At 46.8% G+C, this 144,179-nt stretch overlaps 1 protein-coding gene across 3 annotated transcripts; it reads right to left on the reverse strand.

Moving 5' to 3' along the window:
- Positions 1–214: 214 nt before the first annotated feature.
- tacc1 (transforming, acidic coiled-coil containing protein 1) lies at positions 215–106,413 on the reverse strand. 3 transcript variants are annotated; one of them, XM_080216914.1, is made up of 14 exons: positions 105,885–106,413; positions 105,547–105,656; positions 57,509–58,643; positions 52,872–52,907; positions 39,014–39,074; positions 21,899–22,112; positions 14,264–14,319; positions 11,081–11,224; positions 10,692–10,768; positions 8,355–8,398; positions 6,650–6,810; positions 6,404–6,510; positions 2,675–2,795; positions 215–1,254 (listed from the first exon to the last, which is right to left on the reverse strand). In XM_080216914.1, exons 1-14 carry the CDS (start codon positions 106,031–106,033, stop codon positions 1,186–1,188), a joined length of 2,484 nt encoding a protein of 827 aa, XP_080073040.1. In that variant the 5' UTR covers positions 106,034–106,413; the 3' UTR covers positions 215–1,185. The 3 variants fall into 3 exon arrangements, with proteins under 3 accessions (XP_080073040.1, XP_080073039.1, XP_080073041.1); XM_080216913.1 differs by having other exon boundaries at positions 57,509–58,646; XM_080216915.1 differs by lacking the exon at positions 52,872–52,907 and having other exon boundaries at positions 57,509–58,646.
- Between the last annotated feature and the right edge of the window lie 37,766 nt (positions 106,414–144,179).

Genomic DNA, 144,179 nt, shown 5'->3' on the forward strand with positions numbered 1-144,179 from the left:
TGCGATACTTTGAGGTGCTCACCTACACACCAGCTTGAGCATCTCTGTCCAACAGCTATGCAAAAGACAATGTATGATTGATGCCTGATCTGTGGATCTGACCTTGTACCAGTGGCCCAATGCCTAACGGTTTCAGGTCCTCAACTGCACAGTTCAGAGACCCCCAGATCTACTGGAACTTGTGTCCAGCGGAGGGGAGGGGGGGGGGGGGGGAGGGGCGGTGGTTAACAGTCAACAGGACCAGAGAGGGGAAACTCGCAAGGAATTCCACTCAGTTAAATCCAATCCTAGGATAAACTTACCACGCAGCCAAACAAATTGTCCACAAGCTCTGGGGTTTGGGTTGTGCTCAAGTGAATAAGCCTCCAAACCTCAAGTGGTCTTAGGAGGAAGGGATCCCCCATTGAGAATGTGCGTGAATGCTCTAGTATGTTGAGAGACAGAAGCAATGTTTACCGCCAGCACTTTTTCAACACAATTTTCACAAAAACTATTTGAAATATGTATATTATTGGCATTTTCAATGGAACGGTTTAATGTCCCCATTTTAAAATGGAAAGCCAGTGGATTGTCCAAACACCAAGGCAATGATTGGGTGGAAGACACAAGTAACTCAATGGATTTGGTGGACCCCCTTTGAACTGACCTCTACAGTCAAGGACTCAAACAGGAAGCACAGCACTGGCTGTGGAAGCATTGTCTTTGAAGGAGTGACTCTTGCCAAACACCAAATGTTTCGTATCGAAGGAGGTCACAACTCACTCCCTAGGTTTATCGTCAGTTTGGAGCAAGTTGCAGAACATGTAACTGATGATAAAAGGCTAGTGTTGCAGTTACACACCAGGTCCTGGATGGCACCTCCCGGGAGCATTACACATTTAGTTGAAGATGCAAATATGAGCGGGTGACAAGAAAGATGAGGATGTTGTGTTGGCAAAGCAAATTACATGTCAGAGAAACTGGGCGCTAACAGCCTTGGGAATGTTTTGGCAACCTCTTCTGTTTGTGAAGTAAACAGTGCATGAAGACAGACCCACATGTGCTTTGCAGACTACTGGGTGGAGCCACTTCAGAGGGCCAGATGCATTGGAGTTGAATATTATTTCTAAGTAAGGCAGCGTGCTTTAGGAATGAAGGTCTGCAAAAAGCTTTGTCGTGCAGTGTCCAATGTCAGGGTTGCAAGCTTCACTCGGGTTTCCCTAGTTTGGCAATCAATTCGTCGCAAATCTTGGTCAGCTCTTCAATCTCCTGGTTCTGAGAATGAGGAAAGAAATCGCATCAATTAAGCCATTTGAAAACACAATCATTTGAGACTTTGGGGTTTGTATTTCAGGGGGACATTTCACCATTGGCGCGCAATTGGGAAGTGAAATGGCTTGGCTAACCGAAGACTGGCACAAAGTTGTGTTCTCCAGAGAATTTCCTGTCCCAACCCTGGTCCAGGTGATCAAACAGGAGCGGAGAGACCAGGCTTCGTCACCCCGGAGAGATGATGGGAAGAATGTGGCGCTGATGCCGGTTGGAGGTTGGGTGAGAAGACAAATCAGTTCTGAGGGTCAAGAGCCCAGAGGCATTCACCAACCTGTGCCAATTTGTCAAGGGGAATGCCCGCAGCTCTCAGGAGAGGAGCGGGGATGATAAGAAACTGGTTCAAGACCTTCCTCCTTGCCTTGTGATTTCCACAAACACACACGTTCTAGCTGTGAGCACGGTCACAGAGACTGCAGCAGGACCTACATCCCTCAAAACCTCTCAATGCTGAGATGATGCATCGGCAGAGATAGGGGGACAGGGCCCATCTTCAGCCATCCGTGCAATGCCAGCAGGGGCTCAAGGTCCACAAGTCGCAGATCTCTCTGACCAGTTCGGACCTTCCCCCCACCACACCGGTGACATGGTCAGATTCCTGCTTTACAGGAAGGTCGGTGAGCCTGTGTTACCTTGAATTTGAATCTATGTAAATTTTATTAACCTGCCCACCCCCTCCCCATCCTCGCCAGATATTGATCTACTGGTTTAGATCAGGTTCATACAGACAGGAACCTATCGTGGAGGGGCAAAGGTAAGTATAGCCCCCGGGGAGGGGGGGTGCAGTGACATAGCCAGACAGTGGCCTGGCAATGTCCACTGACACAGGTTGGCACCGTGCCAACCTTTGCCAAGGAGATGGGGGGGGGGGGGGGGGCAGTGGGAGCCTCATCGGGTGGAGGGAAGGGGGAGGGATTTCACTTCATTTGTGGTGGTGGCTGACAACCCACGGCGGAGGAATTGAGGATAGCGGCAAAGGTCGTTTGGGCTGGAGGGGGCAGGAGGGGTAGAGAAGTGCCTCCTCCGATCAGTAATGGGGTGGGGAGACGAACCCCCGAAACCTCGGTGGTGTGCTGGAGGAGAGGTTTATTTCTGTTATCATCAGATGGTGCCCCCAACCTCCATGCAGTTGGGTTTTGCTGGCATGTTAAGCCATGCCCCCCTGAATCATGACACGAAGCACATCTTCTTGCCTATTTCTGGCAGTGTCACAAGATCTGGAGAGAAACACACTGGGTTTTCTCACTGCAAGCAACCCCGCTGCCATTTTTGGCTAAGATTTAGCCCAGGGATACACACACAATCCCCTCTCACACACGAATACATTGCCTCGAACACCCTGACCTCCCAGCCCCATCTGCTTTACCTTCTGCTGGATTGTCCTCTCCATGGAATCCACTTTCATTTGCTCCTTCCGTAAGCTAGCTTGCAGGGCCGCTCCTTCTGCATTTGCCTTGGCGCGTACTTGAGCAATCTCCTCGTTGGCCCTGCAATTGGTCACCAGAGTTACTGCATGGAGTGCTGGCAGCACAGGTTTGTTACACGTTAGCACTGGAATGGTGAAGGATTGGATGAAAGGAAGATCTCTACAGTCGGGCATCACTATTCAGAACTCGTGCGTGCGGCTCATTCATCAACCAGGGGTCTGTCAGAAGGTTTCAGTCGGTCCACTAAAAAATAAGGTCCCGGCTGGCACCACCCTCTGCCAGAACCACTTATCACTGACGTAGCAATGCCCTTTGCACCCTGTGGGGCTGACACTGCTGCGACTGAGTGTCGACGGTGGAGGGAGTGGATGTTTGCAGCTGTGCTGCCAATCAAGAGGGCTGCTTTGTCCTGGATGGGGTCGAGCTCCTTGAGTGTCGTTGGAGCTGCACCCAACCAGGCAAGTGGGGAGTATTCAAAAGCACTCTTGCCTTGTAGATGGTGGACAGGAGTCAGGAAGTGAGTTATCCGCAGTATTCCCAGCCTCTGACCTACTCTTGTAGCCACTGTGTTTACATGCTGAGTCCAGTTGAGTTTCTGCTCAATGGTAACCCCAAGAATGTTAATAATGTTCATTAAGGTTTTTGTAGACATGTTCTGAATAAAGCTCAGTTACAAGCCTGACTAAAACCAAGTTTGTGTCAACAAAATGGGGACCTCGGGGCCTTTCCACCAAATCACAATAATTACCAGTTTCTAATTTATCCCCTACATTTGCATGTGGAATAAGGAAATAACAGAACCACCACTCTGCAACAAGTTTCACATGATATAAAATAGAAATAATTACATTTAATAGTGAAACTAAGATTCATACAGAAAAATATACTAGTGTTACAGGGAATCTGTGGAATTTTGATAAGTTGGTTTGCGAACACCTGCCCTACATCTCTTTTTTCAGGTCAAAGTTTCCCAGACAAGGAGCAGCGTCTTGGGGGTTAGGCACAGATTTGTTCAAATAATGTTGGGAATATGTTGCCTGTTAATTCCCAACATTTACCAGTTGAGCCCTGTAATATTGGATGGGTCAGAGGCCCTGTAAGAACACCTTCCCTGCTGCCATCAGACTTTTGAATGAACCTTCCTCACATTACTTTGATCTTTCTCTACACCCTAGCTGTGACTGTAACACTACATTCTGCACCCTTTCGTTTTCTATGAACAGTTTGCATTGTCGATATGGCACCCAAGATACACAACTTTTCATGATGTATTAATACATGAGACAATAGTAAACCAAATCTTAAGCTGATCTTTCTCTACACCCTAGCTATGCCAGTAACACTACATTCTGCACCCTCTTCTTTCCTTCTCTATTAATGGTATGCTTTGTCTGTATAGCGCACAAGAAACAATACTTCTCACTGTATCCCAATACAAATGACAATAATCCAATCAAAAACGGCTGTTGCAGGTTTGCTTCCATCACCCACAAATTTACCACTTTGGAAGAATGAGCAAATCGACAAGATTTGTACTTTAATTTTCTAACTGTGGTGACTTCAACTCCAAATCCACTGGGAGCACAAGTCGCTTCGTACAGTCATGAGCAGAAGTGAAGGAGCCATGGATTTGAGTATTTGGAACACTCAATCATGTTGACCATTTAAAAACATGCTTTAAACATCGTACCTTTGCAAACAGTTTCACCTCGAGTTAACATGGGACCATTCATTTGCCTCAAACTTTATTCCGAAATGCGTAGGGCTCTGCATATATCCGGCCAGAAGTGAAATCTAATGTAGGTGGCTGAACGGAATGAAGGATTCCAGGGGGATCAGCGCGCGAGAAAGCACGCTGGAGCCAGAGGGAAAGACTCCAATCCATTGGAGAATGATGTAGTACTGGGGTGGAGTAGCGTTCTAACCGCTCTGGTCTCTTGTGTCTAACTGCAAATTTCGTGCAAATTGAAGGCGTTTTGGCTTTGTGGGCTTTGACTCACTTGTAACTGGGTTGAAACTGCTAATGAGTAATTTCTCCTTGCAATAACTCATCTCCAAACCTACATTAGATTCATTTCGGAATCAGAAATGAAAGGAATGCTTCTTCCTGACAGGTCTGCCTCGGCCTCTGGCCTAAATAACGCTTCATCTCTGGTGATTTCAAGCTGAGTCTCAGCATTTTTGACTGCCCTCTCCCTCTGAAATCACCACCCTCTGTTCTGAGTGAGACTTCCCCTCCACACAAACTTTCCCAGCCACGTGTACAACCAAACCCACAACCACGCCATCTTCTGTGGCCTCTCTCTTCTTGTGGTCTCAGTCACACTTGTCTGCACCGTTCTGTCAGGTTGAACCTGTCTAAAACTCTGCTGACTGTATCCTGGCCTCACACCAAGTCCCATTCGCCGGTTACTTGTGTTCACTGACCCACACTGGCTCTCCGTTAAAAAATGCCTCTAAATTTTAAAAACTCACAGCCTTCCTTGCCCTTCCTGGTCTCTGACCTCCTCCAGTCCTACGACACCCCAAAATATCTGCGTTCCATTAATCTACCATCCCCAATTTTAATCACTCCACCATGGCCATCTGTGACTTCAGCTGCCTTGGCCCAAAAGCTCTCAGTCCCTACCTAGTCCACTGTGTCTCTCTTCCCTTCTTTCAAGTGGTCCTCAAATTTGTCTTGACCAAACATTTTGGTCATCTGCATAAACACCTCCAGGTAGCTCAGTGTCAAATTGCATTCGTAATGTCCCAATGAAGACTCTTGGAATGTTTCACATTAAAACTGCTGTATAAATATCTTCATCCGTGACCTTGGGGGAGGAGGGGGACAGCCCCTTCAAACTCTCACCCACCCAACCTTTCTAACCCACAATATTTCTTCTCAAATGCTCCCAGAAAATGCTTTGCGGCCCTCTAATTTGGTCCCGCACATTCAGTCCCTCAAACCTGGGGCATAAGACCCAACAAATCAAGCACACAGCTTGTTCAAATATCCATCAATGGTCATGGGTGGGTGCATCATATCTAACTCCAAGAGGCCTCAGGTCTCCTGTACCAATCCTAAATGTCTTGGAACAACATCAGAGGCAACAACTTCCACTTCGATAGCACCCCGAACATAGCAGAATGTCCCAGAGCACTTGGCAAGAGTGCTATTAAACAGAATGTGACACTGAACCACACCACTCTCAGGAACCAAAAGTTTGGTCAAATGGTTTTCAGGAGTGCCTCAGAAAAAGACAGAGCAAGAGAGAGATGGAAGGGCTTCCAGAGAGAATTCCAGAGCTTGGGGTCACAGCAGCCAATAGTGGAATGATTAAAATAGGGGGATCCGGGGGTGGTGGGGGAATCCAGAACTACAGAAACACAAGAGATCTGAGATCTTCAGGAAAGGAGGAGGAGATTCCAGAGATAGGGAAGGGCAAAACCTTGGAAGGAGTTTGTAGTTGAGGGGGATTAGAGGGGTAAATATGTGGAGTTACAAGGATAGGGCCTGGTTAAGATACTCTGTTAGAGAGTCAGTGCAGACTCAATGGGCCGAATGGCCTCCTTCTGCACTGTGCGGATTCTATGAACTAACCAACAATAAAATCAGCGTTGACTATGGAGTTCGTGACCATTGTGCAATCTGCAACCACAACTTCCATATTGTATCATGTACTCACTTGTCTAATTTTTCTTCAGCATGAAGTTTGAGCGCTTGGTATCTTTGCTCCTCTTGTTTGACCCTGGCCAAATAATCTTGGGCACATTTCTTCAACACTTCTTCATTCTTCAAGCACAAGACAGAAAACAAAATCATTATTCTTTTCATGCACGGTGGCAGAAGCCAACTTGCTGTTTGTAACATTCACATGGGGAGTTTGCTCAACATTCTTAGACGCAAGACTTGAGAGAAGTGTGACAGGCACCTTTTTGAATCCTTCCAGTACGCCTTTCATGTTCTCATATCTCCTGAAGAGATCGGACAAGGATCTCTCCACTGAATTCAGATCTGCAAGAGCCTGGTCCTTCTCCGTAATCAACTGCTGGACAGACGTTTGAGAAGCCATTTTGTTCTTTTGCTCATCTTCTGCAGGGACAAGAACAGATGAGTGGTCAAACTGACTAACTCACACACTGGGCAAACACGGGGCTAGATATGTCTCTCATCTGGTGGCGCAGAACGGGTGATATCTGATCAGCTAGCAACAGCTGAATGTGATGCCATTGGTTGATACGTCAATTCATTGAGTTTGTATAGAACAGGCTCCTGTCTCACACAGCAGGTCAACACAAATTTTTGACCCTTATTAAAATTCACTGGCATTTAGTTTGACATTCCGAGCAATCCCTGTATGCCACAAACCGGCAGGAATATTGCTGGAACGAGAAACGTGTTGCCAAAGTTTTCAGTTTGCACTCAACAGGACAAACATTAAACTATCACAACAATTTATAATGCAAAACAATTTGATTTGGTCAATGGGTTACCATGGTGTAAGTAATAGGGTTCCCAAGCTCCCAGTTAATTTGCCAAGAAGGGTGAAGCTTGGGCATGTTGCTCTTGTTTGCAGTGAACAGGTCTGTGAATGTGAATGGAATGCACATTTTCCTCAAAACTGATCAGCCATTTGGATCAATCAGGGTAAGGAGGAGCCACTCAATATTTGTCTCCCACCTCAAATGGGCACCAGAATCGTACACGGCAATGGGCTACCTCTTAGACAAGTTGCCAGAGGTTGTCTGCACCTTCTCGGTTTGATTGACTGAAGGTGTACACTTTTTGGTGACACTTAAAAGCAAAAAAAAATTCAACAATATCGTCATTGTATCTTGTCTTCTGTTTGGAAGTTAGTTCAAGAACTATTTGGCAGGAATGCTTGTCGGTGACACGAAAAGCAATTTTTCTGACCACCTGCGCTCGATGTCTGATAGCTCTTTCTAACTCCTGCCCTCGAAGTACAGGGCTAGAACCACTAGAAAGGCAGAAGAATGGGGTTGAGAAACCTATCAGACATGACTGAATGGTGGAGGAAGCAGACTGGATGGACTGAATGGCTGAATTCTGCTCCGGTAGCTTATGGTCTTAAATACAAGCAATGAACCAACATGCGTTTCAGAGGCACAAACAGACTCCAGATTATAGTCCACCAGTAAAACCATTCAGCTCTGGGAGAGGAAAGGTCTTCCCCTCAATCAGCATTTTAAAGGCAGCAAAGATTTTTTTGAAATCACGTTCATTTGAATCTTGCATTGAGAAGGGGAGATATTTACTCCCCCCAACCCCGTGCCTCAGTCAGTGGTGACGCGAGCAGAGAACACTGAAGTGGCCTCCATGTAGCTTCTGAGTCCCATCCATTAAATCCTGTGGGAGATCACAACAGCACTCTTCATTCCTTCTGTGCCCGAAGCAGTGACCCAAGGGGGAATTTGGGGAGCAGTATGTTTTATCAGCCAGGTTGTCACAGAGGGATGTGGCATTATCAGAGAGGGCAGGAATGGAGTTTGCTCCTTCCTGTTAAGAGTGGATGAAGACAGCGTTGCTGCACTCCTCTCTTACTGTGTTCTTACAAAGGAGTTGGAGCAGCTCACAACTGTCCTAATCTCAGTCAGGTGAAGAAACAGGAGACATACCGATCATCTGTGCAATTGTTTTCTCATATTCCGCCACAATTTTTCTGCAAAAAAGAAGAGGAACAAATCATCAGCTAATCGATTTCACAATTTGTAACCGATCTGCTTCACTCGCATCCTTCAGGGAAGGAAATCTGCCGTCCTTCCATCTCTGGCCTACATGTGACACAGTAAGAAGTCTCTCAACACCAGGTTGAAGTCCTACAGGTTTATTTGGCAGCACAAGCTTTCGGAGCGCTCGCTACTCCTTCATCACTAAGTGGGAGTTCTGTTCACAAACAGGGCACATAAAGACACAAACTCAATTTACAAAATAATGGTTGGATTGCGAGTCTTCACAGGTAATCAAGTCTTAAAGGTACAGACAATATGGGCGGAGAGAGCGTTGAGTACAGGTTAAAGAGATGTGTATTGTCTCCAGACAGGAGACAATAAACTGAGTTTGTGTCTTTATATTCCGTTTGTGAAAAGAACTCCCACTCACCTGACGAAGGAGCAGAAAGTGCTCCGAAAGCTAGTGGCTTTTGCTACCGAATAAACCTTCTGGGCTTTAACCTGGTGTTGTGAGACTTCTCACTGCGTTTACCGCAGTCCAAAGCCAGCATCTCCACATCATGACTACATGTGACACCAGGGCTACAGCAATGTGGTTGACTCACAACTGCCCTCCAAGGGTAACTCGGGGGATGGGCAATAAATGCTGGCCAACCAGCAATGCCCACGTCCCACGAATAAAAAAAAGCACCGCTTACAATGGTGATTTCGAATGTCCTTAAATACTTTGGTCGTGTCTTATCGCCTTGTTCTGTCCTCCGAGTGAGTAGCTACCCTCATAATTGTGATGATTTGTTGAGCTATTTATTGAGGGAAATCGTGTTATTTTCATCTCCTGGTGGGTTTCATGCGTGATGGCAAAAATCAACTCAGTCGTTGGGAAAACTTTGATTTTTATGGCACCACGTTACACTAAAGTTGCTCGAAGCGTTTCATGGTATGAGGAACTCCTCAGTCCCAGTGACCATTACGTCAGCAGGAAATACAGAAAAAAAATCATTGTTGGTAAGACTCAGGAAGATCAAAAAATAGTCTTGCACAGGAGTAAGGTGCTCATTTTTATCTCACCATGTTATTAGAAAGCATTAAAAGCAGGAGGCTTCATTCGGTCGAACATTTGTCCAATTTATTTCTCAGCTGCACTTCTGAGTGGTTTGGTGGGCTCCCACCTTTTCTTTGTCCTGCTAAGTCTGCGGAAAATCGAAAGGCAAACAAAAATATCACGGCAACTTCCCTATCTTCCCAGCGCTGCCTGGGTGAGGGGAACAGAGAGCAAAGAGAAGAATCGATAGGTTGAGGCACCTTGGCGCGAGGGCACAAAGGCAAATTCGATTCAACATTTTTCTTATTCATCCACAGGATGTGAGCATCACTGGCAAAACTAACTTTTATTTCCATCTCTAATTACCCTCCAGAAGGGGGCAGTAAGAGTTGCATCCTTGTATGGCTAGCTAGGCCATTTCAAAGCGGGGTCCTCACACTGCAGTCCACCTGGTCTAACACACGACCAAAATATTTAAGGACATTCAAAATCATCATTGTAAGCGGCGCTTTTTTTTATTCATTCATGGGACATGGACGTCGCTGGTTAGCCAACATTTATTGCCATTCCTAGTTACCCTTGGAGGGCAGTTGAGAGTCAACCACATTGCTGAGGCTCTGATGTCACATGTAGGCCAGACCAGGTAGGGCCCAAACTGGATAAGAGTGGTAGATTTCCCTCCCGGAAGCGCACTGATGAGCCAGATGAGTTTTGGCAACAACCCGGTCAATTTGTGGTCACGATAGCTGACGGATAAATAAAGCTGGCAACAGAATTCAAACACCCCAGCTGTGGGTGCCTACAGATGTGGATCAATTTATCAACTAATAATTTAAAAGAAATTGACAACTTGTGTCAATGAATCATTGAAATAACCATGATATTAGTCGAAGTCTCCCCCACCCGGCTCTCTCCTTACAGGGATGGCACAGTGGCCAGCACTGCTGCCCCACAGCACCAGGGACCAGGGTTCAATTCCGGCCTCGGGTGACTGTGTGCAGAGTTAGTATATTCTCCCTGTGTCTGCGTGGGTGAAATGTGTCTCTGTAAATAAACAAAACCTTTCTTTCTTCACAACTCCTAACTTCAATAAAATGTCAAGTTGTCAGGAAATAACCAAAAACATGCGAGATTGAAGAACATTCTGCATTTCAATTGTCAAACAAAGTAAGCTGAAGACAATGACATCTCATTTTAAGATCTTACAAGTGGTACATTATCGAACAATTTTGCTGTTTTACCTCATTTCAATGACTTCCTGTCGACTGTCTTCGTATTTTTGCTTCCATTCATTAACTTCTATTTCCTTGGCCACAATCTGCGATGAAAGAGGACAATATGTCATTGGTGATACCTGGTACATTCCACACACTGTTACCCAGCATAGATCCAGCACCAACTCACAACAATTCCCAATGCCCCTCTCGGTTCCTGATTGCAGTTTGAGCATCACTGAAAAAGCATCACACACAAACCTCCTGTCTCTCTCCTCCTCTAATTCACACCCATTCCAAAGAAGAAAAAGTAGGCTTGTTGTTATTGCCCGATGGTCAACCATGGACCACAAGTAGAGAACAGTTGAGGCCAGTGATGATCTTATTGGATCTGATTGGAAATGAGGAGGCATTACCTCTTCCCTGATTAAACTCAGCACAGCTGTCTTGTCTGCCTGGATGTTGTTGAGTTCGTCGCCCACAGAACCTTCCATCTCACTCAGAAGTGCTTTGAACGAGAGGATGCTTTCGGTGGTGCACATTCCTGGCACTGGGACTGGCTGCATCAAAGGAAAAGGAAAGCCATTATTCACAGACCCTGTTCTCAACACCAATGCCCTTCACCACCAATATCTTCAGATCTAAAGAGCAAACAACTAGTCAATTGCCAGCGCTGGCTTGGATTCTTGATGGTAAATATCCAGGCTTCTGCCCTCGAGTGTGCAGGGAGAGAAATTACACCAAGATTCTGAAACAAATCGGGAGTACTTCTGCAGAGATAATATGGTGGCACGGTGAGTTAACACAGCTGTCTCACAGCTCCAGTGACCCAGGTTCAATTCCTGGCTACAGTCACTGTCTGTGTGGAGTTTGCAAGCTCTCCCCGTGTCTGCGTGGGTTTCCTCCAGCCGCTCTAGTTTCCTTCTACACTGCAAAGATGTCCACGTTAGGTGGATTGCCCCTGCTAAATTATCCCGAGACATGGAGATTAGAAAATTACAGGGATTGAGCTGGGCGAGAGGGCCAGGGTAAAACACACTGGGTCAGAGTCAGTGCAGACTTGATGGGCTGAATGGCCTCTTCTGCACTGTAAGGATGGTACGAAATGAAATACTTGAGCTTGTGATAAAGGTTTGGTTTTTGATAGCCAGGAATGAAGTGTGTTTTCACTTTTTCGGTGGTTAACTGCGAGGATGGACCTGCCGTGTGACCAATGGCAGAAGCATGGGCACTTGGAAAGCAGGTGGTGATGTGATGAAGCCACAAAAGAATATATTCAACCAAACTGAAAATCCATTAAAACAATTCTGTCATTTCATGGGATTAATATTTAGGTGGGAATGAAGTTCATTGGAACAGAACCTAAAAGGTCTAAGACTGGTGGTTACTCATTAACAGCGGTGCTGGTATTTTCTTGCCCATCTTTCTGGCTTTCTCTCTCAACTTGGGGGAAACCTTGATCTACATTATTCTTGTAACAGGTTTCACAAAAAGGGGAATAAGCTTGCAAAAATGAAATGCAAGCACCTAGTCTGAACCAGAAGCACCATGAGTCAGAGGTTTGCTCAGCAGGTGTTCTTGGCCAATGTTAAAGCCGTTTTCTAATCTCATTCTGCTCAACCACAACACGGTGCTCATTTGCTACTCTCCACACTCAAGCCAGCCAGCTATGTGAGCAAGGTTTGCAACCTGTGCACCCACGGGTGCTCAGCAAAACATCTGTATCTGTTCTCAACTTTCTTGACAATAGGAAAGACATGATATGTGAGCATGTGTTTTAAGGCTGAATCAGATCTAGCCGGGTAGGAGAGTATGGGGCATCATTTATCATCCAAATTTCACTGTTAGGAATGTTCAAACTAAAACTGGGGCCACAAACATTGCTTTTACTCAGACCTTGTGCCAGAGTCTGCGTCAAAGACTTCCTTGCGTCAACACCATTTATTAGAGAATTGTACATGACTGCACAGCATCAGAGGAGGCAACGCAACCCAACCTATTAAGTCATGAAAAAAATTTTGGAAACTCACAAAGAAACAGATTTGCCTTGTCCTGAAAATGACAAGCCCCCATTCTCTGACTGTTTACCTCTCAGTAAGAAGTCTCACAACACCAGTTTAAAGCCCAACAGGTTTATTTGGTAGCACAAGCCACAAGCTTTCGGAGCGCTGCCCCTTCATCATCAGGTGAGTGGGAATTCTATTCCCAAACAGGGCATATAAAAACACAGTCTTACTTTACAAAATAATGGTTGGAACGCAAGTCTTTATAGGTAATCAAGTCTTAAAGGTATGGACAATGTGAGTGGAGAAAAGGTTAAGCACAGGTTAAAAAGAGATGTGTTAAAGAGACAGGTTAAAGAGATACATCTTTTTAACCTGTGCTTAACCCTCTCTGATTAGGTGTAAAGACGCGCATTCTAAATCAGTATTCTGTAAACTGTGTGTGCCTTTACATGCTCTGTTTGAGACCAGATCTCCCCACTCAGCTGACGAAGGGGCAAACCCCGAAAGCTTGTGGGTTTACTGTCAAATAAACCTGTTGGACTTTAACCTGGTGTTGTGAGACTTCTTACTGTACTTCAAGGTTGACCAACAAGCAGCAAAGATTGAGAATTCCCAGCAGCAAGCATTCTCATCACTTCCTGCTGCATTGTGATGAGAAGGTTTTAAATAACGGCGTCGAGTTTGTTTCAAGTTTCTGTGCAAACTTTTAGTTTTGTTTCAAGTGGGAAGATGATGGTAACTTCTTGCGCCACGTAATAGGCACTTGCTCTGTTTTTAATCAGCTTTTCTGAGCTATGTTGGGCTTCCAACCACCGATAAGAATCTTTCACTTGTGACATGCGTCTAGAATAATGAACCAGAGCTGCGATTGTTAATAATGTGGATTATTACACAGGTGAAGTGTGTGGTTCAATGAATTACTTACAGTACATGTAAATAGGACACAACTGGGACACTGGGCATGAGAGGAGAGATACAAGAAAAAGCGAAGGAAGTCAATCAATTCTCTCAGTAAACCAAAGTGTAGTTTGGACTTCACCAACTGGCTTGCATCCTATTAACACTTCTGGAAGCCTCTCTCAACTCTGTGAAAGGAGTTCCCTGCTTGTGAAAGTTTACTGTGGGCTTGGCAACGGCTGTTACTAAACAAGACTTAAATTCTGAGAAACCCTACATTTTTTGTCAGGTCCCCATAATTTAGTGTTGATTGAGTTCAATTGAAAAAGCCTTGTTAACAACTTGTTCAGAGATACAATCATAGAATCCCTACAGTGCAAAAGGAGGCCATTCAGCCCATCAAGTCTGCACTGACTCTGATAGAATATCTTACACAGGCCTTCTCCCCCACCCTAACCGCATAACCGCACATATTTATCATGTCTAATCCATTTAACCTTGACATCTGAGGACACTAAGGAGCAATTTAGCACAGCTAATCCATCTAACCTGTACATCTTTGGACACTAAGGAACAATTTACCATGGCCAATCCAAACCTGCATATCTTTGGAAAAAGTATTACATCTCTTCCAAAGCCTTTCTGGTGAAGACTAAGATTCTCCTCATGTACAGTTTCAGATCTTCAGATACTTACAGGTGACAAGGGTACATGTTGTTCCTGGTGGTCGAATTCTTTTGATTTACCTAAACCTGCAGGGGAAACAGAGATACATGTGAGGTTGGTATGAAGGATTGTAAGACTGCAGAATGGCATTTCCTGTGACGATCTTGGGGAGCTTATTCACTTTAATTTACTGGAAAAACGGAAAGCTGGCCCACAGAATGTTCTACATCTTGAAGGGGAGCATGGTGGCACCAGAAAATAAGAGGGAGTTGGTCGCTTCCAGTAATTCCTCATCAGGTCAATATCTCGACTAAACACACAGTAGATGTTGCCCATGGAGGAGAGATGGTCAAGTGGGAAGAGACACACTAGCTCTTTCCTATTTAGTAGTCACAAGTAAGCTTACACTGCCGTGAAGTTACAATGAAAATACCCCAGTCATCATACTCTGGCAACCTGTTCAGGTACACTGAGGGAGAATGTAACATGGCCAATGCACCTAACCAGACTTGGGAAGTAGATATACTCTGAGCAGCTACCCGGATGTCCTTTCATTGGGTAATGTTGTACAGCCTGAATGAAGGGACAATGCACCAAAGATCATTAGACAGCACCTTCCAAACCCATGGCCGCTTCCACCTAGAAGGACAAGGGCAGCAGATACATGTGAATGCCTCACCACTAAGTTCCCCTCCAAGCCACTCAGCGTGCTGACTTGGAACTCTTTCACCTTTCCTTCGCAGTCACTGGATCAAAATCCTAGAATTCCCTCCCTCGCGGCATTGTGGGTCAACCCACAGCACGTGGACTGCAGCGATTCAAGAAGGCAGCTCACCTCTCAAGGGGCAACCAGGGGTGGGCAATAAATGCTGGCCCAGCGACACCCATGTCCCACAAATGAGTAAAAATAAATGGAAAGAAAAGCACCTTTTTCTAGAAACAGTTACGGAATGTATGCTGGAATCCCAATTCTAGGAGGTATAACAAAAAGCTGCTTACAATTTTGCCCAGTGTGGTTCGTAAACATCTTTCAGGATTGTGTGTTGCACATCATTCTAAATATTGGCCGTCCCACGTTTTTGCAGGTGATGTGGCTCAATAGTGGCAAACAAAGTTTACCCAGTCGACTAAAAAAAACCTCACCACAATAGCCACTTGCAACAGCAATGAAAGTTCTGCAAGCAGCTTGATGGGTTAGTGCATCAGCGTGACGGTGTGACCCAGAGAACTCAATGACTGTGGGCACTCTAAACATAGGGTGGGGCTGCGTTTGGTTCTCCTCAGCTGAAGGAATTCTCCAGCTAACCCTGCAGCGGTTTATTTGGTGTAGCCGAGAAGTTCCATGGTCCTCAGCACCCCAGAAGCCACATCACACAAGCTTGTTTACTGACTGGAAGAGGTGGGGGCTGGGGGTGGGGGGTGCATTGCAACAACACCATTTTCATAAACATACCAACTCTTTCACTGGTCGAGAAACATCCTGTTCCTCTTGTTGTTTACAAGTTCAGCCCGGGGTCATACGTGCCAATTTGAGACATCATTCTTATCTCTTAGGCATCTCCCACACCATTCTGCAACTTCTAAAGGGGGAGGGGTGGGGTTGAATCTTGCACAACTCATTTCCCAAGAAGAATGCATCTGGAGCCATAGTGCCACCTCAGACGATCTGACCACAGAATCAGTTATGGCACAGGAGGCGGCCATTTGGTCCATTGAGTCCACGCTGCCACCATCCCACTCAGCCCCACTCCCATGCTTGATCTCAGGTGGTGTTTAATCGCTTCAAGCGCCCACCCAATCTTCAAAAGTTATCATCTCCACTTCCACCACCCTCACTGGTACCCAATTCCAGGACTACAACTCGCTGGATTCCTCAAACTGCACCACCCCAACCCAGTGTCAACTCCCTCTGTAGTTTCACTTTCTGATGAACATAGCCACAGAGACCACAGGATGCGGACAGGGACACAGTCACGTGCAGGAAACCTGATCTTCCTCATTTCTGTAATGCACCACACTTCTGAACTGTTCACAATCTCCATGACACAAGCTTTATGACCTCCTTAACCCGTGGCTCAGCAAGATCCTTGAGCATCGCGAGAAAATTGTGCTCCACATCCCCACCCCAGCTGATCAAAGACATTTCAGTGGAGGTCTGGTGATTTAACTAGAATACTGCATTCGTTAAGCTGCCAATCACATCTGTTCCTTCCCCAATTGCCCACAAGAAGATGGTGGTGAGTCACTTTCTGCTGCAGTCCACGTGGTGTTAGAACACCCACATTGCTGTTAGGAAGGAAGTTCCAAGGTTTTCACCCAACCACAGTGAAGGACCAATGTTATGTGGCTGGGAGGGGAACTTGCAAGTGTGGTGTTGCTGTGCTTCTGCTGGCCTTGTCTTGCTGTGTGGTACAGGTCAAGAGTTTGGAAGGTTCCATCAAAGGACTCCAGAGCAGGATGCATCAGTGATGGAGGGAGGGAATTTTGAAGAAGGTGGTGGATGGGATGCCAATCAAGCTGGCTGCTTTTCCTGGATGGAGTTATGCTTCTTGAGTGTTGTTGGAGTTGCTTTCATCCGGGCAAGCAGAGAGTATTGCTGTGCCCTGGGAGATGGCATGCTTTGACAAGCAGGAGGTGAGTTACTTTCTGCACAGTTCCAACCCTCTGCCATAGTATTTCTATCACTGGTCTATTTAAGCTTCTGGTCAATGGCAACACCTGGGATATTGATAATGGGGTATTCAGCTATGGTAATGCCATTGAATGTCAAGGGGAGATGGTAAGGTTCGCTCTTAGAGATGGCCACCAAGCAATGTTACTTGTCATTAAAAGTCCAAACTGGGATGTAGGCCATCGGGCCACAGACCACTTCAGTATCTGAGGAGTTGCAGATGGCACTGAGCATTGTGTAATCAGGAGTGAACATCTCAATTTCTGACCTGAAGAGAGAAGGAAGCAGCTGAAGATGTTTGGGCCTAAGACACTTCCCTGAGGAACTCCTACAGTGATATATCATCCTGGGACTGACATGACTGACCTCCAAACAACCACAACCACCTTCCTTTGTGTCAGGTACGACTCCAACCAGCGGAGCTTTTCCCCCACTATTTCCCATTGACTCCAGTTTTGATGTTACACTCTGTCAAATGCTGCCTTGATGTCAATGGCAGTCAGTCAGTCAGTCCAGCTCTTCGTTCACATTTGGACCAAAACTTAAATGGAGTCAGGAGTCGGGGGAGGGGGCAGTATTTGTTGATGGGGGCTTCGCTGGCTGGGCCAGCATTTATTGCCCATTCCTGTGGACATTTCAAAGTCAGCCACCTCACTATGGATCTGCAGTCACATGTGGGCCAGACCAAGTAAGGATGACAAATTCCTTTCCCTAAAGGACATGATCCTCAGCTCCTGCATCAGCTCCAAACTTCTGATCAAATCAACTCTTCATTTTCTCAATTCCAGTGGATTCAACGCTAGTTTTGAATCTCTCCTTGATATTATTTAGCCTTTGCAGCCGAGGTATTATTCTCACTGTAATATATCTTGGCCAAGTTCCAGAACTGAACACGGTGCTCAAGTCATGGTCGAACTGTGGCTTTGGATATTTGCAAACCAACGCCATGTTATTGAGGCTCAGTGCTCGTATCAACCACTTCCATGGAACAAAGAGGGATAATGGCCAAATTTTTTTAACGCCCTGCCTGCCACGGGAATCAGAGTGGGCGAGGGGCGGACAATGGCAAGGTCCATCGACCTCGGGCAGGATTTTACTATTTTGGGAGGAGCGAGGATGGAAAATCCTGCCCAACCTTTCTGAAGGACAGTGAATCCATCGGAACCCAGCTGATCATCAGTCAGTGCCACCTGAATGGGAACTCTGCCCCCGCCTTCCCGCCAAATCAATACCTTCTGGAGGGGAACTATACCATGCCCCACCCGCGCCGCGCCCCACCCCCCCACCCCCCCCCCCCCGCCCCCGCCCCCCACACACACACACAGTCAGCACCACCTGGAGAGAAACTACACCCCCTCCCCCCTCATCAGTCAGAACACCTCCTGGAGGGGAATTATACCCCAAAATGAGTCTGCACTTCCTTGCAGTGGGGGAAACAAAAAGGTTTTCATGATGAGTTGCCAACAACAACATTAATACACTGAAACGTCTGATAAATACCAACGATGAACACAAACCCATATCAGCAAATGGCTGACTGTCTGGCAGCTGGCAAAGCCAAATCCTGATACTTCCATTGCAACAGACTGTTTCAGAAGACAAATGGCATGCCTTTGGCATCTGTTCTTGCAAGCAGATTATAACTGTGTCACTATCGAGGCAAGAAATTTTGCATATCCCCATCCTCTTGCAGGTCATTAGATTTAAAATACCTTTGGATAGAAAACGTGGAATGGAATTTATGCAAAGATGCAACCACAAGCTTCCAAAGAGCTATTTGAGGATGTTTGTACCTCGTGACAGGATCGACACCATTCATGACATAATGTTTATTTATTAGTGTCACAAGTAGGCTTACACTAACACTGCAATGAAGTTACTAGGAAAATCCCCTCGTCGCTACACTCCGGCGCCTGTTCGGGTACATTGAGGGAGAATTTAGCATGGCCAATCGACCTAACCGACACGTCTTTTGGACTATGGGAGGAAACCCACACAGACGTGGGGACACCCACACAAACAGTGACCCAAGCCAGGAATCAAACCTGGGCCCCTGGCGCTGTGAGGCAGCAGTGCTAACCCACTGTGCCACCGTGCCGGCTCTATTCTTGGTGACTAGATGTTTGCAATTCTTTTCTCAGTCCCTATTCCCAGTTGATTAGCTGTTGAATCAGTCTGCGGGCTCGATCCAAAAGAAGCAATACATTTTGGATGCGATGGATTTGACTGGATCAGAATGGGGTCCACATTGTGCCAGGCTAAAATTACATGCAGCAGTCGGAGATTCAGCCACTGGAAAAGGTACTCAGCTCCCATTGTACTCAATTACACCCATTACATCACGTAGAACTGACAGGTCTGTGCACTGAAGCAACACAAGACAATGTATCAAATTATAATGGACAAACAGCAGTGGTCAGCCAAGTCACAGTGATGGGTGAAACAAGCAGTGATGAAACACATATCTCGAGAACGTTCTGCTGTTCTCTGGTTTGGTCCTGCAACACGTGCAACACCTTCCATTAGTTCAATCAAACTCTGCCTTCAAATAGAAATGTTAATTCTTCTCACAAAAGGTTTTCAATCTACAAAACGTCATCAATGTAGCCCAATCCATCATGCAAACCAGCACCCCCATCCACTGACTGTCTATACTTCCCGCTGCCTCGGGAAAGTAGCCAGCATTATTAAAGGACCGTACGCACCCCGGACATTCTCACTTCCATCTTTTTCCATCGTGAAAAATATACAGAAGTCTGAGGTCACGTACCAACCGACTCAAGAACAGCTTCTTCCCTGCTGCCATCAGACTTTTGAATGGACCTACCTCTCACATTAAGTTGATTTTTCTCTATATCCTAGCTATGACTGTAACACTATATTCCGCACTCCATTCCTTCTCTATGAACAGTATGTTTTATCTGTTTAGCGCACAGGAAACAATACTTTTCATTGTATGCTAATACATGTGACAATAATAAATCAAATCAAATCAAAACCTCTCACCATTCACCACCCACCACCTGAGCTCTTCCCCACTCTTGTCTTTCTGAAGGCACCGAGTTATTGTCAGATGTTGACAGAACTCTGGCACTGAGATTCGAACACACCAGAGGGCATGTTTCACATGCACAACAACTCATCCGAACCCCTTTGAAAATTATTCAGGGAATAATTTTATTAATTATAATTTAGGGTGAGGCAGCCTTTATCTGCAGCCCATGGCATTTAAGCTGCAGTGTCTCATGGACTGCAGTACAAACCTAATGAGAGATAACTTCATGTTCCTTGCAATTATGCACAATAATGGTACACATTTCACCCAAACTCAGTGATACTCATCTAAAATCTTTAACACAGTAATGCATCCCAATGCTTTTCACAGGTGCAGTGCCTAAGCCCAAATTTAACACCAAGTTTCCCAAGGATGACAAAACAATTACTGGCAAAGGGACAAAGTTTTAAAGGAGCATCTTAAAATCGGAAGCTTAAGTTTATTTATTAGTGTCACAAGTAGGCTTCCATTAACACTGCAATGAAATTTCCATGAAAATCCCCTAGTCGCCAAACTCTTGCGCCTGTTCGGGTACACTGAAGGAAAATTTAGCACGGCCAACGCGTCTAACCAGCATGTCTTTCAGGCTCTGGGAAGAAACTGGAGCACTCAGAGGAAACCCACGCCAACACGAGGAGAATGTGCAGGCTCCATGCAGACAGGTGATCCTAACCAGGAATCGAACCCAGGTCCCTGGGGCCATGAAGCAGCAGTGCTAACCACTGAGCCACCCAAGGTGTAAATAAAACAGTGTACGTAAAAATCTAAGACAATGAGGCAGAGAGATTGAGGGAGGTTATTCCAGAGCTTGGGGCCCAGGTAGCTGAAAGCAGAGTGGTTCAAATCAGGAACGTGCAAGGCGGCAGAGTTGGAAGAGCGCAGCGATCTTGACGGGATGTAGAGCTGGAGGACACTGCAGCAATTGGGGAGCAAGGGACTCAGCTGAGTTCAAGGTGCAGCTCATTCTTCTCAGAACTGGCAACTGTGCTCAACTCAAACTTATCTGATAGTTTTCCCAACTGAGAGCGCAACAGGCACATTCCCAGGTCTCCAAACTCCGACTGCAGGAACACGAACTGTACACCTGCTCACTAACCAAACAGCTTCTGGTGTGACACATTGGCACAAAGGTACATGTTACACAGACAACGTGACACACGAAGAAATGGATGAAGAAACAGAATGAAGATGTTGGAAAGGAGCTGATGGAACAAAGAAGACCGAGGGTCTTGGGAGGATGAAAAACAAATGAAACGCTGAAAATGTGGACAAGATTAAAAGCTTTTATTTTACAGTAGCTCACCTTCACAGTAAGTCAGCACACACCAATGACAAAGCCAAGCACACACACACACAGCCTCGCTTTGTGAGACACACTCACTGTCTCTGGAGCCACTTCTGCACAACCCCAGTAACAAGGATTTGATGAAGCAGTTTGCTCTGACGGCTGACGGACCCTCTAACACCTGCTAGTCCCACTTGAGAATTCACTGCCGCTCCCTCGGAGGTGATGTCCCAGTGTGTTCAGTCCCTGTGACAGCTCACAGAGTTAAGGGCTGCACGTCCTTCTAATTCAGTCAAGGACTTGCACCAGGCAGGTTGTAACCAAGCACAGGGAACCTCCACAGATAGGCAGAAAATGTGCCGCTTGACATTGCCCGTTCACCGGGAGCAGTGAAATCTTTGCCCGTGTGTGTTATCGTTGGAAGATTTCTGCTCATTTGTTTATTGCCACGAGGAGTGTTTTCACACCTCGCTCGGCACAAGAGCTTGGGAATAAACGACCGCAAAGCGAGCTTGTTGGTGTGCAACCTTGGCCGAGCAAAAGAGAATTCAGGCACCACGCGCGCACCCACCAAATGTCCAAGGAGGAAGGAGATGGTCCACCAACAGCCTGCAGACATTGTGGGTCAAAGCACAAATGCACATTCCTTCTTACCTTCTGAAGGAGCTGAATATTCTGGTTTAACAGCAGTTGTGGATTGGTTGGAGCACTCAAAGTACTCAGTGTCCTCCTCCACCTCGGTTTTCACCTCTTGGCAGCCGTGTTTGTGATTGACCGATGTGGTGGAGGCCAGTTTCTCCTCGTCAGTGGCGTGTCTCTCCCTGTGGGCAATGTCAGGGACTTGGCAGCTCTCCACTGGCTCTGCATCCTGAAATATACATCACATGCACTGTTTGTTTCTTCATAAGGAAAAAAAACCCAGCTATTATCTACAACTATCTATCAGCTGCTAAGGTGATCAGGCGCTGGTCATTGCTGTCTGTTTGTGTGGCCCATGTTCATTCGTCCCCTATTAAGTCTCACAGAATCCCAAGAGGAAAAAAAGAGGCCATTTGGCCCATCCAGTCTCCACTGACTTACCCAGACCCTCTCCACAACCCTAACCCTGGAACCCACACATTTGCCACGGCTAATCCATCTAACTTACACATCTTCGGACACCATGGGGCAATTTAACATGACCAATCCATCAAACCTACACATCTTGGGACACGATGGGGCAATTTGGCATGGCCAATCCACCTAACCTGCATATCTTTGGACTGTTGAAAGAAACCCAAGGCGTAAGATATAGGAGCAGAGTTAGGCCATTTGGCCCATCAAGCTTACTCCGCCATTCAATCATGGCTGACACGATTCTCATCCCCATTCTCCTGCCTTCTCTCCGTAACCATCGATTCCCCTTATTGATCAAGAACCCATCTCTGTCTTAAAGACACTCAGTGACCTCGTCTCCACAGCCCTCTGTGGCAATGAGTTCCACAGATTTATCAAACCCAGTGACTGAAGAAATTCCTCCTTATCTCAGTTTTAAAGGAGCGTCCCTTCATGCTGAGGCTGTGCCCTCGAATTCTAGCCTCTCCTCGAGTAGAAACATCCTCGCCGTGTCCACTCTTTCTAGGCCTCTCAGTATGCTACAAGTTTCAATTCGAGCTCTCCCCCCATCCTTCTAAACTCCGTCGAGTATAGACCCAGACTCCTTCACTGCTCCTCATATGACAAACCCTTCATTCTTGAGATCATTCTTGTGAACCTCTTCTGGAACCCCCCTCTGAGGTCAGCACATCCTTCCTGAGGGCTGGGGCCCAAAACTGCTCACAACCCAAGCAGACACGGGGAGAGCATGCAGACTCCGCACAGACAGACAGTCTGACCAACACCATACCACACCACACTTCCAACCTCCCCACTTTAAGGCAGATAGCTATTTCTAAACACAGTGGTTCAGAAGCTTGGGACACCAGATATAACTTCCAATTTTTGGGCAGCCTGCAAGCTTCTTTGAGTTTTCACACCATATCAATGTACCGGCAAGGGAAGCTCCTATCTGCCAGTTTGGAGCTGAGAAAGTGAGCTCCGGCAGTCACTTTGACAAGTGAATCATCAGCAAGTGTCTTTGGTGAGGGAGCCTACAACAGAAGCTCAGCTGATTACGCCCCAGACCTGTTGCAACGTACGAATGCAAGGCAAGATAAGGGGAGAACCAGCGAGAGGTCATTCCCCTCTGCAAGTAACAAGAGCTGCTTTTCACTTCTGTCTCCCAAATGCAAAATGTTACTTAATGCTGATGAACCCAGACATGTAAAATTACACAACATTCTGAAATAACAGAGAGCAGGGTTTAAAATTCATAAAGTCACATCAATAACAGGACAGGGGTTAAAACTGTAAGGGATGGACAGGGGGAGGAAAACATACTTGGGTGTAGGACAGAAAATTCTTCCTATTGAGAATTTTAGATCAAAAGCCTGAGTTTCAGATTTCAATTTTTTCTTGACGATAATATCTGCCCTGTTTCCCCTGGGCTGATTATTATTTTGCCACTTGCTGCACCAATTCATTCTCCATCTTAAGTCTCCCTTGAAGAGGGTCCTTCTCTCCTCGGAGCACAGTCGAAGGGAGATATATTCATTGTGGGTGACTCATTGTTAGGAGAAATGCCCTGGGGAATGGAGGGGGCAGAGGGGTGGCGGCATTATAGACCCCTACAATTATGATCCTGTCAAAGGTTTCCAGTTTACAGAAACTTAGGGAATGTTGAAAAGCCTGGACAGAGGGGATGAGGGGAAGATGTTTCCAACAGCTGGCGACACTAGGATTCGAAGGGCACAGCTTCAGAATGAAGGGACGACCCTTGAGAACTGAGATGAGGAGGAATTTCTTCAGCCGGAGGCTTGGGTGAATCTGTGGGATTCATTGCCACAGAAGGCTGTGGAGGCCGGGTCATTGAATGTGTTTGAGACAGAGGTAGGTAGCTTCGTGATCAAAGGTGAGGGGAAAAGGTAGGAGAATGGGGTTGAGAAACTTATCAGCCATGATTGAATGGCGGAGCAGACTCAATGGGCCGAATGGCCTAATTCTGCTCCCCAACTTATGGTCTGAAAGGTGCAGGTTTTACCACTGCAACTGGAGGAATCTATGCTGGCAATGACACAGTTAAAAGGTTACTATGCTTGAATTGTAAAGAATGAAGAGGTGTCGCCAATAAACAATTTCAACAAGTAGTTACTGAACCTTGCACCGAACATGGTTTGAACATGAGGTCATAATGAGACATCATAAAGCCACTGTAAATATTCCTGATTTTGATGACACCGAGATGTCAAAACAGCTCCATTCGTACTCCAGCAGGCAAACTGGGAGCCAATCACACACAGGCTTGTTGCTGTTTGGAGTCGTTATGTAGTCAAGTCTCCAAAATTCAATCCCCACTTCTTGGCTTTGAACACCATTTCATCTTTTGAGCACAACAGTGTCATCAATTTCAGAGCCATTAAAACATACTTCCTTCACGGACCCCAGGTAGCATGGGGGAAGACTTGCAGAGAAACAGAGAAACTCGCAATATAGGAGGAAGCTATTCAGTCCATCGTGCCCGTGCTGACTCTTTGAAAGAGCAGTTGTGCTTACTCCCACATCCTTGACCTTTTTGTCCACAACCCTGTAAAATTCCTCATCCAAAATTATAACTGAGCGTACGTTCAGCATCTTACAACTGGACACCTTTCCTCATGATCAGAATTGATCCCTGCTGTCACACTTTGATCACTCTTGTGGGCCAATCTTTTCCAATAAAACTGACCACATGTTAAACTGCCTGTGTAAACATTGTAGTGGCACCCTCCCACCAGCAGTGACACTCTACTTCACTATCTCTTGTTGTTGTGCTCCAGCCTGATCTTGCCCAAATTGCTTTTGATTTAACGATTTAACGATTTTTTTAAAAAAAAAATATGACATAGCAAAAAGAGATGAAAAGGAGAAGATTAAAATGAGGATGGAATTTTTGCCTTGCATTCCCAATAATGTCTCCCTCTCTGCCAGTGCACTGGAAGAATATAGTTGCTCCCAACTTCCCCCAGTGACACTGCCATGGGAGACTTGACTGCTAATTTCATTGTTCTCTTTCTTATCCTTTAGCAATTCTTGTTCTTTCAGGTCTCAACCAGATAAATTGTTGTTGTTGTTACTGGGTTTCTTATTTTGACACTGTGGTGTACAACTGGCAAACCACCAGGTAACAGAGGTCAACTTTTATGCATCTGCCAATGACAATACCCAGAACAACACACCGCATTGCAGCAAAGCAAGGGTGGCTGTGTTGCACAGTTGAGGGTGGCTTGCAGTGAAACCCATTGCAAGCGGTCTCTTCACCTGCTGGGAGCTGTGCTTTAAATGGGCTATTTCACGTGATAGACTTCAAAAAGGCTGAACCCCCTCAGGTGATGGTCTCCAAAGCACCTCCTCCTCCTTTGGTTGAGGAAAAAGCAGACCAAGAGGGCTTGTTGCTTGAAATCACACCTTATCAGGAACTTGCCTTTCACAGCACAACAAAGCTGAGAGCAGTTGTGGGTTTAAGCCAGTGCCTTGACAATGCAGAGAGATAGTAATGCAACATTTCCACAGGGAGTTATTTATATCAATGATTTCAATGAGAATTTAGGAAGCATGGTTGCTAACTCTGCAGATGACACCAAGATTGGTGGCAGAGTGGACAGGGAAGAAGGTTATCTCAGATTGCAATGGGATCTTGAGAAATTGGGCCAGTGGGCTGATGAATGGCAGATGGAGTTTAATTTAGATAAATGAGAGGGGATGCATTTGGGAGATCAAATCGGGAAAGGACTTACTTAGTTAATGGTAGTGTGTTGGGGAGTTATATAGAACACAGAGATCTAGGGGTACAGGTTCATAGCTCCCTGAACGTGGAGTCACAGGTGGACAGAGTGGTGAAGGCAGCATTCGGCATGCTTGGTTTCATTCATCAGAATACTGAATACAAGAGTTGGGACGTCTTGTTGAAGTTGTACAAGACATTGGTAAGGCCACACTTGGCATAGTATGTGCAGTTCTGGGCACCCTATTATAGAAAGGATATTATTAAATGAGAGAGAGTGCAGAAACGATTTACTAGTATGCGAACAGGACTGAGTTATAAAGGAGAGGCTGGATAGACTGGGACTTTTTCCCCTGGAGTGTAGGAGGCTGAGGGGTGATCTTGTAGGAGGGCTATAAAATAAAGAGGGGCACAGATCAGCTAGATAGTCAATATCTTTTTCCAAAGGTAGAGGAGCCTAAAACTAGAGGGCATAGGTTTAAGGTGTGAGGGGAGAGATACAAAGTGGCCCCAGGGGCATGTTTTTTTCACACACAGAGGGTGGTGAGTGTCTGGAATGAGCTGCCAGAGGTTGGAGTAGAGGGGGTACAATTTTGTCTTTTAAAAAGCATTTAGACAGTTACATGGATAAGATGGGTATGGAGGGATATGGGCCAAATGTGGGCAACTGGGACTAGCTTAGTGGTAAAAACTGGGCGGCATGGACAAGTTGGGCCGAAGGGCCTGTTTCCATGCTGTAAACCTCTGACTCTATGAATTACACTCTGTTTGCTGCCACAGCAGCAGGAGACTGAGTGAACCCTCCTGCAATCCCTGGGAAAAACAGCGGTTGTTCACATGACAACACAGCTCTAAGTATGGGCAATGCTGATTTTTAATTTCACAATCTCAAACTTTGTAAACAAAAGCTGGTGCTTAACATGGTGTGTGTGTGTGTGTGTGTGTGTGTGTGTGTGTGTGTGTGTGTGTGCGCGCGCACATGCGCTTGTGACACGCGACATTCCCGTCCCACCTAATTACAGCCTGAACATCAATTTCTCCCACTGTGGTATTTAAGATGCTGGCAAGCTTCAAATTGTGCCTTGGGACTGTGTTGGAGTCACACTGTTCTTTTGTCTTAGAGGAGGAGGAAACAACATTTTTAGCAAACAAGGAATGCAAATCAGTGTTCCATCGACTGTGCTCATTTTATTTAGAGTTAGATCAGGGGTGATGCGGAGGTGAAATTTTAAAGAGTTGCGGCACCATCAATGCAGGAGACGTGGCCAATTGTTCACCCCTGAGCTTGACTCAAATTGCTAGCCCACCCATCACACTTCGCAGTGACAAATTACATGGGAGGCATTGACAGAGATGGCAGGCATTGCTACATTTAATTCGTCATCATTCAGAACACTTGCCAGAATGTTCTCTCCTTGACAACTATACAACCACCATTTTGTCCTGTTTCAATCTTTAAATCTTCACCCATTTCTACAACTCGCCTTCCCGTGTAACATCTTCAACAGCAACCACCTGCATTCGCATTGCGCCTTTAACATAATAACAAAGGTCCCCGAGGCACTTGGGGCTGGGGATCGTTTTCCACTGGGGCTGCATTCAGGGGGGATCTCAGGACAACTGAGATGGTTCTAACAAAAAAAAAACAGGCCAATCTCAAGGGAGAGGGGGAGAGGGAGGAATTCTACAGCAGAGCTGAAGCCGCAGAACTGAAGCCGCAGAACTGGGGTGTTCGACAGGCCAGAATAGGAACAGCAAAGGTATCAGGGAGGGCCGAAAGAGGGGTGAGGCCACAGAGGGACTGGAAAACAAAGATGGGAACTTGTAACATCAGGGCATTGGCAGATCGGGAGTCAATATACGTCAGCGAGCAGCGTGGGACCTGTCCCTATGAGAATACAGGGAGCAGGCAAGAGCTCAGAACAAGCACAAATTTATGTAGGGTGGGAGATGGGAGGCCAGTCAGAAAAGCATTGGGATATTCAGCGTGAGGGCTAACATGTACAACCAAAAATGTGAAACTTGTTAAAATGGAAATCGTTCTGAACTAGGCCATCATGCTTTTTGCATAGCCTTTGTCTTGACCACAGCAGACAGGCAAGCAGTGATCACACCAACTGCCGTGTTTCAACAGAAACCAGCAGAGGGCAGCACCACACCAGATTCCAGCTGATGCAGTGTTCACATCTGCGTGGCTCACAGCAAGCTCAGGGCCCAGTCCAAATTCTCCCAATCAAATGAAACAGAGACAATGGGTAAATGGTGGCTAAAACAGGTGGAACCAGATACCATTGAGAAATGTTTCTCTCCCATGGCTTTTCTAACTTTGTGCGCTGAGGATAGTACACTCCCGAGGATGTATCTGTGGGCAATTTCACTGCAGAGACAGAGATAGATTTGCCCGACATTGCATTTTTCACATATAAATTGTCAACAGCCCAATTCACTTGTGACCAATCTGACCCAGTCCTTTTCTGGATAATCCCTCATTGTTTATATATAATAAACAATTTGGAGGAAAATGCAACTGGTTTGATTAGTAATTTTGCGGATGACACAAAGATTGGTGGATTTGCAGATAGTGATGAGGATCATCTGAGGATACAGCAGGATATAGATTGATTGGAGACTTGGGCAGAGAGATGGAGTTTAATCCGGACAAATGAGAGATAATGCATTTTGGAAGGTCTAATACAGACAGGAAATATGCAGTAAATGGCAGAACTCTTTAGAGTATTGTTAGGCAAAGGGATCTGGGTGTACAAGTACACAGGTCACTGGAAGTGGCAATGCAGGTGGAGAAGGTAGTCAGGAAGGCATAAGGCATGCTCGCCTTCATCAACCAGGGCATTGAGTTTAAAAATTGGCAAGTCACGTTGCTGCTTTATAGAACCTTAGCTAGGCCGCACTTCGAATAGTGTTCAATTCTGGTCACCACACTGCCAGAAGGATCTGGAGGTTTTGGAGAGGATACAGATAAGATTTACCAGGATGTGGCCTTGTGTGGAGGGCATTAGCTGTGAGGAGAAGTTGGAGAAACTTGGTATATTCTCACTCGAATGACAGAGGTTGAGGGGCAACCTGACAGAAGTCGACATGATTATGATAAGCATGGACAGAGTGGTTAGCCAAAAGCTTTTTTGCAAAGTGGAAGAGTCAATTTCTAGGGGACAGAGGTTTAAGGTGCGAGGGACAAGGTTTAAAAGGAGATGTACAAGGCAAGCTTTTCTTGTTTTTTTCTACACAGAGGTGGTGGGTGCCTGGAACTTGCTATTGGGGGAGCTAGGAGAAGCGGATATGATAGTGACTTATAAGGGGCATCTTGACAAATACATGAATAGGATGGAGTGGAGGGATATGGTTCCCAGAAGGAGCAGGGGTTTTAGGCGAGTTGGACAGCATGGTTGATGTAGGTTTGGAGAGCCGAAGGGCCTGTTCCTGTGCTGTAATTTTCTTTGTTCTTTGTTTAGCATAACTTGCGTGTGGAATTTACTTCTAAAAAAAATTCGAATCAACATATGGGAAGGAACGAGATGGAAATGCCCCACATCAACTTCTCTGTACCCCTCCTTGGGGCAGTCTCATGGAAGCTTAGCATCAGTTATATTCATTCACCTCTCTGACTGCCCATCACGACAATGCTGCCTCAACTGACCGCTCCTTCAATAATGTACATCTGAAGACAAGCTTAAAAACTGGACAAGGTCATTCCGATAGACAAAGTGTTTACAAAGGAGAAACACGGTGCAGAGGACCAAGCCCTGAAATGGTGAATAAAATGGTACCATAAATGACTAAACAAGTTAATTCAGTGGAAAAAGGGACAAAATGCTGAGATCCTGACCAGGACTGAGCAATGGATTCTTCAGGAGCTGAGAGGCACTGCTGGCAGGATATCAGGAACTATGAGTCAAAGTCCCAGGACTCAATGAGGAGATATCTCTGCACTCAATTGTGGACCTGGGGAATTCTCTACTGTACTGAAGTCTTTTCAATAGATCTTTAGACACTCACGACACACAGGTAGTAGGAAGAGGCAATGGCCGAGTGGGATTATCACGAGACTATTCATCCAGAAACTCAAAATGTTCTGGGGATCCGGGTTCGAATCCCACCATGGCAGCTGGTGGAATTTGAATTCAACAAAAAGAAAAGCTGGAATTTAGAATCTAATGATGACCGTGAAACCAGTGTCGGAAAAACCCATCTGGTTCACTGGCGTCCTTGAGGGAAGGAAATCTGCCGCCCTTACCCAGTCTGGCCTACATGTGACTCCAGAGCCACAACCAAGAGGTTGACTCTTAACTGCCCTCCAAGGGCAACTAAGGATGGACAAGAAATGCTGCCCAGTCCATGTCCCATGAACAAATTTTAAAAAATCAGCAATGTTAAATGGTGGACCAGATTGAAAGGTCAAATAACCCCTACTTTTGCTCCAATTTATGATGGGATACGTTCTGGGATCTCTGGGGAGAGGGAGGGAAGAGGAAAAACTAACATCTGCAGCCCTAGAAATTCTCCTTTGGGTTTCTGTTGACATGTGACAGTCAGTGTATTTCACTTGAAAACCCCAAAGTGCAGAAAAAGGCCATTCAGCCCATTGAGTCTGCACTGGCAACATTGTCACCTCTGCCCTATCCCTGTAACCCCACATATTTACCTCAGTAATCCTTCAAACCTACATATCATGGAACACTAAGAAGCAATTTAGCATGGCCAATGCACCTAACCTGCACATCTTTGGAAGGAAACTGGAGCCCCCCCCCACCCCCCGGAGGAAACCCACCCAGACACAGGGAGAACATGCAGACTCTGCACAGGCAGTGACTCAGGAATCAAAACCGGCTCCCTGGCACCAAGAGGCAGCAGTGTTAACCACTGTGCCGCCCATAATAACATATTTTCAACAGCTAGGCAGAGCTAAGGTTGGTAATCATTCATTAAAACAAGAAATTAATGAATACCTAGAAAATATCCAGCGGTTGCCAATATTGTGGATTTCAGAAAGGAAGACTACAGCTCTCCAGGAGCTGATAGTTACAACAGATGCAGACGATGTATCAGATGCCTTTGACATTCCGTGTGAAGTGTGCATGTTCTCCGACTCTGCATGGGTTCCTCCAGGTGCTCTGGTTTTCTCCCAGAGATGTGCAGGTTAGGTTGATTGGCCATGTTAAATTGCCCCTTAGCGTCCCAAGATGTAGGCTAGCAGGGTAAATACGTGAGGATTACATTTTGGGTGAGAGTCAGTGCAGACTTGATGGGCCGAATGGCCTCCTTCTGCACTGCAGGGGTTTTATAACAAGGTACTACACTAGGAGACTGTCGCAGAAGATCGAGGCGAAGGGAAGACAGCAAATTGGACTCATAATTCCCATTCCCTCAGTGTGGCAGTGCTGTCCCATCGGGATCTGTTCTGCCGCTGCCTCACATGGCCTTGCACACTGCTTGCCAAGTTTGCAGATGGGAGCAGAGGTACAAGGGAACAGGGGATACTGATTAGAGGCTAGAATAGGTAAAAAAAATTGTCAGATCGAACTCCATTTCAGCTGGTACTTCTCAGCTTACAACAGTGTACTTTGTCCAGGGAAAATCAGGCTCTCGTGCAGAAGCGTGCGGTGGGCTTGGTTTTACAACAAATCAAAAAGGAGAACCCCAGGCACATCAAGTCTTGCTGCAAGAGGTGCAGAAATTAGAAGGTGAAATCTAATGGTCAGTCTACATAAACTCTTGCAGGGCCACAGCTGGAATATCAGGGAGGCAGTGGTGTAGTGTTTAAACTAGTATTCCAGAAACTCAGCATAATGTCCTGGGGATTCAAATCCCACCAAGGCAGATGGTGACATTTGAAGGTGATAAAACTCTGGGGTTAAAAGTCTACTGATGACAATGAAATCGCTGTAAAAACTCATCAACACAGAAACTAGAAGCAGGAGTCGGCCATTCGAGCCTTCTCCGTCATTCATTTTGATCATGGCTGATCATCGAATTCAATGTCCTGATCCCCCCGCCCCCTTCCCCTCATATCCCTTTAGCCCCAAGAGCTATATCTAATTCCCTCTTGAAATCAGACAACGTTTTGGCCTCAAGTTCACTAATACCCCTTAAGGGAGGGGATCTGCCATCCTTCCCTGGTCTACGTGACGCACAGCAATGTGGTTGACTCCTAAATGCCTTCTGGAACGGCCAAGCAAGTCACTCAGTTGGAGGGCAATTAGGGATGGACAACAAATACTTGCCCAGCCAGCGATGTCCACATCCCATCACAGGACTTCATAAAAAAATGGCGCGCAGTTTGGGCCTTCAGGAAATCCACAGAGGTGGGAGAGAGAATGAGAACATCAGAGATTCGCCTGGTTTGAGGCAATACAAATGAAGCAGGGAGAGTTAAAACTCTGAAGCTGTCTTTTCATTTGCATAAACAAGATTCTGAGGTCACTTGAGAGGGGCGTTTAACACTGTGAGGAATAATATGTTTGGCATTACTGGGTGTGACATTCCTGTGTGTGCGCGCAAAAATAAATTCTCCACTCCAGTTTATATTGCTGTGGAAGATGTGCGTTCCATATAATTATTTTGCAGAGAGTTTAGTCATTAGAAAATATCATAGGAGCTCCTTGCTACCTACAAAGCACAGGGGTCATTAATATAGAATTCTACAGGGCAGGAGGTGGTCATTCGGCCCATCGAGTCTGCACCGGCAACAATCCCACCCAGGCCCTATCCCCATAACCCCATGCATTTACCCTAGCTCGTCCCCCTGACCCTAAGTGGCAATTTAGCACGGCCAATCTCCTCACCTGCACATCTCTGGACTGGGGGAGGAAACTGGAGCACCCGGAAAAAAACCCACACAGATATGGGGAGAATGTACAAACTCCACACAAACAGTGACCCAAGCCAGGCACCAAACCCAGGTCCTTGGTGCTGAGAGGCAGCAGTGCTAACCACTGTGCCGCCCGATGTTATTACGTGATAAATACTTTGTGTTTTTTTTCTCTCTAAGTGTTTTCGCCCCTTTATTAATCCCTTTGCTCCCCACAAGTTAATCAGATGCCAATCCATGTTGCAAGACATCCCTTCTAATTTCATACAAACCCTACCCTATCACTGCATATATTTTATACCTTTTAAACTACAACGCTGGAGTGTTTTCCTTCTGTTTCAGCAAATTAACCAAGTGCAACAGCTTCATGCTACCTCACCCCAGCTGGGCTCTGCTGTGTTTCCAGCACCAGCAAGTGCAGCCGACACACGCTCCTAACGGCCAGAGTTAGGGAGCCGTGTGGAAAGTCTCCGACAACGAGCAGCAGCAGGAGCAGAAAATGATCACGGAGCAGTTTTGTGTTTTCTTTTTAAAAAAAAGCAACACCCTGGCAGCTCACATTCAAAGCGACTGGGAGCAAAGTCAAGACTGCAGCTGCCTCTCTGGGCACGGAATGAAGAGTAAACCTTTCCAGTCTGTGATCGCAACTCAGTACATGGACATAACTCTCTCCCAGCCATCACACCTTATTTGTATTCTTGGCATGTTAGTGAAGTTGCAGAACTTGCGCACAACTTTCTGGCTGGCTCTCTCTCTGCCAAACATTTGCACTTGGAAGGATCTTGAGTTGAGCCCCACTCCAAGACAATGCCACACAATCAAGCTCTTGTCCTTATCGCTTCCCTGCATCTGGTGTGATTGAAGTTTTAATCTCCAGATTAAAGTCAATTTTTGAAGGCTTTCACCAAGTTCAATTGTATTTGGAAAGGCTGAACTCAGCAAACCATTTCGCTGATACTAGTTGAGGGGCACAAGGGCTTGTTTTAAATGCATGACAACTGTCGATACAGAAAACTAGGATCCTCCACATCACACAAACATTAAAGCTTAATTCTGTTTCTCCAATGTGTATTCAGCCACTCCATATTCCCAGCAGGAATGCAGGTCAGAGAACTGGCATTCTCAATGTGTCTGGGCAGAGGGATCTGGGTGTCATTGTTTATGAATCGCAGAAAGTCAGTATGCAGGTGGCAGCATGTAATAAAAAAAGGCAAATGGGATGTTGGCAATCTATTACAGAAGGGACTGGAGGTTAGGAGTAGAGAAGTGTTGTTTTAATTGTACAGGGTGTTGGTGAGACCACATCTGGAGTACTGAGTCCAGTTTGGGTCTCCTGATTTGAGGAGAGAACGGCAGTGGAGGCCGTTCAGAGGAGGGTTCACCAGACTGATTCCATGGTTGAAAGGGTTGACGTACGAGAAGAGGTTAAACAGTTTGGGTTTGTATTTGCTGGAGTTTAGAAGGATGAGCAGGGATCTGATCGAGGTATATAAAATACTGAAAGGGGTTATATAGAGTAAATGTAGACTAAACGTTTCCTCTTATGGGGCAATTTCGAACAAGAGGTCACAGGTATAGGTTGTGAGGTGGTGGATTAAAACTCAGATGAGGAGGAGCTACTTCCCAGAGGGTGGTGAATTTGTAGAACTTGCTGCCCCCATAGCGCGGTGAAGCCTGAATCATCGAATGGTTTCAAGAGAGAGACAGATATTTCTGAGGGTTAAAGGGATTTGGGGAACAGGTAGGGAGGTGGATTTGACACCTGGGGAGGGTGGGATCAGCCATGGTCTGATTGAATGGTGGAACAGGCTCGAAGGGCTGAATTTGCCAACTTCTGCTTCTAATTCGTATATTCTAGTGCTAAGACACTCCAAGTGTGGGATTGGTGAATTTGAGTTTCTGAGGAGCGCGCAGTTGCTATCCATCAAGAGCACGGATGCCATTTCAGCAAAACAACTGCATAAAGGAATGCCAAGTGTTCATCTCTTTCTCACTCCATCTTGTACACTCTTGTCATTCCTCGATTCTCATCTTCATCTTCAAAAGCTTCCTGCTCACCCCGATCTCTTTTGAACCCTGCACTCCTCGAGTACCAATAACTTAGGATTTCAATCACTCTACTAGCGGGGGCCGTACCTACTGATGCGCAGACTCAAGACGCTGGAATTTCCTCCACACATCTGTCCATCTTGCTCTCTTTCTTCAAGAACTCCTGAAAAACCATCAACAAGCGTTTGGCCACCTCTCCCAATGTCTCCTTCTGTGATTCAGTGTCAAACTTAGTTCAATAACTCTCCTGCAGGGCACTTTGGGATGTTTTACCATGTCAAAGGAGCCAGATACATCAAAGTTGCTGTGCATGGAGAAGAAATAGGTTTTCCAAACCCAACCGTAGGGATGGAAACCAAATTCTGCAGCTCCAAGCCAAGCTGCCCACGTGAAGAGGGGCATGTTCCCAATCTGATTGTGACATTCCGAAATCTCATTCCTGTGTAGGCAGCTTGTGATGTGGGCATGTTATTTTCAGTAGACAATGAACCGATTGACCTCGCTGTCTACTCAGTAGTGTAGCCGTGTCTGCTTTCAGCGACCTGACTCCTCTCTGTGCTTTCCCTTGTTCTGTTCAGTGACTGGTGGCCAGACAACGTCACTGGAGCTGGGGGGGCGGGGGGGGGCCTTATTGAGGTTTATAAAATGGTGAGGGGCATAGATAGGGTGAATACCCAAGGTCTTTTCCCCAGGGTAGGGGAGTCCAAATCTAGAGGGCATATGTTTAAAAAAAGACAGAGGGAAAGATTTAAAAAAAAGGGACCTGAGGGTGTTGCATATGTGGAATGAGCTGCCAGAGATGATGGTAGAGGTGGGTACCATTACAACAGCCGAAAGACTTTTGGACATGTACGTGGATGGGAAAGGTTTTGAGGGGGAGCGACCAAACAGAGGCAAATAGGACAAGTTCAGTTTAGGAAACCTGGTCAGCAGAGCTGAGTTGGGCCGAAGGGCCTGTTTCTGTGCTGTACTTCTCTATGAGTGTATGGTCTTCATTTCAGCTGGAGAAAGGAGTTTGGAGATTCTCCACCATCTGTGTTGCCCATCAGTGACCCGTCCCAGGCCCTGCGCTGCCAAATGCCAAATCTCTCCGCAATGAGAATCAGTGTGGGTTCCAAAAATTCAGCAAGCTGTTTACAGCAAAGGCCACAGGAATAACTGGAATGCATGTGATGAAGATTGCAATCTGCGTCGCTCAGAAACCTGTACCCAAATCCCTCCCTGCCACCTTTGAGATCCACTGACCTTTCTCTGTCCTACTTCATATCAACTTGACTAAAGGCACCGTATACAATCCTCTGCTGTTGGTTTGGGTTTGTTCTCTAAACCTTCAGCCAAAGGTTTGGGGTGGGACAAGTGTTTGACTTCAAATAGATAAGGATCAAGCTGGCATTGTTCCCCATGAATATTTTTGGTCATGCCTCTCCATTGGGTCTTCAGTTGAGGCAGTCCTCAGCTCTTGCAGTCCCTTCTTAAACCTTTCCACCCGTCTCCTGCTCTGAAGACTTGCCTCGAGCTTTGACCAAACTCTCCCAGTGTTTATTTTGTGGTTTGGTCTCACGTTTTTTGGTCCGATAATGCTTTGTATGACATCTTCGCTACACCAAAACATCGTGTAAATGCAGGCTGGTCATTGCCAATGCTTGTGAGACCTTTTACAACATGAACTGGGTCACAATAGTTGGCAAACACTGGGTGAAACTGCCAAGATATTACCATCTCTTTAAACATCGTGGATATTCACACACACCCTAACCTGACACTAATGCACTGAGCACTGGAGAAGAAACACGGCAGGAAATTCAAGTGATTCAATGGTCGAGTATTAGAACCAGCCCAAACTTTCTACCAAAAGAGAAAAATGACCCCAAAATGTTGCATTCTGTTACTGACTATGTAACCCTCTGAAATGGAGGGCATAGTGCACCCCCCCCGCCACCCCAACCAGAAACTGCAGATCACTACAATACCAAACTCCAGCCATTAATTGCCAAAAGGTGACAAACAGGACAGTCTTGCCTAACTGCTTCAAGCATTCACGTGGCCCTCAGAGAGATCATTGAACAGAGCAGATTGTGTGCTCCCATTGCCAGGTGGAGACGGAGGACATATCAGTGCGGCAGGCGCGAGGGGCAGTCATTTTCAGGTTAATCAGGGATTGTTGCTGCATTTGGCAGTGCTTTTGAATAACTCAATCCTCAACTTGCCTTCAAAACTCTGCTGTCGTGTTGCCACGATGGCACAACAGGTGCAATCTCTAATCCCAGATTAGTTTACCAAGCTGTTTGTGCTGGAAGATGTGAATGCCAGCAGAACGGAATCAGATTGTGACTGGCTGTTTCAGTGCATCAGTAAACACACTGATAGGAACGGGGGCAGCTCGAGACTCAGCAGCACGCTAAATCGCTCATGGCTTCAATCCCCGTTTCCAGCATATCATTGCGCGAGGACTGACGTACGAGGAAAGATCCGGACTGTGAGAAAAATATTCGCTGGAATTCAGAACGAGGGAGAATCTCAGAAACCTATAAAACTCCAACAGGGCTAGACAGGCTGGATGGAGGAAGGACGTCCCCATGGTGAGGGTGTCCAGAACCAGGGGTCACATTGTGAGGATATGGGGTAGACCGTTTAGGACAATGATTTGGAAAACTGGCGAGCCTGTGGAATTTCCAACCACAGAAAAATAGTTGAGACCAAAACACTGCACGATTATATGAGGCGAATTAAAGGCTAGAGGCAGATCAGGCTATTCAATTGGATGTTCAACCATGTTCATAATGAATGACGGAGCAGGCTCGAATGACCGAATGGCCTCCTCCTGCTTCTATTTTTATGTTTCTGTTCAATTTGGGCTCTCACTTCAACACTGAACTGCGGGAGCACTGCATTGCCAGAGGCACTGCCTTCACAGCAGACATAAAACTCTACCTGCCCTTTCTGAAGTAAGAGATCCCAAGGCACCCCTTTGAAGATCAGTAAAGGATTCCTCACTGGTCTCGGGTGAACAGACGAATTAGGAGCCACTCGGCCCCTCAAGTCTGCTCTGCCATTCAAGAGCATAAGGGCTGATCTGATTGGAACCTCATTTCTGCCTCAACCTTTCGCCTCGTTGTCAATAAAGAATCTAAAAATATTCAGAGATTCTTGCTTCCACTGCCTTTTGAGGAAGGAAGTATCAACTCTAAATTCCTCATCTTTGTCTTAAATGAGCAACCCTTCATTTTTAAACAGATACCCAGGTCTATCCTACACCTACTTCTCTAAGCTTCGAATAAATTTCCATCATCTGTCCTTAATCAAGGAGACTAATACTGAACAAAATACTCCAGATGTGGTCCCAATATTGCACTGTATAACTGAAGAATAACCTCCCTACTTTTGTAATCAATTCTCCTTGCAATAACTAACATTCTATTAGCTTGGCGTATGACTTGCTGTACCTGCACACTCACCTTTTGTGATTCATGCATGAGGACACCCGGATCCCTCTGCATCTCAGAGCTCTACAGCCATTTAGACAATAGGCTCCTTTTTTTTATTCTTCCTGGCCAAATGAATTGTTTAACATTTTCCTAGTGTCAGAACTCTGCCAACTCACCTGACCTATTTACCTTTTGTAACCTCCTTTACGTTCTCTGTATCACTAGAACAACAAAATTACTGCCTGTGGAACAAATGTTCTGATAATTTTTCCATCATTGCAACAGAAACTATAATTTGTTTCAGCTTGATCAAGGCATGATGTCGACGCAGTTTTTATAAACACAGTAGCGTTTTCAGACAGTGCACATTTAAGGAGCGGTCAAAATAGTGTGATTGAGATACCAAGAGAAGCAGCGCCAAAGGTGTCCACCTTCAGCCTTTCCTTCTTACCCTACCCCACTCCAACTCATTGAGTTGCAAACTAGCCCAATGATGACCCATCCCAGGAATGGGAGCCTTGACGTACGAGGACTACTTGAGGGCTCTGGGTCTGTACTCGATGGAGTTGACAAGGACGGCGGGGGAGTGGGAGAGGTGGATCTCATTGAGCCAAACAACACAGTAAATTTACCTGTTGGCAAACATCCAACACCAGAGATTGGTTTTCGTATTTCTTCACTCGGCAAGCATTCCTTTACAGAGAGAAAGGGAGGGGGAAAGAAAGAGAAAAAGAGGGGAGGAAAAAAAATCCATGAAAACAGTCAAATCACATGATTTCACATCAAACAAGATATTATCTGACCTTAGTTTCATTAACTGAAGGAGCTAATGCACATGCAGCAGCAGTGGGCAATCCAAGTGCTGAGAAAAAAAATAAAGGAACAAGAAAGAGAACTTGCATGAAATGAAACAGATTGATTTAAAATACAAAGGGCACTTCAATTTCATTGCATGCCAGCACAGTTCCAGCCTCCCATTCGCTAATGTCGCGCACACAGATTGATTCTGTAAACACAATTTACACACAACCACCTTTTACCCAACAGAGAAACCATACCTTTGTGCTGACTGAGTTGAAGGCAAGACAAGGGCCGTGTGGAACTTTTTTGTGGTGCTCTCATGTTTGGGGAACCTATTCTTCTCAATTGCGGTGACAATCTCCTAGTTGCCACACTCCGGCGCCCGTTTGGGTACACCGGGGGAAAATTTAGCACAGCCAATGCACCTAACCGGCACGTCTTTCGGACTGTGGGAGGAAACCAGAGCACCTAGTGGGAACCCATGCAGACACGGGGAGAATATGCAGCCTCCACACGGACAGTGGCCTAAGCATTGAATCGAACCTGGGTCCCCGGCGGTGTGAGGCAGCAGTGCTAACCACTGTGCCGCCCCTCTGCAAAGCGAGCCACACGCATTCTGCTAGCGAGTCAAAAGTTGAACACACTCAGAGATTCCATCGAACCCATCATCACAAAGACACCATTTAAGGTCACAAAAAAAAAATCGCACACCTTCCTAATATTTCTTTCACCGACTCCAACAAACGCGGTTGAATTTTGTCAAGATCTACATGAGAATGCAGCAAAGGGGAAAATAAATGGCAGCTGAATCTGCCCAACGAGCAAATAGGTCAGGAACCAGAGGTCAAAGATTTGGAATAAACTGGCCAAAGAGAACTAGGCAGGAGCAGAAGGATGAGAAATCTCTTCACACAAAAGGGCAAGGATCGGAACCAGAAATGCCATGTTATGATCCTGGGGTGGGAGCGGGGCTGGAAAACATGGCTAGCTGTTCAAAGGTCCATCGACTTGGCAGGACTGGAAAATCCTGCTGGATGGAGGAGCTGTCAAACCACGTCCCATGGGAACTTCCAAGAGGCAATTGGAAAGACACTGACTTGCAGGGTTATGGAGAAAGAATTGGGAATGGTGTATGGGAATGAATTCGACAAATCTTTCAAAGAGCAATCAGAGGCACAATGGGCCGAACAGCCTCATTCAATACTGTGGAGTTGGTGATTCTGGATTGCGGTACAAAAGAAACAGAAAGATATATCAGATGAAGTGAAACCAGAGGACGTTCCAATGGAGAATCAACACTGGCACTGACCCTGACCCCTTGGAACCAATGACTGGCCTGTTTCTGTTCTGCAAATACTCTAAAGCTAGTTGCAGGCTGAATGTCTCATGTCCCAGGTTTTCACCACCACTATTACTTTATGATGACCTACCCTAGTTAATTCTGCTGGTCATATGGCTATCCCTTCAGTTTTTAACAGAATATCTCATTTAAAGGTAAAATTTAAGGTAAAATTCCTCTCTCCAGTAGAAATTTGCTGTTTAAATAGTGAAAAGACACAAGGATAAAAAGGTGCTTCTGTATCTTTTCACCCCCACTAAAGTTAGGCAAGACAGAAGATTAGTTTCAGCTTCGCATCTCTACGGAACCTCAAATGAGGAAGTGGTTTGGAAGAACTTAGCCAGTGAATTTTGGGCTACTTCGAATCTTCCCCCTCCAAAATGTATTCTTTTTCTGTTAAATGTTTGTCAATGAAGGAAAGAGGAGAAATGCACAAATTCAAGGTTAAGAATAACGTCTAACTGTGGGACGGCACAGTGCAGTATCAGTGCTGCCTCAACGCCAGGGACCTAGATTCGACTCCCAGCTTGGGTCACTGTTTGTGAAGAATCTGCACATTCTCCCCATGTCTGTGTGGGTTTCCTCCGAGTATTCCGGTTTCATCCAATGGTCCAAAAGACGTGCTGGTGAGGTGCACTGGTCATGCTAAATTCTCTGTGTACCTGAACAGGCGCTGGAGTGTAGCCACTCGGGGATTTTCACAGTAACTTCATTGCAGTCTTAATGTAAGCCTATTTGTGACACGAATAAGGAAACTTTACTTTTACAATTTCTTCAAAAGTTTTCTGTCTGACAGAGTGGTCTGTCATTGATGACACACAGTTCTGGGTGAGCAGTCTGTGATCTGACATGGTCATCACCTGGATCTCGAGAGTTTGGAATTGCTGTCTCTGCCCCTGAGTAAGGGAGTGTTGGACGATGCATGGAAAGGAATTGTTCATGACCAAGAGAAGAGATGTTGTATTCAGTATTGCTCAATAGAATACAAATAACAATATCAATTAGGAGTCATTTTCTCAGACCTCTAATGAAGGACACCAATTCAAAGATACTAATCGTGGATTGAGGAAATCATTAAACAAAAGTTCACATTTAAGATCTGCTGTGATTGCACTAAAGGACAAAATGGTTCACTCCTCTTCCTACGTCCCTCTGTTACTCCACCAGAGATCAGTGATGTCCCCTGAGCTCACAACACAAACAAAGACAATCGCCCTTTTTGGTGGTCCAATGCTGACAGTGAATTTCAAAAAAAAAAATGAAGTTTTAAAGTTTATTTATTAGTGTCACAAGTTGGCTCACATGAACACTGCAATGAAGTTACTGTGAAAATCCCCAAGTCACCAAACGCCCAGGTATACTGAGGGAGAATTTAACATGGCTAATGCATCTAACCAGCACATCTTTGGAGTGTGGGAGGAAACCGGAGAACACGGAGGTAACCCATGCAGACATGGGGAGAATATGCAGACTCCACACAGACAAGGCCTGGAATGGAACCTGGGTCCCTGGCACTGTGAGGCAGTGGTGCTAAACTGTTGCTTTCCTGACATTGTGATAAAAACACTGACCAACAGTGGATTTTTTTTCCACCTGTAGACTGGACTTCAATAAATTTCCGTCTGGCCTCCTACCCTCAAACTTCAGCTCATCCAAATCTCTGTAGCTTCTATCCAATCTCACACCAATTCTTTTTCACCCGTCACTCCTGTGCTCTCTGACATGCTGCAGTTCCTGATCCAGCAACACCTCATCTTGTTTGAGATTCTCATCCTGGTGTTCAGATCCCTCCATCACCTCATTCACTCCCCCTGCCCGACAACTCAATAAGAACTCAGCTTCCCTTCAAGACTGGTCTGTGCTGCAAACCCACCCTTCACCTTTCTATTGGCAGTCTTACCTTCAGCTGCCTTGGTGCTTAGCCCTGGAATTCTCTCCCCTTAACTTCTCCACCTTTCTCTCTTGCTTGAATGCATCGCTTAAAACCTCCTCCTCACTTCTTGCCACCTGTCCTCATGTCTTTTTCTTTGGCTCGCTGTCTCCTGTGAAGCATCTCTTGCGATCTTTACCTCATTAAAGGCACCATCTAAAATGCAAGTTGGTGTTATTGGGGAGGGGCGGGGTCAGTCACCAACTTGGTATCAACTGGTTGGAAAAAGGGCCATTTCGGGGATCAAAGAATCCCTGCAGTGCAGAAGGAGGCCATTCGGCCCATCAAGCCTGCACAAGACAACAATCCCAGCCAGGCCTTATTCCCGTAACACCAAGTGTTTACGCTGCCGATCTCCTTGACACAAAGCGACAATTTGGCGTGGCCAATCCACCACGTGGAAGTGTTGGAGCACCCGGAGGAAACACACGTGGACAAGGGAACAACGTGCAAATTCTGCAGACAGACAGTCACCTGAGGCTGGAATTGAACCCGGTTCCCTGGTGCTGTGAGGCAGCAGTGTGAACCACTTATCGCCCTTAGCGATGGCAAGTGAAACATTTCCCTTCTTTTGAGTTGAGTTCCAACTGAAACAGCTTCCGGACCAAATCAGACTCTGAAACAGCTCTACCTCATGATACAATCCTGGAGGTGTCAGCTTGGAGTTGAACAAAAGACACGCTGCCAGGCAAGAGTACCTCTCCAATGCCTCTTTCAAAAAAAAACGCTAACAGTGGAACAATGTTCCACCCTCTTACCCATCACAAGGGACATAAATTTAAAGGAGATGAATGAGGCAAGTTTTTTTTTTTTACACAGAGGGTGCCTGGAACTCGCTGCCAAGGGAGGTAGTGGAAGCAGATACGATATGACTTTTAAGGGGCGTCTTGACAAATACATGAATAGGATGGAAATAAAGAGATACGGTCCCCGGAAGGGTCAGGGATTTCATTTCCAACAGGCAGCATGGTCGGTGCAGGCTTTGGGGGCTGAAGAGCCTGTTCCTGTGCTGTAATTTTGTTTGTCCTTTTCATAAAACGCTCCCAGTCAGATCGTTTGCTCATTAGAATTCCTACAGTACAGAAGGAGGCCATTCGGCCCCATTGAGTCTGCACCAACTCTCCAACCAAACATCTTACCCCAGGCCGAACCCATATTGACCCCACTAAGCACCCCCTGGGGGAACCGAGGGATAATTTAGCATGGCCAATTCACCTAACCTGTGGATACTCAGGAGGGAATTTAGCATGGCCAGTCCACTGAACCCACACATTTTGGGCCTGTGGGAGGAAACTGGGGCAAAACTTATATAGACACAGGGTATACATGCAAACTCCACACAATCTCTCAGAAATACCCTGCAGGACAATGGCAAAAACAAACCAAGTAAAATTGCATTTCTAGAATCGTACAGTGCAGAAGAGGCCTTTCGGCCCATCAAGTCTGCACTGAGAAAACATCTGAACTCCCACCGAATATCTGACTGAATAATTTCTCCATGACTGGGCTTTTCAATTTCCTTTGACATTGCCCCAGAAGACCCACTGTATTTGTACAGTGACTGACATTCTGGATTAAACACAGGGCATTCCAGAACGATGAGCAAACTGGAAAAATTAGGTCAATTAATCATCTATAAATGGACGGAACCAGCAATAAGCTGCAGTGAATTAGCCACAACAGTATCGGCATGTCACGGGAGCGGGGGAGTGAACTTAAACGCGCCTGCATCGTACACAGAATGAGGCTGCACCAAGGTGGGGCAACACCTATTGTTCACTCAGTAACAACAGAGGACTGGTGTCCAATTTAACCAGAGCAACACAAGAGGGATCTGACAGGGGTCTTACAATAGTCCCGTTCAAGGGTTACCCAAACCAGCAGGTGAGCCAGCTTGGGAGAGGGGTGGTGGGGAGGGGAGAAGGAGCTCAATCCACGATCCAATTTAAATCATCCACCCAGATATCAAACATCGAACAACTGATTGGAGTCTGGTTTGAAAGAGAGTTCTTGGGCAGGATTTCCCAGCCACGCTCCTCCCCAGAAAATCTTGGTCAACAGACCTGTGCACGGTCTACATGCTCCCCCTCCCCCGACCACCCACCCACTAGGATTCCCGTGGCAAGCAGGATGGGAGAATTCCACTCTTGGCCTCCATTGCTCTCTCTGCATGGGACTGGATTCCATTTTTATTGTTTCATGGGCTGTGGGCATGGCTGGCTGGGCCAGCATTTGTTGCCCATCCCTAATTGCCCCTTGAACTGAGTGGCTGGCTAGGCCATTTCTATAGAGTCAACCACATTGCTGTGGGTCTGGAATCACATGTAGGCCAGACCAGGTAAGGACAGCAGATTTCCTTCCCTAAAGGACATAAGTGAACCAGATGGGTTTTTCCAACAGTTGACAACGGTTTCATGATCATCAGTAGATTCTTAATTCCAGATTGATTTTTATTCAATTCCACCGACTGCCTTGGTGGGATTTGAACTCAGGTTGCGAGAGCATTACCCTGGGTCCCTGGATGACAAGAAAAGTAACAATACCACTCTGTCACTGCCTCCCCCAGTTTGTTATTCTTGATGGGATGGCACAGTGGTTCGCACTGCTGCCTCAGCGCCAGGGAGCCGGGTTTGATTCCCGGCCTTGGGTCACTGCCTGCACGTTCTCCCCATATCTGCGTGGGTTTCCTCCGGGTGCTGGAGTTTCCTCCCACAGTCCAAAGATGCGCGGGTTGGGTGGATTGGGCATGCTAAATTGCCAGTGTCAAGCGGACTAGTTAGGTTAAATATATGGGGATAGGGCTTGGGTGGGATTGTGGTCGGTGCAGACTTGATGGGCCGAATGGTCTCCTTCTGCACTGTTGGAATTCTATGGGTTGAAAAGGCTTTTTGATATCTGTGCCAAAACGTGAGATTTTTCTGGGTTGTTTATAGTGCAACTTCATTGAAGTTAACTGCTGCTATCATCTTGTGTAAACTTTGATTGATTATTCACCCCACCTGACACTCTAGGCCATTTCATCTTCTCTATCTCCAGCCCAGTCTTGTATCTTGGCGACCAGAATGGGTTGCAGCATTCAAGCCAGAATCTGAGCAGAGCACTGTACAATTCGACCATCATGCCCCCTCATTGATAATCTACTGTGTTGGCCATGTAGCTCAACAACCCTAGTGACTTATAGATTGCCACTCAATAGGAGCTGGATAGATCTAGCATCCCTCTGAACTTGACATCTCTGAATGTCATTGGCTATTGTTCTGCAGTTACACGCTCTAATCTCTAAACGTTGCCTCCACTACCCCTTTTCACTGGATATTTTCCGCAAAACTAATCACTTCCACAGCCTGTTTCTAAATTGAGGTCAACTGTTTAATTAGAACAGCAGCGGTCCCAGCACCGAGCCCTGAGGCACCAGACCATTTAGCCTCAACTCTGAAACGATGACACTAATGCCATGGCTCGGTTGGTTAAAGCACTCGCCTCAAACAGCAGGTCTGGAGATCAAATCTCACTGGTTTCCAGTGCTCCAATGCATGGGCTTTGAAGTGAATACCTTCTGGGAATACTGATGGCGTGGGATAGGTTGATTGGCCATGCTAAATTGACCCTAGTGTCAGGGGATTAACAGGGTAAGCATGTGGGGATAGGGCCTGAGTGGGATTGTGGTCAGTGCAGACTCGATGGGCTGAATGGCCTCCTTCTGCATGGTTGGGATTCTATGATTCTAAACACACTGGTGAAAATCTGATTGTATGCATGAGTGATCAACTCCTGGCCTTTTGGCTACGCTCAAGCGTCAGGTCAAGCCCAAGATGGGGTGCGATGCCTCATCTTGTGAACTTGGGTTATGTTTGTCTCTCTCGGGGGGACCTGGAATTGGATTCTGAATTTGGCTTGTGGAATCAACAGGGATTGGATTTGGGTTTGCCTGGTCCATTCTTCAGCACTATCTTTGTCAGTTTAAGGATGGAATAAAAATTTAAATGAACAGGTACTTGGAAATGCCTATCCATCAGGTAACTTCCGTTCCCAAGTTATGTCGCATATCCTCAAAGACTTGCGTTCAATTCAGGACAATGCAGGCAGGCTGCTCCTGTGGATAGAAACATTGCCAAATGGGATTAACCCATTAACAAATTACATTTTGGGAGGATTAAAAAGGCAAAGGAACATATAGGATGAATGGTAGGACACTGGGAAGTGCAGAGGACTGAAAGAACCTCAGGGTGCATGTCCAAAGATTGCTTTAGGCAGCAGGATAGGAAGATAAGGTGGTTAACAAGGCATATGGGATTGTTGCCTGTGACTTGAGGCATAAGGTTATGGTAGAAAATGCTGGGTAAGGCCACAGCTAGAGTATTGTGGCAGTCTCCTCACCACACCATGAGGACGATGTGATTGCACTGGAAAGGATGCAGAGGAGATTCACCAGGATGTTGCCTGGGCTGGAATGTTCCAGCTGAGAAGAGAGGCTGATTAGGGCTCGGGTTGTTTTCCTTCGAGCAGAGAAGGCTGAAGGGGTGACCTGATTGAGGTGTACGAAATTGTGATAGATATCGATAGAGTAGAGAGAAAGAACCCTTTCCCTTGAGTAGAGGGGGCAATAACCAGGGGGCAGAGATTTAAGGTCAGGACATTTTTCACCCAGAGTCTGTTGGGAATCTGGAACTCATTGCCTCAAAAGGTGGTGGTGGGGAGAATCTTCAGAACACTGAAGAGGCTTTTAGACAAGCACTTGAAACAACATAGAACACAAGGCCTCAAACTAAGTGCTGGGAAATGGAATTAAAATATATTAGTGTTTGATGACCAGCACAGACATGACAGACCGAAGGGCCTCCTTTGGTGCTGTAAATCTCCATGACAGATTTAAAACAAATCTTGGTATTAACATCAAAAAGACACCACCTGTTAAGCTTTACCGGACCACTAGCCTTGTCACGACAACAGTGTACATTTATATAGTGCCTTAGCACCACCAAACATACTACAAGGAGGGGAGTGGGATCAAACATAATTAGACACCAAGCCATAGAAAGAGATATTAGTATAGCTGAACTAAAGCTCGTTAGGTTTTCAAAAGCATCGTGGAGAAGGGAGAGGCAAAGAGACAAAATTTTGGGAGATAGTTGTAGAAGTTGGAACGTCAGCAGTGAAAGGCACAGCCAGCAATGGTGAAGTGATGAAAAACAGTGTCGAAGAGGGCAGGCTGAAGGAGTACAGAGATCAAGGGTGGCGTTCAGACTCTGGTTTCCTCCCAATAACCAGTCCAATGGGCAGCACTGCTGCCTCACAGTGCCATGGAGCTGGGTTTGATTTGCTGTTTGGCTCACTGTCTTTGCGGAGTCAGCACGATCCCCGTGTCTGAGAGTTTCCTCCCACACTCCAAAAGACATGCTGGTTAGGTGCTAAATTCTCCCTCAGTGTACCCAAACAGACGGCAGGGTTGTGGCGAGTAGGGGACTTTCATAGTAACTTCTTTGAAGTGTGAACGTAAGCCTACTTGTGACACTAATGAATAAACTACAAACTTAAGAAATTTTTCTCCGGGATTATGGGCAAAACTAACGGACCTGCATTTCCAAGTGCCTGTCTGTCACTCTGGTTAAACATAAACCTATTCATAGTTCACTCATCTCTCCAATAACTTGCTCATAATGATAGTAAATATTTCACAAAACCCTTTCAGTGCAATGGGATAAATTAATCTGTCCTTTGGGAGCTACTGCACTTGGCTCAACTTCAATTACAAGAGGCATTTAAGATGATCAGAGGATTAGATAGGGTGGACAGTGAGAGCCTTTTTCCTCGGATGGTGATGGCTAACACAAGGGGACACAGCTTTAAATTGAGGGGTGATAGACATAGGACAGATGTCAGAGGTAGGTTCTTTACTCAGAGGGTAGTAAGGGCGTGGAATGCCCTGCTGCAACAGGAGTGGACTTGCCAACATTAAGGGCATTGAAATGGTCATTGGATAAACATATGGATGACATTGGAATACTGTAGGTTAGATGGGCTTTAGATTGGTTTTCATTGGTCAGCGCAACATCGAAGGCCTGTACTGTGCTGTAATGTTCTAAGTTCTATTAGTATGTCTCCCACTTCCATCTCATTTAGAATAAAGTCAATCATTTTACTTGGGGTTAGGGTTATCTTTGTTTGAAGGGTATAGATCACTTTGATCTTCTCTATGAATTCATACAGGATAGAGTCACTCATAGTATTTATTACTTTGCACTCATTCTTGCTTCAAGCCTATTTACACCTGACTGCCTTGTTGCTGTAATGGAAATCAGAGAATGTTTAATTCCACATACATCATCTTTTTGCAGCTCTTACATCACTCTGCAATTCACCTCTCAACATACTTATTTTCCATTCTTTCTCAGTTTACTCTATAGGATTTGCACTGACTATTTTCTCAGTTTTGTTTTGTTCTCAGACACCATTTTGAATCATATTTGCTGATCTTGGTTCATGTCCAAAGATGAGGTGGTTAGGGAGATCGGCCATGTTAAATTAGCATCTGAAGATATGCAGGTTTGGGGGATTGGCTATGCTAAATTGTCCCTTAGCATCCGAAGATATGCAGGTTTGGGGGATTGGCTATGCTAAATTGTCCCTTAGCATTCAAAGATATGCAGGTTTGGGGGATTAGCCATGCTAAATTGCCCCTCAGCATCCAAAGATATGCAGGTTAGGTGGATTAGTCATGCTAAATTGCCTCTTAGTATCCAAAGATATGCAGGTTAGGTGGATTGGTCCTGCTAAATTGCCCCTTAGTGTCCGGTGTGAGAGTTTGATTGATTAGCCATGGTAAATGTGCGATTACAGGGACAGGGTGGAGGGGAAGGCCTGGGTGGGATGCACTCTTTCGGAGAGTTGGTGCTGACTCAATGCACCTCTTTCTGCGCTGCAGGGAATCCATAGTTCTAGAAATACTTCTATCCTGTAGATACTCAGCATTATCCCATTTGAAAGGTTTTCTGAATAAAGGCGAACCAATGGATGTACTGTTATTGCATAAACTAAAAGGTAATGGCGTCGAGCGTGTAGAGTGACATATTGGCTTGGATTGAAGACTGGAAATAGAGTTGGCATCAATGGGTCTTTTTTCTGTTTGGCAGGTTGTGAAGAGTGGTGTGCCACAGGGATGTCAACCTTTCACTCTTCAAATCAATGACTTGGACGAAGGGACTGAAGGACTTGTTGCTAAATTTGCCAAAAAAGGTAGGTCGGAATGTAACTTGTGATGAGAATGTAAAGAGCTGCAAAAGGAACATAGATTGATTAAATGAATGGGCAAAAATATGGTGAATGAAACAATGTGGGCAAATGTGAAATTGTTCATTTTGGCAGGAAGAATATGAAAGTTTATTATCTAAATGATGGTGCAGAGGAACCTGGGTGTCCCTGTGCATGAGTTATAAAGGACTAGTGCACACGTGCAGTACGTAATTAGGAAATGTTATCATTTGTGAGGGAAACTCATTACAAAAGCAGGAAGGTTACGCTTAATTGTATAGGGCACTGGTGAGATCACATCTGGAGTATTGGGTCACTTTATTTCAGGAAGAATATAACTGAATTAAAGGCTGTTCAGTGGTGGTTTATTTGACCAAGAATGGTTGGCTTTCTTATGAGGTAAGGTTGGAGGGGTGAGGTTTGTATTTGCTCGCATTTGGGAAAATAAGAGGCAACTTGGTCAAATCTATACAAAATCCTGAGGGATATTGACTGGGTAGAGGTGAACAGGATGTTTCCCCTCGGACACAGAATCGAGAACTAGGGGGGCACGGTTTAAACAGAAGGAGTCACTCATTAAAGACAGAGGTGAGGAGAATTGTTTTCTCTCAGAGGGTTGGATGTCTTTGAAATGCTCTTCCTCAGAAGGCAGTGGAAGCTGAGTCTGGGAATATTTTTAAGGAAGCTCTCAAGAGATTCCTGATTAGCGAGGAGGTGAAAGATTACAATCGGCTCCGATTTTAGTGAATGGTGAAGCAGGTTCAAATGTCCGAGTGGCCGACTCATGTTCCTAATTCCTATACGTTTGGATAACCATGTACCTTCTCTTCAAACTTCACCCTGATTTATTTACTTCCAGTTCTTCCATTTTATTGGACTTTTGAAGTTATGCACCAAGTCCAAGACAATTGGGAATCCTAGATCATGCTAAACTTGTCGCTTGGTGGTCACTGTCATCCGGTGCTCTCATTCATTCTCTGTACATTTGCGTCGTCATTTATGACTAAGGACTCACAATGAAAATGACTAGTCAAAGCTCAGGCAGCGAGCGGGTTCAGGACATATATCCCATTAGGACAATCAGCCATGATCATGATGAATGGCAGAGCGTGCTCGAAGGACTGAACAGCCCCCTCCTATCTTTCTATGTTACTTAGTTGCATCAATACAGATTCAAAGGAGCAGGACAAAGCAGGAAATCATAATCTAACAGCTCTCCACGGGGTTGTCATCCTGCAAAACTCTCAGCAGAGCCAAGGAAGGCATTTTTATGTTGTTCCCACAATAAGCCACTAACCTTGACAAGTACTCTTGGCCCAGCTCCTGGAATTATCCAGAATAAAGTTGAAGATGTGGGGTGGGAGGAGAGGCATGGCCAAGTTGTCAACGGACAAAATAGTTGCACTCTTGAAACTGGCCATCTTGTGAATTCGGAGCAAGGAAGTAGCAAAACCTTGCTTTTTGAAAAGAACCCATTTCCCATCTGTTCCTACACAGAGTAACAATCAGTGGACAAGCAATATGTGTCCAATCATATCTATGTCCTGCATTTCGCTGTCCCACATTCAGTCTGCCATATATTCATATTCAGAATAATTGTGTCATATGTTGGTTGTCATTAACTCTGGCAGTACAAGATTGTGAAAGGCAAGTTTTGTGAACGGGATTGTCTTTTGTACTTCAGTACAGATTAAATCAGTCAGCAAAAAGGGTGATCATCTCTTTGGCAAGGTTTACTCTCTTAGCTCACATCACGGCAGCACCTTGGGTGTAGCTTTTAAGAAAATCTCTACTTACTGGAAAAAAAAAGAGACAACATTCAGCGGCAGAAAAATGTTTGTAAGGCATAAAATAACGAACAAAGCGCCTCCTGGAAGGGAACTCTTCATTCCTTCCAACATGAGAAATGTGAGCAGTTTACTGCCAGTGTCAACTGCATATTTCCTCAGGATTGTGCTTTGGATTCTATTTTATACCTTAGGATATTTGAAAAATCAGCGATGTGCTACATAGAATATAGAATTCAATAGAAGATAAAGCTGCATTGCCCCAGACATAGTAGTAGAAACATTTCTTTTTTAAATAAAGGGCTTAACTCATTAAGTCTCTCCTTGAAGCTCTGTACTGTGGTTGTGAATGAGCTTCTGCAATGGATTTGTTCACCAATTCTTGTTTTTAATGCCACCTGGGTTCCCCAGCTGCTCTTCTATGCCTAGCCCACAGTCAATGATATGAGATGATAGCCCTGAGTTCCCGGGCATCACTGCCATGTCCCAGGGTAACCCATGCATGCAGTGCTGGCGACTGACTTGCTCCCAAAAAACCTCCCCAAACTGCACTTCACACTGTCACTGAAATTCCACCTTCCTGGTCTAGAAAAGCAATTGCTTTGTGATTCCCCTCTACCTTGTTTGCACCGCAAGGAAGGATTTGACAATCCAAGACAGGCAGCACATTGTGGCCTGTTTGTGAACCTTGCCAGTCTGGTGTTTGGGGGGGGTCGCTGCTGTTCGCAGATGGCCTGCAGATTCTAGCCACATGGAGAAAGCAGGCTGCCAGCCTTATGGAGTGGCCCATCTCCTCAGTCTCACCACTCGCTTTCCCCACTTGCTCAGAGTGTTGACCAGCAGGCAAGTGACCAAGCAAGAACTCCTATCAGAAGGAAATCTTGATGGAGCCAACAAAAGATGAGATCTATTTGTTCATAGAAGCAATCAGTAAAGAATGTTGGACATGACCTCCCCTCTCTTGCTGTGCCTTGGATTCCCAACTGATTTAGACAGTGACCGCCCCTCCCTCCCCCGCTGACACCAATTCTGCACCTGCCTGAAAGAAGTGGAGATGCTGATGTTGGATTGGGGTGGGCACCTGAGGAAGTCTCGCAACACCAGGTCAAAGTCCAACATAAACCTGTTGGACCATAACCTGATGTTGAGAGATTTGTTACGAATAATTATAAAGGCAAAGGAGACAACTGAAGAAGGTAGCCAACAGCCACACTGTCGCCAGTCTCATTAATCCAAGTAGTATTGGTAAACAGGATGGGGCATTGCAGTTTTATGGTCATAGCTATTGAACAAATGGTAACTAAGGAACTGTACAAAGCATACAATGAATTAGCACAGATAAAAGGAGCAGGCTGTGGTCATGCAAAGCGTTTCCGAGTACTTACATCAGAAAACAGAGAAACTTGACTTGTTCAATAGTCCTGGTGCACAAGTAAACAGAGAACACAAGACAGAGAGAGAGAGAGACAGGAAGACACACATACAGATGGAGAATCAGAGGGTTCACAAAGACAAAGGGGAAAAATAAAGGTTCGGACAAAGAACTGGTTAAGTGCAACACAGTCATTAGTCAAAAGGAAGCTTCAGCATTGCATCGTGACGAATTGTTGTGTTGGTTTAGGATAAAGATGATGGGAGTGACACTTTCAGCTTAATCTGACACTTTTGACGGGTTTGCCCATGTGGACTTGCAAAAAGAGTCAGCAAACCTGACCCTCAATAATGTTTCTGCACACCGTTTAAAATCAAATGAAACATAAGCTTTGGCACTGGGATGGAGTGTATGGGGGAGTGGGAGAGGGATTGAAAATTGGTGCATCCCTCAGATCTGCACAAGGTGACCGGACTGGGTTGACAGGCTGGATGATGGCCATTGCTGATCGCCCCCTCACTTACCTGCAGTTCTCGGTGGCAGCTTTCACCTGCCAACTCATCCACTGCAAATTCAACAAGCAGGGCTCAAAAGGAAAATAACAGTCGGAACTTGGACAAGGTTGTCACGTCAGGATGAAAGGAGGTGATGCTTTGAGACCTGGGTGGTCATTTTGAACTTGGCGTAGCCATGGGAAGCTGGGGTTTTAAGACACTCTGAACATTTGCGTCATGATCATGAATGCAACAGTTCCACTGCCATCTTGTTCCAATGTAAGTTGTCCTCTCTGACCTGACCACTAAGCTCATGATGCCTTCTTATGGACCATTCACCCATCACCAAAGAAAGAATTCCCCTCACCCTGCCCACAATTTCCACAGCATTCAGCAGCAAGAGTTCTGGCTGTCCACTTTACTTGGTCAACTAGAGGGTTTTCTGGACAGAGGATCAAACAGTCAGACCCTTGACCTCAATTGCCTCCTTTCATTAACATGCTTCAGGAAGGGAGCTGTCACTTCTACCCAGTTTGGTCTGCATGTGACACTAATTCCACACTGCCTGGGGGATCATTCTTAATGCCCTCAAAAGAGATGACCAATCAACACCATCTCAGTAAGCTCTCCCCACAAACCCAAACAAAAATAAATGGTCAATTCAACTTCAAAAAAGGTGCAATAGTGAATAAATTCTAGAACCAAAGTGGGTCTTTGTTGTACTGGATTGAGGACTACTATTATTAAGGGAAATAACTTGCTGGTTAGGATGACTTGCAAAAGGGCCGTCATTCAAATGGGGAATAGCTAACAGCTATGACAAACCTTGAGAGATCAGGAGACGTCAAGTTGTTCAGGTGAAGTTACAAATATCTCTTGGATGGTTTCCAAGTTTTCCCGAGAGGTGTCTGGAATGTCTCTGCACTATTCTGTTCTGTTACAGCACATACCTTGCACACAAAGGGACAATCAAGTTGAGCAGTGCGAGCAGGATCAGGCCATACACCCAGGTGCAATGACTTCACTGAATGGATCAAGGCAAGAATACACTTGCTATATTATAAGCCAGCTTTGGACACAAGTTCTTCAGGTCCAACTGGAGGGGATGGTGTAATTTGTATAGATTAGTGGCCGCCACATTTTCCTCAACCATTTATTTAAAGGAGGCATCATGGAGCCGTGAACAAAGATGATCATTGTCTGCAAGCCTTCCTTCCTTACATTCTTGAGATGTGAGGTGTGTGGGGGTGCTGAGAGATTCAGAGAACCATGTTCTCCCTTGCATGGCGTGAGAGATTGGCAGTTAGTTTGGGTTTCATGATATCCGGTCACAAGGCACACACAAAGTAGCTGCATTGAGGATATGAATGGCTTGAAGCGGATTTCTTTGGAACGTTTGAGAGGTGGTGACTGGCACACCCAGGGACAATTCACTGGGATGGAGGTCAGACAGGGAGGAACCTTGCCGCTTTACTCAGCATCGATTTCTCCCCCATGATTTGAATCAAATACAAAGTCAAAACCAATCACTTAATCCCGGTGATGATTGCTGCAACCAGTTTTCTCAAGTATGGTGCACAACACAAGATGGTTTTGCAGTCCACCGCCTTGGGAAAATGGGAATCTCTCTCATCTTAAGCCTGGCTGAACTCCTCCGTCCAAGCCCGGAGACTTCCTTGGCTCATCCCCCATCCTTCCCAACGCTTACATAATGTCTGCAAGCATGCAACATCTGGGGAACAGCTGGGGTTGCCGACTGCTCAGTATGACAGTGCAGAATGCCGAGGGCTCTATTCACCCTTAGACTAGTGTTCTAATCATTCAAAGCTTAGACCAGTGAGCATCACTGGACCCTGGTTTACAAGGATTTGGAGAAGTGAAGCACTCCTATTTGATTATACATGTAAAAAGGAAAGTGGTAGATTTTTGCACTCAAAGGGTGTCACAGGGTATGGGGAAAAACGAGAGCGAGGGACTGTGTTGAGAGAGGATCAGCCATGATTGTATTGAATGGCAGAGTAGGCACGAGGAACTGAATGGCCTACTCCTGCTCCTATTTTCTATGTTTCTATCTCAGAGATAAAGCAAACAAGAGTGAGACCTATAAATCTTGTGGCTGACACTAAGGTGTTGATGCCAAAACTGGGATGTCAATGGTCCAAACTCTGTCTGTCTTGCCCTACCCCTCCGTACTGCAGGGAATGGTGAAAGGGACTTGCACAGTGATGCAATGCACAATGACACCACTGTCAGAGAGACGTGAGGACTGTATTGTATGACACCTCAAATACACAGGGTGTGGACCATCAGAAATAATACTGCAACTTCTGGACATGGAAAGTATTCCTTTAAGTATTCACACTAGTCAGAAGACAAGGATGTACTGAGTCTTCAGAAAAGAGAAGTGATGAAGAGTGCCACAATAAATTGTGACAAGTGCTCCCAGTGGGAAATCACAGTCTAAGAGGATTGTGGGTCAGAGATGGCACCAATTCACCCAAAGCACTTGTCTGACTGAGGGATTGCTGAATGAATGGGGAGGCGATGGCCTAGTGGTATTATCACAAGACCATTCATCCAGAAACGCAGCTCATGTTCTGGTGACCTGGGTTCAAATCCTGCCACGGCAGATGGCGGAATTTGAATTCATTAAAAAAAAATTGGAATTAAGAATCTACTGATGACCATGAAACCATTGTCTATTGTCAGAAAACCCATCTAATTCACTAATGCTCTTTAGTGAAGGAAACCTGCCGTCCTTACCTGGCCTACGTGTGACTCCAGGGCCACAGCAATGTGTGCTGACCCCGTACTGCCCTCAGGCAACTAGGGATGGATAATAAATGCTGGCCAGTCAACATCGCCCATGACCCACAAATGAATATTAAAAAAAACATGTGGTGCATTGGGTAGAATCTTTGCAAATGTTGTGATGATGCTGTGCCTTTCAGACATGTTTCTGTGCTGTGTTTACTAGTCCCTTCCATTTTATTGGATGCATTCTGTCTGGTTCCAACAGCACTGTATTGTTCCTGCAGCAACATAATTGATTGTTTGTTTTGATCTAAGTTAATGCAGTGTTCTGTTATTATGTGTTTTCCCTTGGGATATTGCAGAGTGGCGTTTGATGAGGTTGATCAACAGGTAAGGTCATATGACTGGATATGGCTAGACTTACAGAACTCAAGCTCAGTCTGAGTTTTGGGAGAACAAGTGCCTCTCTTTTTCCCCTCAATCTGGAGACTGGAATCTAACATTTTTACGAAGACTCTACTGTTTGCGGGGTGGAGCTTTCTCTGGAATTTACTGCATGCGAGTTAGGAAACAGGGTTCTGTCTGCGTCATTCTCCAAAAGTGTCAAAAGGCTGGAAATCTAGTACCTACGCAAGCATCTTTGGTTTCTGTGCCAATTGGTCCCAAAGAAGGGATTTATTTCTATGTGGGGGTCATGCTTTGAGAGATGGTTAGCTGTTAAGAATTATATTTTGTCACATTCGAGTACATTAATTGGTAAAAGTTATGCTAATTTTTGTGTTACATTCTGTGTTCTCAAACAAAGTTTGTTTTGATAAAGGCTTCCTCGTGGGCCTCTTGAAGTGGAGTGAAACATCTGATTGCCAAAATCAAATGTAACAATTAGGCTAACTTCATAATATAACTGGAGTTTCTGAGCTGGTCTTTGATGTATCCAAGCAGATTGTTAAATACTTCCTGAAGCAATGAATAGCTTTCGCATTCATATCATTTTGCAAGTGATGCTCAAATAAATTTAAACTCTAAAGAATAATTCCCCAAGACTGAAATGCTCAAACATTAATTTGAAGCACAAGGTGCGGGACATGTGTGGAGAAATGCCTTTTACGGGCACTGTTGACCGCACAGACTCCTACTGTGGTGAATCACTGTGTCACAAATGTACAAAATAATCGGGAAAGTGAGCCTGTGGTCTCTGATGTAAGTAAACGGTCTAAGTCAGTAAAGAGCAAAGCATTACAAATAAAAATGTCTTTCCTACTTAAAAATTCTACCTCTCTGAAAGAAACCAATGGCTTGAATTACAATGAACTTTTTTTTTTAAGGTTTGTAACTATTATTTCTCACTGTCCCGAGGATTTACAAAAGACAAAATACAAGATATTAAGCTGGTAACACTCACGTTATGACTCGAGGCTTCGTCTTCTTGGGCGATGCTTTCACTGTCTTCTCCTCGTCAGGAGCTATCTCCAGACAGGGGTGTTCAGTCCTGTCGCTCGCTGGCTCAATAGCAGCAGCGAGGGGCTCTGACGTGTTGGCCAAAGTCTTTGAGGGTTTGAAAGGGTCAAGGGAGTCGTCAATGTTATCCGGGTTGAAATTGTACGAGGCCTTGGGTCGAGTGGGGGAGTTCTGCAGGGCAGAGGAGCTGCCGAAGGGGTTAAAATTGGGATCATCCCACTGAGTGGAATCCAAATTGTAGGATCTTTTGGGAATGGGAAGGTCATCGAAGTTGACGGCGGGGCACCCTGGGTCCTTCTCCACCGCAGTAGCAGTGGCCTTTGCCGCTGCTGCTCTTTGTTTCCTCCCACTCGACTTGCCGCCGGGTTTCTTGCCCCCTTTCTTGGGCACCGGCACCTGATTCTCCGAGTTTTCCTTGTCGTCCGAGAATTCAAATTCCAACTTGAGCGGCGGTGGGCCCTCGCAGTGCGTCTGCGGCCCCACCTCATCCACTCGGGCTGCCTCCGAAGCGACTGGGGGCTGCCCCTCAGCCCGGGGCAGGTGTTGAATTCGGGGCGCTCCTATTTCCAGAGGGTCCTTATCCTCGCTGGGGTCACAATGACGGGCTGCTGTCTGCACCATCACAGCATCACTTTCCGCCGCTGGGCCAGCTTCCAGAGTCTCACCCACCACCTTCTCCAAGGTTGGAGCTTTTGGCTTGCTGAGGCCAGGTGGTAGCTGTACATCTAATGCCTTTTGGTCCATTGCTGGCACCTCTTCCTCAGAAACGGTCATTTCTCCTTCTTGGGCAACGCTTCCTTGTTTTTTTGGTGTGACATCAGCTGGCAGCAAGTGACCTGCTGAAGCAGTGGGTGGAGAATGTCTACCTGTTCTCACTTCACCTGCAATTTCCTCAGCTTGGGGAGGGGCAGGGGAGTGACTGGCATCCGCCACGGTCCTTCCAGCTTCTACTTGATCACGTAGCTTGAAGCCGTGCAAGACATCACACTGAGACGACTCTGGCAATGGGTCTCCTTTATCCGGACTCTTCAAGGGTGCCGGAAATTCTACCAACAACTGACCGTCGTCTGGGGGTAAGTCTGCTGTAGGCAAAGGCAGTGTGGTCAATGGAAACAGAGAACAGAAAGACAGTGAGTGACTGTGATAGAGCAACAGAAATCTCAGCACCAACAACTCATCCAGTCTGCCTGGGTTAGTCATGCTGTAAGGCCAAGGAAGAGGAACCCTTGAAGTTTCCATCTGTACTCACTGCACATTGACACACCCAACCATTCCAGAGCAAGGCTCTGTTGGATACTGACTGCTTCATCAAAAGCATCAGGCACAACAACATGAATTAAGTATAAAAGAACACTCAGTCAGACTGTGCTCCCGTCAGTTTTACAATATTAAGTGATACACTACTTTAGCAGCTCAATGTTGTCATGCAGCAAGGTAATCATCTACAACTCTGATTACAAAGAACATCGCAAAGTACAACACGGGAAGAGGCCCTTTGGCTCTCCAAGTCTGCGCCAATCATGATGCCTGTCTAAACTAAAACCAGATGCACTTAGAGTCTGTATCCTTCCATTCCCATCCTAATCATGTATTTGTCTAGTTGCCCCTTAAATGTCACTATCGTGCCTACTTCCACCACCTCCCCGGGCAGCGCGTTCCAGGCATTCATCACCCTCTGTCTTAAAAAAAACTTGCCTCGCACATCTCCTCTAAACTTTTCCAAATCGATGAGATTAGCTCCTCCAATCTCATTCCTTCCACCAAGGGATTTGCCAAAGGGAATCTGAGCATTTCCCTGTAGTGGTTGAAACACTGCATACCAGATCTGCAGCCACAAACAACACGTCTCCCTCTTCCCCAGAGAGCCACTGTTCCAAAGCGGTCAGCTCCAGCACCATGGCCTGCCGGCAGTTTGCCGACATCTCTGCTTGGCCACTGGGCCTGGAGGTTTGCAAATTATGTCTAAGAGGAGGTAATATTCCATGTAAAAAAACTTGTGCAATTGTGAGGCAAAGTAATAGTGATCAGAAGTTATTTGGACAGAGTATGGAGTGGACAAATCCCCAGGCCCAGATGAGTTGTACCTCAGGCTGCTGAGGGAGGCAAAAGGTGGAAATTACAGGAGCTCTGACACACATTTTTCATTCCTGTGGCCAAAGGGGAGGTGCCAGAGGACTGGAGGACAACCAATGTGGTTGGGCTTTTCGAGAAGAGTGGTGGAGATAAACCAAGGAATTACAGACCAGTGAGTGGGAAACATCTCCACATGGGGAGGCAAGGTTTGAGGCAAGAGATAGTCAGCATGGCTTTGTCAGAGGAAGGTCATGCCTAATAAAATTGATTGAATTTTTTTCAAGGTGTATAAATGAGGATGGTGTATTTGATGTAGTCATGGATATGGATTTCAGCAAAGCCTTTGACAAGGTCCCAGAGGGGAAACTGCTAAAGCGCATGGGATCCCAGATGACGGTGGCAGGTTGGGTCCAAATTTGGCTTTGTGGTAGGAGACAGAATGGTGATAGAAGGCAGTTTGTGTGACTGGAGACCAGTGTCCATTGGAGTATCACAGGGATCAGTACGAGCTCCTTACTGTTCGTGATATATAAACAATATAGGTGAGAATGGGGAGGGGGGCGGTGAGGATGGTAAGCAAGTTTGCAGGTGGCACAAAGATTGGCAGGGTAATTAATAGTGAGGAAGGTGGTCTTAGGTTGCAGGAAAATATAGATGCATTGTGCAGATGGGCAGATCAGTGACAGATGGAATTTAACCCTCAATAATGTGACACAATGCATTTTGGAAGGAGTCACAAGTCAAAGGAGCACTCCACAAATGGCAAGATACTGGGAAATTCAAAAGGCACAAAGGGATCTGGGGTGCTTGTCCACAAATCCCTGAAGGTGGCAGCACAGGTCACTATAGGGTCGTCAAGAAGGGATACGAGACACTTGTCACTCATGGTATAGATTATAAAAGCAGGGAGGGTGTGTTGGAGCTCTATAAAATGCTGGTGAGGCCATAGCTAGAGTGCTGGGCGCTGTTCTGGTTATTTCAATATCAGAAGGATGTGGCTACACTGGAGGAGAGGGTAGGGAGGAGATGCCCCAGGATGTTGCCAGGGATGGAGCATGTGGACTGTGAAAAGTGGTTGTCTAGGCTGGGGTTGTTTTCCTTACAGGCTGAAGGGGACTGAATGAGGTGTGTAAGACTACGAGGGATATGGACAGGGTGGATAGGAAGCAGCTGTTCCCCTTGAGTTGGGGGGTCAACAATGAGGGGGTGTAATTTTAAGATGAGGGGTAGGGGATTCAGAGGGCATCTAAATAAACAGGTTTCCACAGTAAGAAGTCCCATGACACCAGGTTAAAGTCCAACCGGTTCATTTGATAGTAAACCTGGCGTTGAGAGACAGTGTTTACCCGAGTCCAATGCCGGCATCACCACATCATAAACAGGTTTCCACCCAGAGCGGGGTGGGAGTCTGGAATGCACTGCCTGCAAGGATCGGAGAGCTGGTCAGTTAGCTGGACACCTGGTTTGTGATGTGAAGCCATGCCAACAGTGGGGGTTCAAATCCTGTACTTGCTTAGGTTACTCAAAGGCCCTACCTTCTCAACCTGGCTCCTGACCTGAGGTGTGGTGACCCCCTCAGATTAAATCACGACCAGTCAGCCCTCCCTTTCCAAGGGGAGAGCAGCCTATGGTCATCTATGGAGACTTGATCTTTTAGGTGGGAAACTTTGCAAAAAAGTAGGTGGATGAGCAACAGAAATGTCCCAATTTTCAAAGAAACAGGCCAGGTGCTGGAAAGCGGCATTTGTGCAGATGTAGTTTTGTCAGCGCAGAACTGATGGGCTGAAGGGCCTTTTCTGCACTGTATGATCTTGGGGCAATAATGTGGTTCTACAAAAAAAAAAATCACCAGAAAACTCAATGATTCTGGGGGTTCATGATCTTCTGAACTGTTGTGAACTCAATGCTTCACTCACCTGATGAAGGGGCAGTGCTCTGAAAGCTCATGCTACCAAATAAACCTAGTGGACTTTAAGCTGGTGTTGGGAGACTGCTTACTGTGCCTACCCCAGCAACTCCACATCAGAACTAACAATTGGAAGGGACACTAGCTAACACAACAGGGTGTACTCTTCTGTAAGCGAACAGCAATTTCTGCCATCATGTCATGGGTTTGAAAGAAGTCTCCCAGTCTCCACTTTAAATGAAAGGCATGGAGCATCCAAAGGTGCTGGTGTTGGAACAGGTAAGGGGATGCCATCACCTTCCCGTCAAAACCAAATACAAACAAAGATGTGAGCAAGGATCATTTCCTTCACGGTGGATAAAAGGTTAGATTTCTGGGCGGGCAGCAAGTTAAAGGAGAGTGCTCAAAAGGACAAGTGACAGCAAGAGTTTTATCAGCCAGCACCAAAGCAGAGGCAATCAGATGCTTTATTTTCTGACACTGATTTCAGAGTCGGCACACAGCCTGCAGATCCACAACGCAGTCACGTTACTCTCGTCACTGATGATCAAAGATGGTGCAGAGTAACACAGCCAAGAATCGATTTGCCACTTGATTTTAACAGATATTTGAGGTGGTGTGGGATGAGGGTCTATTTGGAGACATGATTACAGTACTGTGTTCTCCAGGGCAGAGAATATTATAACATCTAAACCTGCAACAAATCAGCAATCATAACCAGGGACGTGGACTGCAACTCCCCGGCATTTCATCTGTGTTTGAAATGCCTTGCTGTATTTTTAATTTCCTTGAAAAATAATTGACAGACACTTGTAATGAGCGAGGTCGGTCTCCCTCAGCATTAGCTGCAGTGCCAGATCCAGACACCGAGAGATGAGAACTAAAATGACTCCATTACCAAGTAAGGTAGTAAAAGCTCCTTCAAAACAGAAGGAAAGTGGCTACCACCCCTATTCCTCCTCCTACCCCTCCTTCAGCCTGCCTCCCTGCAATCTCATGCACTCCTGGAACAGGCTTCCATACAAATGAACAGACAGAGAGAGAAAAGAAACACCCACTCACTGCAGAGGAAGAAGTGGTTAGTCAGGATCACAACATGCCTTTTTGCATCCTGCTGCATATGTATTTTTACTGTTGAAAGCTATTAATTGGGAAATGAATGCTCCTTAATCTGAGAGAGTGTCGTTTAATGTGGCTCCACGGAAAAGGTCAGTGCCTCTCAGTCGCAGAATAAAGGTGATTTGCACCAACTGTTACTGCTTATTCACAGGTCCAAGTTCGAATGTCAGAGCCACCCAGCACATCAAACGTAACATCTCTACACACTTGATTTAATTGCACAGGTTGTAAGTGCTCAAAAGGAAAATAATTCTTAATTCTTTTCTCATCTTTTATAAAAGGGAGAAAGATGAACAGCAATGGGCTATTTAACCCCTTGGGACTGTTCCACCAGGCACACAGCAACAGGCTATTTAAGCCCTTGGGACTGCTCTGTCAGGCATACAGCAACACAGGAACAGGCGATTTAACCCCTTAGACCGTATGTCTTCGAAGACTAAGAGGCAATTTAGCATGTCCAACCAACCTAACATGCACATCTTTGGACTGTGGGAGGAAACCGGAGCACCTGGAGGAAACCCATGCAGACATGGGGAGAATGTGCATACTCCACACAGACAGTGACCCAAGGCTGGGATTCCTGACGCTGAGAGACAGCAGTACTGACCATTTTTGTTTTATTCCAAGTTTATTTATTAAAAAGGGTTGCAAGTCGCCTTACATCAACACTGAAAAGCCCCAGCTGCCACACTCCAGTGCCTGCTTGGGTACACAGAGGGAGAATTTAGCATGGCAAATGTACCTAACCGGCACATCTTTGGACTATGGGAGGAAACCCATGCAGACATGGGGAGAACATGCAAACTCCGCACAGTGACCCAAGCCCAGTCCCTGCACTGTGAGGCAGCAGTGCCAACCAGTGTGGCACCATGGTTTGTCCTCTTTGGGATGTTAGAAGGTGTAAGGGGTAATTCGAGGGAAGTTATTCAGGGCAACAGATTCAATTAGATGGGGTGGGGAGGTGGTGGAGAGAGAGATGGGTTGGGGAAATCTAGGGCTCGGAGGGGCGTTCTGTAAACATCAAATCAAGACCTTTCAGGATAAAATTAAGAAACCGTGAATTGGTCCTAGGTTTCTGCTGTTGGGAATCAAGATACCAAGTCACCATCCTGCAATGCACGGCAGATATTTTTGCCTTCTTAAAAGTCTGGAGACAAAAGGCCTCTCTCCTTCTAATGGAAGGGCTTGTATTGTGGAACCTAGAGTCTTGCAATGAAGCCATGCAAACCTTGGACAGACAGTAAATCACACGTAAGCAAGTCCAATAACTTTCTTTTCGCTGCTTTCAAGTGAAGTTCCAAGCTCGGAGAAACTTGTATTTGCTCCAAAATGGAAAAAAAAGAAAAGTGCTCTGAACTGAACAGTTCCCAGCACGGAACTCCACTTTTCATTATTTTTTTTTTTACAGACAGGAGTCTTTGAGCGAATGTTTTCCACAAGGAGCTCGGAATGTTCCCGAGAGCTGACTTACATTTTTGCCAACAGCTGATAATCCCCATTAGCTACCAATTACACTTCCACTGGCACTGAGGACATGCTTTAAGCACTCGTCTTATCTTTTGCCAGAAGGCAGGCTGTCTTTTGACAGGGTGGAGGGGTGCAATTATTTTTTTTGGGGGTGGGAATGACTGGAAGGGAGAAGGAACAGGCTTTGAAAGGTGAAAAAAAGGGAAACAGCAGCAGCAGCAACATGGATAGCCTTGTTGAGTGGTGGGCAAGGCTTGTAGGAATTTTAATCCAGGACACGAAGATGCAGACATACTAAGTGCCGCAGACTTACTCCTACATTTCGACTTGGATCAGGGTCTGCAATGGGCTCCTGGAAATGTGAGTCATGTTTTTCAGTTGAATCTGTGGCCAGTTGTTTGGCAGGGGACAGGGAAAGAAAGGCGAGCTGGATATGGAGAGAGAGAGAGAGAGAGAGAGAGAGAGGGTGTGATTTGCTCCCAAGATGTTCACACACAGCTGTGTCACGGTGTTGGGGCGAGGGGAGCAGAAAGTTCACAATCACATTAATGATTATTTTTCTTAATTTCCCACTGTTTAGGCTTGGGGACCAATTTTATTTCAACAGGGAGTGGGTGTGAAGGGTGGTTGTGGGTTGGGGTGGGGTGGTGGTGGTAAGAAGAAACAGGTTCCGGTGGCCGGAGTGAAAGGCTGACTTGGGATCTTCCTCTGCAACGAGATGGAGATTAAAGGAGCCAGCTGGAATTCAGCAAAAAAAAAAGAGCCCGATTGCATCCAGATTTTGCTTGGTGTAGCTCACCCAGTAAATCCTGGTATGGAGGTAGTTTCCAGTCTGCCAGCCCACCCTGACCGAGGGGGAACACAGGTGGTGGTGGATCCCATTCATCCCACAGCTCTCCTTCCTTCTCAGACACCAAGTGAAGCTCTCACCAGTTGGTAACAGATACCAATAATCCTTTCAGATGAAGCAAGTGTCCTTTGCATGAGAAGAAACACACTTTCAAAATCAGTCAGTCCAAACATGTGCTGGTTAGATTGATTGGCCGTGCTAAATTGCCTCTTAATGTCAGGGGACTAGCAGGATAAATATTTGAGGTTACAGGGATTAGGGCTTGGGTGGGATTGCTGTCAGTGTGGCTCCAAAGGGCTGAATGGCCTCCTTCTGCACTGTAGGGATTCTACGATTTATAAGGGAATTAAACCACCATTAAATTCTGCAGCTTTAATACAGGTTGGTATAAACCTCAAGTACCATAGGTTAAATGATCAGGGTGCATCTGCTATTTTAGCTTGAAGATTTTCTTGGAACTGTACTGAACTAGTCAAAAACCAGTACAGAATGGATGAGATGCCTGGATGGGCAAGAATTATCTTTGATCAGAACTAAGATCAGCAGGCAGGGGATAACTAAAGATTGATGGCCTGCTCTTGTAATTGGTCAATTGTCTCAAATGGTTTGTCAAGAAGGGGACAAAGTGACTCTTTAAGGCATTGTACTCTAATAAAGAGGAGGAAAGGCCACTCTGTGTAATGGAGAGAAGAGCGATCCAAGGGGAAAAGGTAAGTGCTACCCACAATCCAAGTACTACACTAGTCCAAGTAGAGAACAGTCTAACGAAACTTCACAAGTCTACAAGATGAATGCAGCCCTAAGCTTGTTGCACACTAAGTTATCCAGAGTAAAAGCCTGATGCAGAACCTGTTGAGCAGAATTAATTACAGCCTGATATGTTAAGTCACATTTTATGCCTGATAAATCTAGTCACTTAGTCACAGTATGACAGTCTTGCTGTCAACCAATTTATCACAGCCCCCGTTCCCTTTGGTACACTGGCCCACACCTCTGCCAGTGGAACTTCAGGACCAGTGGGTTAAGCAGTGAACCTGGTTTGGGGGGTATTTGTGAGAAGAGGAGATTGGACAAGCTTGTTTCGTTTACACTTCAGTGTTGGCAACCTGATAGAAGCTTACAAAATTGTGATAGGCATGGATAGTGAGAGTCTCTTCCTCCCGCTACTGAGGTAGAAATATCAATTACGAGGGAACATAGGTTTAAGGCAAAAAGAGGAAAGTTTAAAGCAGATGCGAGGGGTTGTTTTTTTTTCGAAACAGAGGGTGGTGAGTGCCTGGAATGCACTGTCAGAGGAGGTGGTAGAAGCAGATAGCATGGTCACATTAAAGAGGCATCTTCACAGATACATAAACAGGCAGGGAATAGAGGGATAGGGACTGTGGAGAGGCAAAAGGTCTCCAGTTTAGAGAGGCGTTGAGTCAGCGCAGGCTTGATGGGCTGAAGGACCAGTTCCTGTGCTGTACTATGTTCAAAAAGAGTTTTGTTGTCATTGTGGAAAGGAAGAAATGTATAGATGTGGTAACGTGGTCCCTTTAAGGGGCAATCCATTCAGGGCCATGTGATTGGGGCTGGACCCTAACAAGAGGCCACAGGGTTGGGTGGTAGCTGGTCCAAAGAAAGCTTGGGTGCGTGTCCTGGGAGGAGGACCACCTTCAGTTGGAGCCAGGGAGGAGAAGAAAGCAGACCCTTGCAAGAGTTTTTGATCAAATCCTTACCTTGCATGTAAGATTAGTTATTGGGGCCACCTCTAGTTATTAGAACAGGTTACAGGGAGAAGGCGGGAAATGGCACCCAGTGAATGGCTTGTTTGGAGAACCAGAGACATCATGTGCCAAAAGCTCTCCTCCTGTGCTGTTCCCATTTGGCAATTGGTTATTCTAGAATTCAGTGATGGAGGAGAACAGTCACCAAATCAGGTGAGATGGAGAACACAAGGCTATAAATAGACCTTCATCCAGGTTTCCACCTCAAACACAACATGCCATCTTAATTTCAAAGCGAATCGCTCTCGGTATATGCCCCTCTTAAAGCAAGCAAAGCTCCATTCCTTCTTTTCATTGCCAAGCCCATGCTGTGCTTCAAGTCCCACATTTCCCCATCGACTAATTAGGCAGGGTTGCGCCTCGCTGGCCTGGCTGACTCACGAGAATCTGAGAGCCAAGGATTGGTTTGTCTGCTGTCTGAGAGATCAGAGAAAGCCCTTTGGGATTTGACGAGATCAGAAAGCAATTGGAAAACGTTCAGGTCATATGCAGAGAATCACGATCCACAGCAGAGTAAAAAAACTGTGTGTGTGTGTGTGTGTGTGTGTGTTTGGAATGATGCATCAGCCAGACTGTGCATTAACATCAAGATAAGCAAGTTGGAACATGGAAGCCAGCATCATCACATAAGCAGAGTGAAACTAGGCCAATATATGAATGCTATTAAAATGGATTAGCCGATAATACTTGGCCCATGAAATCTTCTGGAACAGATTCAATTGCCTGAGGGGGCAGGGGAGAAATTTTCAGAGGATCCCAACAGTGCAGGAGGCCATTCAACCCATTGAACCTGCACCAACAACAAGCCCTGCTAGGCCCAATCCCTGTAACCCCACATATTTACCCTGTTAATCCATCCCCCCCCCCCTGACATTTAAGGGGCAATTTAGTGTGTCTAATCAACCTAACCCGCACATCTTTGGACTGTGGGAGGAAACCAGAGTACCCAGAGGAAACCCACACAGACACAGGGAGAACATGCAGACTCCACACAGACAGTGACACAAGGCCAGGAATTGAACCCATGTCCCTGGCACTAAAATCAGCAATGCTAACTACTGCGCTGCCAGAGTTTTCTAGAACAAGCTTCCAATGGCTTTGGGGTTCTCAGCTCTTCCTGAGAAACCCAGAGGACCCATGCTTGTGGAAGAGTCGGGAACATCTGGTTTGGGATGCATCATTCATCCAGTGTGCAGGGCAGGTATGATGGACCTGCTACATTCTTCCAGTCTATCACTTGGATATGAAACACTCCAACTGGTGTCACACACAACTTCACACAAACTCCTCTGTCATCCAGTCACAGCTACAGGACAATGCTCACATCAACATTCTGGATCTCACACACACACACACACACACACACACACACACACACACACACACACACACACACACACACACACACACACACACACACACAAATGTAGCATCAGCTATGGCACTAACTTAGCCTCCTCGCTGCAAGCTTGCGAGTTCAAGATCCAATCCAGAAAATTGAGCAGAAAAATCTGGATGGACATCCTGTGGCACTATTCCAAAGAAGAACTGGAGTTATCCCTGGTGTCATGACCAAGAAAAGCAATGTGATTTAAACAGATACACAATGCTGGAATTTGAAACAGAAAATGCTGGAGAAACTCAGCAGGTCTGACAGCATCTGTGGAGAGAGAAAGAGCCAATGTTTTGAGTCTGGATGACCCTTCATCACAGCTGTATAGCAGGTTTGTCAGAGTGTTGAGATTTTGCAGCGTTTTGTTTTGTGTTGTGATTGAAACAGATGATCTGTTCACAGTACATTTCCCGTTTTTTCTTCATCTGTTGCTGGCTGGCCAGCATTTATTCCCTGTCCCGAGTTGCACAAAGGAGGTTGAGAGTCACCCACATTGCTGTGGCTCTGGAGACACTCGCAGGCCAGACCAGGTGACGATGGCAGATTTCCTTCCCTGAAGCACATTAATAAACTAGGTGGGTTTGTCCAACAATTGACAATGGTTTCATGGTCATCAGTGGATTTGGATTTTTTTTTATTGAATTCAAATTCCACCATCTGCCGTGGTGGGATTCGAACCCAGATCCCCAAAGCATTAGCTGAATTCCTGGATTACTAGCTCAGTGATAATACCACCAGGCCATCACTTCTGTGCTGGAGCTGTGTGCAAATTGACCGTGACTACACTTCAAAAGTACTTCATTGGCTGGAAAGCACTTTGAAAGGGCCCCAAGGTTCTAAAAGATGCTGGACAAAAGCAACTCTTTTTATCTATGTTCAATGTTGTTTCGTTGCCATTTTCCTAAGAATGACTCTTGCCTACATAGTTAGGTGAAAGTTTATTTTCCCTCTGAGATCCTCAAATGCTGTCCCTGAACTTTTTCAGTTATCATTTTCGATAAGCTTGCCTGCAGACGGCCTGCTTATCCTCCAAGGGCTGGAGCACACGAGTATGGTCTTGTTATGAACTAGATTGTATTGGCTGAACATCAAGGATATGAGAGCTATAAATAGCCAAGCGTATTAAGACTGGTGACTGCAGAACTGGATCACTTGAGAGAGGAAGACATTGACATTTGGATAATTACGCTGCAGGAATCATTTGAAGTGGAAAAGGTAAAGCGGTACAACGAAAGTTGAACGTTGAGTGGATAGAAATCATTCGGAATTGGCACTTCTTTGGAACCTGCCTCTTCAGTTTGAAGACTTATTTTGGATAAATTCTTCCCACCAGCCCCCCCACCACAAAGTGTGGCTGTTACAGACAAAACAATCATCATCGGACAACTTGGCACATTCTTCATCTGTTCAATTGTGCTGATTTGTCAAAACCAGTGTTAAAGCTCACCCCCTCTCTGACACACCAAACAGCCAGTGCTGGCGCTCACTCACTCGGACACGAGGAAAAAAGGTTGTCCTGGGGTCAGTAAGCTGTCCCTGCAGTTTGTGGCACAGAGGGGTGGAGGGAGTAACTGTTCCCCTTCCAGCGCAAACCACTTTTTACACAAGTTGCCACGTGGGGCAAAAAAAAATAAGCATTTTCATTCATAACCCTCGAAATGTCTCTTTGGGAAAGCTCCATTCTCCCCTTTTGGGGAAAAAGAGCCCATTCTGGCAGAAGTGTCTGTACAAGTGACTGTGTGTAACTACATAGTAACTGCTGTCTCTTTCTGCCTAAGAAATAATCCCCACAGAGAATTATATAATCCCTGCAGTGCCCATTAAGGCTGCAGCGATAAAAATCCCACCTAGGCCCAATCCTCTTAACCCTCCCCTGCTCGTCCCCCAAACACTAAAGCAGCAATTTAGCATGGCCAGTCCACCCAACCTGCACATCTTTGGACTGTGGGAGGAAACCCACATGGATACAGGCAGAAGATACAAACTTCACACAGACAGACACAGTCATCCAAGGCCAGGAATTGAACCGGGCCCCTGGCGCTGTGAGGCAGCAGTGCTAACCGCTGTGCCGACAGAACTGACAAAAAACGCAGGGAGCAAAGTAGTTTGGCAGCATCCATAGTCTCCACTGTCAATGAGACATGTATCACAAGAAAATACAGCAGACAAAACCAATAATAAAAATCAAAACAAAAACAGAAGGAACACAGCGAAAAGGTCAGCCCAAAACAGCTGATAACAATCTCATCCTGACAACCGTGTCGCTCATTTTTCTTCGATTAACTCAAGGGGCTGGATAATTCAGTGTCAGAACCACAAAGATCTAGTGCCAGGAAAATGGAATGCTCAGACAGAATCTGCAGTAAGCAACATCAATTTCTTTTATATTGAATTCAGCTGGTAGAACCTGAATTCAATAAAATAAAAACATTTCTGGAATTAGGAATCTACTGATGGCCATGAAACCAGTGTCGATTGTTGGAAAAACCCATCCGGTTCACTAATGTCCTTTAGGGAAGGAAATCTGCCGCCCTTACCTGGTCTGGCCTACATGTGACTCCAAAGCCACAACAATGTGGTTAACTCTCAACTGCCCTCAGGATGGGCAATCAATGTTAGCCAGCCAGCGACGCCCATGACCCACAAATAAATTAATTAAAAGAAGAGGAAGACAGGTTATTCAAAGATTCTAACTGTTCGCCACCCATTGGTGAGGAACAGGGTGATAGCACACAACTGGAGTTGAGACAGAGTCAAGGAGCCGTAGAGGTTTACAGCATGCAAACAGGCCCTTGGGTCCAACTTGGCCATGCCACCCTTTTTCTTTTAAAACCCCGAAGCCAGTCCCAATTGCCCGCATTTGTCCCATATCCCTGTATGTAACTGTCTAAATGCTTTTTAAAAAGACAAAATTGTACCTGCTTCTACTACTACCACCATTGGCAGCACATTCCAGACACTGGTGTGGGGTACAAGATTTACAGGGTGAAGTTAACATGACCCAGTGACAAGTCTGTATGGAATTTGTTGGTGTCTTTATGCAAGTCAATGTTTTACCCAACTCTGCTGGAGTTTGAGATCCCAGTTTTACTTTGGGTCACAGGTCAAAGAAGGTTTATGTCAGTGATGATACTTGATCCAAAAGTTAGGGCACAGTGTAGTGCGGGCAAGTTTGAAGAACTGCTTTCTTTTGGGTTGCTGTTTGGTGCCCCCAGTGTTTCTTCTGGGAGCCTGCCATTAAGAGAATTGTCTCTACCTCATGGAATGTTTTGCATTTAAACTGAGCTCCAGACCTCCAACCCCTCCAAAGAGGCCAATTGACAGCTGACAATTCCCACTGAAAATTATAGCAATGACTGCCATGTTTGGGTAGGAGAGGATTAACCCCTTTCCACTCACAAACAGCCAAGGAAATGTCTGTGTCAACTTCCACAGGGAAACTTGAGATGTTCTCTCTCAATAGAACATAGGTATAGGATCAGCAATTGTGCTGCACATACAAAGGTATATTAAGACTGGGGTCAAATGAGCAGAATCTCATGCACCAAATTAACTTGGAGAGCTGGCTAGAATTTGCAATGAGGCAGGGGGAGCAGAAGTGGCTCAGGGCCAGGGTAACTTGGTGGGCAAGTGGAAGGATGGAAACAGCAGAGACAGAGGAGCTCTTGCCACTTGTTGAACCACTTGTTTTTCTGGCACTAGATCTTTGTGGTCCTGACACTGAATTATCCAGCCCCTTGAGTTAAATCAATGAAAAATGAGGGGAGAACAATCCAAGAGGAGAAAAGAAACAGGGTCCTCTTGGCTGCCAAAGGAGGGAGGTCTTCAGTAAGCACAGGCACAGAGTATAACATGATCAACCCTCCCTCTTCCCTCACAATCAGCCAGCTCAAGGAATGGAAGATGGGATCTTCCCAATATGTACGTTGAACTGAATAGCTTCATGGAATATTGTGTATGTGTGATCATGACTATCTGGACTTCTGAAGGAAACCATGAATTGGTCGAGTTGACATCAAGATTATTTTCAAGTGCTGATCCTGAGGTACTTTCTTGAACGTGCAAGAGGTTGATGATACATGGAATGGAGTTAGAAAGGCTGAGTTTAGATGATAATCAGATTTTTTCCTCATTGCATATCCAGTGTCATTGGTTGATAACGACAGATAGGAAGGTCGACTTGCCAGGAAACCAGCTGGGCTGAGAGAACTGGCTGATTCATGATGGAAGTGTACTCACGTTTTGAGCTAGTTTTCACCTTCTCCCACTCTGAGCTAAAATATATGGACACATGCAAAACCAGCTGGGGCAGAACACACTTAACTTGTCTTCAGTGTGATTACAACACCAAGAGAGGGCATTCAGCCCACTGTGTCCATACTACCTCTCTGGAGCAGCAACATTACACTTTTAAGATTTGTCGGGATGCACAGGAGGATGGGTTCCACATTTCAAGCCTCAGAATGGATTATGGGGCCTCTGTTATTGAGCTGACAGATGTGCTGGTGTGTAATTCATACTTCTGGACTGTATGTGACCTTATTAATCTCCAAAGCCAGGAGGTTGCGTACACACATTGCTGAGGATCTGGTCTTGAGCTAATATTTGGCTGCATCCTTACAAGTTGCTTCCACAATTCTCAGTGCCAACTCTGAAAAGCTGTGCTTATTTGACCTTTTGACCATTGCATCCAACATCTTAAGAATAACATGCAGAGAGTGTTTGATAAACTGGATTATTAACAGCTGTCCCTGCCGCAGTTGGATTGAACACCACAAGTGGAACCTGGAGAAAGCCTACACCTGTCAATAGATAATCCAGCCATCCACATTCTTTTCGTTCCCAAGTAGTCATTTGTCCTTGCTAATAGCTTGTACTTAATAACGTGCTCTGCAAGACTCATTTTAACAAATGAGATGTATTGGACATCCCTTGCTATATTAAACACATCTTCTCACATCAGGCCGATGTATAATCATAAAATCCCTACAGTGCAGAAGGTGGCAATTTGGCCCGTTGCGTCTGCACTGACTTAGCACCTTACCCAGCCCTAATCCACTTTAGCCACACAACTTGGGATGTGTCAAAGGCCAACTTGTTATATGGCCAATCCACCTAACCAACACATCTTTGGAGTGTGGGAGGAAACCCATGCAGACACGGGAAGAATGTGCAGGCTCCGCACAGAGAATTACCCAAGGTCAGAATCCAACACAAGTCCCTGGCGCTATGAGGCAGCCGCGCTAACCACTGTGCCACCATGCTGCCTGTACATAATTCCTGAAGTGGTTGGATTAGTATTTGGGAGTAACTCAATTCTTCCACAGGTATTCTCACATCTTGGATTGTGATGGCCATTCTCAATCTCCTAATTTCTAACTACATTACTTCCTATGCACCCCCCCCCCCCAATTTTATGAAAAGGGTTACCAACTCAGGAAGAGAGAGAGTTGTGTTGGGAGTTCCTCAATAAAAACGTGGCAATGAATAGATCACCTTCCGGATCTGGTGGAACGCAACATGCTGTAAAAGCGATTGCGACCATCTCTCACCTGGACAGTCACGTCAACTGCTGTGGGGTGTAAAGTGAATGTGGTCAGTGGCTCAGAGAAATGAATGCGTATTAAATTGAATTGAGAAGATTTTCATCAAGCATAAATAATGCATTGGTTACATCGAATCCCTGCATGTGGGTTAGGAAATAGGCCTGAAAGCATTGAACATACTTGGGAACACTGACTCCGAGTTTGGGAGTATGATAACGCGCAGATATTTAGTCATTTGGTACACTGGTGAGGTTCCCAAACTCCCTTCTTGATCCCGTGCGTTCCACCAGTGAACACAGTGCAGGCTGAGGGGTGATGTGAGGCTCCGGGATATAACATGTCCAGCAACACGAGATTATATTTTCAAGCTATTTTTAAACTCACTGCCACATCACATTTTTGACCACTTGCGATTTACTCTGGAAGGCTTTGAGAGAAAAGGTGTGTGCCTATACTTATCATATCAGAGTTACAGAAAGCAAGATATTTATTCCCCGCCAGATTCTGTGATATGATGGCACTCCCAGAACCAGTTTGACTCTTTCCTCACAACTTGAACAGATTTAATGATGGTTCTTTTATAAAGAAAACCTTTTAAACCCGTTAAAGTGTCACCAAACAGGTCATTGAACCAACCAGTAGTCAGGTAGAGACACAGCCATCTACCTCTTTCCATAATCTGAACATGAAATGCTTCTCAACATACTTGGAGTGGAATGTGGATCTCGCAGGGTGGATGTTTTAAAAGGGCTGGCCTTGGCTTCAATCCATTCAGGTGCATATGCAGAACAAACCTGTGTAAATACTACAATCACTTCAGCAAGCTGAGAATTCAGCTGGCACATCAACACACACTGCTGATCACCTTCGTGGGGTGGCACAGTGGGTTAGCACTGCTGCCTCACAGCGCCAGGGACCTGGGTTCAATTCCCAGCTTGGGTCGGCGCAGGATCTGCACGTTCTCCCTGTGTCTGCGTGGGTTTCCTCCGGGTGCTCCTGTTTCCACCCACAGTCCAAAAGACACGCTGGTTAGGTGCACTGGCCATGCTAAATTCTCCCTCAGTGAACCTGAACAGGCGCTGGAGTGTGGCAGCTGGGGGATTTTCACTAACTTCATTGCAGTGTTAATGTCAGCCCAATTGTGACACTATTAAAAAAACCTCAACCTTGCCAGCAAGAGAACCATAAAGAACACGAGAGGCGTGACAGTTGATCATTCAGCGACTTGAGCCCTGCGCAGCCATCAGTAAGACCGTAGGTAATCTTCAACCCCTCTACGCTTTTCCACACTCTGCATTCCTTTGCATCAAAAAAAATCAAGATCTCACGACCTGAAAACAAACTCAGCAACTGATCATCTACAGCTGTCTGTAAGAGAGGATTTCAAAGAATCAGAACCATTGCATTGCATCCCAGGCCATTATTGTCTCATCTCAGCTGTGGGTCAGCGGTGAGCCTTCTTGCCTGAAAGTTATGGATTCAGGGGCTTTGAGCACAACTCTAGGCTGACACTTCACTGCAATACTGTGGGACCGCTGTTGCAACTGTCACTTTCTGGACAGGACACTGAAGCAAGGTTGCACCTGCCCTCCCTGGTTCATGTCAAATATCTCTTCCTCCCCAGTCACCTGGCCAAAGGTCCAACGATGACCATGAAACCATTATCAATTGTCAGGAAAAAAAACCTGTCATTCACTAATGTCCTTCAGGGAAGGAAATTTGCCATCCTTACCTGGACTGGCCTGCATGTGACTCCAGAGTCACAGCAATGTGGTTGGGTATTATTAAACTAGACAGAGTGCAGAAAGGTTTTACTAGGATGTGACTGGGACTTGATGGTTTGAGTTATAAGGAAAGGCTGGATAGACTGGGACTTTTTTTCCCTTGGAGCGTAGGAGGCTGAGGGATGATCTTATAGAGGTCTATAAAATAATGAGGGGCATAGATCAGCTAGATAATCAATATCTTTTCCCAAAGGTAAGGGAGTCTAAAACTAGGTTTAAGGTGAGCGGGGAAAGACACAGAAGTGTCCAGAGGGGCAACTTTTTCATACAGAGGGTGGTGAGTGTCTGAAATGAGCTGCCAGAGGTAGTACCGGCAGGTAAAATTCTGTCTTTTAAAAAGCATTTAGATAGTTACATGGGTAAGATGAATATAGAGGGAATGTAGATCAAACATGGGAATTTTGATGAGCTTTATGGGAACAAAAGGGCCTGTTTCCATGCTATAAACCACTGACTCTTAACTACCCTCAGGGAAGGGCAATAAATACTGGCCCAGCCAGCGACGCCCACATCTGAATGAACAAATGAATCATTTCTATTTATTCCCCCAACCAAGGTCCCAGAGAAAACAGATGATCCCGGTTTATCCTTGTTGCTGTCCGTGGGAAGTTGCTGTGTACAAATTAGCTGTCTCATTTCCGACGTCATGACACAGTGACCACACTTGAAAAAGTGCCCCATTCACGATTCAAGTGCGTTGACACATCAAGGTGAAAGACAGTCCATTATAATCAAGGGGGAAGCACGATGTTTTCTGATATTGACCCAAATAGAAAAGAACCTCAGTCACCAGGACACGCTTCGTCTTCACCGTTTCAAAACAATCCATGAACATGATCATGGGTTTCATGTTATAGCACCACGTGTTAAACAGGTCAGATACTGCAACGTTAGAAAGAGAAATAGCACAGCCTTTGTCTTACACCAGGAAGTGGAGAAATACAATAATTAATAGGATTGAATTCACTCAGCATTGAGGCCCGTGGATCCTGGTCTGACCTCTCCAGGTGGGAGGTGGAAAACACTTACAGATTTGATCGAGGGCAATAGATGAAACCTCAAGTTGTGGAACAGGGATATCTAACCGAGATAAAGGCAAAATACTGTGGAGGAGCTGGAATCTGAAACAAAGAGAACATGTTGGAAAAACTCAGCAGATCGAAATGTTGGCTCCATTCTCTCTCCACAGGTGCCGTCAGACCTGCTGAGCTTCTCCAACATTTTCTGTTTGTTTTTGAATCGAACAGCGACGTGAACTCTGTTCCTCTCTGCTCACTCCGAAGTTGCCAGACCTGTTATTTCCAGCACTTTCTGTTCTGCAGACTGAAAATCTGCAACTACTGCAAGGATTTGTGGACATCAGGGCAGGAGTCATAAAACAGAGAACAGTTTGTAAAGCCAGGAGATTTCCAACCATTGGACGTTAGCCTGGCGCAGAGCCTTGTATTGTGTTCAAGTGCCTCACCCCAGATGATGTTTCTCTGCTTCTGCTGTTGCTGTGTCATGATGTGGATGGAGGTCACTACTTGTTTTACACAGCCCTTCAACATGGCCATCCGTCAGCTCACATTCAGTGGGAACGACTGCACTGTCTTTTCCAGGGGCCCTCAGTGTTCTTCTGCCCTCCCTTTCTTGGGGGCACCATCACCTTGATTCTTTCAGAGCTCCCTGTTCTTGCTGTGGCAATAATTTGCCAGCTGCCAGTTTAATCCTGGGAGGTGGGGAGTCATCCTGTCCGAATGCATCCACTTTCTAGCCTTCCCTCAGCATTGAGAATGTCACGTAGATTGCTCGAGTTTTGATCCAGCCAAAGTGACTCGACTACCACTGTCAATTTGTTCCTCTGGGGGACCACTATTCTACGATGTATTAACATTAAAAGCAGAGCCAAGCCCTTTCATACTTTATTCATCACAAGTCAGCTTACATTAACACTGCAGTGAAGTGACTGTGAAAATCCCCTTGTTGCCACCGCCCCCCCGGCGCCTGTTTAGATACACCAAGGGAGAATTTAGCACTGAGCCAGCACGCCCTTCAGACTGCGGAAGGAAACCTGAGCCCCCAGAGGAAACCCACGCAGACACGGGGATGAACGGACACACTCTGCACAGACAGTGACCCAAGTCGGGACTCAAATCCGGGACCCTGGTGCTCTGAAGGCAACAATGCTAACTACTGTGCCACTATACTGCATTGATAGGAAATGTCCAGCACACTGTGTGGACAAAGAAAGCAGAGTTCACGTTTTAGATCCATCACCTTCTGCCAGATGTTGAACGCTGGCCTTCATGGCAGGAAACAATAGAATGCAACATCTGGCACAAGGTCACAGCCCTGTTTCTCTCTTGACAAACACTCGCTGCTGACCTGCTGCCTCTTGGCAGCAATTTCTGTTTTTAAATTTCAAATTTCCACTTTCCTCATTACTTTTTTTTTCCTGCTTCTATTTATGTACAGCTCTCCACCCAGTGTAGCTTCCACCACATGACTGTGACACAGTGGTTAGCGCTGCTGCCAGGGACCTGGGTTCAATTACTAGCTTGGGTCATAAGACATAGGAGCAGAATTAGGCCACTTGGCCCATTGAGTCTGCTCCACCATTCTATCATGGCTGATATTTCTGTCATCCCCATTCTCCTGCCTTTTCCCCATAACCCTTGATCCCCTTATTAATCAAGAGCCTATCTATCTCTGTCTGAAAGACACTCAATCATCTGGCCTCCACAGCCTATGGCCAAGAGTTGTACAGATTCACCACTCTGGCTGAAGAAATTCGTCCTCATCTCTATTTTAAAAGGATCATCCCTTTAGCCGGAGGTTGTGCATTCTGGTTCTAGTTTTTCCTACTGGTGAAAACATCTTCTACACAACCACTCTATTCAGGCCTCGCAGTATCCTGCAAGTTTCAATAAGAACCCACCACCGCTTCCCTCCCCCCCACAACATCCTTCTGAACTCCAGATATCTCGACCATTCCTCATACGATAAGCTCTTCATTCCAGAAATCATTCTTGTGAACCTCCTCTGGACCCTTTCCAAGGCCAGCACATCCTTCCTTAAATAAAGGGCCCAAAACTGCTGACAATACTCCAAATGGGGTCTGACCAGAGTCTTACACAGCTTCAGAAGTACATCCCTGCTCTTGTACTCTAGCCCTCTCAACACGAATGCCAACTTTGCATCGGCTTCCCAACTGCTTTCCAAATTGTACATTAACCTTAAGAGAATCTTGACCAATGACCAAGTCCCTTTGTGTTTCTGATCTCCGAATCATTTCCCCATTTAGAAAATAGTCTATGCCTCCATTCCTCCTTCCAAAGTGCATAACCTCACATTTTTCCACATTGTATTCCACCTGCCACTTCTTTGCCTACTCTCCTAACCTGTCCAAGTCCTTCTGCAGTCCCCCCCCGCTTCCTCAATACTCCCTGTCCCTCTACATAGTTTTGTATTATCTGCAAACTGAGCAACAGTGCCTTCAGTTCCTTCTTCCAAATCATTAATGTATATTGTGGAAGGTTGTGGTTCCAGCACTAACCCGAGCACACCACTAGTCACCGGCTGCCATCCTGAGAAAAACCTCTTTATCCCCACTCTCTGCCTTCTGCCAGTCAGCCAATCCTCTTTCCACGTCAGGATCTTACCCTTAACACCATGGGCTCTTAATTTAACAGTCTCCTCTGCAGCACCTTGTCAAAGGTCTTCTGGAAATTTAACTAAGTCATATCTACTCGTTCTCTTTATCCAAGTTCTTTGCCACCTCCTCAAAGAACTCTGACAGATTTGTCAGACGTGACCTCCCCTTGAAAACGCTGTGCTGACTCAGTCCTATTTTACTGTGCACTTCCAAGTACTTTGCAATCTCATCTTTAATAATGGACCCTAAAATCTTGCCAATGACTGAAGTCAGGCTTACTGGCCTGTAATTTCCCACCTGCTGCCTCCCTCCCTTCTTAAACATCCAGTTCTCTGGGACCCTCTCTGCCTCCTATGATTCTGAAAGATTGCCATCAATGCCTCCACAATTTCCTTAGCTATCTCTTGTAGAACCTGGAGCGTCGTCTTTGTGACTAATCCACCTTCAGACCTTTCAGTTTCCCCAGAACCTTTCTCTTAGTGATGGCCATCACACCCACCTGTATCCCTGACTCTCCTGGAGCTCTGACATCTCACTGGTGTCTTCCACCAGGAAGCCTGATGCAAAGTAACTCTTCCGTTGCTCTGTCATTTCTTTGTTTCCTATTCTCCAGCCTCATTTTCCAGTGGTCCAATGGCTATTTTAGTCTCTCTCTTACTTTTAAGATATGGGGAAAAAAAACTCTTCCAATCTTCTTTTATATATTACCAGTTGGCTTATACTCATTTCATCTTCTCCCCTCTTATTGGTTTTTTTAGTTATCCTCTGGTTGCTTTTAAAGGCTTCCTAATCCTCTGGCTTCCCACTAATCCTCACCACTTTTTATGTTTTTCTTTTACTTCTAAGCTGTCCTTAACTTCCCTTGTCCACTCCCTAGCATGTTTCCTCCTCCTTGGGATGAATTTCTGTCATGCCTCCCGAATAACGCCCAAAAATTCCTGCCATTGCGATTCCACTGTCTTCTTTGCTCGACTCCCTTTCCAATCAACTCTTGCCAGCTCCTCCCTCACGTCTTTGTAGTTACCTTTTTTTTTTAAATTGTAATACCTTTCCATCTGATTCAAGTTTCTCCCTTTCAAACTGCGGGGTAAATTCTATCACATTGTGGTCACTGCTCCGAGAGTTCCTTCACTTTAAGTTCCTTAATCAACATCATTCCACATCACATCCAGAATTGCCTGTTCCCTAGTTGGCTCTGTCACAAGCTGCTCCAATAAACCATCTTAGTTTTCCGACAAATTTCTTTTCTTGGGATCCACTGCCTACATGATTTTCCCAGTTCACCTACACATTGAAGCTCCCCACTATTATTGTAATGTTGTCTTTTTTTTTATATGCCTCTTCTATCTCCTGATTTATTTTCTGCCCCACGTCCTGACTACTGCTAGGGGGCCTGTACATAGCTCCAGCAGGGTATTTTGCTTTTGATTCCTCAACTTTATCCACTGAGATCCTACGCCTTCTGGTCCTATATCGCTTCTTGCTCTCGATTCAGCTTCCTTCCTTAATGCCACACCGCCTCTGGGTGACTGTGTGGAGTTTGCACTTTCTCCCCATTTCTGTGCAGTTTTCCTCCAAGAGCTCCAGTTTCCTCGCACACTCCAAAGATGTGCGGATGAGGTGGATTGGCTGTGCTAAATTCTCCCTTGTGTCCCAAGCTATTAAGATTAGCAGGATAAATACGTGGGGTTACGGTATAAGCCTGGGTATGAGTCAGTGCAAACTTGATGGGCTGAATGGCCTCCCTTTGCACTGTAGGGATTCTATGATGACTGACCTTCCTCTGGACAGACAAGCATTGCTCTCAACTTCGAAGACTGATATTCCAACTTAGCATTCTGGGGTCCACACCAATTGGCCATCATTCCCACAGCAGACCACATGGTCTTAAGCTCTGGCCACACTTGTTTTTACCAAAAGATTGGCAGTTTGTTAAGCAGCTAATCCATTCCAGCAGGGAAAGCAAGATTTTGTCAGTGCAGTTGCCAGGGAAAAAGAGTCATCTGTCGCATGCAGAGCCTGACCAAATGACAGGCCGAGGGACCAGACAGCGAGAGCACAGCCTGAGCTGCTAAGTGTCCAAATTATTTTTGCGGTTATTGGAGGTGCATCGCTGCTCCTTCGAAGCCACTGAAATAATTCCACACGTACCAACAGTTGGGCCTCTTGTCTTCCACTACCCTGAGGGCTGGTCCAAAGCTGCGTCGTGGAGGCCCAGACCAGCTGCTACCTGAATTAACAGTGTGGTGTTAGATTTGCTCCAAGCCCTTTTGCAACAGAAATCAGGATCCTATCGCCTAACACAGCAAGTGCTCTGGCACCCCGAGTGAGGTCCTTCTGAAAGGGGCAGCAATTGGATTGCCAGTTTCAGTGGCGTGTGATAATTACCACCCCATTCTGAAGCTGTCAATGCTCGGTGAAGGTAGTCAAAAAAGTCTGCTGCCGTCAGACTTTTGAATGGACCAACCTCGCATCGAGTTGATCTTTCTCTATACCCGAGCTATGAGCCTGACACTATATTTGATTTTTATTGTCACATGTATTAACATAGTGAAAAATATTGCTTCTTGCACACTCTACAGACAAAGCATACCGTTCATAGAGAAGGAAAGGAGACCGTGTAGAATTTAGTGTAACAGTTGGAGTGTGGAGAAAGATCAACTTAGTTCAAAGTAGGTCCATTCAAAAGTCTGACATTAGCAGCCAAGAAGCTGTTCTTGGTTGCGTGACCTCGGACTTTTGTATCTTTTTCTCGACAGAAGATGGTGGAAGAGAATGTCTGGGGTGCGTGGGGTCCTTAATGATGCTGGCTGCTTTGCCGAGGCAGCGGGAAGTATAGGCAGAGTCAATGGCTGGGAGGCTGGTATATTCTGCACTCTCAATGAACAGTATGCTTTGTCTGTATAGTGCGCAAGAAACAATACTTCTCACTGTATTTTAATACATGTGACAATAATAAATCAAATCAAATCGAGCCTTCTGTTCCATTGATGATGCCATTTCAGACACCTAGGGACAGGAGCATCTTTTTTAAAAGGACACCACAATCCAATTGCTAACCTTGGAAGGGCAGAATGGACACTGATCCCATTTTGAAACATCTGACTGCTGCACCTGCCCACCCTCAGCCAAGGTTACATCTATGTCATCTGCAGCTGAAAGGTTGGAAGCATTTGCTGAAACACCAGCTAAGTAAATTCCCAAGTACCAGGTGTTTGCCATAACAATTCTCTGACTGTACGGAGAAGGCATTTGGGACACTTGCCTCTGTTGGCCAAGGTTTTGAATGCAAGAGCAGAGAGGTTTTGCTGGAGGTGTATAAAGCCCTGGTGAGGCCAGAGCTAGAGTAGCACGTGTGCAGTTCTGGTCACCACACTACAGGATGTGATTGCACTGGAAAGAGTGGAGAGGAGATTGACCAAGATGTTGCCTGGACTGGAGCAGTTCAGCTATAAGGAGTGGCTGGATAGGCTGGAGTTATTTTCCTCAGAGCAGAAAAATCTGAGGGGGAACATAATTGAGGTGTACAAAATTATGAGGGATATAGATAGGAGGTGGGGGGGGGGGGGGCAGTCATTAACCAAACGACATAGAATGAAAATAAGGGACAGAAGATTGAGAGGGTTTTTGCGGAAAGGTTCTCCAGAGGGTGGTGGGAATCTGGAACTCACTGCCTAACCACAAACCCTCAACACATTGAAGAAACCCCCATACACATCAGTTTAAGGGCCGAGGGTGAAAAAATGAGATTAGAGTAGATAAGTGCTTGATGGCCAGCACAGACATGACGGGCCAAAGAGCCTCTTGTTCTGACAGCCTCAAGTTGCTTTCCTTCTGCGATCAGTTCTTTAAAAAGACCTTCCTGCCGGATAAAGGGTGAAAAAACAAAAGGAAAAGAGTTGTCTTTGAACCTGACCGCAAGACACTCTGGGCAGGATTTTTCAGCCACTTTGCCCTAAAACTGGAAAATCAACGGACCTTTGCACGGCCCACCCCTTGCCTGCTACGATTCCCATGGTGGACGGAATGGGAAAATTTGCCATTTTCAATGACTTGAAGATGCAAAGGGAGGTGGCACTAAAGGAAGTGGCAGCTTGGTGAAAGGTTTTACTACTTTCCCCATTAATGCACGTTTCGCATTGACTCTGCTCAGTGTTCTGAATGTGAAACTGCTTCTGATCGATGTGCTTATTGTTCACCCTTTGCTGTTTCACCTACATCTTCCTTTACCACCACATAACAATGATAAGATCTGGATACACGAGGGGGATACTTCCAACATGACGACACCAATCTTCTTTGGAGTGTTTTGCTGATTCCCACATTGCCCCACCACGCCTGCTAGCTTCCTGCACCCTCATTTGCGACAGCTTTGTCCCACTTACCCGTTTTAACAGAGGGCATGGAGCCAGCAGCCACAGGGCTGAGAGGAGGAGCTTGCCACGGTCAATAGCCAGGTGCAAAGCTGAAGGGAGAACCTCAGACTGTCAGCTAAACACCTGGGAAGTCAAACCGTCACTGCTGCGGTGGAGTCAAATGAAGATAAATGCCTGATCCTCCCTGTATGCAGGTGTTGAAATTTTCTAGTGAGTAGGCACCAGTTGAATTTTTCTTTCCACCAGATACTACTGAAGCTTACTGAGCACTGAAAGAACAGTACAGTATGAGAACAGGCTCTTCAGCCCACCAAGTCTGTGCCAACACATGACGCCTCTCTAAACTAAAGACCTTGTGCCTCTATTCCCTGCCGATTCACGTATCTGTCAAGGTGCCTCAAACATTACTAGTATCTGCTTCTACCGCCTCCTCTGGCAGTGCATTTCAAGCACCTACCACTCTCTAAAAAAAATTTGCCCTTCACATCTCCTTTAAACTTTCCCTTAAATCTACGTTCCCTAGTAACTGACATTGCTACCCTGGAAAAAAAGATTCTGACTATCCAGCTTCTCAATTTTGTAGACTTGTATCAGGTCACCCCTCTGACGCTCAGTAAAAACAAACTAAAGTGTGTCCAATCTCTCCTCATAGCTAATGCCCTCGAAACCAGGCAACATCCTGGTCAGCCTTTCCTGTATCCTCTCCACATCCTTCTGGTAGCGTGGCAACCAGAACTGTACCCAACATTCCAAACGTAGACCTAACTAAAGTTCTATACAGCTGCAACATGATTTGCCAATTTTTACATTCTGCGGCCTGATTAATGAAGGCAAGCATGCCATGTGCCTTCGACACCACCTTATCCTCTTGTGTTGCCACTTGGAGGGAATACTGGACTCTATGCCTAGATCCCTCTATGTCGATGCTTTGAAAGGTTTTGGCATTTACTCTTTTTCCCCTGAAGAAACAATGACTAGTCTTAGTATGGAGAGCACTTCATTCAAAACCCTCTGTTGAATATTTCTTGTTGACATATTCTTCCACCCATCACAGGGAAAATCCAAATATGACATTCCTGACTGCGGAAAACTGTAAGCTTTCTGAACAAGGTTCTTCTTGGAGGTTGTCCTGATGCACACATTCCGTTTGAATTTCACTCTGTCCTACCTCTAGTGATTTACACTTGGTCTATTGTGGCACACAGAGCCTGGATTAGTACATCACCAGTGCAATAGCACTGGCCACATACAGTGTGGTCAGCAGACAGAACATTGACAAAGCAGGCTGCAGGAGACATTCTGTTCCAACTTATCTGCTCGTTCTTTTTCCCAGGCAGGGTAAGTAATGGTGGGGATATGCACTTGTTTCTTCCCATCACAGAGTAGACAGTGCTGTGCCCAGACCCTCATGCCTGATCCTTGTACTCTAACATTCACATCTGGATGCTTGCTGTGCACAAACTGGCTGCAGCGTTTCCCACAACGCAAGAGTGAGTGACGGCTTATCAAACATTGATTGCCTAGCACTTGGAGATGCCCCGAGGTTGTGAAAAGGCTTGGTGTATAATAATGAGTGAAGGGGCAGGGTACAAGAGTCAGGAGCAATTTTAGTTTGGACTAACTCAGGCTTCACTTTTCTCAACAAAAATTACCAAATTTGCTCTGTGTTGGTCTGTAACATGCACCCACATCAGAGGTCTGCTCCTGACAGGGCAGGAGATGGCCTTGTGGTATTATCACGAGATTATTAATCTAGAAACTCAGCTAATGTTCTGGGAACCTGGGTTCAAAGCCCACCATGGCAGATGAATTTGAATTCAATAAAAAACATTTGGAATTAAGAATTAATTGATGATCATGAAACCATTGTCGATTGTGAAAAAAACTCAACTGGTTCACCAATGTCCTTTAGGGAAGGAAATCTGCCATCCTTACCTGGCCTACACGTGACTCCAGAGACACAGCAATGTCGTTGACAATTATTCTCTGAACAAGGGCAACTACAGATGGGCAATAAATGCTGGCCCAGCCAGCAATGCCCATGTCCCACAAATGATTAAGAAAAAAATCTTTAACCCTGAACAGTGTTTCATATGCTTAATTTGCTATGCCATTGTCGATTGTTGGAAAAAACACATATGGTTCACTGATGACCTTTCTGGAAGGAAGGAAGGAAATCTGCCATCCTTACCTAGTCTGGCCTGCAGAGCCACAGCAAAGTGGTTGACTCTCAACTGCCCTTTGAACGAGGGCAGCTTGGGATGGGCAATAAATACTGGCCAGCCAGCGATGCACCAGTGTCCCATGAATGGAAAAAAACAAGTAAAATGGGGAGCAAAAGAAATGGTGATCCTGAGTGAGGTTATGGCAGGGGGCTGGACACTGGTTCCAGTCTTTTGGATTTGTGCACCTAGTCATTCAGGGCAGACAGCGGGGTTACCACACTCACAGCCACTCTCACGCACTGCTACACTCTTCAGCTTCACCAAGGTACATCAAACAAGGCAGCTCAGCATCTCAGAGTGAACCACTGAGTGATGAGACTTGAAATTGTTTAATAAGTAAACACACTTTGGAACCCGCACAAGTGATGTCTGAAAGCTCCTGAAGGGAATTTTGGACACGCGCATGGTAGAACACAGCACTAAAAGCTTCATGCTTGCTTTTTTCTTCCCTTCCCCAAGTGGTTTGGTTGTTTAAAAATAGCTACATCTGCACTCGTTCTACTTAGTGTGCGAATGCACTGTCAGAGGTGCTGATTTCAGATGAGATCTGAAATCAAAGCCCTAAATAAATAGATGTGAAGGATCCCAAGGCACTCTTCTGGGGTTTCCCCATAACCTGAGCAATATTTATCCTTCAATTAATATCACTAAAACAGATCATCCTATCCCCATTGCTGCAAGATGTTGTGTGTCGTTTGAGGGGCCCATAGTTTTGTATCGTCTAACAAGTGTTTGTTAACTGTTCACATATTCAGTATAAATTCTGAGCTAAGAGCCTTCTTCATGCTTGCCTCTACACACGTCTCTACACAGTAGAAGACTGTTCTCAAGCCTCAGGCCATGTGTTCCTTTAGATCGGTGTGGGTGCTGCTATGCCCAGGCCCACATTAACCCTTTTTATGCCAAATTCTTATAACATTCACATGTGGGATCTTGCTGCGCATACATTGGCTGCCAGGTTTCCAACAACACAAGTGATTGAAATATTGGTTGCAAAGCACTTGGAGACATCAAGGTTGTCAACAGGCTTGATACACACGAGAATCTTTCCTTTCTGCAGAAAGGTTATTAAACATGTAGGGTGGGATGCATGCTGTCTCTATTAAGGGTGTGGGTCAGGTAATCCTGGGGGGAGGCTGGCTAGCTCCACCCAGGGTGAAGTGTGGGGGAAATCAGTCCAGGACTGACAGTGAAGCTGCAGAAACCTGAAATAAAAACTGTTCCTTGTTTAAGTTCTCTTGACCTACCTCATGGCCCCTTGGTCCCTCATAACAAGACCCAAACATACAGGTACACTGGCAGGAGATCGTACCTGAGATGGCACCATGTGTGACTGCAAAACCGAGCAGGCTGTTTCAAAAAAAGATAAACTGCTTTGACCAAAACTGCAGGAAACTACAAAATGTAGCCCAGTCCAACGTGCTCACCAATCCCCCATCCATTGACTGTCTATACTTGCCGCTGCCTCAGGAAAAGCAGCCAGCATAGTCAAGGATCCCATGCACCCCAAACATTCTCTCTTCCACCTTCTTCTGTCAGGAAAAAGACACTAAAGTCTGAAGACATGTACCATCTGACTCAAGAACAACTTCTTTCCTGCTACCAGCAGACCTTTGAATGGTTCTATCACACATCTTTCTCCCACCCGAGCTATGACTGTATCACTATATTCTGCACACTCTCCTTTCCTTCTCCCCCATATACTACATGAACGGTATGTTTTGTCTGCACAGTGTGCAAAAAAAAAATACTTTTCACTTCATCCCAATCCATGTGATTTCTGCTCCTGTGCTGCAGGGAAGTCAAACCCTTCTCCCACTGGGACTCAAAATCCACATCCACTGCCCACTGAAAAAGGAGCACTACCTCTGGGCAGTAAACACAGCCCTGCCTCAGCTGGGAACAGGTTCGGCATGCAGAATGCTGCAACCTTTCTCACTGAAGCTCAAACACTCGGCTCCTGTCTCCAGGGGGCAAGGTAGGCAGACAGGCACGTCAATGAACCCCCAGGTGTCAAGAAGTCAAGAGTATTTCATTTGGATAGATCTTCAAACAGCTCTGGTCTCCTCTGCTTATCTTCCTAATCACTGACTGAGATAAGCAAGGGCATTAATGCACAAGCCAATTAGAACGAGAAGGGATAATCTCTTTGCCTGGTGCAGACTGGCTCTCGGTGCTGTCCTCCTGCTCCCTAACAATCGGTTCACATCATTCCTAATCAGCCTCAGCACATTCTCTCTCAATGTGCTGCACTCGGTGCATCCCTCCATTATGCTGTGGCTGCGAACATATTCAATAACAAAAAAGGGTTAAAAAATGAAGAAAAACCAGCTCAGGGACTCTCAGTTTCCTCTGACGTTTGACGGGGCTAAATTGATTTGTGCCACCGGACTCTGGCCTTTTACAGACATCCACAAACGATCGCGGCAGGTCCCGAGTCCCCAGCCTATTTCACAGCAGGGGCTTTCTCCCATATCCAACTGTGCGGCAGCAAAGGGGTCTGAAACACAGTGAACCCACAGCAGACATAACTCAACCCTGCCACTCTACTCCGCATCATCCTGCTCATCACTGATCAATCTGCCTCTGAGGGTCACCTCAGTGTTAGTTATTGAGAATTTGATCCATAGACAATACATCTTCCCCCTGGCTGAAGCTATTAAAGTAAACACACACACACACACAGGCAGAAAAATCATAATGCAGTCCAGGAGAATTTATTTCGCAAAGTACAACTGGAAAATCTTTTTAATCATTCTGCTCCTGATGTTCCCCGACCTCTCAAACTGTGATGGAGCTCAGTACAAAGCAATGTCACGACTGAGGGGGTCAAATGTTAATTGAGATCATACAGCAGCGAGAAACAGCCACAATCGATTTGATAATTGTTTTCTTTCTGTAGAAACGGAACTCTCTTCTGAATTTCTCCTCAACTCACCATCATCCCATCACCCACACAGACAGTGCCACCCCCGACTCCCCCATCCCCATCACCCACACACACACACACACACACAGTGTCACTCCCCTCATCTCTCCACCCCATCACCCACACAGCCTGTGGTGCCCTCCCCACATCTCTCCACGCCCATCACCCACACAGCCTGTGGCCCCCCCCCCCCACATCTCTCCACGCCCATCACCCACACAGCCTGTGGCCCCTCCCCCACCACCCACACAGCCTCTAACACCCAGCTCTCAACCTCATCACCCACACTGCCTGTGGGGGGCCCCCCCCCCCCGAATCTCTCCACCCCACCACTCTCGCAGCCCGTGGTCTCTACATTCCATCACCCACCCAGCCTGTAATTCCCCCCTCCCCACCCTCTGCGTACCGTGTCCCTCTCTCTCATCGCCCACACACTGTACCTTAACTTAAATCCTACCCAGACGAGACGAGAACCACCCCCCTCCCCAAGAAAGGAAACTGGTTTTCTGACCTCCTTTAGCGCCACTCTGGACCAGTACTCCTGGCTGGCAAGGAGGACCAGCTTGTCCAGGGTGCTTAAATAGGCAAAGTTGATAGAGTAGGAGCACAGTCTGCCTCCAGCTCCTGTGTTTGCAATGTTCTACCCACACTAGCCAACCCTGCCCTCTGATACTCATGGTTGGACTGATGGATTGTTATGGGATCTCAAATAGGAATTGACTATTAAAGTCAAAGAATGAATTAATTCAGTGCAGAGCTACAGGAGTGTTTTATACAGGAGTATATTCATTGATGCAAGCTGATAGATGGTGTGATGGTAATGTCCCATTGAGAGATTTTTTTTTAAATCATGATCTCTGCAGTTCTCAGCCTGAGGTGATGTCATTGTGGGAGGAGAAAGCCTGTGGGCAGCTCAGGTGACAGGGATTTCACTTTCAGTTTGAGACACAGAGTGTTACAAGCATCAAGTCCCTTTCTCTCCCTGTTGTTTTTCTTCTGGAAACTCTCTTGGGTTAGCAGAAAACAAGATCTTGCTTTTCTGAAAGATGCAAGTCTGCTCTTTTAGGGGCTGGACCAGATTCTAGCTGGTGTCTTGGAAACGTGTCCTGTTTTCAAACTGCTCTGAGTCATAGGAGCATTTGGCTGCAGACTCATAAGGAAAAGAATTGATTCCAGTATCAAGTGAGCATTAGTCTGGGCTGTGTTAAACCTGTGAGAAGGGTTTTCTGTTTTAGTTTTAATTGGAGCACATTGGAAATATTGATTAAGAGTCATGCATTCTGGTGGTTTGTCTGTTCCTTATTTTGTAATTGATCAAAGTTCTTGTGCATTTTCTTACTATACATGTTAACTATATTCTTAAATAGACTTTGTTTGATAAAAGCCCCCTAGTGGGTGGTGTGAATCATAACCTAAGTGGAAATCTCATGCTGATCTGACCCAAATTCAAGATGCAAAACATATGATTCAGGCAAGCTTGATAAAGGACTTGGGAGTTTCGAACCTGAACCACAACAATGGTTATAGTTACAGCTTTGCATTTTGCAGCCACTGTAACTGAAGGATGCTGATCGTATGATAAATAACCCTTGGTTTCGGGAATATTAGTGAACAGATATTAAAATTCTGCAACCGCTTTTCCAGATAGGGACAGCTGATCATCTGATCAGGCAGGTCTTTATTCTTATTTTTAAACCGTTAAATCAGAAAACAGGAAGCCCAGAATCATTCACAGTATTTTAATAATCAAAACTCAAAGGAAATAAGAGGGGGGGAGGCGTTGATTAAAGAACTTATAACTTAAATTGTGAGGTTTATTGCAAACTGGCAAGTTATACAATGGAACTCTGCTGAATCATGGCATTCTGTGTGTTTGTTTTTTCCTCTCTATTTTCTTGAGCCACTTGTTCCTGTTGCAAGTGTTTTCTGGCTGTGGTTTGACATATTATTGTGTTACTGACTGCTGTAAACCAGTGTGGCATTTGACAGTCTGTGACGCTGTTTACTGTGTTGTCATTAAAGGGGGACATCAGCCTGCTCCAGCTGGACACAGGGCTGTTTGGATAGGAAAGAGTTAACAGTCAACAAATTTTGAAGGTTAATTTTATTCGTGTCACAAGTAGGCTTACACCAACGCTGCAATGAAATTACTGTGAAAATCCCCCAGTTGCCACACTCCTGCACCTGTATGAGTACACTGAAGGAGAATTTAGCATGGCCAATGCCCCCAACCAGCACGACTCATGGACTAATGGAAGGAAACCAGAGCATCTGGAGGAAACCCAGGCAGACACGGGGAGAATGTGCAGACTCCGCAAAGGCAGTGACCCAAGCTGGGAATTGAACCTGAGTCCCTGGAGCTGAGGCAGCAGTGTTAACCACTGTGCCACCGTGATTCACTGAATAATTAGGAGCTAATAGCTTCAGCACATCACAGGGTGCGTCTGAAAGGGGAGACACTGCCCCTCTTAAAGGGGGCTTTACCTTTAAACTGTTCATTTAATTTACATGAAGGGAATGAAGGGAAATCAGGTGAAAATCAGGAGAGATAACGATTGAGTGAGTGAGATAGAGAGAGAGGTATGCAAACTAGCTCTAACTGGAAGTAATAAAGACTTCGAGTGGATTTTTACTCCAATGAGATTTTACAGTCCTGTCATAACCAATGGATTGCTAGACAGCTCGCCACATTTTAGATTTAGGATGATTGGTGGAAGGATTCAAGGGGACAGGAGGAAAAGCCTTTTCACCCAGAGGGTAGTGGGTGTCTGGAATTCACTGCCTCAGTTGGTGGTTAAGGCCCACTCCGCTCATTTCAGAGATATCTGGATCAGTGTCCGAAGCACTGAAACCTGCAAGACTAGGGACCACGTGCTGGATGGTGGGATTAAAATGAGCGGCCAGTATCTTCCTTCTGGCTGGCCCAGACACAATGGGCTGAATGGCCTCTTTCTACACCGTAACCTTCCAGTGGTTTACTGTCCTGCTTGGCCGGGATGGGGCGGGAACATTCCGCTCTGAATTTCTTTCTTTCTTGCCAAATAGCCCGTGGAGGTTTACAAGGTGGGGACAGGGCAGTCGAGGACACTGGGCTGAAGGCGCGTTGGCCTTGGCTGCAACAAGACTTGGCTGGAGCAGCAAGGATATCTGACTGCAGCTGTGCAGGGCCTCGATGACACCACACCCAGAGGATCGTGTTCAGTTTTGCTCTCCTTTCCCAAGTCTGGCCATCGAGGGAATGCAAACATTCAGAGAGTGACTCTTGGGGTTGCACTGTTGATTTGCAGTGTGGTCCATTGTTCTTAACAAATCTCACTTCGATACAAACAAGAAGGGTGTTTTTCTGCTTTAGAATTTAAACCATGAGGGTAGTCCACACATTCTCCCCATGTCTGCGTGGTTTCTTTCCACAATCCCAAAGACATGCCTGTTAGGTCCATTAGCCATGCCAAATTCTCCCTCAGCGTACCCAAACAGGCACCAGAGTGTGGCAACGAGGGGATTTTCACAGTAGCCTCATTGCAGTGTTAATGTAAGCCTACTTGTGGTACTAATAAATAAACTTCAAAAAAATTCTTCACACCAGGCCCTGGAGATTTTGCTGCCTCGGATTTATTTGGTCAACTTCTGGAGGTTATATCCTCAAATTTATGAGATTGTGTTTCTACCCTAGTGAGTGGAATTTGAGGAAATGATACATTATCCACCAGCTCATATGTCCTTTGAGCACCAAACTCTTGTAATACGAACTCTCATTATGATGAAAAAAGTCACTGTGCTGTTGTTTGAAACAAAGCCCAGTAAAAATCTTGATAAACATCCTCTCAATCACATGGTGAACTACATTGTGTCAGGTAATGGAGTGAACAATTAACATTTTTATTATGGTGATTACAGAATGATAGCATTGTGCTCTCATTTGAGGGCACGCATCTCAAAAGATTCCCATCTGCTTCAGAAACAGATGCAAGTTTGTATTCTCTATTCGATCACACGCATCAGCAGAAAGCCTGTTATGAATCTGCTGAACTCTCTTCACATCCTCTGCGTTAGGGCAATGCCCAGAAACATACCAACTAGGAAGGGGCCATTTGGCCCCTCCACCCCACCCTGCCATTCAACAAGATCATGGCTGATCCTCTGTCCGAATGTCACACAGTAAAAAGTCTGACAACACCAGGTTGTCACACTGCAGCACTCTGGCCAGACCCTTCGACAACTGTAACGAGAAGGCAATGGCCTAGTGGTCTTATCAGAAGATTATACTTAGTGGTATAATCCAGAAACTCAGCTCACGTTCTGGGGACCCGGGTTCCAATCCCACCACGGCTGATGATGGAATTTGAATAAAATGGTTTAAAAATCTGGAATTAAGGATCTACTGATGACCATGAAGCCATTGTCGATTGTCGGAAAAACCCATCTGGTTCACCAATGTCTTTTAGATAAAGAAATCTGCTGTCCTGACCCAGTCTGGCCTACATATGACTCCAGAGCCACAGCAATGTGGTTGACTCTCAACTGTCCTTTGAGCAAGGACAACTGGGGATGGGTAATAAATGCTGTACAGCCAGTCACGCCCATGTCTCACAAATGGATAAAAACATCGAAAAATCTACTTCCTTCTTAAACATATTCACACATCGAATCTGTCCAGCCCTGTCAGAATGTTATGTATTTCCATTAGATCCTAGTCATTCCTCTACATTCCAGAGAATATAAGCCCTATCGACCTGACCGCTCCTCGGATGACAGACCTACCATCCCAGCAATCAGTCTGGTGAATCTTTGCTGCACTCCCACGATGGGCATTATAGGGGCAGCACGGTGGCACAGTGGTTAGCACTGCTGCCCTTCAGCGTCAAGGACCCGGGTTTGATTCCCGGCTTCGGTCACTGTCTATGCGGAGTCTGCACGTTCTCCCAGTGTCTGCATGGGTTTCCTCCCACAGTCCAAAAGTCATGCTGGATAGGTGCATTGGCCACATTGAATTCTCCCTCAGTGTCCAAAGATGTGCAGGTTAGATGGATTTGCCGTGGTAAATAGCCTCGTGGTGTCCCAAAATGTGTAGGACATGGGGGACGAGTGGGCCAATAAGTGGAATTAGGTAGTAAGCCTGGGTAAAAAGCAGTGCAAACTCGAAGGGCTGAATGGCCTTCTGTACTGTAGGAATTCCATGTTTCTATGATCATAAGACCATAAGACATAGGCTCAGAATTAGACCACTCGGCCCATCGAGTCTGCTCTGCCATTCAATCATGGCTGATATTTTTCCCCATCCCCATTCTCCTGCCTTTTCCTCAAAACCCCTGATTCCCCCTATTAATCAAGAACCTATCTCTGGCTTTAAGACATCTAATGATCTGGCCTCCACAACCATCCACATATTCAACACTCTCTGGCTGAAGAAATTCCTCCTTGTCTGTTTTAAAGGATCATCCCTTTAGCCTGAGGTTGTGTCCTCTGGTTCTATTTTTTCCTACTTGTCGAAACATCCTCTCATTTACCAATGAATTTGAATCCATGGTTTCCGATTATCACCCCACTGGCCAGAGTGTTTAAAACCTCCATGAGGTTGTCTTCCCCAGTTTAATGGAAAACAAGCCTGAATTTTCCCCAATCTCTCTTCATTTGTGAAGACCCTCATCCCAGGTGACATCCCCTGGGAAATATGCCACTGTATCCTTGACATCATTTCTAAAATATTACGTCCAGAATTGTCCACAATTCTCCAGCTGAGCCAAAGGAGGGATTTATAAATTTCCAGCATAATTGCTTCATACAGAATCCCAACAGGGGGCGATTCAGCCCATCCGACCTGCACCAATGAATATCTTGGCCAGTCTCTTTTCCCATGACCCCACATATTCCCCTGCAAATGCCCCCTACTCTCACATTTTTGCAGTGAGGCAATTTAGCATGGCCAATCCACCAAACCCGTGACTCTCCGGGCTGTGGGAGGAAACCAGAGCACCCAAAGGAAATCCACGCTGACACGGGGAGAACTCCACACAATCAGTCACCCGAGGCTGGAACTGAACCCAGGTCCCGAGCGCTGAGAGGCAGCAGTGTGAACCACCGTGCCAGCACGCTGCCCCACTAATCTTTGGGCCACAAATCATGGACAATAAGGGGCCAAGTGCCACGACCAATCCACTTCACCTGCAAGTCTTTGGAATCATAGACCCCCACAGTACATAAAGGAGGTCATTCTCTCGTTACCAACCCACAAAACCAATAATATCATTGATCGCCATGTTGGCTTGCCGGATGTACAAGAACAAGGATGTCTCAGCTCATTCACACATCGAGCCAACAAATGGAAGAGAGAAGCATTCGTTTCCCCAGCGTGATGTTGATGTGTAAACAAGACCCAAATGCATTACTTTGGAATAAACACTCCGTGCCAAAGGAGAGAGGAGGACACAAGACACATGACATTCCTGCCACCCCCTTAAGAACCGATAGCCACACAAAAGGTTTCTATGAAGATCATGTCCCTTCAAGTGGAATGCACTGCACCACAATAAACACTCTGTTCCACCCGGAGTTCAGAGTGTTGCTGGACTGGCTATTTATATCCAGTTGCTTTTGAACATAATGTATGGCAAGAAAATTATAGCATTGTGTTGTGGTTTACAGTTTCCCACCCAGCCGACCTTGGGTCCTGGGGGAGGTTGCTGCTGATTAACCACCTCAGCACCGTCACAAAACGCTCTCATTCCACCCAGAAATGTGGCTGCTTCATTTCCCGATGACCACTCCCACCCACCGCCGCCCCCCCCACCCCGTCTGTCCTGAAGCAGTCGACTCCTTGGAAGCCGCTCATCGTACAATTACCGCACTGCGCAAGGAGGTCATTTGGCCCATTGAGCCTGAACCAATTCTCTGACAGGGCTTCTCACCCAGGCCCACCCCCCTACCCCCACCCCCACCCCAGGCCCCATCCCCGCAACATCACGCATTTACCCCACTCATCTCCCCAAGCCACACGTTGTGGACAACAAGGAGCAATTTACCACGGCCAATCCACTAACCTGCACATCGTTAGAACCCCGACAGTACAGGAGGAGGCCACTCAGCCCATTAAGCCTGCACCAATTCCACCGAGCCCTCTCCCTATAATCCTGGGTACTTACTCTGCTAGTCCCCCCAACACAAAGGGGCAATTCATCATGGCCAATCAACGTAACCTGCACATCTTTGGAATCATAGAATCCCGACAGTACAGAAGGAGGCTATTCAACCCATCAAGCCTGCACCAACGCCAATTCCACCCAGGCCCTATCCCTGTAATGTCATGTATTTATCTGCTAATCCCCCTCACACTAAGGGGCAATTTAGCATGACCAACCAACCTGGTCTTTGAACTGTGGGAGGAAACCAGAGCATCTGGGGAGGGGAAACCCAGGCAGATATGGGAAGAACATACATACTCCACATAGACAGAGACCCGCAGCCGGAATGGAACCTGGATCCCTGGTGTTGAGGAAACAGCGAAAACCACTGCGCCACCGTGCCGCACCCTTCACTGTCAAAATGAATTCACAACCAATCAGGAGACTTCAAAGGCCATCTCAGATGAGATCCTGGTCTTGACATTTCCAACTATTTTCGGAACCAGAATTGACATTTTCTTTTTGTTACTGCCCGCTCCAGCTCAAATGGATATTCAAGCATCAGGTCAACTATCCCACTATTTCTGACGGCACCCAGCAATCAGTTCCTTTATCACTCAACTCCAACAATCTTAAACCATCTGCAAAACCCCAACATATTTCAAATTACAAGCAAAATGTTCACATCAAGGGGAAAACAGATCAAAAATGCCCTCCAAAGCTCTGTCATTGATCGTAGAATAGAGTCTGGATCATAGAAATCCTGCAGTGCAGAAGGCGGCTATTCTGCCCATCAGGGCTGCACAGATTACAATCCTACGCAGGCCCTATCCCTTTAACTCCACGTATTTACCCTGCTAATCCCTCTGACACTAGGGTCAAATGTTTTCCCCTGGCCAATTAACCTTACCTGCACACCTTTGGATAGTTAAAGAATATCCACTTTAGAGAATAATTTATATTTTTTAAAAACACCAATGGTTTTGGAATCAGTATCTTCTATTTGTGGTTTGAAAAGATGCCATTCTGGACTGGAACTGGCCTCATTTTTCCCTTGTTGATCTGCACTTATCCTCAAACCAGCAGCATTGGCCGGGCAGCAAGTTCCCAGGGGCTCGAATAGGACCAAAAAAATCCCCACCTCTTCTTACATTAACTCCACTAGCCCTTGCCATTCCCTCCCTCTCTCCAATAAACAAGACCAACCCTCCATCCCTCACCATTCCCTCCCTCTCTCCAGTCAACAAGATGGAGATGCTAGTGTTGGACTGGGGTGGGCTCAGTAAGAAGTCTCACAACACCAGGTTAAAGTCCAACGGCTTATTTGGTCACACACACTTTCACAGTGCTGCTCCTTCACCAGGGGAGTGGAGTGATGAACTTCTAGCTCAAGATGGAAGACAAGATAAGATCGGAATCTCAAGCAGAGCAGGTAGTTAGAAAAGGCTCTAAGACTAGACCAGTGGTGAGCAACCTCCAGCCCGGGAACCACATGCTGGGTTCTGAGTACAATCAGTGAGACATTGTGTTACTCGCTGCCCATGTGCAGGGTTGCCATGTTCCACTGATTTCCATTCACGTAGTTTTTGTTTCCTGCTAGCGTGACTCAAGTGATTGACACGTAAAGCAAGGTCTGTGCCGATTGCTCCCAATATTGACAGAGAGCCGGGCACTGCCTCTGGTGTCCAAAATGTGAATATTTCTTTTACTTTCACCCTCTGAAGTTCCATTTACATAGCAATGATTCAGCATTTTTTGGAACTCATTATGAAATACTTGGTGTGTATGAAATGTATTCCTGAGGTCATGGTCAGTGAATCATTGAAACCTTACAGCGCAGAAGGAGGCCATTCGGCCCATCAAGCCTGCACCAACCGCAATCCCAGCCAGGCCCTATCTCCATAATCCCTCATATTTACCCCACTAATCCTCTAACCTATGCATCCTGGGACACTAAGGGGCAATTTAGCATGGCCAACGCACCTAACTTGGACATCTTTGGACCCATTTCTATTCTGTGACCCACTGAGAAGGAGGAAGGTCACTCGTATAGCCCACTTACTGGCCTCGGCTGCCCATCACTGTGCTGGAGGTTCAGTCTCTGTTCCGTCGACCCCCAACCCAGAGATGTAGTTTCATAAATTACCAAACTACCATCTGAATAATTTAAATATTCCATTCACAGTACTGTACTGTCACTATATATTCCAGTAGCTTGGAAAGCAGCTGTAATCACTTCATTACCAAAGGGTGAGGCAGTTACAAATCCAGTAATAGCCAGGAGCACATGATTTGAAAGCTCACTTCCCCCATCCACCACAGCATCCTACAGTTTTTTTTCCCCACTCCCATTTCACTTTGTGGCCTCAATTGACATTAAATTCAGATCATGAACAATGGTGTTCTTCTCCTCAGAGTAGTTCTTCTCCAAGAGGTGACACTGCCCCTTTAATTATACTCATCAACTTAACGATGAATCTAAAATAGGCAGTGGAGACGTGGGGAGGAACAATGCGCTGAAAACAGCTGGCTGTGTGTTCATCAAAACAGGAACAAGAAACAGAGGGGAAATGAGTATCCTCAAATACAGATGTCACAGGAGCAGAGCCTATTTCGGAATACCTCGTATTTGCAGTCACAAGCCTTTTGAATGGACCTCCCACATATGAAATTGATCTTTCTCAACACCTTAGCTATGAAACTACATTCTGCACCCTCTCCTTTCCTTCTCCTCTATATACATTATGTTTTATCTCTACTGTGCACAAGAAACAATACTTTAATGTATCCTGATATCATCAACATATTCCAAGACTGCAAAAAACAAAGGGTCGTGTATGTAGCCCAATCCATCAGGCAAACCAGCCTCCCATCCATTGACTCTGTCTACACTTTCCACTGTCTTGGAAAAGCAGCCAGTGTAATCAAGGACCCCACCCACCCCAGACATTCTCTTCCACCTTCTTCCGTCGGGAAAAGCAAAAGTCTGAGATCACGTAACAACCCGACTCGAGAACAGCTTCTTCCCTGCTGCTGTCAGACTTTTGAATGGACCGACCTCACATTAAGCTCATCTTTCTCAACACCCTAACTATGGCTGTAATTCTACATTCTCCACTCCGTCCTTTCCTGCTCTATGCTTTGTCTGTACACACATGACAATAATAAATCACATCAATGGTTAGGGACAACTTGAAATTCTAAGCTCTCCTTTTTTTTCCACTTGCATCAAAGTGGAGAAAAACTGCACAAGGAAAGCAAATGTAACGTTAACCTTTATTACAAAGGGATTGCCACAATAAGTCTAATCACAATTGTACAAAGTTTTATTGAGACCATAAGGAGTGTGCTGCCTGTAGAATTGGTCTCCTTGCCAAAGGAAGAAAACACTTGCCTTAGGAGGGCAGGGTAAAGTTGCCAGCATCCCAGATGGCCAGAGGCTGTGACTGGTGGGATTTAACCCGAGGGTCTCCACACCACAGGTGAAGGGGCAAGGTTGAGAAGGCGGAGTGTTCATCAACAACCTCAGCAGACACAGGAGTTGAACCCACGTTGTTGGTGTCACTCTGCATCACGAACCAGCTGTCCAGCCAACTGACTTAAACCAACTCCCAATACTTGCCTTGGGAAGGACTGCATTCAAGGTTCACTAGATTCATTTCCCAGATGGCCAATGATCAGGAGCTGAGTAAACTAGGATCTGTGTTCCCTGGAGGAGCCTATAACGTAATCTCATTGAAATAAGAAATTCCTCCAGGGCGGCAGGACCTCCCTGGACAAAAAGTCCAGAGTTTGGGATCTCAGAATTAGGGGTCAACCATCTGGAACCAAAAAAACTTGCTCACTGAAAGTGATTGGGAATCTTTGAAATTCTTTACTGCAAAGAAGTGTGCATGCTCTGTCACTGGACTGTATTCGAGTCAGGGATCAAAAAAGAGAATTGAAGGATTTGGGGATAGTTGGGTGGGTGTACGTGAAGTAATAATTCAGTTATGATCTCAGTGAATGACAGCACGGCTTGAGGAGCTGAATGGCTGATTCCATTCCTGTGATATTCTGGTCCTAAAGGAGAGGTAGGGTTGAGTGGGCGTCCACAGTAAGAAGTCTCTCAACACCAGGTTAAAGTCCAACAAGCTTATTTTGTAGCACAAGCTTTCGGAGCGCTGCCCCTTCATCAGGTGAGTCACCTGAAGGAACGAGACTCCATAAGCTCGTGCTAACAAATAAACTTTGACCTGATGTGAAACTTCTTATTGTGCTTATCCCAGTCCAACGCCAGCAACTCCACATTATGAGTGGGTATTGACAGCACTCTGCTACTTGGTCACTCTGTGTAGTTTGTGTTAGGGAGTGTCCATCAGCTCATTTGGAAGATGGGACATAGACATAATCGTGTCCGATCCCATGAGACCTTAACCAGCAGGGGTGACTGCACTCCCTTTGTCAGGTTGCCCGACCCCCAGATGAGATCTGCTAACTCGGGCATAACTGAGATCACAGAATCCCTACAGTGCAGAAGGAGGCCATTCGCCCATCGAGACTGCATCGACCACAATCACGCCCAGGCCCTATCCCCATCACCGCATGGATTTACCCTAGCTAGTCCCCTTGACACGAAGGAGCAATTTAGCATGGCCAATCCAGCTAATTCAAACATCTTTGGAACGTGGGAGGAACCTGAAACACTCGGAGGAAACCCACGCAGACACAGGGAGAATGTGCAAACTCCACACAGACAGTAACCCAAGCCAGGAATCAAACCCTCATCCCTGGCGCTGTGAGGCAGCAGTGCTAACCACTGTGCCACCCCTGATATTACTGCAATGTTTTTCCTAGTGACACTTCCTGTTCTAGCAACGCCATGAGCTGAGTGATTTGATTGGAGGACACAAATCGAATCGTTAAATCATTGAATCCCTACAGTGCAGAAGGAGGCCATTTGCCCATAGAGTCTGCACCGATCACAATCCCACCCAGGCCCTATCCCCACAACCCCATGTATTTACCCTGCTAATAGCCCTGACCCTAAGGGGCAATTACCTCGGCCAATCCAGCTAACTCACACATAGTTGGACATTATAGCTAGAGTTATGAGACCAACCCAACTCGAGATATTTCCTTACACCTGCAGCCTGTGCCACACCGCTATTTTCACTCTGGATGTCTCTGAGAAATAACGATTGTATCTCATTGCTTGGCGACTTTCAACTGCTTGCAAACAAGTATTTATAAATGCTGCGTTTGCTTGTTCCAAAACGGGAAAATTTAGCCAGTAATTTAGCAACATTCTGCACCTATGAAAGCATGAATACACAGCAGTCTGTGCAGAGAATGGCACAACAGCTATTAACACAGGCCCGGTCTGTGAGCTGACGATCATTTCATTGTCTGAAGCTGCTCCCTGCACTGGTCATCCTGGCAGTCCAAGCCACAACAGTGTGGATTCAAACCCCACTCCAGAGATCTGGGCACACCATTAAATCTGACACTTCACTGTGACAGTGCTGCACGGCTGAGGGGCATGGCTATGCAACCATAGAAACATGGAACCTAGGAGAAGGAGGAGACCATTCAGCCCATTGCACCTGCTCCCCCATTCATTTTGATCATGGCTGATCGTCAAATTCAATATCCTGATACCCCCCGTCCTTCCATATCCCTTGATCCCCTTAGCCCCGAGAGCTATATGTAATTTCTTCTTGAAATCACACAATGTTTTGGCCTCAACTACTTGCTGTGGTAGTGAATTCCACACATTCATCACTCACTGGGTGAAGACATTTCTCCTCATCTCAATTCTAAAAGGTTTACCCCTTATCCTCAAACTATGATCCCAAGTTCTGAACTCCCACATCATTGGGATCATTCTTTCTGAAAATTCTGTGAGATCTCCTCTCACTCTAAACTCCAGTGAATATAATTCTAAGCAACTTAGTCTCTCCTCATAACAGAGCTACCATCCCAGGAATCAGCCTGGCAAACCTTCGCTGTATACCCTCTATAGCAAGGGCTTCCTTCCTCAGATAAGGAAACCAGTTCCGATCAGTTAACTGTAAAAGATCTCAAACAGGATTCAAATAACAGGGGGCTTTTCCCCGATGCCTTTGTCAGTAATTATACGGGAGTCAGATAATCGCTACTTTGCGAGTTCCCGACAGACTCCCGATGCCCTCTGGGATTGTACTCAGGATACATGGATGTGGTGCGTCATCCTGATGTTGAGGGAGAGAGTAAGTAATTAATGGCATTGCTGGCTCTGAAAAAGTTGGCTCTCACTTGGCCCTTCCTGCCTGCTGAGATCATTCCCTGACCTTCCATTCGATCTCCTCCTCAGGGGCCAGGCTGAAACAAGACAAGAATGGACAAAACAGAGTCCAGCCTGATTTCAAACACGTGGAATGATAGGATGACGCAGAAGACCAAGGTTCCCATTGTGTTCAGTACTGGATTACTGATAGATTGGGACTGTCCGTCAGATCCAAAAAAATGGGATCAGGAGCAAAAAGTGTTCAGCACTTAGCGTTGGTCAGGAATGGGAAAGGGGTTTGGGATCTTGTGTGATTATATGAACATACATCTGCAGTTCACCTCTTCCCCACTGCACCTATTAAAAACCCAGGGCTTTCCTATTCTCAGGTGTAATTCTGAATAGGGTGGCACGGTAGCACAGTGGTTAGCACTGCTACCTCAAAGCACCAGAGGCGTGGGTTCAATTCCAGCCTCAGGTCACTGTCTGTGTGGAGCTTCCACGTTCTCCCCGTATCTGCATGGGTTTCCACTCGATGCTCCAGTTTCCTCCCACCTCCAAAGTCATGTGGGTTAGCTTGATTGGCCATGCTAAATTGACCCGAGTGTGAGGGGAATTAGCAGGGTAATTAATGGGGTTATGGGAAGAGGGCCTGGGTGGGATTGTGTCGGTGTCAATGGGCTGAATAGTCTCCTTCTACACTGTTGGGATTAAATGATTCTATAATTCTGAATCTTGAACAAAGGTAGCCAGTTTGGGGACTGCATCTTGCCTAAGGATCCTTGTGATGTGATGGAGCTGAAGGTAGGACCAAGATTTAGCACAACAGCAGTAAAGAGTCAGAATCATGCAGTGCAGAAGAGGCCATTTGGCCCATTGAACTCCCACCTAATCCTATTGACCAACACTTGGACTTGAATATTATGACTTGGCAAGTGATCATCCAGGTACTTTTGAAAGGATGTGAGGCAAACTGCCTCTTACCATCCTCCCAGGCAGCACATTCCAGACCATCACCATCCTCTGGGTGAGAAGGGTTTTCCTCATAGCCCCCCTAAACCTTCTGCTCCTCATCTTGAGCTTGTGTCCACTCACGACTGACCCTTCAACTCACGGGAATAGCATTTTAATGTGAATGCTTGTATTCAAATCCTGACCCATCGATCTTTTAGTAAATAACATCTCTGAAATTGTAACATCAAGTTCAAAGGCTTGGACTCATCTAAGAAGTAAAATCACCAGCAGCTGATGTACCCGCCATCACCTCAAACCCCCCCGAGATTAGCTCAGAAAGAAGTTCCTCATTTCAAAATATCAACAAATAGGATATTCAGCCCTTCAATAACCCCCACAATCTCCATATCGCTGATATCCAGCAGATGAAAAATCTATCCATCTCCATCTTGAAGACACCCAATGACTGAGCATCCACAACGCATTGCAGGGAAAGAATTCCGAGACCTTTCAGTGAAGGCATGTCTCATCTCAGTCCTCAACAGCACTGAGACCGCGTCCCATGTCCTCAGCTTCCAAGTCAGGCAAAACCTCCTTCCAGCATTTAGCCGGTCAGTCTATCCCCTCAACAATTTTCTACATTTAAGTGAAATCAACTCTCATTCTTGTAAACTGGAGGGAATATAGCTATCGGTTCTCATAAGGCAAACCCCTTCCACGAGGAGTCAGTCGAGTCGACCTTGGCTACATTTGCTCTGAGTCAAGCGTGTCCTTCCTTAGATAAGGAGGCCAAAACTGTAGCCAGTATTCATGGTGTGGTCTCACCAAGGTATAACTGCAGTCACACTTCTTCACACTCACCAACAAATCATTGTCTTCCAAATTATTGCTGATGTAACCAATGATAATACTGAATTTGTTATAATGTAACCAATGGCAACATGCCAAGGGGGTCAGCTGACCAGACAATGTAACCAATGGCAAAATGATGCGGTCATTATCACCCAGTATAAATAAAAAGCAGATGGGAATTATGGGGAGCTTGTCTGGCCCAAAGGTGTAGCCCCAAGTGTTGGAGTAATGACATTTCTTTGTTAAACCTTCTTTGATTTATTTTCTGAAGTATCCTTACTGCCGGATGAAGGTGCTATAGCTTACAGTTAACTCACCCAGCTCCCTCTGAATAGCTAGTCAACCACAAATATTCTGCTTCTCCACTTGGCCGGTTAAAGTCGATAACTTCAAGCTTCTTCACATTAGATCTCAGATTCTGGCCCATCAAGTTGCTCTGTTTATATCCTCCTCTCAGTTTTACCTTCTCACCTCAACTTGTGCAAGTACGACTTGATCCCTCATCCAAATCATTGATATAGATGACAAGGAGCCAAGGCCCAAGCCCAGATCCTCGGACCTTACCAGTTACATCCTGCTATCCTGAAAACCACTCATTTTCACTCCATTAACCCATCCTCAGTCCAAGTCAACAAATCACCCCAATCTCAGGCCCAACTCTGTGTGATTGCCTTGTGTGACAGCTCATCATAGAATCCCTACGGTGCAGAAGGAGGCCATTCAGCCCGTCAAGTCTGCACCAACCACAATCCCACCCCAGGCCCGACTTGCACCACCCCTTGCATTTACCCTTGCGAGCCCCCCTGACACTAAGGAGCAATTTAGCATGGGCAATCCACCTAACCCACACATCTTTGGACTGTGGGAGGAAACCCATGCAGACACGGGGAGAACACGCAGACTCCGCACAGACAGTGACCTGAGGCTGGAATCAAACCTGGGTCCCTGATGCTGTGGGGCAGCAATGCTAACCACTGTGCCACCCCAAACGCTTTGCGGAAAACTGGATATCTCCAACCCACGTAGAGTGTAGCACAAACATGAAAACCTGATCTCAACACGTGAAGCAAGTTGCCAGCGCTGAAAACACGTCATTCAGCGACTAAACGCAACACTAACCTTGGCTGAGTACAAGTGTGATAAGGAAACAGGTACACACCATCCTGGTTCCTGTTCAATTATCACAATCCAACAAGCTCCATGCAAAGCTCCAGGTCTATCTTTTGCTTTTTGCAAACACGGTTCTGAACATCATTTGGAGAAAACAAAATACCCTCCTCCCCGCACCCCCCCCCCCACGCAAAAAAAATACGTGCAGCATTAATCCTGTCAGTTCAACCTTCCTGAGTAATCATCAGTCATGATCCGCTCAGAAAGCACACTTGTGTAAGAATAGAAAGCATTCGCCTTCCAATTAACAAGCAACCGTTTGGGCAGCAGTGAACCACTGCAGAGAGAGAGAGAGAGAGAGATGATCATTGCTGTGCTCTGTGCCCACTGGAACAGGGGATCCAATACATCCACCTTAATTTCTGGGCATCTGACTCGCCACTGAACGCAAACGGGTTAAACTACAAGCACATCGTAGCCAATAGCAGCTGGCAATCTGTCAAGTTATCTCACAATAACATCAATTTCTCTCCCTCCCCACCTCCACCGGGTTATATATATATTTTTTTGCCCACTTGTCTCAGTCCCGTATCACAGGGCATGCGAGGCTGCTGCACTCTCTTTCCTTACCTGTTCTGTCGGTGCCTGCTTTCTCTGGGCAGTTCCCGGGCAGTCCGTCTACAACAGGCTGGACAGGTGTATCAGCCTCAGGTGTCTCGAAATTCGTCTCGGAATCAGAACTGTAGGGGAGAAGCGGGGGGAAAATAAAATGAAGAATTTCCCCTTTGGAAATGGACTGTCTCCCTCACTGCACTGATAACCTTCCTGGTAATCCAGCCTGTCTCTCTCTCTCACACACACACACACACACACTGATAGCTTACTGTGTGTCTCTCTCTCTCATACACACACACACACACCAGCCTTTTCTAAAACAAAACCCTTAAAAAGATAAAACAGCAACTTGCCTGAAGCTTAACCTTTTCTTCTCAGGCTTTGATTCCTCCTCCTCCTCCTCCTCCTCATTGTCTACAGCTCCTGTCCCTGGTCGAACCACAGACCAGGTCCACTTTGCCCACTGAATCGGAGACAAAATTTGCCACGGACTGAACGCCATTGGAAATAAATAAATGCCTGCGTTGAGTTGATTTGGGGAAAGGGGGGGGGGGTGATGTTTTGCTGCAGTTGCCGTTTCACCCAAAATGGAGGGAAACTCTAAAACAATATTACTTGTGTGTGTGTGTGTGTATGAGTAACTGAGTGTTGGGGCTTCTGCTAAAATCGCGGATGTGGTTACATGTGAAAGATCAAGTCAGTTTCCTCCTCTGCCGAGTCTCCCGTGCAATTGCATGACAGCCAACAGTCTGCAGCTCCCTCCCAGCCAGCCTGGAACTTTCAGACTGACTACACTCTAAAATATCCTCGCCTCATTCTGCCAGGGAATTGGAGGGAAAGGAAAATGCACAGTGGATAAGTCTGCTGCCATCCAACTGTCCTCCGCCCAGCCCTCTGAATGGCAAACAAGAATCAGCTGGGTGGATCAGTGTGTGTGTGTGTGTGTGTGTGAGATCCGCCCCTTCTCTCAGATTGTACTAACCCTGTGGGGCGGTGGGGGGGCGGGAAGTGTGGCTGTGAGAGACAGAGAGAGAGAGAGATCTGTCAGCCACTCTATTCTCCTGTCTCCCTTTGTCAGGGCCGGTGGTTCAATCCAAAACCTGCGGCAAAGAGCAACTTCATCGCAGCTCTGAATGCAAATAATTAAAATAAAAATCGCAATAACTTCACTCACAGCTACGGCGTCAACCCAGACAGCCTGAAAGATGGCACTGTGGTGGCGAGGAATACTCAAACCCGGCCCATGACGCTTGCAGTTACCCATTCTGAGCTGCACATTGATCAGACCATCAACCCCGACAGCGACAGAGGAGGCCATTCGACCCATTGAGTCCGCACCAACTCTCTCTCAGAGCATCTTACCCCCCCCAACCCCCCGTGCATTCACCGTGGCTCATACCTAACCTAGAATCCAAAACAGTGCTGCACGAGGCCATTTGGCCCATCGAGTCTGCACCCATCACCGTCCTACCCAGGCCCAATTCCCATAACCCCTCAAATTTACCCTGCTAAGCCCCCTGACACTAAGGGGCAATCTAGCGTGGCCAATCAACCTAACCCGCACATCTTTGGACTGTGGGAAGAAACTGGAGCACGCGGAGGAAACCCATGCAGACACAGGGAGAATGTGCAAATTCCACACAGTGACCCAAGCTGGGAATCGAACTCGGATCCCTGGAGCTGTGAAGCAGCCTTGCTAACCACTGTGCTACCGTGCCACCCGTATTAGTTTTCTGTCTAAATTACCAGCATACCAGTGAATCATGGAATGGTTACAGTGTTGAAGGAAGCAATTCAGCCCATCATATCTGTGTTGGCCCTCTGAAGGAGGGCCACTGCAGTCCTGTACATTGTTCCATTTCAGATAACAATCTCATTCCCTTTTGAATGCCTGATTGAACCTCCCTCAACCAGATGTTCAGAGAGTGCATTCCAGATCCCAACCACACTACAGTTCAGAGATCCCACCAATGCCTCTACTTTCTCAGGAGATGCAGGAAATTTGGCATGACTGCTGCAACTCTCACCAACTTTTACAGATGCACCATAGAAAGCATTCTTTCTGGTTGTATGACAGTTTGTAATGGCTCCTGCTCTGCCCAAGACCACAAGGAACTACAATGGGCTGTGAATGAAGCCCAGTCCATCACGCAAACCAACCTCCCATCCATTGACCCTGTCTACATTTCCCACTGCCTTGGAAAAGCAGCCAGCATAAACAAGGTCCCCACACATTCTCTCTTCCACCCTCTTCCGTTGGAAAAAAGATACACAAGTCTGAGAACATGTACCAACCGACTCAAGTACAGCTTCTTCCTTGCTGCGTTGGACTTTTGACCGGACCTACCTCACATTAAGTTGATCTTTCTCTATACCCTAGCTATGACAATAACACTACATTCTGCACCCTCTCCTTTACTTCTCTATGGTATGCTTTGTATAGTGTGCAAGAAACAGTACTTTTCACTCTACACTAATACATGCAATGATAATAAATCAAAATCAAACTTTGCGTGAATAAGTTTCTGCTCATATCGACATTGCTCCTTTTCCCAATGAACTCAAATCTCTGCCCTTTGTTTCTTCATCCAACCATTTCTCCCTATCTACTCTGTCCAGACTTTGTACGCCTCTATTTATCAGATCTATTCATCCAGTGTATATTTTTTAACCTGCAGTTGGTCAATAAGACCCATGAATTACATGAGGCTATGTATATTTAGCTACTAATTGCCATCCTCTGAACTGTACTACCATCTGTACAGTTTAAGCCAGGAGATGTGCTTGCAAATGAAATGAATGGTAGGCTTCAGAATCCAAGTATATTGCCATCAGGGACAGTTTTGAGACATGGTCTGAATCCCGATGGAGCTGAGGATTTGGACTTCTGGAGCAGGTTTCTCCGTCCCTGGCACCATGATGTGGTGAGCCAGCCAAATGTTTTTTTCCTTTATTTATTCGTGGGACATGCGTTATGCTGGCTGGACAGCATTTATTGCCCATCCCCAGTTGCCCAAGTTGAGAGTCAACCACACTGCTGTGGCCCTGGAGTCACATGGAGGCCAGACAGGGAAGGACAGCAGATTTCCTTCCCTGAGGAACATGAGTGAACCAAATGGGTTTTTCCAACAATCGACAATGGCTTCATGGTCATCAGTAGATCCTTAATTCAAGATTTTTTTATTGGATTCAAATTCCATCATCTGCCGTGGTGGGATTTGAACCCAGGTCCCCAGAACATTCGTTGAGTTTCTGGGCAAATAGACCTGCGATAATACCACAAAGCCATCACCTCCCCTGTTCTAAAAAATTCCAGCCCTGACTCCAATTTGGAAGCTTTGCAGGAACATCATCAGACAATGTTTGACACTGAGTCACACAACAGGGTGGGGGGTGTGGGTAAGGAGTATTGAGACAGGTGATCAAAAACCTGAGCAAAGAGGCAGCTTTTGAGGAATGTCTTGAAGAGGGGAGCAAGGCTGAGAGACAGAGGGGTTTAGAGAGGGAATTACAACTGGAGGCAGGGTCACCAATGGTGGAGTAATTAATATAAGGAAATGTCAGAATGAGAGGAGCACTGAGATTCTGTCGGATTTGTGAGCTAGGGAACGTTACAGAGGCCGGGTCTGTCCGCACAATGCAGGCAATGTCTGGATCCAGTTTGCTTGGTACAATCGGAGTCTATCTTTGTGCTGAAAGCAGAGGCAGACAGATAGACACACTTGAACCCTTGCAGATTCCACTCCTTCAGTGACACGACCACAAGCACTCAATGGAAAGGCAGTGGTTTGGTATCTGACCACTGTGTTTGAGAGGGGATGAAATTGAAATGGTCGAGAGCTTCAAGTTTTTAGGTGTCCAGATCACCAACAATCTGTCCTGGTCCCCCCATGCCGATGCTGTAGTTAAGAAAGCCCACCGATGCCTTTACTTTCTCAGGAGGCTAAGGAAATTTGGCATGTCCGCGATGACTCTCACCAACTTTCACAGGTGCATCATAGAAAGCATTCTTTCTGGTTGTATCACAGCTTGGTATGGCTCCTGCTCTACCCAAGGCCGCAAGGAACTACAAAGGGTCGTAAACGAAGCCAGTCCATCACTCATATCAGCCTCTCATCCATTCACTCTATCTATACTTCCTGCTGCCTCAGAAAAACAGCCAGCATAATCAAGGACCTTACATACCCCCAGGCATTCTCTCTTCCACCTTCTTCCATTGGGAAAAGGATACAAAAGTCTGAGATCAAGGAGCAACAGACTCGAGAACAGCTTCTTCCCTGCTGCCATCAGGTTTTTGAATGGACCTAACTTTGTTAAGTTGATCTTTCTCTACACCCTCGCTATGACAGTAACACTACATTCTGTACCCTCTCCTTTCCTTTTCTATGCAGTACGCTTTGTCTGTATAGTGTGCAAGAAGCAATACTTCTCACCGTATACTAATACACGTGACAATAGTAAATCAAATCAAATTAAGATCTAGATCTTCAAACCTTGCCAATGGCACTGACCACAGGACAACATACTGGGCTTGCACCCATGACTCCCCCAATGCCACCCCCTCCCCCCACCTTCTGTTCATGTCGAGCCAGTTCCCAGGGAAGCGGCAGTGAAATGACCTCAACAAGGCAAAATGAGAGGAGTCAGAGTGAGAGGTTGCACTGGGATGGCCTCTTTCATGAAACTCTCCAAATCCACTCCCAGTACCCCCAGTGGATCTACTGTGTAATGACCCCAACAAAGCCCATGAGGTGTGCCTCTTGGAATATGAGCTCCCTGATTGAGGTGATGATTGCCTGCCTGATCAAGGAGCCTCTCCTGTGTATAGATTGAGGAGCGTCAGGTCTACTGACACTCTGCACTCTGACTGTGTACATGAAGAACTCTTAGGAGTGGAGATAAGTTTGCAAATAAAGGGAATCTTGGTGAAGGGACATTGGCCTCTGAGGAGTTACTTCAAACAGAGTGGCAAGTCCTCATTTCCTGGGAATTATACAAGACTCCCTGGCAATTCTGCAGTAAAGCGGTCACCAAAACTCACCAACTACCAAACTCTGCTTGATAATATCCTGACCAATCCCTTGGGTTTATATTGGAACATGATAGGCAGGGGTAGATCTACAAGCCTTTAACAAGGCCCAGAGCTATTTTCTCACAAAATCCCAGACATTATTCCAGAATTTGTCAATCCACAATACAGCGTTCAATGAAGCTCAATCTGAACTTGCTGCAAAATGGCTGTAAAGTGCTTTGAGATATATGGTAGCGGTGGGAGAAAGCACAATATAAATGCTAATCTCTCTCTCTCCTAAAATATCATCTGGTTATAAGCAAGATCAGTTGCTTCATTCATTGCACCTACTTTTATCGATATGCCGTCAATCTTTTATTTCCCTCCTTTTTTTATCCATCCACCCAACACCTGTCAACTCCTGCCCACCCCGCTTGCCCATACACCCCTCCTTGTCCCCAATGTGTCCTCCATTCACTGGAGATTTGTTCAACGGCCAATATCACTGAATATTGAGGTGATTAGAGAAACGAGAAGCTCAGGAGGGAGGGTATCACATCTTAAATTCTTCCTCACTCTACACAAAGCACCAGTTGGGCGAAAATGTCCCGTGCATAGTAATGAGGGACCGCATTGAAACATTTGCAGGGAGTTTCTTTGCTATCTCACCCCGAGTGGACCTTTTTGATTTGATTTATCACATTTATTGGAATACAGTGAAAATACCATTCATGGAGTACATAGGGGAGAAGAAAAGGAGAGATTGCAGAATGCAGTGTTACAGTCATAGCTAGAGTACTCTATCAAGGCTTTTAGTCACCTTTGATTTGACTTATTATTGTCACGTGTATTAGTATACAGTGAAAAGTATTGTTTCTTGCACACTGTATAGGCAAAGCATACCATTCATAGAGAAGGAAAGGAGAGGGAGCAGAATATAGTGTTATAGTCATAGCTAGGGTCAGAGAAAGATCAACTTAGTACGAGGTAAGTCCATTCGAAAGTCTGACAGCAGCAGGGAAGAAGCTGTTCTTGAGTTGGTCAGTACATGACCTCAGACTTTTGTATCTTTTTCCCGATGGAAGAAGTGGAAGAGAGAATGTTTGGTTTGCGTGGGGTCCTTAATTATGCTGGCTGCAATGCCGAGGCAGTGGGAAGTGTAGACAGAGTCAATGGGGGCTGATTTGCGTGATGGATTGGGCTACATTCACGACCTTTTGTAGTTCCTTGTGGCCTTGGTCAGAGCAGGAGCCGCATACCAAACTGTGATACAACCAGAAAGAATGCTTTCCATGGTGCTTCTGAGAGTCGTAGCTGACATGCCAAATTTCCTTAGCCTTCTGAGAAAGTAGAGGCGTTGGAGCACAATGGCTTTCGAAAGTTACCGACCTGACCCAAGACTCTCTGGCATTTCAATTCGATTTAGTCAGGTATTTCTCACAAAATGAATGGCCCTGTTTGAGTGATACGGGTCCAGGGGCTGTTTTTAGCCCTGTTGGACTCAGCGATACATAAAACCCATCTCTGAACACTGAGAGCTGTCAACATCAGCAACCTGAGCTCTTGAGTAATGAATGGAATTTATGGTGTTATCTCTCACCCTGACGTTCTGTGCAACACACTTCCAATGATTCAGGAAGATGTTAAACTTGGACACTCCTTAACCCATTAGTATCACAAGAAGTGGCAGACGAGAGGAATTTCACACCAAGGTGTTGACAAGTCGACTGGTCTACTCCTGTCCCTACTTCCCATGATCACATTTATATTTTGATTTTGATTTGATTTGATTTATTATTATCACATGTAATAACATACAGTGAAAAGTATTATTGCTTGCACACGATACAAAGCATACCGTTCACAGAGAAAGAAACGAGAGAGTGCAGAGTGTAGTGTTGCAGTCAGAGCTAGGGTGTAGAGAGAGATCAACTTAACGCGAGGTCGGTCCATTCAAAAGTCTGATGGCAGCAGGGAAGAAGCTGTTCTTGAGTCATTTGGTAGGTGACCTCAGACTTTTGTATCTTTTTCCCGACAGAAGAAGGTGGAAGAGAGAATGCCCGGGATGCGTGGGGTCCTTGGTTATGCTGGCTGCTTTTCTGAGGCAGCGGGAAGTATAGACAGAGTCAATGGATGGGAGGCTGGTTATGTGATTTATATGTGAGAGTTGCACCAGTCGTGACTCGGGGCAAAACTCTTTGTCTTCTGTGTGGGTTCAAGTCCCACTCCGGATGGTAATCACTCAGTTCTAGGCTGATTCAAGGCTCTGGATGGAATGCTGGAAAATGGGATTAGATAGGAGCTTGATGCCCAGCACAGGCGTGATGGGCTGAAGGGTCTCCTGCTGCCTTGTAAAAGTCTACGGGAGGGATTTTCCAGCCACGCTCGCCTCAAGACCTGAAAATCCCACTCAAGGTCAATGGACCTTTGCGAGGTCCTATCCCGCTTGCTATGATTCCCATGGCAGGTGGAACAGAACAAACCCACCCTTTGACTCCAGTGCAGCATTGAAGGAGCCCTGCACTGTTGGAGGTGCCGTCTTTCAGATGAGACACTCAACTGAGGCCCAGTCTGCTTGGATGTAAAAGATCCCATGGCATGATTCTGGTCAAGATGTATTCCTCGGTCCAAAGCATTCAAAACAGGTTGTCTGATTGTCTCCTCACTGCTGTTTGTGAGAGCTTGTAGCGTGTAAACTGGCTGCCATGATTGCTATATCCCATTTTGGAAAGACTACTTTGTCTATGATTTACTGAGGTCATGGAAAGTTTAAAGTTTATTTATTTATTCGTGCCACAAATAGACTTACATTAGCACTGCAATGAAGTTACAGTGAAAATCCTCTAGTCGCCACACTCCGGTGTCTGTTTGGGTACACTGAGAGAGAATTTAGCGCAGCCAATGCGTCGAGCCACCACGTCTCTTGGACTGTGGGAGGAAACCAGACCACCCGGAGGAAACCCACGTAGACACGGGGAGAACGTGCAAACTCCACACAGACAGTGACCCAAGCTGGGATTTGAACTGGTGCTGTGAGGCAGCAGTGCTAACCACTGTGCCACCGTGCCACTAGATTAATGCAATTCTCAGAGTCATAGAATCATACAGTGCAGAAGAGGCCCTTCAGCCCATCGAGTCTGCACCGCCAGGCGAAAAACACTTGGACTCCCACCTAATCCCATTGACCTACACTTGCCCATTGAATGTTCAGATGTGCCAGGTTTCATTTTACACTCGATCCATTGTTGACCCTCCCACAAAGGGACATATTGAGATGAGAAAGCTTACCCCTGTGGGGTAAGGGGAAGTGTCCCTCTCTACTGGACTGATGTCTCTGGTCCGGCGTCATGGAACGGTTGGGACAGATGTTTTGAGAGGTTGGTTAAAGATGTTAGGTCTGTAAACAGTGTCCTTTGGACGAAAGAGAGAGGGAGGGAGAGAGAGGGAGAGGTTTCGGGTGCCAAGGGGAGGGGGTGGGTGGGGTGAGAGGATGAAATTCCAAAGCTTAGGCCCCAAGCAGCTGGAAGCACGGCTGCCAATGGTGGGACAACTATCATCGGGACTGCACAGGATTCCAGAGTTGGAGGAGCGCCGAGACTCGGGAGGGCTGGAAGAGCGAACAGGGATCGGGAGGGGAGGAATTTGAAAAGAAGGAAGGTCATTTTAACATTTGAGGCACAGCCTAGTCAGGGGTTAGTGTGTGCCTGGGAACAAAGTGAATGGGACTGTGTGCAAGGCGAGGATACAAGCAGCGGACTATTGGATTAGTTCCAGTTTATGCATATCATCAAAAAGATACTTCCTAGTAAAAGGAATAGTAATTCCATTGAATCGCAACAGTGCAGGTGGAGGCCATTTGGCCCATCGAGCCTGCACCGACTCAATCAGGTTGGAATTTGTACACCTTGCTCCAGTCAGATGGAATTCTAGTCAGGCGCCAACACTGAGTGCACTATGTTAAGATCCAGCTAACAAGTGTTTCATCAGCCCCACGGATCTCGAACTACACTGGGTTGGAAAGGTAACATGACCCAGCCTCATTCCTCAAATGGCAATCATTCATTCATCATTTCTAAACACTGAGGTCTCACTTTCACAACTCACAGTCAGTGCAATGATGTGACACCCCAAAACGTGACACAGGATCGCAGCAATAACACAGACAAAGCTTCTGCACTTTCACCTTCTTCACCTTACGTCAATGCTGCTTCTTTCTCTACTGCCATCATGTGTATACACACAGACATTTCCTGTCCACAAAAGAATGCTTCCAGTTGGCATGATATTTTGTGATGTGGAGATGTCGGCGTGAGACTGGGGTAAATGCAGAAAGGAATCTCACAACACCAGGTTAAAGCCCAACAGGTTTATTTGGTAGCGAAAGCCACTAGCTTTCAGGCAACTCTCCACTCACTTGACGAAGGGTCAGAGGCCCGAAAGCTAGTGGCTTTCGCTACCAAATAAACCTGTCGGACTTTAACCTGGTGTTGTCAGACTTCTTATGGCATGATATTTAAACATAGAAACGCAGAAACTAGAAGCAGGAAAAGGCCATTTGGCCCTTCGAGCCCGCTCCACCATTTATTTTGATCATGGCTGACCATCAAATTCAATATCCTGATCCCCCCTTTCCCCCCATATCCCTGGATCCCATTAGCCCCAAGAGCTATATCTAATTTCTTCTTGAAATCACACTTTCCCCACAGTAAATTGCCCTGGCAACCTTTCCCATTCTATTATAGACATTGTGTTAAAATTGCAGGATCTTGGCCCTGTGGAACAAGTTTTCTGAATCCACTAATTTTCTCACCCCTTAATTCTCATATGTGTTTCTTTGATGGTAGTTCGTGGGTGGTGGGCATTGCTGACAAGGGAGTTTCCACTTCCATATTTGACTTCATGCCTCGGGACTCCATGGGATTCAGAGTCAATGTTGAGAACGCCCAGGGAAACTCCATCCTGACTGTACGCCACTGCACCGCTACCTCTGCTGAGTCTGTCCTGTCCATGGGGCAGCAGATGAATCATAGAATCGTTACAGTGCAGAAGGAGGCCATTCAGGCCAATGCATCTGTATTGACTCCCCTGAAGAGCATCCCACCCAAGCCTATCCCTGTAACCCATGCACTTATCCCGCTAATTCTCCCAACCTACGCATCCTGGGGCACAAAGCGGTAATTTGGCATTGTCAATTCAGTGGAGCTGCACGGTTTTGGATGCAGGAAGAGTGATGGTGGACCTGCAACATTATCTGGAAAGTACAGTTTGGTGAGTATGACTATGTCAGGCTGTTGTTTGGTTAGCTTATGAGACAGCTGTCCCAATTTTGGCACAAGCCCCCATCAAATTTAATTTCCTGATTTTCCCCCTTCACCCGATATCCCTTAATCCCTTTAACCCCCAACACCTATATCTAATTTCTTCTTGAAATCACACTTTCCTCATTGCCCTGGCAACCCTTCCCATTCTATTAAAGTCCAGCCTGGGTGTTCCATTGTCCTTTCAGGTGCCCATGTGTGTGCATAGAAATACTATTCATCAATGGTAAGGCAATTGACAAGGAATATATGAGATATCCCACACATAACACATACATGTGCTGTATAAACCTGTGTTTTCTGTTCCTTTTCTAAAAGTTGATCAATTTTTCAAGTATTCCCAACAAATTCTCTTTTCACTTCAGATATTAATTTTTCATCTTTCTGATCACGCATACTTAATGTCAGTGAGCATTTTTGATGTAACAACATGTGAGTACAATTACATTACTGGGTATTTCTGTGATGCTTCATAATTAGAGTCTGGATTTACCAACTTGGAAAGAGCATTCTGATGTCTCGGTAGCTAGCACTGCTGCCTCGCAGCGCCAGGGACCTGGGTTCGATTCCCGGCTTGGGCCACTGCCTGTGCAGAGTCTGTACATTCTCCCCATGTCTGCATGGGTTTCCTCCCAGCACTCTGGTTTTCTCCCATAGTCCAAAAAGACGTGCTGGTTAGGTGCATGGTCCATGCTAAATTCTCCTTCAGTGTCCCCGGACAGGTGCTGGAGTGTGGCGACGAGGGAATTTTCACAGAAACTTCATCGCAGTGTTAACGCAAGCCTACTTGATTCGGCCTCGAGTGACTGTCTGTGTGGAGTCTGCACGTTCTCCCTGGGTCTGCGTGGGTTTCCTCCGGGTGCTCCCATTTCCTCCCACACTCCAAAGAAGTGCGGGTTAGGTGGATTGGCTACGCTAAATTGCCCCTTGGTGTGCCAAAACGCGTAGGTTAGAGGGATTGGCCATGATAAATGTGCGGCTTTACGGGGATGGGGGGGCGTGGTGCTGCTGAGTGGGATGCTCTTTCAGAGAGTCAGTGCAGGCTCAATGGGCCAAATGGCCTCCACCTGCACTGTCGCGATTCAATGGTACTACTATTTCTTTGACTAGGAAGTACCTTTTTGATTATATACATAAACTGGAACTAATCCGATTGTCTGCTGCTTGTATCCTCGCCTTGCGCACAGTCCCATTCACTTTGTTCCCTGGCACACACTAACCCCTGACTCGGCTGTGCCTCAAATGTTAAAACGACCTTCCTTCTTTTTCAAATTCCTCCCCTCCCAATCCCTGTTCGCTCTTCCAGCCCTCCCGAGTCTCGGCGCTCCTCCAACTCTGGAATCCTGTGCAGTCCCGATGATAGTTGTCCCACCATTGGCAGTCATGCTTACAGCTGCTTGGGGCTGAAGCTTTGGAATTTCATCCTCTCACCCCACCCCCTCCCCTTGGCACCCAAAACCTCTCCCTCTCTCTCTCCCTCCCTCTCTCTTTCCTCCTAAGGACACTGTTTACAGACCTAACATCTTTAACCAACCTCTCAAAACATCTGTCCCAACTGTTCCTTTATGTATCTCCATGTCAAACGTTGCCCACCAGGGCTTGGATGATGTCCCTCAGGATATTTGACCACATCAAAGGTGCTATTTAACTGCGAGTTGCTGTTGTAAGTCTATTATTTTTGTTAAGCCCTGACAGTGCCAGTAAACAAGGGTTTCCTGGATGTATGTTGTTTGAAGCTCCCATAAAGAGGCAGGATGAAATACAGCGGTCACACGCACAGCTCACTGTCATAGGTTTGAGAGCTGACCAGCCAGGAGCTGCGATGAAATCATTTTAAATTGGCCGTTGCACAATAAACTCACTAAAAACAAAAAAGAGGCATGTTTGTAAGTCTGGCTCTCCTGCAAGTTGGCCTCACCCAACCCCTCGAGTCTTGAGAAAATGCCACAGCCATTTCGATCCCTGCTGAAATAATGGCAGGAAATGTGGAAATACACAGCAGATCTGTCAGCGCCTGGTTGCCCCAGTGCCAAAGGATCTTGTAAAAGCTCCCCCTCTCTGGACCACAACTAAAAACTCAAATCACACCAAAAATAGACAAAGGAAACTGAACAGTTGAAGTAATGATCTCCTTGCCCGTGTTCGGTGTCCTCTCCAGTCCTTGTGGTGTTCTCCAGTCAGGGCCTCAGGAGGACGCATCAACAACGCCTTGTTCTTTCTCCACAACACACTCCTTCTCCAGGACCATCCAGGTCCAGGGAAGACCAACAGGAAAGATTGCCCAAGTCAGCTCTCCCCCCCCACCTTTGAGCCGGTCTAAGTCCTCTGGAAAGCCAGCTTGATCAGATCCTGAGGAAGACCATCTGTCTGTCCTGCCTCCGAGGATTGGGAGTGTGGAACTGAACTGGAGCCACAACCTCAGGAGCAGCCCCTTCAGGGGATGAACACAAAGGGGTGCACGTTTTCCTGGTGGGTCAAATTCTGGAGTTACCTTCTTTTTTGAACAACGTGTCAGCTTGGTGCAAACCTGGCTGCCTTGGAGCATGAAGAAATGTCAGCTTAAACTCACTCTCAGAAGAACTCCATCGAAATGCGAGATTCTCCACCTCCCTCACTTGCATTTCCTGCGGTCTCTCATATGAAATTACCAATTTCATGCCAATTCGGGGAGGTGAGGGCGTACGTGAGGGTGGTACACTGGTTAGCACTGCTGCCTCACAGCACCCAGCCCTGCTGGGGGGGCAGGGGCGGTCACTGTCTGTGTGGAGTTTGCACGTTCTCCCAGTGTTTGTGTGGGTTTCCACCGGGTGCTTCGGTTTCCTCCCACACTTCAAAGCTGTGCGGGTTAGGTGGATTGGCCATGCTAAATTGCCCCTTAGTGTTCAGGGCACCAACTCGAGTAAATGCATGGGGTTATGGAGATAGGCCTGGATGGGAAACAATGGGCCGAATGGCCTCTTTCTGCACTGCAGATTCTATGATTCTAAGTGCTTTGTTCTGGCCTAGAAATTGGGCTCAGATTAGATTCCATTGACAAACAAACTCATCGCATTTTCACTCTTGCACTCCTCGCTGGATTTGAGTGAGACATTTCTCTGATCAAATCAGGAGGCTTGTGAAAACCAGAGCTTTGTAAAGAAAACTCTCTGTTTGCATTAACACTGCAATGAGGTTACTGTGAAAATCCCCGAGTCGCCACACTCCGGTGCCTGTTCGGGTGACACTGAGGGAGAATTTAGCACCTAACCAGCATGTCTTTCAGACTGTGGGAGGAAACCGGAGCACCTGGAGGAAACCCACGCAGACATGGGGAGAATGTGCAAACTCCACATAGACCCAAGCCAGGAATTGAACCCGGGTCCCTGGCACTGTGAGGCAGTGGTGCTAACCACTGTGCCACCGTGCCGCACAAATTGAATGGAATTTTCTGTGGCATGTCTGCTTTTCTGATTGGCGAGAGGGCTGAGTGATTCAGGTGCAACCTTGCTCCATGTGGGATGAACTGGATAAATGATCAGGGGACAGAGGTTCCTGTTTGAGTGTGCTGCCCGGACACTCCATACGTTCTGTCTCTGCAGCCTGAGAAGCTCAGATTGTCTGTCCCTGCTGAGGGAGCAGTCTGCATCTTCCCTATACTCAGTGCCTGACCTCTCCCTGCCCACCCAGGGCAGCATTCAGCCTTTGCTTTTACACTGGCTGTCCCCTCGTTGGCAAGCCAGCATCATATCACATTCCTGGCTGCTTGCCTAAGTCTATTAGTTACTAAAGCCAAGATAAATAAATAAAGGTGTGACCACACACACACACATTCATACAGATATCATGTATTGCCTCTCACTCTTCTACATACTGGATACAAATCAAATCTCTCCAACTTTTTCTCGTAAGACAACACAACCATTCCTGCTATTCATCCAATAAACATTCTCTGAACTGCTTCTAACACATTTATATCCTTCCGTATGTTGTGAAGTTGAGTCGAGTAAGCGTAGATTAGTGCGTGTTGTAGTGTTAAATGCTAGGGAGAAAGCATTGTATGGTCCCTTGAAACAGTGGCGCTTTTTCTGTGCTTCGAGTTAAACGAATGCAGGTACACTGAGAGCCCAAACTGAAACATTTGTATCGAAAGGCCAAGCAGCAGTTTTTAACAAGACAACAAGGCTTTTGCATTTAGCCAATCAGTTTGAATTAGGCACTCAGATACCAAGAACCAATTAAATTTAATTCAGATGCTTTTGAAAACCAATCCTACAGTAGGAAATCACAGGTATAAAAGAGAGCAATGGGACAAAGAGAGAGCATGCCACCTGCCATCGCTCATAGCTCAAAGCACCATCTCAATTGCAAAGGTACCAAATAAGAAATAAATTCTAGACAGAAGAATCAACAAAGAAGGCCCAGAATATTCTGAAAGACACAAAACCTGGTTGCAATTTTGGGAGTAACTAAATTCTAATTTTTGTTATTGAATGGGAATTGGAACAACATACCGTTAGAATCTTATTCGGGACTGCTTAACAGTAAGAAGGGATTGATTCAGTTTGTTCATAGTTTAGTTAATTTGTTCACTGTAAATGAGATAAATAAATTGATACATGTTAATTTTAGAGAGAGTGCCAAGGATTTATTTTTTATTTAACCACTGCAAGTTACTGAAGAGCAGGTCACACCACTTCACACACACTTTTTACAGATTATTGGGTGAGGTATTCCTCTTTGGGGGATTTTGGTGTTAGTTCTCGGAGGGCAGGTCCACCTCTGCTTTATAACTCTTAATTAAGGAAACCAACACTGTACACAATATTCCATATGCGTGACATGAACTTAAAACATTGCCTTGCCCGATTTTTGGCAACACAAGTTGGTAAGATCAGGCAGGAGGTGGAAAATTATGTTCGCGAACTGTTTCTTGCCTCCCCCAACCTTGCAGCCTGGCTTTGACGGAGAAATCAGCTTTGGGCCTAGACCAGCAGGCTGATTGGCCAGGCGGGCTGAGCAATTACAGCATTAGATTGAAATATGAATGACAGGCTTTACTCGTGAGGCCCCGGACTCCATCACCAGCTGGCCTCACTTTACAAACTTAGTGACTGAGGTTCTTCCCAGTGACCATCACGTCCAGTCCCCACCAACCCCGAGACGTGATGGCCTCGCTCGGGGGTGGGGGGAACCAAAGGCCACTGAAGCCCCCCAGGACGGTCAGGGGCATGGCCCAGGCAGTGCCCAGGTTCAAAGCCAGCCAGGCAGCACCCATCTGGTCTATGCTGGTGTTAATATCCCACATGAGCCTCCTCTCTCTGTACTTCACCTAACCCCATTGCCATCTGCTCTGTTTATTTCTCTTTCTTGTTATATTTCCCCCTCAAAGTAAATTTATCATTTGCTTCAAATCCTCGATGGCGACATCAGTGATTCCAGAATAATCATCATCCCCTAGCCCCTTTCAAAGCAGTTCAGATTTTGACAAATTAAAGGTGAATAAATGATAGATATTTCTGCAGGCTTCAGCCTCATCACTTTCAAAATACTGAGGAAAAGCTGGTTCAATACCTCTGTCAAACCCAATCCTTTATTCGTGCCGTACACCTGTCAGAGTTATTTATTCAAAGGTGGCAATGAAGCAGGATGTGTGTGCTGTTTTTATTTATTCAATCCATTCCTGGAAACCACCAGCTTTTCTGTAAAATCATTTTCTTCCGCAGTAAAACATATCCAGTTGTTGAGGCGAGAGTTACATGGGTCACTTCACCAAGTGGAATCAAACCAGTTGGATATATTTATGCTCCCCTTCCTCCATTCCTCAACCAGGATTTCTTTCCTTCCCCCCCCCCCCTTCTCTCGAAGATGGCAATGATACAGTGTCACAGAATCACCGGCAATGATACAGTGTCACAGAATCACCGGCAATGATACAGTGTCACTGAATCACCGGCAATGATACAGTGTCACAGAATCACCGGCAATGATACAGTGTCACAGAATCACCGGCAATGATACAGTGTCACAGAATCACCGGCAATGATACAGTGTCACAGAATCACCGGCAATGATACAGTGTCACTGAATCACCGGCAATGATACAGTGTCACTGAATCACCGGCAATGATACAGTGTCACAGAATCACCGGCAATGATACAGTGTCACTGAATCACCGGCAATGATACAGTGTCACTGAATCACCGGCAATGATACAGTGTCACAGAATCACTGGTAATGATACAGTGTCACAGAATCACTGGTAATGATACAGTGTCACAGAATCACTGGTAATGATACAGTGTCACAGAATCACCGGTAATGATACAGTGTCACTGAATCACCGGTAATGATACAGTGTCACTGAATCACCGGCAATGATACAGTGTCACTGAATCACCGGCAATGATACAGTGTCACAGAATCACCGGCAATGATACAGTGTCACAGAATCACCGGCAATGATACAGTGTCACAGAATCACCGGCAATGATACAGTGTCACAGAATCACCGGCAATGATACAGTGTCACAGAATCACCGGCAATGATACAGTGTCACTGAATCACCGGTAATGATACAGTGTCACTGAATCACCGGCAATGATACAGTGTCACTGAATCACCGGCAATGATACAGTGTCACTGAATCACCGGCAATGATACAGTGTCACTGAATCACCGGCAATGATACAGTGTCACTGAATCACCGGCAATGATACAGTGTCACAGAATCACCGGCAATGATACAGTGTCACTGAATCACCGGCAATGATACAGTGTCACAGAATCACCGGCAATGATACAGTGTCACTGAATCACCGGCAATGATACAGTGTCACAGAATCACCGGCAATGATACAGTGTCACAGAATCACCGGCAATGATACAGTGTCACAGAATCACCGGCAATGATACAGTGTCACTGAATCACCGGCAATGATACAGTGTCACAGAATCACCGGCAATGATACAGTGTCACTGAATCACCGGCAATGATACAGTGTCACAGAATCACCGGCAATGATACAGTGTCACAGAATCACCGGCAATGATACAGTGTCACAGAATCACCGGCAATGATACAGTGTCACTGAATCACCGGCAATGATACAGTGTCACAGAATCACCGGCAATGATACAGTGTCACTGAATCACCGGCAATGATACAGTGTCACAGAATCACCGGCAATGATACAGTGTCACTGAATCACCGGCAATGATACAGTGTCACAGAATCACCGGCAATGATACAGTGTCACAGAATCACCGGCAATGATACAGTGTCACAGAATCACCGGCAATGATACAGTGTCACAGAATCACCGGCAATGATACAGTGTCACAGAATCACCGGCAATGATACAGTGTCACAGAATCACCGGCAATGATACAGTGTCACAGAATCACCGGCAATGATACAGTGTCACAGAATCACCGGCAATGATACAGTGTCACAGAATCACCGGCAATGATACAGTGTCACAGAATCACCGGCAATGATACAGTGTCACAGAATCACCGGCAATGATACAGTGTCACTGAATCACCGGCAATGATACAGTGTCACTGAATCACCGGCAATGATACAGTGTCACTGAATCACCGGCAATGATACAGTGTCACAGAATCACCGGCAATGATACAGTGTCACTGAATCACCGGCAATGATACAGTGTCACAGAATCACCGGCGATGATACAGTGTCACTGAATCACCGGCGATGATACAGTGTCACTGAATCACCGGCGATGATACAGTGTCACTGAATCACCGGCGATGATACAGTGTCACTGAATCACCGGCGATGATACAGTGTCACTGAATCACCGGCGATGATACAGTGTCACAGAATCACCGGCGATGATACAGTGTCACTGAATCACCGGCGATGATACAGTGTCACTGAATCACCGGCGATGATACAGTGTCACTGAATCACCGGCAATGATACAGTGTCACTGAATCACCGGCGATGATACAGTGTCACTGAATCACCGGCAATGATACAGTGTCACTGAATCACCGGCAATGATACAGTGTCACTGAATCACCGGCAATGATACAGTGTCACTGAATCACCGGCAATGATACAGTGTCACTGAATCACCGGCAATGATACAGTGTCACTGAATCACCGGCAATGATACAGTGTCACTGAATCACCGGCAATGATACAGTGTCACTGAATCACCGGCAATGATACAGTGTCACTGAATCACCGGCAATGATACAGTGTCACTGAATCACCGGCAATGATACAGTGTCACTGAATCACCGGCAATGATACAGTGTCACTGAATCACCGGCAATGATACAGTGTCACTGAATCACCGGCAATGATACAGTGTCACTGAATCACCGGCAATGATACAGTGTCACTGAATCACCGGCAATGATACAGTGTCACTGAATCACCGGCAATGATACAGTGTCACTGAATCACCGGCAATGATACAGTGTCACTGAATCACCGGCAATGATACAGTGTCACTGAATCACCGGCAATGATACAGTGTCACTGAATCACCGGCAATGATACAGTGTCACTGAATCACCGGCAATGATACAGTGTCACTGAATCACCGGCAATGATACAGTGTCACTGAATCACCGGCAATGATACAGTGTCACTGAATCACCGGCAATGATACAGTGTCACTGAATCACCGGCAATGATACAGTGTCACAGAATCACCGGCAATGATACAGTGTCACAGAATCACCGGCAATGATACAGTGTCACAGAATCACCGGCAATGATACAGTGTCACAGAATCACCGGCAATGATACAGTGTCACTGAATCACCGGCAATGATACAGTGTCACAGAATCACCGGCAATGATACAGTGTCACTGAATCACCGGCAATGATACAGTGTCACTGAATCACCGGCAATGATACAGTGTCACAGAATCACCGGCAATGATACAGTGTCACTGAATCACCGGCAATGATACAGTGTCACTGAATCACCGGCAATGATACAGTGTCACTGAATCACCGGCAATGATACAGTGTCACTGAATCACCGGCAATGATACAGTGTCACTGAATCACCGGCAATGATACAGTGTCACTGAATCACCGGCAATGATACAGTGTCACTGAATCACCGGTAATGATACAGTGTCACTGAATCACCGGCAATGATACAGTGTCACTGAATCACCGGTAATGATACAGTGTCACAGAATCACTGGTAATGATACAGTGTCACAGAATCACCGGCAATGATACAGTGTCACTGAATCACCGGTGATGATACAGTGTCACAGAATCACTGGTAATGATACAGTGTCACAGAATCACCGGCAATGATACAGTGTCACTGAATCACCGGTGATGATACAGTGTCACTGAATCACCGGTGATGATACAGTGTCACTGAATCACCGGTGATGATACAGTGTCACAGAATCACTGGTAATGATACAGTGTCACAGAATCACCAGCAATGATACAGTGTCACTGAATCACCGGTAATGATACAGTGTCACAGAATCACTGGTAGTGATACAGTGTCACTGAATCACTGGCAATGATACAGTGTCACTGAATCACAGGTAATGATACCAGATGGATAACCTGTGGGAAAGGGACAGTGTCACAGAATTGCCTCATTGTACCGTCTCTGACCCTGTAACCCAAACTCGTCAGGGTCCACTTGGCACGCCGCCCACCGCCCCCGCCGCCCCCCCCCCCCCCCCCCCACACACACACATTCATAGATACATTCATACACACACCCCTGCGTATTTGTATAACAGCTGACTGTGTTTAAATCACATTCTGAGGTAGTTTGCTGCTGACACAATCCTCACTTTCTGCAGAGGCAATAAAGGTTCTGGTGCTGACTGTTGGCACCCGTTAAGTGCTGAACCATCTGGCCTAATATGGAAATTCAACCCCAGGTTTATGAGGAGCCAGTGCACTGTGGCTGCTTTATAAACTCATTCAACAGGCTGCCATTTCTCTCCCTCACAGGAAGATCTATCACTGGAGCACAGGTCTCATGCTGCAGAGACAGCACAGATATATATTCCTAATGTAAAACATTCTGAAGCAGGAGAGTGCTTCCTCTCTTTTGTTTACAGACCGGAGATTCATGAGGTATTAGAAACAGTTTGAAAGCACTGCCAGGATACAAATACTACATTTTCTAAAAAAAGAAATGAAGATTCAACATTTAAGGTTGTTAAGAAGGCATACGGTGTCTTGGCGTTTATTGGTAGGGGGATTGAATTTAGGAGTCGCAGCGTCATGTTGCAACTGTACACAACTCTGGTGCGGCCGCACTTGGAGTACTGTGTGCAGTTCTGGTCCCCACATTACAGGAAGGATGTGGAGGCTTTGGAGAGGGTGCAGAGGAGGTTTACCAGGATGTTGCCTGGTATGCAGGGGAGGTCCTATGAGGAGAGACTGAGGGATTTGGGGTTGTTTTCACTGGAAAGGAGGCGGCTAAGAGGGGATCTTATAGAAACATATAAGATGATTAGAGGTTTAGATAGGGTGGATGGTGATAGCCTGTTTCCTCGGATGGAGAAATCTAGCACGAGGGGGCATGGCTTTAAATTAAGGGGGGGTAGTTATAGGTTCTTTACCCAGAGGGTGGTGAGGGACTGGAATGCCCTGCCTGCTGCAGTTGTAAATGCGCCTAGTTTGGGGGCGTTTAAGAGATTGGTGGATAGGTTTATGGACGAAAAAGGAGTGGTTTAGATTAGTGGGTCAATGTTTTTTTTTAAAAATAAGACTGGTCGGCGCAACATTGTGGGCCGAAGGGCCTGTTCCGCGCTGTAATGTTCTATGTTCTATGTTCTATGTTCTATACTTTCCTCGAGGAGTTCCAATATTTTGGGTAATGCCAGTACAATTTTTTACAGGACTGCGTTTGGGCTACAGAGGGAAATGATTCGAATTGTTGCCCATTAAAAGGATGACCGTCAGTTCAGTATGAGACAGACGCATGTTAATGGAGGTTCACAGAGCAGTGACTGGGGATTACAAGATGAAATGGGGCGGCACGATGGCACAATGGTTGGCACCGCTGCCTCGCAGCGTCAGGTTCGGTTCCCGGCTTGGGTCACTGTCTGAGCGGAGTCTGCACATTCTCCCCGTGTCTCCCCGGGTGCTCCGGTTTCCTCCCACAGTCTGAAAGACGTGCTGGTTAGGTGCTAAATTCTCCCTTAGTGTACCCGAACAGGCGCCAGAGTGTGGCAACGAGGGTATTCTCACAGTAACATCATTACAGTGTTACTGTAAACCGACTTGTGACACTAAGAACTAAGCTTTAAACAACTCTTTAACCAGTCCGGATGTGCAGTCTACAGTTGGTTAGAAATCTGAGATGACCTCTTATGGTGTCACAGTTTAGTTCGACTGCGTCTGTTCATGTTACTGATGTAGTACAATACACAAGTTGCATTTATATAGCACCCGTCCAGTGACAGTTGAGGTTCAGTTGGTAGCACTTGCGCCTCTGGGTTCATGCCCCACTCCAGAAACTGAGCACTAAATTCGAGGTGCCGTACTGAGGGTGTGCTGCACTGTTGGAGATGCTGTCTTTCAGATGAAACCGAGGCCCCGTCTGTTTGCTCACACAGATGCCGAGTGTCCCACCACACTCTGTCGGAGAGGAGCTGGGGGAGTTCTCCCCGGTGCCCTGCCGATATTTAGCCCTCAATCAGTATCACGGAAGACAAAGCACAGCTTCTCCAATCAACACCGCATTGCTGCTTGTGGGATCTTGCCATGCCCAGAATTGGCTGTTGTGTCTTCCAGGTTACAAAGTGTACCTTTCTGTCTGGAAAGCACTTTGAGGCAAACACTGGTCATGAAAGACAGTCTGGAAATTAAAACCTTACTTCTCCTTTAACTAAGCAAACATCACACGAGAGTGAGCAAACAATGTTTGACACCAAACCATATTAGGAAATGAGTTAAAGTCTATTTATTCGTGTCAGAAGTAGGCTTAACATTAACACTGCAATGAAGTTACTGTGAAAATCCCCTAGTCACCACACTCCGCACTTCACGTGCCGCACAGTGGTTAGCACTGCTGTCTCACAGCGCCAGGGATCTGGGTTCAATTCCCGGCTCAGGTCACTGTCTGTGTGGAGTCTGCATGTTCTCCCCATGTCTGCATGGGTTTCCTCACGGTACTCCGGTTTCCTCCCACAGTCCGAGAGTCGTGCTGGTTAGATGGATTGGCCATGCTCAATTCTCCTGCAGTGTACCCAAGCAGGTGCCAAAGTGTGGCAGCTAGGGGAATTTCACAGTAACTTCATTGCAGTATTAATGTTAAGCCTACTTGTAACACTAATAAATAAACTTCACTTTAATACTTCTCTTTTGTTTTGCGGTTCCTGTTCGGATTACACTGCGGGAGAATTTAGCACGGCCAACGCATCGAACCAGCACGTCTTTCGGACTGTGGGACGAAACCGGAGCACCCAGAGGAAACCCACACAGACACGGGGAGAACATGCAGTATCCACACAGTGACCCCAAACTGGGAATCGAACAGGATCCCTGGTGCTGTAACACAGAAGTGTGAAACACCGTGCCAGCCTGCTGCGATATTGAAACAAGCGAGGTTTAGGGAGGGAATTCCGAAGCTTAGGGTCTTGGCTGCTGAAGGTACAGCCGTCACTGGTGGGGAGCAATTAAAAATCGGGGCTGCAAAGAAGTTTGCACTCCCCCATTGCTGATCTTCTAGGCTTCTCAGGGGTGCGGTTAAATCATGCAAAGGCACTGATCCTGATCTAACTCCAGGCACTACACTGAATGGACGCAACATCTGGACTCTGCCTTCCTCAGAACATAGAAAAGTTACAGCACAGAAGGAGGCCATTTGGCCCACCCTGTCCATGCTAGCCTGAGGAAGAGGCACAGTTTAACTGTGCTTGCAGCCCCAAGGGAGAAAAGATCCCTGCCTCCAAGTCACGAGGCGCTGGAGTAACTCTCTGGAACCTAAAAGGGACAGGCTGCTCCAGAGATGAACGCCTGGTCTGTGCTGAATGGGATCATCTGTACCCGGGCAACTCTGAGGTCTCTCCAGGTGAGGTTTGACCAAGCCCCAGCTGAGGAGAGAGACAGGGAACATTTACAATGCCTCAAAGTGGGCAGACTTCATAGAATCCCTACAGAGCATAACGAGGCCATTCGGCCCATCGAGTCTGCACCGACCACAATCCTATCCAGGCCCTATCCCCATAACCCCATACATTTACCCTGACACTAAGGGCCAATTTAGCACGGCCAATCCACCTAACCCTTCACACCTTTTGAACTGTGGGAGGAAACCGGAGCACTCGGAGGAAACCCACGCAGATCTGGGAAGAACATACAGACTCCACACAGACAGTGACCCGAGCCAGGAATCGAACCTGGCACTATGAGGCAGCAGTGCTGACCACTCTGTCGCCGTGCCACCCCAGGGCTTGTTTGTCAAGAGATGTGAGTGAGGCTAACTTGTGATGCACTCTGAGGTTGAATAGCCGCTGATGCCTAATGTCACGATTTAGACATAAAGGTTATATGTCCCAAGATAATATATATATAGATTCGGGGGATGAGTGGGGTAAAATCAGTGTGGTTACGAGGATAGTGTTGAGGGGAGAGGGCCTGGGTGAAAATTGGCGGAGACTTAATGGGCCGAATGGCCTCCTTCTCCAATTCGGGGTTCTGTCAATCTTTTTTTTCCCACTTGGCAACAGACAGCGAAGTGCCGGTGCCTCATCAGGCCAGCTTGAGCCATTGTCTCAATGTTTCTTTCTGTCTCCCGCCCTCTCCCTTTTACCCGGGACTCAGGCTCATGGAATAACACAGCAGAGAAAGGGAGAGGCAAATGGTTCCTGACTTATCCATTCACTGTCAGATCGCAGAGGAGGAGAAGGAGGCCATTAGACCCATCATGCTTGTATGGGCTTCTTTGAAAGAGTTACGCAGCTTAGTCCCCACCGCCCCCAACACTCAACCCTCCCAAATAATTCCTGTCTTCAGGCCTGTGGAAGTCTTGGTCTAAAAGGCCTGTGGTTCCCCTCAGTGTAAGATTGCTGTTTGAACAAAGGACAGAGTGGGATTCTTTTATCAGAGAAACATCAGAGTGAGGAACAGTGAGCAATTCATGACTCAACAAACTGTCAACACTTCATTCATGGCATTGACGTACCGAGTGTTGCGGCTTCAAACTGAACATTCCGATCTCAATGGAAGGGATTTCCACACGGGTCTCTGCATTCATTCATCGCCCTGAAATCTGACCCTGGATGGCGGACAAGAGGCTTTCGCACTCACAGTCTGCAATGCAGGGAGGGCCATTCGGCCCATCGCCTGCTCAAAGGCCTCCAATCCCAGGAGCACTGAAAAGCAACTCTTCAGCTATCGCTTTGTCCTTCGTCGAGTTGGTGTTACGCACACGGAGCGGAAGCAGTGAGGAGGCCGAAATGGAGGCAGAGCCAGGCGGAAGCAAGTCGCGCATTTCAAACAAGATCCCAGATTACCACAGTGCAGAAGAGGCCCTTCAGCCCATCGACACAGACACATGAAATGCCCTGATCTGCCCACCTAATCCCACTTGGCCCATAGCCCTGAATGTTGCGATGTGCCAAGTGCTCATCCAGGTACTTTCTAAAGCATGTGAGGCATCCCCCCTCCACCACCCTCCCAGGCAGCGCATTCCAGACCGTCACCACCCTCTGGGTAAAAAAGTCTTCCCTCAAATCCCCCCTAAACCTCCCACCCCTCACTTTCAACTTGTGTCCCCTCGTAACTGACCCTTCAACTAAGGGGAACAGCTGCTCCCTATCCACCTTGTCCATGCCCCTCATAATCTTGTACCCTTCAATCAGATCACCCCTCAATCTTCTCTGCTCCAATGACAACAACCCAAGTCTATCCAACCTCTCTTCATAACTTAAATGTTCCATCCCAGGCAGCATCCTGGTGAATCAAAAAAAGGCAGAAACAGGACGGCCCAATATTAGACCCCCCCCCCCCCAACCAATGAAACATTGAAGAGCAACGGAGGTTGAGGGGTGACCTTATAGAAGTCTACAAGATTATGAGAGGCATGGACAGAGTGGATAGTCAGAAGCTTTTTCCCAGGGTGGAAGAGTCAATTACCAGGGGGCGTAGGTTTAAGGTGCGAGGGGCAATATTTAAAGGAGATGTATGAGGCAAGTTTTTTTACACAAAGCGTGGTGGGTGCCTGGAACTCGCTGCCAGGGGAGATAGTGGAAGCGGATAGGATAGTGACTTTTAAGGGATGTCTTAACAAGTACATGAATAGGATGGGAATAGAGAGATCTGGTCCCCGGAAGGGTAGAGGATTTTACTTAAGTTGGGCAGCATGGTCAGTGCAGCCTTGGAGGGCCGAAGGGCCAGTTCCTGTGCTGTAATTTTCTTTGTTCTTTGAGTGGGTTGAAGTTGAGGTCTTGACCGGGGAAAGACTTTTCCAGGCCAGAGAGAGTTGACCCAAGGTAACGGCAAAAACGTGGCGTGTTTTTCCAAACAAGTGGAACATCAGAATACAAGGACAGGAGTGGGCAAATTCAGCCGTTCGAGCTTGCTCCGCCATTCAATCGGATCTCTCCCTGGTCTCAACTCCACTTCCCCACCTGTTCTCTGTATCCTCTTATCCATTTTTAAATTAAAAATTGCTCCAGTTTCCTCCCACATTGTGAAAGATGTGCCGGTCAGGCACATTGGCCGTGCTAAATTCTCCCTCAATATCCCCGAACAGGTGCCAGAGTGTGACGGCTGGGGGATTTTCACAGTAACTTCATTGCAGTGTCAATGTGAAGCCTTATTTGTGACCAACGTATCAATTATACTTTAAATATATGAAACAAAGCAGTAGACAGAACGTGACAAAGAGAAAAGAAGGATAAAGTTGAAGGAGATAGGCAGAGAAGCTGTGGAGGAATCTATTTCGTCATAGCAAATTGGGACTTTTTTTTAAAGAGTTAACACGAAAAATCAGAGGTTAAAAATAAAAAACAAGGAAGGGACAATATAAATTTTTAAAAATTGGAAGTCTGAATTTAATGGTATGAGTTGAGCACTAGAGGGCGGTGTGTCCTGTCAGACAGACCTGTGCGAACATCTCCATCCTCACCCACAGCTGGGATTCTCCAGTTAGCATTGGCGGATTAACTCCCACCCAAACCCCAAGGCTGAGTTTTAGTAAGGACCCCTGACCCTGCCACCCTGCCCCCCTGCCCCACCCTTAGTTGAACAGAACAAAGTGACGTTAGATAACTTATATCGTTGTGCATAATGTCCGACATGTATAATATAAAGTTATATGAATCAGTTGCAGCCCTTTTATTCATTTATTTTTCATCTTCTTGACGTTTGCACTTTAAAAAGCTTCCGTGTTTTTTGGTTCACACATGTAAATCAACAGATCGAAGCGCCTCTCATTCAATGCGTATGAGTGCCAGATGATGACTCAGTTTCTCATTATTGAGCGCAAATAGATTTTGACCCTCTTCAGCGCGGAAAATGAACGCTCACCTGAACAGTTAGTGTTCATTCGTGTTCAAAAAAAATTTTCTTTTGCTCTCGGGGCACACCCCCCGCCTCCCCCCGCCCCCCCCCCCCCCCCCCCACCTCCCTTCCGGGCCCCAAGGCTTAAGCCTAATGGTGAATCCACCGCTGCCAGTTACGGTGGAATATTGGCTGGAATGCCACATTGCCCTGTTCTCACAGGCAGCGGACAGGATCGGAGAATACTGCCTCTGATCGCCCAACAGCAGGGGGTGAAGGGAGACAGGAACGGAGCGGCACAGTGGGTTAGCACTGCTGCCTCACAGCGCCAGGGATCCGGGTTCGAATCCCGGCCTCGGGTCACTGTCTGTGCGGAGTCTGCACCTTCTCCCCGTGTCCACGTGGGTTTCCTCCGGGTGCTCTGGTTGTTCCCCCCCCACAGTCCAAAGACGTGCGGGATTGGCCGTGTTAAATTGTCCCTTAGCGTCAGCGGGGATTAGCAGGGTAAATTATGTGGGGTGACGGGAATAGGGCCTGGGTGGGTTGCAGACTCGATGGGCTGAGTGGCCTCTTCCTGCACTGTTGGGGTTTCTATGGTTCAAACGGAGGGAAAACTGAGCAAGGCTGCTGGCAGCCATTGGGAAAGGAATAGGAGTTAATGACGGGAATTTTACTGGCCCACCCACCACGGGAATCGGAGCACGGGGAGGTCTGTTGACCCCGGGTGGGATTTGGCCATTTCGGAGTGAGCGAGACCGTAAAACCCAGCCCAACGTTTGGGTTTCTTTGACTGTCCCTCGGGACTGAAGGGAGGGAGAATGGAATGGGTGCAAAGTCAGCAACCCTGAGACTGTCCTCTCTCTCTCTCGGGCTGACTCCCCACATCGCGACCTGACGTTACTGATTTCAGAAGGCAGTGTTGTTCTCCAGTGGGGAAAGTCACTGCAGTCTGTTTCGTAGATTCCCTACAGGGTGGAAGGAGGCCATTCGGCCCATCGAGCCTGCGCTGACAACAATCCCACCCAGGCCCTATCCCCGTAACCCCACATACTTACCCTGTTAATTCCACCCCTGACACTCAGGGGCAATTTAGCACGGCCAATGCATCTAACCAGCGCATGTTCAGTCTGTGGGTGGAAACCGGAGCTCCTGGAGGAAACCCACGCAGACACGGGGAGAACATGCAGACTCCACACAGACAGTGAGCCAAGCTGGGAATCGAACCCAGATCCCTGGTGAGGCAGCTGCGCTAACCACTGTGCCACCAGTCACCGTGCCGTTTGCTCAGTCACAGTGGCTGGGACGTAGACCTCAGAGACTCTCTCCAGCTTTCACTGCAGCTCCTTTCCCCACTTGTTCTGGAATTTGTTACAACAATCACACGCTCGCCCGATCCAAACTGACCCTCCTCAGCTCGGGGAACAGCTCAAGCGCTACTAGTAACTGCTGGCCTCGCCAGCCAAGCCCCTGTCTCACAAACACATAAAAGCCCGAGAGTACACAGCAAGATCCCGCTCATCTGACAAGAGAAGGAAGTTGGGACATGTCAGACTCACCCGGGTGAGGGGGTGCAGCTTCGCACTGTCACCTGGGGCAGGTGAATGCTCGCGTGCAGTCAGAATGGATACAGGATTGGGGAACACTGGATAGAAAGGCAGCAGGAAAGCCGACTTACACTCTCGGTGCTCGCAAGGTCCCGGGCAGCAGCCAGCCAATTCCTCTGCACCATCAGAAAGAGGTCAGATGTCCCACAGCAATCCGGAGAAATACCCAGCACCAAACCCGTGATCGGTCAGGAACAGAGACAGAGAGAGAACAGAGCATCTGCCATGCATCTGTACAACAAGGTCGACAGCCAAGACTGCTTGACCCAATGAAAGTTGCCTGTGTTAGATTCTACCCATTTATGCAAAGATGTGCAAATAGCTTTCATGTAAATGAGGGCGTCAAAAATCTCTTTCCCTGGGCTTAGGGGAAAGTTGTGCAACTGAATCCCTGCGGGGCAGAAGGAGGCCACTTGGCCCATCAAGACTGTATTGAGTATCTGTAACAAAGTACCTCACTCAGGTCCTCTCCCCAAAACCACACACATTTCCCATGGCCAATCCATCCAACCTGCACACCTTGACAGGCTAAGGAGCAATGTAGCATGGCCAATCCACCGAATCTGCACATCTTTGGGCTGTGGGAAGAAACCAGAGCACCTGGAGGAAACCCTATGCAGACACGGGGAGAACATGCAGACTCCACACAGGCACCAAAGGCAGGAACTGAACCTGGGCCCCCGGCATTGTGAGGAAGCAGTGCTAACCACTGTGCTCTTTCTTCCCCTTTTGTTTGGGAGCACTCTGAGCCAGTGTTTGAGTGCAGTTCCTTCAATCTCAGGCAGAGATTGCTTCCCCTGCTACCACCTTCATTCACATACTGGTTTAGATGAACGCCCTCCATCATTCATAGAATTCCTACAGTCCCTTATTTGTCATTTATATTAATGATGTGGATGAGAATATGGGGGCCATGGTTCGTAACTTTGCAGATAACACCAAGATTGGTGGCGTACTGGACAGTGAAGAAAGTTATCTCCAATTGCAATGGGATCTTGATCAATTGGGCCACTGGGCTGATGAATGGCAGATGGAGTTTAATTTAAATAAACACAAAATGATGCATTTTGGTAGACTGAACCAGGGCAGGACTTACTCAGTTAATGGTAGGGTGTTGGGGAGAGTTACAGAACAAAGAGATCTAGGGGTACAGGTTCATAGCTCCTTGAAGGTGGAGTCACAGGTGGACAGAGTGGTGAAGAAAGCATTTGGCATGCTTGGTTTCATCAGTCAGAACATTGAATACAGGAGTTAGGATGTTTTGTTGAAGTTGTACAAGACATTGATAAGACCACATTTGGAATATTGTGTGCAATTCTGGTCGCCCTATTATAGAAAGGATATTATTAAACTAGAAAGAGCGCAGAAAAGATTTACTAGGATGCCAGCGGGACTTGATGGTTTGAGTTATAAGGAGAGACCGGATAGACTGGGACATTTTTCTCTGGAGCGTAGGAGGCCTGCGTGTTGAAGTCCGCAGTGACAGAGGCTCCATAATTCAGGCCGACTCTCCTGGTGCAGTTCTCAGGGAGTGCTGCACTGTCACAGCCTTCCAGAAGAGGTGTTAAACCAAGGGCCTCCACAGTTGGATGGGAAGAAAATTCTGCAGCACTCATTTGAGGAAGGGCAGAGGGAGTTCAGTCTGGAGTCCTGGCCAATGTTCATCCCTCAATCACATCCCAAATACAAATGATCTGGTCCTGATCACTGTGGGAGCTTGTCTGCAAACTGACCCCTGTGTTCCCCACATCGCTCAAATGACCAGACTTCAAAAGGAATTCACTGGTTGTAAACCACAAAGGGTCATGAATGTAGCCCAATCCATCACGCAAACCAGCCTCCCATCCATTGACTCTGTCTACACTTCCTGCTGCCTTGGCAAAGCAGCCAGCATAGTTCAGGACCCCACACATCCTGGACGTTCTCTCTTCCACCTTCTTCCGGTGGGAAAAAGATACAAAAGTCTGAGGTCACGCACCAACCGACTCAAGAACAGCTTTTTCCTGCTGCCATCGGACTTTTAAATGGATCTACCTTGCATTAAGTTGATTTTTCTCCACATCCTAGCAATGTAACACCACATTCTGCACTCTCTCCTTCCCTTCTCTATGAACGGTAGGCTTCATCTGTATAGCGTGTAAGAAACAATACTTTTCACTGTACACTAATACACGTGACAATAATAAATCAAATCAACATAAATTGCTTCGAGATGTCCTGAGCTTGTGGGGTGAGTGCAAGTCTCCCTTTCAACCCTGCCACACACAAAGCTAACAACTGAGATGGTTGTCCAACTCTGCAGGTTTTGCTGCTCCAACAATCGCCTCTCTGTCATGCAGGCGTTCCTGAATTATTCCGCGGAAGCTCGCTGACACGCAGTAGGCAAATCCAACTGATTTTATCTGTCAGATCTGTCAATGCCATCTCTCTCAGATCTCGACATCACATCAGGAACAGCACCGTCTGCAATCTGACACCCAGCATCAAAGAGAATTCGTTTCAGAGCTACTGAGGCACAGGCGGACACCATTCAGTCCCTCAAGCTTGTTCTCCTGTTCTCAATGAGATTGCCACTCCTTCCCCCCCCGTCACAATTCTGTATCCATTGCCGTATGCCAAGTCAAGAGTTATCAAGATTTCAGTTATGAAATTTTCAATTGAATCCAACCCCAACAAAGAAAAACAGTCTCAGATTTGCACGACACTCAGAGTGGAGACGTGCTTCCTGAATAATATGAAGGTTATTCCCTGATCGAGTCCTCCTCCAAGTGGAAATAGATTTTCTCCATCTACCCAATCGAGTCATCTTAAATATCTCAGTTGGATTGGTCCTTAAGCTTCATAGAAACATGGAAAATGGAAGCAGGGGAGGCCATTTGGCCCTTCAAGCCTGCCTCCACCATTCAGTTTGATCATGGCTGATCATCAAATTCAGTGTCCTGATTCAGCCTCCCCGCCCTTCCTCTGATATGGTTTGATCCCTTTAACCACAAGAGCTATATCTAATTTCCTCCTGAAATCACACAACGTTCTGACCTCTGCTACATTCTGTGGTAATGAGAGCTTGAGAGAATACAAGGTTAGTCCAGCAAACCTGCCCTCCGAATGTAGCCTTGTAGCTCGGGTAGGGCTGGGGTGTTTACCCCCCTCCAAGGACAGCGTATCTGTCCTGTATCTTGCAGCACAGTCCCGTTAAGGGAGTGGGTCATGTGACTGAGGGGTGTGGGGTGAGCTGGACGGGGAACCGCTCCGAGTGGGCAGTCAGTGTTTGGAGTGTGGAGCGAGCGGATTGAATAAATCCCTGAGTACCGAGGTGTCTCCTCCAGAACGACTCCAGAGGCCGAGAGACATGTGTGATCCCTGTCGGTGGTCTGTGGAGGAGACACCCCATTCCTCAGGGATTTAACAATATCCTCCCTGGCTGCCCTTTTAACATGAGCGGGGGGTTTTTGAATAGACTGGAATGCACCCAGTAAATGGGCAGAGAGGGAAGCACACAGCAGCAATCACCTTTCAAGAAGTTTTGTCAGCACTTCTGGAGTCAACAATCCAGTATTTTAACAGATCCAACACCAATCAATATGGCTGGTCTGTTTCCAAGATTAGATGCTCTGTTTCCCCATTCTGATAGCATGTATCCTGTTGTCCTTCCTGTCATCCAAACTTAAATGATACCAGAGAACAAGACTCATGCTGGGTTTTGTTTTGAAGTATTTTTATTCTGAATATCGTTCTCCTGACACCACAGGGCGGCACAGTGGTTAGCACTGCTGCCTCACAGCGCCAGGGACCCGGGTTCAATTCCCGGCTTGGGTCACTGTCTGTGTGAAGTTTGCACATTCTCCCCACGTCTGCATGTGTTTCCTCCGAGTGCTCTGGTTTTCTCCACAGTCCCCAAGATGTGCAGGTTAAGTGAAACAGCCATGTGAAATTTCAATGTCAGTGTACCCGAACAGGCACTGGAGTGTGGCGACTGGGGGATTTTCACGGTAACTTCATTGCAGTGTTAATGTCAGGCTACTTGTGGCGAATAAATACATTTTAACTTGAAAACCTTACTTGGTTGATTGGTAAGGGGATCAAAGATAATGGAGAAAAGGCAGGAGAATGGGGTTGAGAAATCGAGCAGCCTTAATTGAATGGCGGAGCAGACTCGATGGGCCGAATGGTCTAATTCCGCTCCTATGTCTTATGGTGTTCGGGTGACCAGATTTCATGATGGCCAGGTTATCCAACCACTGAGACTGACTGGAGCATCCTTCAAGTCCCAGTCTATAAGCACAAAAACCAGGCTGATGCCTGAGTGCAGTGCTGAGGGAGTGCTGGTGTGTCAGAGGTGCCGTCTTGGACCATGAACTGAGGTTGCCCCTCTCAGGCAGATGCACAAACTCCCAGACGCACTATTTCTTGTTCGTCACCAAGTAGTCTTATATTAACACTGCAATGAAGTTACTGTGAAAATCCCCTGGTTGCTACACTCGGGCGCCTGTGCGGGAACACGGAGGGAGAATTTAGCATGGCCAACGCACCTAACCAGTTCTCCCTGATATTCTTGTCAATGTTTATTCCTCAGCCACCATCATACAATCACTTCGCCAGTCATTATCACATGACTGTTGGTGGGAGCTTGCTGTGCACAAACTGGCTGTCTCGGAGGGAAGGAATGGACAGAGTAGGGAGGCTCCCAACTTCAATCTGTGCTTCAGAGGGGACAGGATTGGCCTCAGTGCCGGTCACTGAGTACAGGCCTCGCCAACCCCATGTTGTGCAGGAAGGGAGGGAGAAGGAGAGGATTGTGTCAGTGAAGAGGGCAGCACGGTGACGTGACAGCCCCAGGGACCCGGGTTCAATTCTGGTGACTGCCTGTGCGGAGTTTGTATGTTCTCCCCATGTCTGCATGGTTTCCTCCCACAGTCCAAGGCACTATGGGCAGCACGGTGACACAGTGATTTGCACTGCTGCCTCACAGCACCAGGGGCCCGGGTTCAATTCCGGACTTGGGTCACTGTCTATGTGGGGTGTGCACATTCTCCCCGTGTCTGCATGAGTTTCCTCCGGGCGCTCCGGTTTCCTCCCACAGTCTGAAAGATGTGTTGGTTAGGTGCGTTGGCCAAGCTAACTTCTCCCTCCGTGTACCCGCACAGGCGCCAGAGTGTGGAAACCAAGGGATTTTCACAGGAACTTCATTGCAGTGTTAATATAAGACGACTTGGTGACTAACAAATAAATAAACTTTAAAACTTTAAAAAGATGTGCGGGTTAGGTGGATTGGCCATGCTAAATCACCCCTGAGAGTCAGGGGAACTAGCTGGTGTACATACATGGGGAAGCGTCTGGGTGGGATTGTGGTCGGTGCAGACTTGATGGGCCAAATGACCTCCTTCTGCACTGGAGGATTCGATTTAATAGCGTGTTATACTCCTATTCCACTGACAGTATTTCATTGGGTGCAGTGTCAGGCAACTGCTGCACTTGACCTTCATGGGAGTCATTACTTCACCCGCTAATAGGGAAGACGAGCTGGGTTTAGACCACCACAAGACAGATTAGTTTGACCCTACTGATGATCAGTGCTGTTGCAATAGTAATCCTGCTCAGTACAAGAGGCATCTCAGGTTCAGACATATGGTCTTCATGCTTGGCTGAAGAGCCAATGGTGCAAAGCTACCATCTGTGGGATTAAGACTGAATCCTGTTCGAAGTCAGAGCCCTGCCTAAAAATTGTTTACTTATTTATTGGTGTCACAAGTAGGCTTACATTAACACTGCAATGAAGTAACTGTGAAAATCCCCTTGTCAACACATTCTGGCACCTGTTTGGGTACACTGAGGGAGAATTTAACATGGCCAATGTATCTAAGCAGCATGTCTTTCAGACTGTGGGACGAAACCAGAGCACACAGAGGAAACCCACATAGACATGGGGAGAATGTGCAGACCCCACACAAGCCGGGAATCGAAACCGGGTCCCTGGTGCCATGAGGCAGCAGTGCGAACCACCTTGCCACCCAAAAGATGACCTTCAGAGAGATCAAGAGCATAAAACAAATGGGAGAAGCACAACAACAACAGCTTGCATTTATATGCCTCTGACTTAGCAAAATGCCCCAAACCTCGGACAGAAATATTAAACTCATTCTGACATGGAGACACCCGAAGAGATATGATGGGTGGCCAGCTCAGTGCCTTCCTACTCACCCACTGGGGAAGAGATCCTGGCTGGATTGGAAGCCACTAAGATAGCCACCTATCATTATTTCATGCTCGCACTGCCCCACCCTCTCCACCTCCGCCCCCCCCCCCCCACCTCCCTCACCTGAAACACACCCAGCAAAGGGATCTTCCAATTCACCCCAAGTGACCAAGGGGAGTGTCTTAAAGAAGGGGCGAGATGTGGAGAGGCCGAGAGGCTGAGGGAGCAGGCTCAAAGGGCTGAATGGTCTATTCCCGCCTCCGTTTCCTATGTTTTTCACGTTCCCGTGCGGTACCTGAGAGAGGAAACCTCTTCGGCAGCGGAATGGCAGAGGAGCAAGCAGTTCGGTAAGGCCGGACAATGGTGTTCCAAGCTCATGCGTAACAGCCCGCCACTGGGCTGGGGGCTTTTCCCACCCCCACCGTAACCGAGGCAGGTGGCTCGCTGATCTGTGCTGTGGGGCCCAGCGGGGGCTCCAGTGTGGAAACCCGGAGCGTCCCTGCAACGAGAGAGGAGAGGTCTCAGCAGGAGAGGTGGCCCAGGTCCGAACACATATGTGGCCCCTTCTCTGGCCCACCCCCTCCCTCCCTTTCCATGGGGGAAAATCTCAATGTAAAAACAGCACTGCTCTTCCTTCCTTGGGAGGAGGCATGGGGGAAATCACTAATCTGCACGGGGGGGTCACTAATCTGCACTGGGGGGGGGATTCACTAATCTGCACGGGGTGGGCGGGAGATCACTAATCTGCACGGGGGGGGGGGATTCACTGATCTGCATGGGGGGGTCACTAATCTGCACTGGGGGGGGGGATTCACTAATCTGCATGGGGGGGTCACTAATCTGCACTGGCGGGGGGGATTCACTAATCTGCATGGGGGGGTCACTAATCTGCACGGGGGGGGATTCACTGATCTGCATGGGGGGGGGGGGGATCACTGATCTGCACGGGGGGGGGATTCACTGATCTGCATGGGGGGGGGATCACTAATCTGCACGGGGGGGGATCACTAATCTGCACGGGGGGGGGATCACTAATCTGCACGGGGGGGGGATCACTGATCTGCACGGGGGGGGGGATTCACTAATCTGCACGGGGGGGGGATTCACTAATCTGCACGGGGGGGGGATCACTGATCTGCACGGGGGGGGGATTCACTGATCTGCACGGGGGGGGGGATCACTAATCTGCACGGGGGGGGGATTCACTAATCTGCACGGGGGGGGGGATCACTAATCTGCACGGGGGGGGGATTCACTGATCTGCACGGGGGGGGGGATCACTAATCTGCACGGGGGGGGGATTCACTAATCTGCACGGGGGGGGGGATCACTGATCTGCACGGGGGGGGATTCACTGATCTGCACGGGGGGGGGGATCACTAATCTGCACGGGGGGGGGATTCACTAATCTGCACGGGGGGGGGGGATCACTAATCTGCACGGGGGGGATTCACTAATCTGCACGGGGGGGGGATCACTAATCTGCACGGGGGGGGGATTCACTGATCTGCACGGGGGGGGGGATTCACTGATCTGCACGGGGGGGGGGATTCACTGATCTGCACGGGGGGGGATTCACTGATCTGCACGGGGGGGGATCACTAATTTGCACGGGGGGGGGGGGGATCACTAATCTGCACGGGGGGGGATCACTAATTTGCACGGGGGGGGGGGGGATCACTAATCTGCACGGGGGGGATTCACTAATCTGCACGGGGGGGGGGATTCACTAATCTGCATGGGGGGGGGGATTCACTGATCTGCACGGGGGGGGGGATTCACTAATCTGCATGGGGGGGGGGGGATTCACTAATCTGCATGGGGGGGGGGATTCACTGATCTGCACGGGGGGGGGGATTCACTAATCTGCACGGGGGGGGGATTCACTAATCTGCATGGGGGGGGGGATCACTAATCTGCACGGGGGGGGGATCACTAATCTGCACGGGGGGGGGGATCACTAATCTGCACGGGGGGGGATTCACTAATCTGCACGGGGGGGGGGGATCACTAATCTGCACGGGGGGGGGGATTCACTAATCTGCACGGGGGGGGGGATTCACTAATCTGCACGGGGGGGGGGATTCACTAATCTGCACGGGGGGGGATTCACTAATCTGCACGGGGGGGGGATCACTAATCTGCACGGGGGGGGGGATTCACTGATCTGCACGGGGGGGGGATTCACTAATCTGCACGGGGGGGGGGGGATTCACTAATCTGCACGGGGAGGGGGGATTACTAATCTGCACGGGGGGGATTCACTGATCTGCACGGGGGGGGGATCACTAATCTGCACGGGGGGGGGATTCACTAATCTGCACGGGGGGGGGGATTCACTAATCTGCATGGGGGGGGATCACTAATCTGCACGGGGAGGGGGGATTACTAATCTGCACGGGGGGGATTCACTGATCTGCACGGGGGGGGGATCACTAATCTGCACGGGGGGGGGATTCACTAATCTGCACGGGGGGGGGATTCACTAATCTGCACGGGGGGGGGGATTCACTAATCTGCACGGGGAGGGGGGATTACTAATCTGCACGGGGGGGGGATTCACTAATCTGCACGGGGGGGATCACTAATTTGCACGGGGGGGGGATCACTAATCTGCATGGGGGGGATTCACTAATCTGCACGGGGGGGATTCACTAATCTGCACGGGGGGGGGGGGATTCACTAATCTGCACGGGGAGGGGGGATTACTAATCTGCACGGGGGGGATTCACTGATCTGCACGGGGGGGGGATCACTAATCTGCACGGGGGGGGGATTCACTAATCTGCACGGGGGGGGGGATTCACTAATCTGCATGGGGGGGGATCACTAATCTGCACGGGGAGGGGGGATTACTAATCTGCACGGGGGGGATTCACTGATCTGCACGGGGGGGGGATCACTAATCTGCACGGGGGGGGGATTCACTAATCTGCACGGGGGGGGGGATTCACTAATCTGCATGGGGGGGGATCACTAATCTGCACGGGGAGGGGGGATTACTAATCTGCACGGGGGGGATTCACTGATCTGCACGGGGGGGGGATCACTAATCTGCACGGGGGGGGGATTCACTAATCTGCACGGGGGGGGGGATTCACTAATCTGCACGGGGAGGGGGGATTACTAATCTGCACGGGGGGGGGATTCACTAATCTGCACGGGGGGGGATCACTAATTTGCACGGGGGGGGGATCACTAATCTGCATGGGGGGGATTCACTAATCTGCACAGGGGGGATTCACTAATCTGCACGGGGGGGATTCACTAATCTGCACGGGGGGGATTCACTAATCTGCACGGGGGGGGGGATCACTAATCTGCACGGGGGGGGGGGATTCACTAATCTGCATGGGGGGGGGGAATTCACTGATCTGCACGGGGGGGGGATTCACTAATCTGCATGGGGGGGGGGATCACTAATCTGCACGGGGGGGCGGATTCACTAATCTGCACGGGGGGGGGGATTCACTGATCTGCACGGGGGGGGGATTCACTAATCTGCACGGGGGGGGGGATTCACTAATCTGCACGGGGGGGGGATTCACTGATCTGCACGGGGGGGGATTCACTGATCTGCACGGGGGGGGATTCACTGATCTGCACGGGGGGGGATTCACTGATCTGCACGGGGGGGGGATTCACTCATCTGCACGGGGGGGGGATTCACTAATCTGCACGGGGGGGATTCACTGATCTGCACGGGGGGGGATCACTTATCTGCACGGGGGGGGGGATCACTAATCTGCATGGGGGGGGGGATCACTAATCTGCACGGGGGGGGATCACTTATCTGCACGGGGGGGTGGATTCACTAATCTGCATGGGGGGGGGGATCACTAATCTGCACGGGGGGCGGGGGTCACTAATTGACCGCCTAGTTGAGCTCACTGAATACCCTGGGGATTGGTAATTAGCCAACCACGTGAGTCATGTATAAAGCAAGACCCTGAGAGGGCCCATGAACCTTTCAGGCCCGGTTCACCACAGCCTTGTGGTTATTGTTTATTTTAATTTGGTGCAATAAAAATACAGTTCCTTCACAGCTGAT

Source organism: Carcharhinus amblyrhynchos, chromosome 34 (assembly GCF_965287045.1).
Source record: "Carcharhinus amblyrhynchos chromosome 34, sCarAmb.v2.hapA, whole genome shotgun sequence".
Lineage (NCBI taxonomy): Eukaryota > Metazoa > Chordata > Chondrichthyes > Carcharhiniformes > Carcharhinidae > Carcharhinus > Carcharhinus amblyrhynchos.

Coding starts and splice junctions, on each gene's coding strand:
- tacc1 (XM_080216913.1), bottom strand. CDS start 106,033: ATGGCGTTCAGTCCGTGGCAAATTTTGTCTCCGATTCAGTGGGCAAAG. Junction 39,075..52,871: donor AAGTTTCTCTGTTTTCTGAT/GTAAGTACTCGG, acceptor CTCTCTGTAAAG/GAATGCTTGCCGAGTGAAGA. Junction 1,255..2,674: donor AGAGGACAATCCAGCAGAAG/GTAAAGCAGATG, acceptor CCTCATTCTCAG/AACCAGGAGATTGAAGAGCT.